Below are 131,563 nucleotides of genomic sequence, written 5' to 3' on the forward strand. Positions count from 1 at the left end.
ACCTAGGTATATTACAACACTGTAATCAAGAGTATCTGGTTAAGTAGTTACTGTAACACTGTCTGTGGTCACAACAATAGTTATTTATATAACAAGAGCGCGAAGTTCAATTTCGCGCATTGAGACCATATATATAAGAGTATATATGATTGAGACTGAAGGTATTTTGACGAGGCGAAGCCGCGTCAAAATATCAGTCAAATGCGCGAAATAACTTCGCGCTAGCGTTATATACAATATTTCTTCTACAACTGAACCGATTGTTAATTAAAATTGCTGTTTAAGTTCAACTTTGTCACGTGCGCGAAATACTTTTTTTCTATTTCGGTGTCACAATGATGATTTTGTACAAATGTTTTCGGCCTAAAACAGTTGTACAAAGACAGTGATTATAGTCGTTTTTTTTTTTGGTAACTCATCTCTTAAGTTGGCAGTTACTAGTTAGTACAAGTAGGTACTTCGTTGGGTACTTCCGTGTTTGAACTTCAAAATGTCAGTCTTACTACGCTGCCAACCTAAAACTTAACGGCATAAAAAGTGTTAGTTCTAATGTTCCCTATAGTTTATGATAATGATTTTTTTAATTAAATTAAAGCACCGAAATAGAAAAAATAGTATGAAAAACGCGTGTTACAATGCTTTATTGTAATACGACTATCTTGTGGCACGAGTGGCGACGCGAAGCGTAGCCACTCGTGCCACAAGATAGTCGTATTACAATAGGTCGCGTTGTAAAACTTGTCTTTCAATATACTATTTTCACTGTTGATGATTTCGCGCACGTTGTCAATAGCAACCTTACTTATTAATTAACCGTTTAAAAATCTAGTACTTCGCGTTTCGAAATCCGTCAGAAAATGACAGGTTTTTTTGACAGTTGTAGAAAAATTATATTTTCACATGCCAGCCATTCAACTGTATACTAACGTAACATACAGTTCAATGATGCCAGCAAAGATCATGCTACACCTTTGAGGCGGTTAAGTAGTCACAGAGTCATTGACCTCCGCAGTAAGCTATAATAGCCACTTCCTTGCGGCGCCACCTTTTACCAATTATGTCAAACACCAGCTTTCTAACCAACAAATTTCATCTTTCACTTTTGAAATATGTAGACTTTTAAAATAAGTAACTTTACTGGAAAATGTTGAACCAGGTGTCTGTGGAAGCCGTATACTCGGCAACGTATGTGGAAAATTACTTAGATTGCGTTGAAAATCTTCCAGATGATCTTCAAAGACTTATTTCAAGAATGAGAGAGTTGGATGTTTACTATTTAGGTACAAACTCATCTTTGCATTCTAATCACCTCTTTTTATAAATATTTACTTTAGCGCACGTGAGAGAAGCTGAAAATCAAACAGAATATTTCAAAAGTTTGGGAACAGAAAATTCTTCCAAGAAAACCAGGGCTTTTATAAGAATGCAACAAGCTCTCATTGCCGCACAGGAATTGGGGGATGAAAAAATGAGCCTTCTGCAAACAATTCTTGATAAAATTGAAGTAAAAACACGTCTTCTCGATCAAGATCATAAAAACTTGGGTAAATTTCTTATTGCATTATCGATTCACCCATCATATTTGAACAGATTTTGGAAAGGAAGAGCCAGCTGTGACTGAAAACAAAGAACAGCTACCGCCTGCTAATAATACTGCGAGCACACCATCCTTAACCAATAATGAGCGTCCAACAAAACGTGCCCGGCGGACTCGTCACGATACATTCACCAGCGTCGACGCCAATCAAAACGAATCTGGTGCCGTCGAACACGTATTAAGAAGTCAAGTTGCTTCAACCTCGACAAGCGCTACTGTACAAACTAAGAAAACACACGGTAACTTTTCCTATTTTAAAAATCTGATTTTGACATGTGATTTACAGTGTCGGGCAAGAAAAAGAAACGGAAATCACGTCAGAATCAAACAGCGCAACGTGAAGAATCGCCACCAAGAGAGGAGGAGCCCGTGATCGATCCGGATGAACCAACTTATTGTCTATGTGATCAGATTTCGTTCGGAGAAATGATCATGTGCGACAATGACTTGTGCCCAATCGAGTGGTTCCACTTTTCTTGTGTTACGTTAACGACGAAACCGAAAGGTAAATGGTTCTGTCCGAAATGCAGGGGGGATAGACCAAATGTTATGAAACCTAAAGCTCAATTTTTACGCGAACTTGAAAAGTATAACAAGGAGAAGGAAGAAAAGACATAGTTTATATTTATTTTTATTCTACAAATTTTTCTAATATAATAAATATGCTTCATTATTAAATGCTAAGTATATTGACTTGTTTTTTTATTTATAAATAAAACTTCTCGCACTAAAAGATTCTGTATAGATAACATATTATATGGCAGTGGTTAAAATTAAGTACTTGTGGTACACATTTAGTGTAAAAATTAAAAAAAATACAAATCACAAAATGTGATGACAAGGGTGTACAATACTACCAATCACCTAGAAAATAAATAACACTTAAAACTAGCTCGGAATGGCATAACTTATCGCACCATAGCTGGTAAATATTTGACATACCATTTGTAACACGTGTAATACTATTTAAGTACATAGGTACCACCTACACAGTAGGAATTACAACTAAAAGAACTCTACAAGATTGATAGAATTTACTGTTGCTCATCTGTAGCTCCTTAAGCAAGCTCTTATTAAGCCACAGTAAAAAAAAATATTACTTTTGGCTCTTGACAAATGTGCTTACTTTTTGAATATCGTCAAAGAGTAACTATAATTACTCTTTGATATCGTATTCATCACGTGCAAACTGAAGTAATTGAAAAGAGAAAAAATATGTCCATCTAAAAATGGTTTACATTCATCCTTGGCTCAATTCTTGAATTGGCCAAAGTGGATGCTTTCTTATGAAAAGTCATATTTTTCTCAGTAAGAGATGGGCGGTTAGTGAACTAGACTATACACTGAGACTATCTTTAGCACTTTCTCGTCTGCATGGTCCACTTGGCCTCAAAAATTGAGTAGGTACCTGAAGTTTATCTTTGGAGTAATAATAGGTCTTTCAGTGGCCTCAGGACACTTAGATCCATATAGCATCGCAGGTTTCTCTCCAATATTCATCAGCACCTTCATCCGGCCCCAAATGATAACAGCATTTTTTTCAGATTTCAAAAATGTAAACATCACTATTTGTAAATATGTATTGTTAAAATATCTTCTTTTTTGCATGGTAAACCTTGTCTTGGGTAGTGTATGATCACAGTTTCTTGCATTTTTACCAATTAATAGTGCCATTTATTATTAAAAAATAGTAATATTTACATTTTTGAAATCATACAAAAATGCTCTATTAAATGACACAAAAAGTAAAAATGACTACCATAAAAACATAAACAAGATGATGGTTAACTGGAGACTAAATGTCAGACTTAAAATTTAAAACTAACATCTTGTAGAGAGAAAAAAGTGGCCATGATAATGTGTCATTTATTTTGAAATATCGTTTTAAATAATTTCGGGAAAAAATAAATACGATTTTGCAAAATTTTGTTTTTTACAAAATATCTCCAAAAGTAGTCGGAAATATCCTTTTTGAAAACGGTATTTTGTTAAGCATCAAAATACGCAACTTTGCCAAATTTAAACTACCTACCTATCTCTAACAGTTTCCGAGATTCCCATGTTGGCCCTTAAATTTGAATCAGCCTAATATTGTACGCAACACATATCATACATGAGAATTGTGTGTTGCCTACTTCTAATTTGAATTTTCGATCGACTTTATACACACAGTGGCGACAATAGTGTCTAATTTTTGATTGGTTGTTGAGGTCGGCGGCCATGTTGCATCGAGTATATATAATAATGTATTGTAGTATCCCTATGTCTACATCTACTTGGATATCACTGTATACTATTTCAATTCGCAATGTAATTATGGCTCTCAACCAAAGTTCAAATTTCTATTTCAACTGCATGTTTAAAAACTTTTAACGAAAGAGCTACGTGAATCGCCCTGTATATTTACGCATGTAGGGGGTGGGAAAGAATAACCCTACCACCAGAAGAGATTGCGTGTCATAGAAAACTAAACGACAGAAAGTGAGCCGCAACCCTAGCGCTGAAGTTTGGAGGGCGAAAGGTGTTTGTGGATTTTTACTACTAAATTTGTGAACGACACTTCGATAAAAGTGTATTCAACAATTCCACAGTTATATGTCGCTCATCTTGCAAGTTCTTTGCAATATTGATAACGTCCTTTTTTTGCCTATCCATTTTAAATAGCGAATTGAATAGGAACGTATTTACAATTACAGAAACTAAAATGCAACGTGGTTTAAGATTTCATAATTTGTATAGGACAGTTCAAATTTGGTCAGTGGATTCTTCCATTTTAGGGTCTAGATTGTTTTTTTTAGTTGCGCAGTTTTGTAAATTGGGCCATGCTAGATATCAAGAGTGATGTATGTGGGCAAGTGGTCCTACATACGGTCCTGCCTTTGAAAATTCGTTTGAAAACTTGCGACGCCGATATGACGTGGTTAGTTCAAATTAACAGGGAAAGATTCTGTTTGTTTTGCAGTCGAGATTTGCTAACTTATCAGGGAAGTTGAGATGTTTTAAGTTAAGTTCCTGTAAATTACTGTAGAGAGGATTTTATTTTGTGTTAAAATTCGCGTCGGGCAGGCTGTTTGATTACTGATCGATAATTTCACATTGGATGTGAGCGAAGTTAAGGTAACCACCTCATAGGATGGATTTTATTTCATTTTATTCGAAATCGCGTCGAGCCGTTAACGCAGTTAAGAGGGCCACCTGTAATTTATCGCAGAGTGTGACAACTCTACTAATCGAGTGTAGGTATATTATTTACGGAAAAAATTGCGTGAGCTTACGGTAGCGAACCACTGTCATAAACGCCATGAACTTTAAGCAGTGCTTAACCTAAAGTTCCCTTTAAACTTATGCCACTGCAGGCCCCTTGCACGTGGGATTGGACAGTAATAGTTTTTCACATATCTATTCTATTCAGCAGTTCTCTTTATAGTTGTTGAACTGTTTAGTTTATTATAACCAGCATTTTTAAAATCAAGTGATCGATTTAAATTTCCAACAAGATTTATGGTGATTTTTAAATGTGCCATCTAGATTCAGCACCGACTGCTCTCCCCTCCTAAGGGAAATCACCTAAAGCCGGATATCTGCTTGGAACACCGATTAATAAAATACTTAAAATATCTAAAATAAATGTTTTCATCATTTGGAACATTAGTAGTATCCAATATTTCTTACTGACTTGCCTGATTTTTACTGCAATTCCATCAACCTTGTAAGATCTTATTATTTTAGCAAAACTTTGCATCAAATCAATGTCTGAGAATGAGATACCTCATATTGCACTTTGCACTACACATCATAAATAGAGCAACATACATCTACATAAAAATGGTTGTGCAAAACCGGTTAACATTAATTATGAAATTAAACGATGTCGCATTTGCACAGTAATTCCATTACTTCTTCAGTTAAGTGCTTTTCTTGTAACGGGCGATCAAAAATGAGTTACTGTCGAGTCGCCTTTGGAAATTTAAGTTAAGTACAATTTACCATGAAAACAACAATTCCAAAGGTGACTCGACAGCAACTCATTTTTGATCGCATAGTAGTAGTGCGTAAATTTTAACTTTTGAACACACAAATTTCCCATGTTTAATTCTTAAATATAAAAGTCAATGTACTATTGATATGCCTGACAGTTATGCAACCCAACTTACTCACAAATTTAACAGCAGTGTACACAAAAGAAACTTGCCAGTAGTTATTTGGCCAATTTTGTTTAAGCAGATTCAACTTATTAATGTGTAACTGTCTTTAAAGTAGTTTTATAATGGTTTTTCAGTTACTAGAATTTTACTCATTTGATATATGATAAGTCCTTTTTCTGGTGTAATGTTCATTAACAATTCAGCCATCAACACGACATGTTTTAATGCTGTTGTGAATTTACGGAATTCGCTTCTCGGGCAGCAAATAAATCCTGTGGATATTGAAATACATCAGAAACATTTCCATTTTTTCTTCTTTTGTGTAATCTGAATTTAATAAATAATTCACATCTTGAGTTTATTGAAAAACATTTGCATAACAGTAAAAAACTACGTAAGATAGGTTGCATATTTGACTTGTATATTTGAACGTAGGAGATTTGTATGTTGGAAGTTAAAATTTAAGCACTGTCGTTTGAAATATATATTTTACTAACTAGATTAATATTGCTCAATACAACCATACTTTTAAATTAAAACCAACATATCACTTTTAACTTTTGAATTGTATTTATAAGTTTCATTAAAAACATTACAAAATTCAAAAATGATTTTTATAATTTTGAAGGCACTAAATTAGTAAATTGATGGATTATTATTCGGATACTATGGCCGACATAATATACACACTTCATTGGTGTTTTAGTCTGGTTCTTGATTGGTTGATACCGATCAAAACAGTGCTCAATTGCAACTGAGGAATGCTACACCTTTTTTTTTACAGTATCAATAGTCCCTCCGTGCCTCATGGCACTATCCTGAGTGTAAGACTATCTGAGAGCGCAAAACCCTAAGTGGAAGGAACAGACTAACATCGAAAATTTTGAAAATTAGTGCCATTAGTCAAATGTTCTGACTTCAAAAAACTGAGATCCTAATATCTAAAAGAACTTTTTTAAGATATAATAATGTGTTCTCTTTTGTTTCTTTAAGATTGCACAAAAGATCACATTTCTTCTTGAAACCGCATAATTTAAAACTGGAAGACACAACATGTAATTTAGTAATACTGCAATTCGTAAAGATCCCATGTGTACGCTGTATTAGAGGCCTTTATTTCAAATTTCTCAAAAACAACTTGATGCAAATCGCTAATCTCAGGTGAGATATATTCGAAAGATCATTAACTATTATACTGATATATAAATTCCTTTAAATCTGAACAACTAAATAACATTTGCTATATTTGCAATATCATAACATTCAGAATTTCGAAAAACTCTATCCCATGTATTTTCTGTATTGCTGCCATTAAATCAAGCGAATACTCTCATCTGTACCAAATGGTAACTTTCTCCTATAACTATTACATATTATCATTTATCACAAAAACTAGCGAATAACTACTTAAATTAAACCCACACGCCGTGCGGATTTTTATTAGTAGGTACGGCATTCTCTAACTGACGCGGGGAACCAATCATTTTCCGTGTACTTCCCGCTCGGTTTGGACCTTCGAAAATATGTCTAAGCTCGTCCGGCGGCGCGATACTCAAACTTTGTAGGTTGGCTTCCTTCATCTCGTGAACGAGATGCTCTAGCTGTTTTTTCTTTTCAATTATTGCAACTTCTAAAGCTGCAACCTAGCATAAAATGTGTAAATCTCTTAAAACGGCAATAAATAGTTGGATCGGTCATGTTTCCCTTTTGAGTTTTACTAGGGAGTTGCTCTTTTGTGTCCTAGCTTATAGTAAATTTTACCATCAATGTTTAATAGATACATGAAGGATCATATTTGTCTGCACCTACACACTTACACAAAACGAAGCCTTTGTTTCATAAAAACAGTTTTACCTACCTCTTTAATTAAGGTGTCTGCCGTTAAATGATGCAACTCAGTACTCTGCTTAGCTGCTTCGATATCCTTCTGTAAACGCTCCACTTCCATAAGAAAACTTTTTTCCAATTGTTTTCGGGAGTCGTTACGACGTGACTGTACCCTTTGTTCAAGTTGTAACTCTTCCATTACCAACCTGCATAATTAGTAAAATAGCAAGTGATTAGGTGTTGCAATCATTTTTGTACAAAACTCAAAATTTGTAACCTTAAGATTCACTCGCCACATACAACTTATACAAAATTGATTACCTCATTTTATTCTTGCACTGCAACAGTTCAGTTTCACAATTAGCCAATTTGGACCTTAACAACGTAATTTCTGATTTGAGCGTTTTCTCTTGCTGCTTTACAATTTCTGACTCTTCTTCCACGTAACCCAAAGCTTGAATCTGCAAGAAACTTTTCAATAACTCGCGTCCCCCAATCAATGTTTACCTGTTCGTTATTAAGCTTGCTTGTATTACCAACTGATATTATTTCTTGCGCTATGAAATCGTACTGAAATTGCTTCTCTCGTTCTTTACCCTCCCAATATATTATTTCGGCATCGAACTATAATTAAAATGTTTATTTCAACCAACAGATTGGTAAAACTAAATTAAAAAAATTTTAAAAACCGAAGGGTTTGGAAAAACCAAAAGGTTCTAAAAAACTTAAGATTATTAAAATAAGAACGAGGGTGATTCCGCTGAAATCGACAAATATTAGTGTCTGCAGCTAAATGTGTAATATTTATTAAGTGTACTGCCAGGTCTTAATAAATGCGAAATTGTAAGGAGACCACGCACATCGGCGGCAGCTCTTAATATACAGTATGATGTAAATACGAAACGGGTGTAACCAAGCACCTATATTCCGCCTTGAAGTTTCTTACCCGAAGTTAGGACCACATTGTATATTTGTGGAGTGAACCAGCGCTGCAGAGCACCTGGTATCTAGAAGCGTTTTAAATTGGGCGCTTCGTTACGAAGATTCTCGTTCCGAAAATATTTATTTCTGTATAGGAGTTGAAAATATAAGGTCGAAATTAGTGGGTTAATTTGTAGAGCCGGCCTTTAAAATAAGACGCCGTATATAATTTGCCGTTTGCAACCGTTCCCGTATTTGAATTGTTTTTACAGTACCCAAAAGCTCGCTTGTTAGAGAAGAAGAGGGAGAATCAATCTTAAGTTTTAGGTCCGTTAAAAATTATTCGATTTTAGTTTTCTAATGGTATGTGAAAATCCTGCATTAAACCGGTAAGGTCGTGCAGTATTAAAGAAAATGTCAACGTAATAACAGATCACGCCGATTGACAAAAAAGCATTGCCGGACTCTCAAATTTGGAGATTTCATTCAGACTACATACTTGGATAAGTATGATAAGTATAAGCTGGTAAATAATAGAACCGGCGAACTTCGTCAATGTCAATATAACACACCATAGATGATTTTTTTAAAAATCAAGTGATCTAAAGAATTTAAAAAAAAAAAAAGATTTTTTAATTTTTGAATCTTTTTTAAATTTTTTGAAATTTTGTGTGTTAGGTATATTTTTAAATAGAGAATTTGATATACTTCAAAGCCTAGATATTCAATTCCATTTAAAAAAAATCTATAGTGTAATCATTACATACAACTTACCTTTGAGAGATCGACTTGTTGAGTGGACAACTTTTCCCTTTGACAATTAACTAATGAGATCAACTCTCTATACTGTGTGTTAATGACGGTCTCGTCCAACTTGCTATCCGATTTCAGATGGAAATTCTTTTGCGGTTCCTTAAAGTAGCATTTATACAAAATTAAACAAACCATTATTACCCGTACATTTTTCTTGAATTTATCATAATTTACAGATGCACTAGGAGGAGGAGGGTCTCTATACGGAGGTGGTGCGAGCGGATGAATTACAACTCGATGACTAGGTGAATCGGTATCTACTATTTGACTACACTTTTTCGGGGAAGTTTGATTATCGCAAACTTCCACCGAAACATTTTTCACTTGCGGAACGCCTTTTACAACTCCCACATTGTCGAAGGTTGTGTTATAGGTGCTGCCGCTGTATTATAAAGATTATTGGTATCAAGAATCCTGTGGAAATCCATACATACCTAAAAGTCAATGACTTTTGTACCTCCCTATTTCTATCAACATCCTTAGATTTTTCGGGCGAACATTTGCCCTTATCTAAGATCTCTACAGAGCGAGACGGAGTCGATGGGCTCGGCGATGTGGTCGAGCTCGCACCTTTACCGGTATTTTTATTAATATCGCTTCTTTGTAAAATAAATTGTACGTCGTTCGAATACTCGCCCCATTTCAGCAAGATCTACAACAATGGATTTGAGACCTTTTGTTTGCGCGTCCCAATACTGTACAGAGTGGTTCAAATTCATGGCTCAGCATTGGGATCTCCGTAACAGTGAGAGATACAGCGTAGGTTAAAGGGGGGGTAAAGTTGCGCCTTTTTGTAACAAAAAAAACCCATTTGAAATCTTTAAAAATCTTTGAAAACAACTGAGAGATCACAGAAAAACTGAAAATGTCAAATGTCGTTTTCATTTTCCCTAGCTTAAATGGATGGAAATGGACAGTTAGGACCTTCCATGAGCACCTTTTTTGGAGAATCTAAATAAATCTGTGATCAGAATTTCCATAACACACTAGATCTAGAAGCTACAGGCTATTACTTTCTTGTTTCTTATGGACGCCATATTGGATTTTTACAGAATGAGATAGAGGACTAAAAAGGAACTACTACTTTCTTATTTCTTATGGACGCCATATTGGATTTTTACAGAATGAGATAGAGAACTAACAAAGGAACTACTACTTTCTTATTTCTTATGGACGCCATATTGGATTTTTACAGAATGAGATAGAGGACTAACAAAGGAACTACTACTTTCTTGTTCCTTATGGACGCCATATTGGATTTTTACAGAATGAGATAAAGGACTAACAAAGGAACTACTACTTTCTTATTTCTTATGGACGCCATATTGAATTTATACAGAATGAGGACGAACAAAGAAACCCATTTGAATGCATCGCCATCATAGCCATGTTGATTCAGCAAAATCTCGTTGCCTGCGAATGTTTTGTTAACAAATGAATGGAAAACTTCAGATTTTGAAATTTTTCTTGCAAATAAATTTGTCTAAATGTAGGAGTGGCACGTCATTATTTTATTATCCTCGTATCTCATTCCGTAAACATCCAATATGGCATCCATATGAAATAGGTAATATAGTATAAAGGGGCAACTTAGCACCCACTAACCTCGCATTTAACCTACACTGCATCTCTCACCGTTCAATGATGAGGCTCGAATTTGAACCACCCTGTACAAGTGAAAATTTGGGATTTTGATTTGATCTCTCGGCAGTGGTACAAGCCTAATGGAGTATTTCATCGGAACATTTTTAAATATGAGACATTTTCCACGATCTTCGAGAATTAAAAAAAAATAGTCCAAGATCAATAAATCCCCTATGGGTAGCTGTGACATCAAATGAACATCGCAAAATTGCACTTGTCCACTACTCATATGGTAAGCGGTCGAAACAGTATGTAAAGGTCTGTAGTAAAATTACTGCGCATTGTAAAGTGCCTACTTTTAAAGGGTTCTCGTTGGGGGCCAATTGCCGTTCATTATTTCTCCACCTTTCAATTAACGTAAAGCGACCAGATTTGCCTGTTGCGTGTGCCAAGGCGTAAACTACATCCTAAAGAATTAAACGAATTAGCTACATGGGTATCAAAAGTGAAGAGAATACCTGACAGGTTGTATTTTCGGAAACGCCACATACAATTCTTTGAATTCCTTCAACCCAGACCTTCAATTCCATGTTACCATTCTGCAATAAGGGCGTTATGTAGAGCAACAATAAATTAAATTAGTAGACATCCTCACCTAATTTAATTGCGGATGTAATTACATTCCAATGCAATTAGATGATTAAACGATGTATGTTATTTTTATCTCGTTTTGGAAAACATAACTAATTTTTCATTCCATTCGCCTTTTTTACACAAAACTGTTTGTATTTTTGTAGTCTGAAATGTTTACAACTCAAAATGTCAAACTCAGGGAAGTGGACGCATTCAATTAACTTAAGGCGCAGCTACACGGCGCGCGGCGCATGGTTAGGCGAACCACGATGATGGTTAGGATATTTTTTTAAGGTTCGTCAATATGTGTAACAATCTTGCAAGTACTTCCACTTGTAAGTATTTAAATTATTGTCATCATCCAAACAAAAAATACGGAATTCGACTGTAAATGTGTACCCGTAAACTTTGATTAAAATTCGGGCGCCGGTAGTTTCCTAAAACCATATTGTATATGTATGTAAAACTTAATCGCACGAATCACGATGTTGAAATCATGATCGCGAAAGTAGCCGAAAGAAAGCGCCTAGTGACCTATGTAATTGAGTGATAAGTGCTGATGCCTCAATTTGCAAGAGAGGAGAACTCAAAAGTACCGGTTCTTTGGCACTGGTACCGTTTGCTGGCATCATAACTTCTCAAGTAACTTCTTGAATAACGGTTCCGGTTCCATGTGATGACTTTACAAATCACCATAGCAAATCACTATATCGAGTGACTTTACAAATCAAAATACCTATGCTTGCGCCATCTGGCGAAGAGTACCGACACTCTTGCATTATCGATTTTCTAATTTTTCCATGTAAACTTCACTAATCACAAAGATCATTATGAAGTCACCTTGACTTGACCATTATGATCTTTGGTCAGTCACTTACAAGAATTTCTCTGTCTTACAGCTACTTAGGTAAGTTCAAAAGCGTATTGGACACAATCATTTCGGGGTACGAGGATTATAGTTTGCATAAATAGAAAATCAGATTGTTTATTGTAAATCATTAATACTACTGCAAAATCTGTGCTCTGCAATTATACATTAACAAACATGTGGTACCTATTATATTTATAACAGTTTCACATATTATACTAACCACATACTTTTTGGATTAAGCAGGTGGTACTATAGAGATATCCTGAAGCGCATCAATTACTTTTAGCATTTCACTGCAAACGATTAGTTGTCTTAATTCATTTCTCCTTCATTGTTTATTCATCAATACTTACCGAAACTTACGTCCAACATTGGGCGGATAAGTGGTGGACAAACGAATTCTTTTAGTTGGATCAATGAGATACGTTACATGGGTCGTTTCCAAATTAGGTGTAAGTAAATTTAGCTCTTCTAGTAGCAAATCACAATTCTCATCAGCAACAATCGGAAATGGTAAATACTTGTCTTTACTAAGACTACATTCCAGAATATCAGAAATCCATCTGGTATGGGATGACAGTGAGTCACATGATATAGCCATTAATTTAACATTTCTTTTTCGAAATTGGTCGTGCAATTTTACCAAGCTTGCTAATTCTGATGTGCAAACAGCGTCAAAATCGGAATGATAGGACAGTAGCATACACCACCTGAAATACAATCGGTGTCTATGATATTCTAAATTATTAAATACATACGATTTTTCCATCCAATCATACAACTGAATAGGACCAATTGTAGTGTTTGCGAGAAAATTTGGGAAAAATTCGCCCAATTTCAACATTCTTTCAAATTTGTTTAAAAACTTTGACGCTGACAGTGCGACCAACAGAAAGAATACACGCCACCCTAAAAATTGCACAAACTGCGATTGGGAAGCGTTCAGTTAAGACCTTAAAAATCTACAATGCGATCATAAGGCGCTTTCTTTCGGCTACTTCGCAATCGTGATTTCAAAATCGTGATTCGTAGGATCACGTTTTACGAAAGAACGCGCGAATTTAAATCAAAGTATGGTTAAGTTTACGTAGTACACATTTGCATTCGAATTACGTATTTTTTGTTTGGATTATGAAAATAATTTAAATTCAAGTGGAAGTACTTGCGCGATTTTGCTCCTCTTCAGTTACAAATATTGACTAACCTAACATTTGAGCAAAAATATCCTTGCATTTATAGGTTAGGAATTCGAGTTCATAAAACTTTTATGTTCAGTTTGTTCACGATTTTAGCAATCATGATTACAAAATCACACTTCGAAAGAACGTGATTTGACAATCCAAACGCGTTTGGATCACCGAAAGAAAGCGCCTATTAATAAACCTCTCGCCAGGAAAGATTGCCGGTCACAGAACACTTGATCCCGGTCTACAATCTATGTTTTTCTAAAGATGTGAGCGACTTTCGGGATAGTATCGTGTCAATGTTGAACAAAACGACTTTTCGTTCAACATTGACACGACCCTATTCCGGAAGTCGCTCGCATCCGGAAAATACGACTGTAAAATTGGTCATTGAATTTAATGTTACTAGTGTGAGAGAGATATACTACCAGCAGTCTGGCTTCACTAATAATATGCTTGTTTCCCTTCCAGTTGCGAGCATATAGTTGAATGGATCTTGCCACTCTCACGCTACTAAAATTTTTAAGGTACAATTTCAATCGAATATTTCAAGTTCCGCTGGCACTTAGGATCTACGATCGCCACAGCCCCCCCCCCCCCCCCCCGCGAAGACCGAAAGTCATCGCAATTTGAATGTAATTCTCTAACAGTCCATATACCAGAGAACTCAACTAGGGAAAACTATAACGGCGCAACGTGAGGCCGTAGAAAATTTTGAAGATTTTCCCTTGCTTTTGACAAATGCAAAAGCGAGCTACCATTACATTTTGGACACTCATCGGTGGGTAACGAATGTAGCTAGGTAACTATTTGTTACACTAGACCGATTGCATTCAGCTCCCTAGCATGAAGTACCTATATGAGAAATTCTCCAAAAGCAAAGGTATAATTATCTTTCAAATTCAATCAAGCATTTGAATTTATACCTGCCAGCTTGAGGGTACGTAATACCATTGTATTTATAAACGAATAGTATGGCAACGTCAATGCTAAGTTTGGCGAACGTTTTATCATTGTATTTAAATACAATGGTAATATAGGTTACCTGGTCTACACGGCGGTTATTTGCATTTGCTGGTTTAATGTCTCTAAGTCATAAAACTGTTAATAAAAGTGAATTTAAACGCAAATTTTATTTTAAAAACCATTCATCAAGTCAGTTAACATATCAAAGGCACTCTTAGATTTAAATTGCTTATTGCTGTTTACCTTTTTTGTACTTCCTTTTACCTTGTACTTCGGTTTAAGCACTGCAAAATTGTTGAATGTCTCCTCTTTGATATTGCTACCACTTCCATGGCTGTCGCTCTTTTTAGGTGAGCCATGGTAATATTTCCAATCTTTTTTTGATTTTTTGTGATTTTCTTTCCCATATTTCTTCTTATGTTCTCCATATGTATCGCTGCCAGAATCTTTTTTGTGTTCCTTTTTCTTGTAAAACTGATCGCCCTTTTCATTATGACCTTTCTTGCCATATTCGTCTTGGTGATGGTGCCCTTTTTTATGGGATGATTTTTCGGTATTCCCCTGGTATCAACCAAGCATGTCAATATAAGAATGCGGTAAGTATAACTAATAACTTACCTTTTTAAAACTGCTATCCTCGTGGAATTCGCCAAATTTTTCCTGGTCCTCATCTCCAAAGTCTTCGTCGAAAAATTCGTAGTTCTTTACATAATGGTCTTTTTTGCTGATTATGTGTGATCCATGTGTGTGATGGCCTTTCTTATGCATACCATCTTCGTCAAACTGTAATGCCACTGATAAGAACAATCAAATTATTTACCTACAACCTTTTGAAATTTTCCAAAATCACTATACTTATGTTTTTTATTCTGGTACTTGTGATCATCGGATGACTTTTTCTTTTTGCCCCCTAGGTCCTCATAATGTCCTTTATGTGTTTCTTTGTCCTTATGACCATGTTCACCATTTTCTTTTTCATCGCTGCTACTGTAACCTTTTTCTCCCTTTTCCTTGTGTGTTTCGTGATGATCAGAATAAGAATGTTTCCCAATTTCTTTCAGGTGTTCCCCGGATTCCTTTGGATCTTTCTTGGATGCTGCTTTAGCAGAATCCTCTTCCTTGTCATTGTATGCAAAAGCTAAAGGCGGTAGAAGAATTTTCCGAATAAATTTCTTTTTAGCGCCAACTTGCGGTGCTATCACACCGTTTAATCTTTGTGCTGTTGTGTTATTTTCCTTTAATATTAACGTTGAAACACTATTGTTATGATTAAACCAAATTAATGAACACAGTAGCAGATTATAAACGATTACTGATAAATACATGTTCACTTTGTACCCTAAAATTGCTTAACTAAATTTGATGCATTCAAAATACCGATTTATAATTTACAGTTGAACGCTTCGCCGCATTTACTGCTTCAGTAATTTCATAATTTAAATGAAAAACAAATCCCCAATTTAAATAACCTCTTATACACTTTATTTTTTCAAGCAATATTACACAATTAATCATGGTTTCATAATTAGAGTTGCTACTTCCTCGTGTTATTTTGTTAACAGCTTTTGTAAGTTGTACTTGGTGGGCAGAATCTTTCAAACATATACGATATTTATGACCAAATTGGGTTTGTGTTCTATGCATGAGCAGTATAAAGGAAGAAAATGCCGCACTTTAAATATATTAAAGTGTGCAAACAATGCCACATAGGTACCGTGCTATATGCTTAAGCAGCGCGTGTAGTATTACCTATAGGGAAATTAATATTGTAAAGTTCGCTCCAGGATTAGTAGGCGCTACTAAGTAAATCTCCTTCAGGAAGTAAGTATCATATGAGCGCTGTGGTCCCAAAGTATCGCACAAGAACTAAGAAGCTGATTCTTCACAAAATATCTTTCATTTTTTCTTAGCTTCAGATTCCTAGGATTTTTTATTTCTACAGGTACATCAAATTTCTTCAACTAGAAAATTATGAAGGCGGTAAGGTAACGCAATATGGACTACGGAAATATTAAGTTCTTATTGTTTCTTCTCCAAATTCATGAAATTTTCGAATCCATAGGATTCTCTAGTTTCCTCGAATTCATCTCGTTTAGTTCTTTATGATTTCCCAAATTCTTCAGATTTCCATTAACTCTTCAAATTCTTTTCACATTCTCCAAATTATTAAGATGCTTTCAATTGTTTGGATTCTTTAATTTTGCTCTCTAGATCCATCATATGCTTCGTCTTCTTTCAAAAGACAAATTTTTCAGTTTCTTCATGGTTATAAGATTCATTGGATTAGAACTTTGGTTTGTCGAATTCTTCCGATTTTTAGAATGGAATTATTTTGTTACGAGCTTCCAGTAGACCAAAATCACAACAAGAGGCATATCCCTGACTGTCCTAAAAACATCACCACATAATTAAGTTGTATAATTATTCATTCTGCTGCTTCATTAGAAAGTAACTCCACTCTTTTCAATTTTCAAATCCTTCAGATGCGTCAGGTCGCCACAAATTTACTAAAAAAACTATTATCTAACTTAGTGGCCGTATTGTATTGTCAATTCCATCAACACCATTCTACAAATATCTAAGAAATCGCTGAAAGAAATTGTAAGAGAAAAGTAAAGTGTATACCAAACGCATATCTTTATTTTCCTATGTATAGTAAATACAATTACAATAAGATATGTATTTTCAAATATGTAGTTAAAATTGCTGTGTACAAATTTGCTCATAAAATATCGTGACAAATTGTTACTGAAGGTATGGCCACTTGAACTAATTAAAACAAGAATAACATTTCGTATATATTCATAAACAATAATTGTAAGGCACATCAATAACAAAATTTTACAAAAGTAAAAAAATTAAATATCACTATCCTAATGGTATGATAATTGCACTATAAGCAGTTAAAAAAATAAAGATTATTTTTTGAAAGAGGACACGGACTCTTTGCGTTCCTTTTCGACGCATATTCGTGTAAAATTAAACGCTTGCGTTTTCATAAAATCGACCTGCTTATAGACGGTCGTTGCACCAGGAGATCTCAGCGGTTGCGTTTTCTGTGGTGTGGTTCCGTATTGAGAATTACTGTGATCCAAATCAAGGTACTGAATACTACTTAAAAATGTACACATCTGTAACAACATTGTCATATTTTAGCAACAGAAGATTCGCGCATTTTGGTACAGTACCTGTTGATTTCCGTATAAATTGTCCTGATGCGTGGGACTAGGCGCGGCACGTTGGCGTCTGGTGCATTCTGAGTCGGCCTCGAAAGCTTTCCTCATTCCAGAATTCTAAAACAATATATAAATTGAAAATATAATGCCTTGTCCAATATGTCTAACATAGTGACATAGATTGGGTTGGCAGAGCAGCCTTAGCTGGAACCCCGCCCACTCAAAAATAAAGGCAAAATAAAATAAAAGAAAATAAACCTAAGATGCACTGGGGACTATATTGTGCATATTCAAGGTAATTTTTGATGAATTGTTCTCAGTTACTCTATGAATTAATACAGGGTGAGTATCTTTATCAAAGGTTTGTTTCGGAAGTATGTTCGAACATATCTATTAGTATGTTAAACTCATATAATCAAATTTTACTAATCGAGGGGGGCCAATTTTTATGCAAAAATCATTCTTGACCCCCACCCCCACCATGATAGCGGTTGCAACACCCACACAAATTTTTAAATGGGACAAGTGGTTAAATGACCGATAATTCGGAAGGGTTTTTCATTAATTACTCGTACCCACGCCATTTGTATTTTTTAAAATCAATTTTTTTATAGAACCGCCATTTTGAGTTTTGAGTTAGAAGAAATCGCGTGATATTTGCTCCAGTGATCTACCTTGAAATTATTTACGGATAGGCCTGAATGACTCTCCTAATTTTATTTAATTATTATTTATTTATACCAACAATTCGTGTCGAGTCAAAATTTTGCTTTTGCTATTTAACGTAAGGTGAATTATTGTTATCCATTGAATGTTAGTTACGATTTCTCGAGTTCGAGTTACCCGGCGTGCCAAAAGTTAATTTGTCCCGCATTTATATGCCGCGCTATCACTCCCTTTCTTTTGTATTGTGTTTTATCTAATTGCAGATTATTGGCAGAAAGCGCCCTTCTGAGCTCGGAGAGTTTGCGACCTGTTAGTTCAAAGGTAAAATATTTTATTTCTTCGTTACTCGGTCAGATTAACGTTTAAATGTATTTTGGTTATAGACACGTCCGAATTTAATGAATATATTTTATTATAACGCCTATATTCCTGGGAAGCATACTTCGGTAATTTTCTACCTACAAATTGATCCCTTTTTGAAAATTACTTTTTAATTTAAATTTTGATTTTGAGTATTTTTGAATTAAATTGCCAGTTGCTGTTCATACACAACCTATTCCATTTCTTTACCCTTTTAACGTTATCAAAGACAGAACAAGGATCTCTTAGTCTTAGACTCTTCTCAGTACGAATTCTCTCTGTTTTTAAATTTTCTATAAGACTAAGTACCCAATTAATATATTTATTTTTGTTTTGTTGACTAGCCGTAAAAGAAAACCTGACCCATCTCCTAACCTTATCGTGCTTAACTATAGGTAGTTTTGTTTCATGTGCCAATGTGCATGTAACAACCAGAGTTATCCAAGATTTGACAATAATGTATTGTTTGGCCTTGTTAGGACACCGTCTAGAAGAATTCATTAATTACCTGTGTGTTAATGACTGGTTTGCAACTTCTATCGACAGATGGCGCTAGCCGCGGTGACGATGGCTCATTGCTTGATGTTATAGAAACCGCATCTGACAGTTTACGTTTTGGTTTTAATCTTCTATTGATTTGAGGTGGGGGCATTAGCTGAAACAAAACTTTGAATTCTTGTAGTCCGATCAGATGTGTGCACAAACCTGTGCATCAGAAGGAAGTAACGGACTGGGTAAATTTGAATGTATAGCTGTGGATGATGACTGCGATAAAGGAGAAGCGGGTTCATCAGGTATGTCGATATTATCGTATTGAAATACCTACAACATCAAGTTAATATAAGTTTATAGTGTACGCCTCGGTGTACGCATTACTTACTTGAGTGGTGCTAGTGCTAGGCTTAGGTGAAATATCGTAACGAAATATTTGTCCTTCAATATTACCAGGTGCTGCATTATTATAACAGTGTCTTCGTAATAAAGTGTTTGTTAAATTTTCATTAGTTTCTATTTGATGCGATCGAGGAAAATCGTACATTTCATCACTTATTCCCTGAAGACAACTTTCAAAATACCAAAAAAAATGCATTAGTCATGATACTCACTTTAATATTACTATTTAGATGGCTCACTGCCACACTGCCCTCTACTATATTTACATCAGTCTCATTACTGAAATGCATGTATAAGTCACACACAAAGTGTTAAATCTCACTTACCTAGGTTTACTAGATGATTCTGCTCTACCCAAATTATTTAGAGTAGGTTTGGGAGGCCGTGGGGGTGGGTCTACTCGTTTAGTTGTATCATCTAACGTAACTTTACTAAAAGAATCAGAGAGGAGAGGCTCAGTCATAGAACTATTTGAAGGAATCAACGATCTTGTATCTAAAAATTATCACAATACAGAGTGTGATTTGTGAAAGTTGGCAGTTTCCTACTTTCAATAGACGTATTCGGTGTCCAATCGTCATCGGTAAATACACTTTCAGAATCTGTGGGACTTTGTAAAGGTGAACTGTTAACGTTCTTTTCTAGTTTATTTGTACTACTCCTAGTTATTTCCGGGTTGTAAGTTTTGCGTAAGGTGTGCTGAGTCGAATGCGAGCGCGGACAATCGTAAAAGTGCGGATCGCCCTCGGCAAAATCGTTTAGGTACGTCGGCGATCTTGTCTCGTACGTTTCGTTGCTGTGGCTTTTGGTGAGAGCCGACGATCGGAAGTAGGAATTTTTTATGTTATGTTGCAATAACTTATAAAAATCCTAAAAGTTAGCGTATTAAATCACCGATAAAATGCGCTCGCCTAAAACTACACAGCTACACGCGTGCAAACTTTATCACATCATTTATCAACTTAACATTGTGATACTACCAGGGTTAAGTATAATTCTTTCGTGCTGTTCTGATCTCGATTTGAATTTTGTTTAACAATGGTGAAGTAGAGAGAGAGAGAGAGAATTTTAGACAAGTATTACCTCGAGTATTACACAAACACAAGACAGCAGATGATAAAATTTACTTACCTGAACGCCTTGCGATGGTAGTCGGCCAGTAATACATTCGGAGATGGGAATGTATGGTCCAGTACTAACTGGAGAAACAGGAGGAGAATCTGCACAACTTTTGGTCGAATCGTCTAATAACATAGTTTGGTGATCTTGATAGAGAGAAGATTGCGGATTTAATGATCTTGTTACTGTCGGAAAAAGAGAAAAATATCAATAATGTTAAGAACTAGGTTAAGAATAATTAAACTTAGTAGTGATGCTAAAATATCACACATTAAATTTGTATGTTAAGACGTTTTTCAATGCTTTTTGGGAATACATTGTGAGTCTGGTTTCAGTCTGAAAAGCTAGACCTACATAAAAGTTTTTATAGAAGTTGTCGTCTACTATTATCGGACAGCTATCGCTTCATCTGATTGTAGACCATTTTTGATTGTTGGAATCTAATGATTAATTTAATTTGTGTGTTTAAAATAAATTTTCTTTTCATTCATGTAAATTCATGTAAATTGTGTGTTTATTCGAACCCTTTAACGATCCAGATAAATATCTCATGCTCAATTATGATTAACTTTGTTGATTTATTAAAAGTGCTTTATGGTCAGAGTACATGTATTTTGATCAAGAAGTGTCAAAATCACAGTCACCGTAGTTTTTTTTGTTAAGCTCTCTCTATGTTAGTTGGGCCAACAATGACACAATGTAGAAAACTATTGCAGTTACTTGTCATAATGAACCAGCACAATCTATGAATACATCCCACATAGCACACCAAGTGCTGTGTATATACGCAGTAGATACGAGATATACCGTACGTTCATAGTATGTACATAGTATACAGTTGCAAAGTACATTCCTTAGTGCATGTGCATAGCACATGCTCATTAGAACTGGAATTGTAGATATGGATCGAATGTACACTGTAGGTACTTAGTATATCAACTAGTGAAAACATTTTTTTAATGTTTTGCTTCATTTTATGTACAAAATTTGAACAGTTTTCAAACACATAGTTATCCTTGCCATTTGCGCTAATAATGTTGTTTTTTTTGGCAATCAGTTATTCAATTATTGCCATTTACAATTTTGCATCAAAGCATATTAAGAAAACATATAAACAACATAAGAAATTATTTTCGGCAACTCGCTGTTACGATTATGTACTATTTTATTTATTAATGCGACTGTTTAAACATGCTTATTAAAAAACTTGAATAAAAACAAAACGTTATTAATATTTAAAACTGCCGCGTTGATCGTTTCGCAATGTTATTAACGTGTGGCGCTGCAAGCACCCTGTCAAAACCGCGACGGCTAAGGCTAAAGCGCGTTGTCGTTCTCCAACTCCATCAATAAACAAATATGGTCGCCACACATTGAATTTCTTTTAAATTTTTGTGTGGTGTTATCTGAATTAATTGTAAAGGTGAGTTTAATTTTCATATGCGACTTAGCTCACTTTTGTAATATCATATCATTAAAGATGCCTTATGTTGCTGTAGTGAATCCTGACGAATTAAGTTAGGTTAGGCCAATTTTACTACCATTTATACATTTTATTCTCTTCAATTTCAATTCCAAGTTGCTGCTTGAGGTATATTTTTATTTACTGCATATGTAGGGCAGTATGATGTCATACAAACTAAGTGTGTGTTACTGTTGGCGTACTCGGTGTATCGAACGACTGCTCTTTTGTAAAAGTATTCGTTACTCAGAAGACGAGACACAAGTTAATATTTACTGCAATTTTACGTACATGTACTCGTTTCCAACAATTGGATCTTTTCGGCTCATGACGCATTCTGTGCTTATTATGTTTTGAGCAATGATTATGGGTAAGTAATACTGTTCGGAAACCAACCTAAACGTAATGAATACTCAAAAATAACGAAAGTTGACAATAATAGCGACACTATAGCGTTTGTGATTTTCATTTCCCTTTTAGTTCGTTTTTGGTATGGATCGATCAAAAAAAAAGAAAATTTGATTCGTAAACAACTTCACAATGCTGTTGCACTTTTGGAAGTGGATGCAGTGGCAACTAACCGTTCACAGAGTCATTCATTTTTTTGTGATTCAACCACGGCAAAGTCTATTTTCCAACAACTAAAGATGTTAAAAATATTAGAAATGCGATCGAAACTGCTGTAGAACCTTCATCTACATGGCCCAGCTATAAAGTTAAAATACTTTCACGTTGTGGTAAGTTATTTAAATATACACATTCCAAAATTAATGTAGGCATTGCAGATAATTTTGCGCAAGCGGATAGACGTGCTGCACGTGGTACAAATAGTGATAATGTCTCATCACATGGTGAAGAAATTGGAAATACCTCGGGAAATACTCGAGTTCGTAAACCTCCACTACGTTATGCATCTGAAGCTGAAACTAGTTCCGAGAGCTACCAAAGTGATGGTGGTTCATCTAGGGCAGCAACTCCGCCGTTAAGAGTGAATGACAGTGTTCATTCTCAATGGACCAAAAAAACGCTTCTGTCTGCGAAGGGCCAAAAACAAACCAATTCGTCGTATGGTAAGCTTGTAATTAAATACATATTTATGTGATACAATTTTTAATTAAAGCTTCTAATAATTAATTTTATTAAAACAAATCAAACCCTGTTTTTTAAATTTTATTTTGTTTCTTATTTTATTTAAATCAAAAAAATGTACGGGTCAAGATCTTTACGATGGAAATACAATTCCTCACCCACAACGACGTACATTACTTGATGATCGCACAAATACGCAATCAGTAGAAAGATGTATGCAAATTAAAAACTTGTTGATCAATATTTTGAGTTTTATTGCAGTGTTTCATAGATGCTTCCATGAACACTCCCACAAATTTTGAATCATCAGCTGGAAATTTGCAACGTAAAACGTTTCGCCATGGTAATCTAATGCTAATATGTTTAGTTTTTGTCTTAATTGTATATCTCTCAATAGAAACCGACACTGAAAATCAAATTTTCAATTTACTCAGAGATTTACAACGGCGTGTGGTTAGAATGGAGCTGAAAATTGATCAACTACAAGAAGGAATGGATCGCCAAATTCTACTTTCTGCTAATAATGTGATTAACGAAGACGTATTTAAAGATATTAAAGAATTTCTTCCATTAAAAACAATTCAACAACTTGTAGATTTTGAAGAGCTCCTGAAGCTGAAGTTTGATTCAGCGGTAAGATGATTTATAGTTTAAAAAAATCTTATTTTTCCTTTTAGGCAAAATTGCTTGGTTTAGAAGGAGGTGAAAATGTGAAACATGCCACAAGAAATGTGATGCGACAACTATTTTCAGATGAATTTTCTAAAGGTTTTTCCTGGAAAGGGGCCAAGGGAAAGAAAGCATTAAATTCATATGAAAGAACTGCACAACTTATTATTGGTAAGTATTAATAAAAATAATTGGGGGTTGTTTATAACAAAACTGTTATTTACAGAATCTGTGCGTCAAAATCAGAAGACATCTAATGCTACATCTTCTGATATAATTGCGGCAGCAAAGTATTATCTAGTAAAGTTGACGGAACGCCTAAAAGTAAGCTCTTTATAATATAAATGATACAAAAATCTTACATAAATACATCGGAATGTATATGTTAAACATATATGCACGCTCATACGTATATATAGGTACATATGCATGCATGAATTGTCCTAAACATATACTTTTGATCTGCAAATGTGCTTTGCTAATTATTTTTGTTATTTGGTTACAGAAAAAAGAAGCGAACGTAATCAACAATGCAGATATATAATAGCAACATAACAATCAACGGTATAGATATAATTAGATACTCATATCTTATAATGTATTTTACTGTGCAATATATATTTTTTGACAACCACCCTTTAGTTATTTACATTCCCACCCATAATGTAGGTAGGTAATAATACAGAGTATATACCAGGCATATTCTAGTAGCATGTGCTAATTATCACACAGAATATACTATGAACGTCAATCGTATATACGTTGAGTAGCTTCTAAGTACCTACTTTGGTGGCTAAAATGTGTAGTACTATGGATGTGCATTGCACATGCGCCATTATAATACTGCACCTACAATGCACATGCGATGTTCCAAGGCGCACATACTATGAATTTACTAAGTATATACGGTGGCTATGTGGGATTTTTGTCCTGTACCTATTATGGGTAAGTACTACTCTTTCGCAAATACAAATATTACAGCTCAATTTTACATTTACAAAAAAACTGTTTTGCATGCTTGTAAAAGCATGATGAATGAATGGCATTAATTTTGTTTTGTAAAGTAAGTACCTGTTTTAAAGTGACAAAATGTGGTAAAATAGTCTGTTATTTTGGTGTGGTGTGGTGCAGCAGACGGATAGCCACATTTGGTCGCAACTGAATAGGTAACAAATAGCTTCCAAAAAATACAAGAGCAAGTACAGGAAAATCAAAGCTTATTGACTTTCCAGACGTCACTGAGACGACAAACGCTCAAGTGAAAATTCGCACTTTGGACTAGGTACTTTGCCTTTTTATAAGTGATTTAATATCTGTACATGGTTGGTTGAGATCACAAGTGGCCCTAATTATTATTATCTATTAAATTCAGTTGCTAAATCACATTGTCAGATTTGCTACTTGATTTTTTGGCGCGAGCAATTGTTGCATGTTACATACCTGCTTCATCATCACTGGTAGCTTTAAGACCACAAATATTGCATATACAATTCACCCATACTTTCATTTCTTCCTCGGTCTCGGCAGCAAGATAATAAGTACGTGTAGGCGTCTTGATATCAAACATGAAATCAAACTTATGCTTGCTATCTTCAAATTTAAGTCCGGTATCGACTTGTTCGCATAAATCCAAATTAATGTTCCCCTTTAACTTTCTACATTTTCTGTCCGTATAATACGAGAGAAAATACTGTCGGGGCAACTCTCCGGAATTTTGTAAACAAAACCATCGCCTCCTCCATCGCTAAGTAAAGACAATCCAATAAAGTAACATGATTCATTTTATTGTTATTAAAATATAACGATTGCAATGATTCAAACGATAAGAACAATAATAACAAAAGACTTACAGCCCTCCAGATCCTTTTTGTTGGTGGCGATTTTGTTAACCAACCTTCACAAACAACTTCCTGGCCACTTTTGGGCATTTTGCGTTCGAGCACATATATCGCCAAAAAATAAGTTACAAAAGTTCGAACGATGACTAATATTTGTAAGTAAACTTTACGTCAAATTAGTACAAGTTTCTTTTTTACATTAAACCAGCCCACCACCACACGTTACAGTCGTTCATCGCGTTAATGTATAAGTTGCAGAACTTTACGTACCTGTATTTAGCTGGCCAACTACAATAACGACGTCTGGTAGTAACAAAAAGTAGGAAATTTTCTACTTATAGTTTATTCCAAACAGCTGACTGCAGTGTTACCAGATGTACGATAATTACGGTTTTTGTACGATAATTTTGTAGCTAACGTACATATATGTATAGTACATATAGGGTTTCCTAAAAGTTCCAGGACAGAGCTATATATGTTTCAAACGAGTGAAGAAAAATATCTGAAATACCAATTATAAATACATTGTATTGTATTATAAATGCGATGGATTTAAAAACTATGTGCAGAATTAGCAGAATTTTAAAAAATCCGAAGGCTCTGTTGTATCTAAAAAATTTTAAAAACCCGAATAATAACCGGAAAAACGTAAGAACCCGTACAAACTTCATGAAAACACATTAATCTGAAAATAAAAGCAAAAACCAGGTCGTATATTGTCATTGTCATATTTTCAAAGAGTAATTTCGTTCGAATTTTTTTTAAAATGTCATAATATTAAGTATGTAATTTCTTTGAAAATGACGGTGGTGGTGGTGGCAATTATTCATTTTAGAAAACTTGTGTAAACGTTTATTGAGCGAAATTTCGGGTTGTGATTTCTAAAAGTGACAGCGTGACAGTTTTCATTATTGACTACTAGTTAATAATGTCCACATTGGCCTACTTTACAAGTGGAAAAAAGGTTAATAATCATGTCATCAAACGCTAGTAGTGAAAAAATGCTGTATTTCTTCATGAATTTTTGTCTGCTCATCAGCATCGAAATGCACCAATGAGGCGTTAGCATATTATTCTCTTCATTTATGTTGCGTTCGTCGAACGCGGCTAATCTAACAAAAGACAACCGTCGACATAACCTAACTTATTGCGTGTTATTTTTTAATTCTCTATAAACACTCGAAAACCGAAGTGTAAAGGAATGTTTCATGGAATTCAATAGAAAATCTACTGTAAGCATTTGATTTCCGTCGTAACAAATTTAGTCTTAAGGTAACACAAATTGCAGATCACCAAGGATGATGTTCGAGTAAGTAAACGCCTATCTTGGCTGTTAAGACACGGTGCATTGAACGAGGGTCTACATTTATCTACCGAAGGGTTTATACCGCTACAACAGATTTTGGAAAGTAAAGGTTTTGAATCTGTTTCTATCAGTGACATTGAACGCATCGTGTTGAACAACGATAAGCAGAGATTTACATTAAGAACATCAGAAACAGGAATATTGGAAATAAAAGCAAATCAGGGTCACTCAATTGTAAGTTCACAAATGTTTCCATTGAATTGTGGTATTAACCGTGAAATTTTTAGGACGTACGAAGGTTGGAACTGACGCCTTTAACAGATCCTAAAAAAGTTCAAAATGTGATTCACGGTACCTACTTTCAATTTTGGAAGTGCATTAAGAAGGAGGGGTTGTTTCGTGGAAAACGTATGCATATTCATTTCTCCGAGCATCTGCCTGGTGCTAAAAATATTAGTGGAATTCGTGCCTCAGCGGAAATTTTTATATATGTTGATCTAGCAAAAGCACTGTCTCAGGGGTTGAAGTTTTATATATCACCAAATAATGTAATTTTGAGTCCTGGTAATGAGCAGGGTTACGTAAAACCAGACTATTTTATGAAAGTGTGTCGAGCCAGCGATGGTCATTTAGTAGATGTGTAATCACTTTGTGTGTAGATAAATTAATTAATTTAGTAATATGGATGTGCAAGAAGACAAAAAAGTTGAACATAATAAGATAGTTTGTGAACTTTGTAAGGTGGTTGTTTTAAATGAGCATCAAAGAAGCGAACACATAATGGGAAAAAAACATCAGCTAGCATTGCATCAAGCCACCGTTTTAGAAACAAAAGAAAAATGTGGAATATATGTTAGAGGTAAGTAATGGAGAATTTTAAAAATACAGGGCATTTTAATTTGTGTTTGTTATACACAGTAATGCATATGTAACATTTTCAGGTTTTCCTGTGACTGCTACACTGGACGAACTTAAATTGTTTCTGTCCAAATATGGTGAGATAGTTGATGGGTTTATGGCCGATAACAATATGTTTGCCATTATACAATTTAAAGAAGTTACATCGGTTCAAACAATTTTGCAACAAAAGGAGATTAAGTTCCAAAAACAAGGTTTAGTTGTCCAGAAAAGGAATATAAAGAAAAAGAAAGGTAATATCCGACCTGTAGATGTCTCATCTCTAGAAATTGGCATACGTATTATTGTGGGGGTTTTTTTTTTACTAAAAGTCCTCATAGTAAAGGGCGCACGTTTAAAATGTGCACTTTGCTCATCCATCTATCATTTTTGTGCCATATACTTCACTAAAAAAATGCTAATAATCCAGTCATTGAAGGTAAAATTCTGTGATATCTTATTTTGTAAAACGGCACTGATTTACATAAAAATTTGGACATCGGCAGCATCCATGTTATGTTATTAAAATAAATTAAAAATTTGGATTTAGGTTCTACATTTCTTTTACCTAAACATTCGGAGGTTACTTGTTATTTTAGACTTTTAGATTGAAATCATCTTTCAATAAATTGAATGGGCATGTAATTACATTAAGGGGTATTATTGATGATATACTAAACAGTTTCGCCCCTAAAAGCCGCAACCAACTGTCTGATTTTTTCAAGTTGTCAATTAGTAATTTTTAAAATCAGATGGTTACATTGCCTGACCAATGTTGTATTCTTGATCCGGCACTCTCAAAGTCTTTTGCGAAAACACAGTAACAAAACGTTTATAAGAATTTTCGGGAGGTAATCGAATTATATATATTGTCGTGTAAACAACGTCTGTGAAGATGTTGTACCTATTTCAACGGTTCCCAGCGGGTCGCGAAAGCATTACAGGTGGGTCATGGTGACTCAATCCTAAAATGATTAAATAACCCACCAGAACAGATCAGAAAAATCTAAACAAAAATCTGGAAACGCGTTACATCGTCAAAGACCCTACCACATGAGCACTATTAATATTAATAATACTAAGGATGCTAAGATAGCACTCGGTTTCTCGGAAGATTACAAAAAGACGCCCTCTAGCCACCTTCTAACGAAGCTTGCAGTAACGTATATAGGACTACGATAGATGACGTACGCTGATCACTGCAGATTTCTACAAAATCTATAATGAGCGCACAACTCGCCGCCAAAGAGTCAAATTTTACATACTGATGGATTGTGATAAAAATTTTCTTAACTATCAAAACTGTGAAATTTTGTGCCTGAAAGATTAAAATGGTTTGTGTGTACTTTTGTAATTGTAGTTTTATCTGCACCTAAGAACGACTTTTAGTGAATATGAAAGTGCTTGTTGCATACTTTGCCAACATATCTACCGTTAAATAAATGAATGTTATACTATTAGTCCAGTAAATGCGTGTTTAAAACTACCGTTTTCGGAACAAAATTGCGGAAGTTTTTTTATCAACGGTTTTATGGCAGCAAACCATAAATTTAGACTTTAGCACCCTCGAAAACATATAAAACCGTTGAGAAAAAAACTTCCGCAATTTTGTTTTAGAAAAATCACCATTTGACTGGGCTATACTATATTGTGATATCCACTAACTTTTTCAAATAAAAACTTAAATTATTGGACCGGTGGGCCGTGGCGTTATTCTGATAAGGAAAAGTGGGTTGCCAGCTGAAAAAGGTTGGGGACCACTGTTGTATTTGACTTTTAGAATGTACTTGGGTGTTTAATTGTGAATAAGCTCATCAAAATTTGATTTCTTTGTTTAATGCTCGCGGTCGTTAAAAGTTGACACCTTCAAAATCTTTATAGAACAACAGTTTACAATTAGTCAATCTATCCATTCCCGGACTTCTTTTCAATGAAACATTTTTTATCCGAGAAAGCGGGTAAGTAGAACCTAATTCCAAATATTTATAAAAATCTGTGTTGTATGGCCAAACAGTGATTGGCTGGACTATAAATATATGAGTACGTAGTACTAGCGTAAGTTAGTGTGATAATTAGCATTGTCCATAATAATCAACAATGATTCTTCTAAATTTTGGGAGCAAATGGCCCCCGAACCACTTAAGAAAACTGTCCTTGTTCATTTCCCCATGGTAATCTAGATCATTTGTTTTTGAAGTAAAATTGAGAGATGCTCCCTAGGATACTCCATTTATGTTGCCGGCATGTAAAACCACATATCTTAAATAGTTATAAGATGATATTGTTCTCATCAATATCAATATGGGTACCTCGGGTTTCATTTTTCTTATTCTTTTTGCACTGTCATCTTGTCATGATTTGCATATTGTTCCATTTTTAAATATCCACGTTTCATCCAAAAAGACACATTGGCGTCCAGTCTCAGATTACATATTTATTACATACACATCTAAAAAATGAACTCTTGATAGTGCAATATTGGGTAACTCCATTAATTATTTTGATTTGTTTTTGATAGTCAGAACCAATATTCACGTTTCTTAAAGAACATTGGGACCCATTAAATACGTCATTCTCTTTTAGAACATCCAAAGGGGATTGAAGCGTAAGATGTTCTAAAATATTAACGTAAACTGCATATAATATCTACACACTTGTGCGAAACAATCAACATCGTTAACGGATTTCTTACATTCCCTTGTTTTTTAGGACTTTCTAGAGATTTGCCCGATTTAGAAACCTGTGAAATAGAAGTCGCTGTTCGCGGGCTAATATTTAATGCATCCGCAACTCTGAAATGGAACTTGTTACGTATATGAATTTTTATATTACTAAAGTAACAATTCACCTCTTTTACTGCTGCGGCTGGTAAAAGTGGACCACCATTATCTCTTTCTAGTTCAAAGTAACAAATAACATTAGAAATAAGTTGCTTACTTTTTCTTGGTAAACCCGATGGAGTTTTTGGTTTGGCACAGAATATCGCAGTGAGACGGAAATTATGTTTCTATAATTATGAAACTAACGGATTGTTTATCGACTAATGTAGCAAAATGCAATAAAATAATTAAAACGGTAGCAAACAGTTGTCAAATTTGATGTGACGCAATGTAAACGTAAACCACCACAATTTCGATTGACAAGTAGCCTGGAAAGAAAAAAAAACCCTTTTCACTCTAAAGGTTTTTGGTTTTTATGTCTCAAGAACCTATATTTTGTGAACATTGATCAGTCTAACGTAAACACGTAATTCCAATGTTTATTGTGGTTTAAAATGATTTTAAATTTTGTTTATACGTTAACATTACAATATTCCCCAAAAACAGAATTGATGACGTGCGCGCAAACTAAGGAAATCTCTACTTTATCTCTCCCTTTATGGAATGCAAAATATGATTCCCAGACTGTAGCTAGTCAGTGTCGTTGTCAGGAAATTATTTCATAGGGCCATTGTTTATGAGGACAAAAAAATATTTAGTTTGAAGAAACCTTTTGAGAATGTGTACAGTCTTGTACAACAACAACAAATAAAATTTAATTATGAAATGAGGGACATTTCCTTAACTAGAATTACAGAAACTGATATAACATGTGATTTGCTTTACTGATACCGCTACTTATTTCAGATCCACCAGCAGAGTTACAACAATGGGAAAATGTTGAATCTATAAATAAATATCTAGAAAGCATACATAATCTTGATGACCAAATCAAAGCATTAGTGAACATATTACAACCAAATTGGTTCATTATGGGAACCAAATATGACAAATTGTGCAGAGATATCCAAACGCACTTGCATGAAATATTTCCAAATTGCATAGCCTATCCGTTCGGCTCTACTGTTAGTGGTCTTAGTTTTCCATCAAGTGATGTGGATATTTACGTGAAGGTTTTTATGGTTAACGGATCTGTACCAAATGGAAATCTGGCTTCCGCTTACGTCAATATGTCGAAAAAATTGCTGCAGAATTATCCTAGGGTGTTTTCACACGTGCTTGCCATACCCAGGGCAAACACTCCGATTGTTAAATGCATACATAATCCGACACGACTCAGTTGTGATTTCAACTTCAAAAATATGCTAGGAGTGTGCAACACGTATATGATTAAACATTACTTGGCTGTAGATACCAAATTATCCTCGCTCATGATTGTGTTGAAGTATTGGGCAAAAGTGCACGATTTGACGGGAAGAGGTGGCAAATTTTCGAACTACAGTTTAATAATACTTTTCCTCTTTTATCTACAAGTACATCAACATTTACCTTGCGTTGCAACCGTACAAGCTATTTCAAAGGCAGTCAACATGCAAGAAGGCTGGAATGGTGGATTTTCAGCCGTAAGTAAGTTCGCTTGTAAATCACTGGCGAATTTATCGTCTGCTCAAATTTTGCAAGGATTTTTTCAATACTACGCCAACTTTGACTATGCGTTACATGTGATTTGTCCTTACCTGGGCGTTGTACTTTTAAAAACGGATTTTCTCAGACCAGACCTACTCTCGGACAAGTTCGTACTGTATAAAGCAAACATTCCAACACTGCCTCCACTTAAAATTGAATCATCAATATGTATACAAGATCCATTTCAACACAACCATAACCTCTCTGGTGCTCTACATAGCCGATTTGTTGAAGATTTCGTGAATTTATGCAAGGTGGGCGCTTTGATCTGCAAAAACGAATCCAATAACTCAGCCTTGTATCAATTATTTACATACGCATGTGAATTAACTGCAACAGATAAATTTGCATCTCCTAACGAGTACCAATTTAGTCTTACAATGGACAGCAACTGTATCCTTCACTTAAATCAACTTACAGACTCAAATGAGGAGGACCTAACAGAGAAAACTCAAAAGATGAAAACTGCATGGCACGAACTAGCCAATACATTCATTTTGGAATTTTTAACAAAAATTATGAAGTTTAATGTGCAACTGAAAACGGAAGATGACCATTTCAAATGTCGACGATTGGATGAACAGAATGACATTCACGACACAGTCAAAATAGAAACTGTAACATATCACTGCACAGGCTACTTCAACCTATGGGACGCGAGAAAATCTATATTGAAGGATATGAATATAGATCCTTCTCTAGGAATTTTAGAAAAACAGATTCAAGTCAGTGAATACATGAGCAATCTTTATAAAGGACAGAAGGTGACAAACACAATTCTTGAGTTCGATTTGAGTGCTGTTGCTGAGGTGAATCCTGTACAGTTATCGTGTACAATAATTAAACGGAAGGCGTTAAGTCACAATTTTATTACATTCAGATTATTTGTGTGTAGAAATATTCATTCTTGGTTTGAAAAGTATTGTAAGGAACTGGATCAAAATGTAAATAAATAATTGTAATGGGTCATAGACAGAATCTCGAAGTTATGGTCACAAAGATAGTGGGTACAAAGCAAATAATCTTTAAAGAGCAACTACTTTTTTTATTAATTTGTTAGAACAATTTCTTCGCATTTCTACTAAAAAGTTCTGTGCGCCTCTTAAATCCTAAATTTGGTTAATTTTGGGTGCTCGGAAATTCAATGCTGGTTGGAATTTCTTTTCCAAATCTTTCATACAACAAACAGCCCTTGAATTTGAACTTTTCTTTCCCAGAAACTTTCGGAAAATCCTTAAACATTTTTGTAATGTTACACCAAAAAGTTTGCATTTGTGGAAATATTTTTAACAAATTAATTTTTTTAGTTACTGGAAAGTGAAAAAATTCTGATCTTTAAAAAAATCAAGTTTGCTAAAGCTAAAAGTGTACAGAAAAGAGCACCAAATTCTTTGTTATTTACTTCAATGATTCAACACGATTTTTTTAAAGATTAAATGTAACTAAAGAATTAGTTTCATGAAAATATTGAAAGTCCAAGATCTAACCCATACCCTGTTGATATCAAATTTGCAAGTGCCATCTTAGGTCAGTAAACATAAAACAATTTCAAACGAGTTCAGAATGAGCAAATGAGAATCAGAACTTTTTAGATTAATAGCGACCTTATTGATCAGAAGAATTACCTGGTAATTTGTTGGTATTTGCTCATTGACACTTGGGATATTCCAGACCTGATGAAAACTACAACAATGTTATTCTTTGAATCACAAACAATTAATTAATTAATGTAGTTTTATTATTTGATTTTGCTGGCTTCCTCTAGCAATTTTAGTTAATCGGTATTTAATAAGTTTCATTAATATTTTTGTATAACTATATGCAACAAAGATTGTCAATAAGTTTAGTTTTAAGAGATTGTATTGCTAAGATTTGAAAGTGAAGTGATATCTGAATGCAACTTTGCCATCGATTGTAATCGTGAAGACGTTTGCTTTTAATTTCTTATTCACTGGTCACTTGTTGCCATACATTGTTATGATAAGGTGCTACAATTAATATATTGCGTTACTTTTTGTGAAAGTTATAAAGACTGATATTTTCAACAATAAATGGTGAACTGTTTCCAAACAGATCATTTTGGTTTAAAAAAAACTAATGAAATGAAATTTACACTACTGTAGCACAGTTGAGTCGTGTGTAAAGATTGCGCATGAATGCAATAAGCCAGTGCCCGTTTACGTTTCCATGTGGAGGTACAGGTTCAAGAGGAATGGCGATGTAGCCGACTGTGTGCAAGGTGATTCAGTAACCCATCCACCCTTCAAGATGGTCTGCAACAAGTCTATTGGATTCAATAAGGAGGCCCGACAATAATTACCAATGGGCAAACTACCCTTATATCAGAAATTCGCCACATGAAATTACTCTTCACTTCCTTCTTTTTTTAAAATTTGATTTACGATGATGAGGAAGTGCGTAGATAGATCAGAGGGTGGAGTATGTTCTTGGATTGTATTGTCACTTGCTGAAATTTATAATTACTAATGTGGTTAATAGATAAATAACATTTAATTAAAAATATATATACAGTTAGATATTTGATATATTACAAAAGTTGGTAATAAAGAAACATGCATAGTAGATTATGGCTAACACTGATATTCAACACTAAAGATTGCTTTTCTTGAGCAACGGTGTATATCTTGTTACGCACAGTTTCTTAAACTTTACACGCTCAAATTTTGTTGAGCAAGGGATCTACCAGATGACACTAATAAAATATTTAATATAATATGTTTAATTTTGAGCACCATGCCAGATTTTTGCGGGATAAGGTATATATTGACACAACTGAATTAAATTAAGAAAGTCAGCTCGGCTTTAACTTATCATAGAGAAAGGTCTTAATAGCATTAATCCATTAATGATATCTACCTACACCAGGACTTTGCAACACATTGAAATCTATGAATTTTTGCAGTTAGATTCGGAAACTTAATGTAGTACCTACCTGATGGTATTTAGTATGTCTAATAAATACTGACAACCACGCCTGCGCCTTTGTATAATTAAACCGCATCAGTATTATTACACTTTGTGTGTTTTCATAAACCACCCTAAGAAATTAATTTTGGAATAAGAGAGGATTTTCATTACTGTAAACAGTTGCTAGAGCGTGACTTGAAACACTGTTCAAAAACGCAACAGTTGAACTCATAAATAGGAAATTTGTTATCCCGTCAGCACTAAATTGTGAAAATAAATTCAAACTTACAAGATATTCGATAAATACCCTCACATTTTTAAACTACCCACATAAATGAATTTGTACACTTTTCTATGATATGATTCGATCTTGTGTTCGAATACGTTTATGAGCTGCCATTAAACCATTATGATGCCTTTGCGTAGGTTGCATACAAGGAGTGCGTCCAGTCTTTCTCAATAACGAGCTCGGCCCTTCGAACCACAAGTCTAGCGAATACAACGATGCAAGCTGACCCAATTTTTCCCTTTCGGCGCCGTACAAACGCAGTTCGGACTTGGACGAGTCCTGCAAAAAGCGCGCCACTCTCTCATTGGCGCCGGTATTAATACTAAATCCGGGCCGTTCGTCGCCCAATCGTCTGCAACCGGCACGAATCTCACGCGGATCAGCGTCAATCCATGGCGTCTGATCGATGGAACTTTCGACGGATGGGGCCCAATCGGTCAATTCGTCATCACCTTCATGACCTTCGTCTCCGCTCCAGCTTAAACTGCTTTCGCTTGCCACATCACAATTTTCATTTACACATTGAGTTTCCATGTGGTACTGTAAAGAGAAATTTCCCATTATTTTCAACAATGTATGCACATGTCTGGGCATCTCCAGGATCACTACTTCATAAATGCACATATGAAACAATCGTTTTTCCATATTTTAAACAATAAAAGGTTCAATCAACGCAGTCTAAGGATGTTTTCTTACCATAAATTTACAAAAATTTTTAATTATTTTAAGTTTTACCAGCAAACTGTAGCAAGTAAATCGTGCGATAACGATAGACTCGATAATTATCCATAGAGAACGCTGAATCAACAAGTGTTTCGCGTTTATATAGGGACATTGAATAAGTAATTTACTTATTCAATGATTAGGATCATTTTTCGCAGACGGCCCAGCAGAACTTAAATGTAAAAAAAATAGGTTATGCGTACAAACGAAAAAATCCATCGCAAAATAACTGTAGATCTGTTCAAAAAAAATATTCGTTAAGCAGTGTACATATGAGAAAACAAATTAAGCTGTAACGAAGCACCCGTTTTGCGCCCTGAAGTTATGTCCACACTGTACGAGTATATTTGTGAAGTCGTCCAGCTTTGCTGAGCACCCGGTATCGAGAAGCGTTGTAAGCTTGGGGCTTCGTTAGTAAGGAGTTTTTGAATTTACTTATTTGCTCGAAGAGTAGTTATCTGTGTTTACATGTTGTGTAATTGTTTGTTCTACCGCCGATAATGCACGTTGAATTTAGCAGTTTGCCAACCACTCCGATAGAAGTATTGAATGGTTCTTGCAGCCTCTGAAAACTGGTATAACCGGGAAGAGACAATTAATATTTTGAGATTTCAGCGCCGTTAATTAATTATTAAGCATTTTAGTTTCCAATAATAAGTGAAAACCAGGAAAGAAAGGAGTTCCAAATCGAGGTGTTTCCACGTTATCAGTTACAGCGGCAACAGTGGGTGTGCCAGGAAAATACCAATTACGCCTAGGTGTTAATTGGATTAATGAGTATTGAAGTTTGAATGCGCCTAATTGGGTAAGCATTGTTAATGATTGAAGTTTTAATGGGTTGCAGTGAACGTTATCGAAAACGGTGGTGAGAGGTGTCTCTGGATGCGCTGTAATTTTTCCAGAAGGTTTCAGATTGTCCCATATCTTTCCGATAACTGCAGGCCGAGTAATTAATTAAAACCAGAATTAATTTGGTTGGCTTTCATACTGAATAGAGCGAAGAGCTGGATTTCCCGTATTCCACTTCCCTAAGTGCCGGATTTCTTTATAATAAGGTAAACGCTTGATTTTGTGAGCTTTATTATTTATTTTGATTTAAATTATTATTCCGACAATATTTGTTTAATTTTCTAAAGCTCACCGATAGTGCGCGAGCTACCCCAGTTCGTTGCAAAGCGAATAGTTAAAGTGGAATTTGATAGGTGGATCGCCATAAACACGCTGAACTCGCAAAGTCAGCATTTAAGACTGAGCAAAAAAACTCCCTTTCAATTAAAAAAAATGTATGTAGACGGTTGCAAACTTTATACAGGAATTCGACGTGGTCATTCTTTCCACCTGATAACAATGTACTTGGGACCTCCAGCTCTTTGAAGATCTACATATATGGACCTGAAAATCATACACACTTCCATCATATTCCAATCAATCTACACTTATGAGACATATTTTTTTTTGACACGCGCGAACAATTTGCTGATATGAGAAACTCCATCCTGCAATTAAGAAAGTACACAATCCATTTTCTATCCACTGGAAAGCACCTTCAGTTGAAATTTCAGAAAAAACGGTACGAAAATAAGAAGTATGTCTGCGCGTGCGCAGTTTAGAAGAACACGTTTTGTTAGTTCCAGAACACAAATAATGTGTTGTAGGTATTTGAAAGATACCATAATGCATTGTAGACGTTTTTTTCTGCTCAATGGACGTTCTCGTTCTTAGAAACTCAACATAACTAATTACATAAAGTGAAATAACTACAAAACAGAAAACATGACCAAGGTATTGTCCATTTTAAGGATTCGTTTTGTGATTGTTGAGCGAATCTTAGGCTGGTTTCATTCAACGCGATTTGTCGCGCCACATGTGCGCCGCGCTCATAGTTCTATTCAATCAAATGGCAAAACGCCGTGCATAAAACCGACCTTAGGTACAGTTGCACAAAAAAAATGGTCGAGTGTTAATTAGATAATTTTGATTAAAGTATTAACACATTTGATTGGCTCCATAGTGGCATGTTTGGGTAGATGTACATATTAACCAATCACATTTTTAAGCACCAGAACAGAACTAAACATGAATCAAATATGTAATGCGCAACCGGCCTGTAATGAAGCATCCTGTAACTAAAGTCAATTCATCTTCTCCATGATTTTGTGTTTGTTATTATTTTCACACATCGCATTTGTGGGCCAATTTACGTGGTACACAGGTCATCCCTCTTGACACAAAATTTTACAATAATCCTTTGGCCAATTTAAAACACTCTAAACCATAAAATCAATTAAAACAAAAATGATTGTTTCCAAAAGAACAAAATGTGGTATTTAAAAAACTGAAAGCCTACCTGAAAAATACCTCTACTGAAAGAGGAAAATTTTGCCCTTAAAGATCAAACACCCCTAATTCTATAGCCTATAATGGCGATTATTACAAAGTTAACTGAACTTACGTCACTATTCTCCATAGAATGCTGACAAAACTTCTCAATTTTGCTCACGATTGCCTGATTCAAAGGTTTAATTTTGGGAGCATGCTTTAACGATCGACAACTTTCAACCATATCCAATCTTTGCGGCCTCTTACGTTTTCCGCACGGAGGAACAGGAGTTTCATCGACACACATTCGTTTCAACTTACGCTTCCTTCTCATGGGCCTCGCAGGAGAGTTCTCATTGAACGAATCACTTTCCAAACTGTGGCTCATAGGTAAACCTAAATGCAGAGTTTTACACAGTGAAACTTTGGAAAAAGTAAAGTAAAAAGTACCTAGTCTATTGTATCTATCACGTAAAAAATGTTGAATTTGATGTTTCATTCTTAACGATTGGGAATGGTTATTAATAATTCGCGAAAAAGACAAATGCGAAGATATGTCATCTGAATCGGAGCTGTCATCAGATTGATTATCGGCAGATTTATTAAAGCTTATATCTATAAAACACACACAAAACAGTAATTTTGAAGAACGTTATGTAGGTAGTAATCTTACTTAAATTGCCAGCTGAGCGCGTACGACGTCGCATTCCCCATTTCCTTCCTACCTCAAAACTGACTGGGCCACAAGATTCCGACTCTTCAAGAGCCACCGATAAGTCTTGAGCCAAACGGTCCATTCATATACCTTATTTAGTACAAATTACCTATGAAGAATTACAAGAGCTGGGTGTATCATAACAGTAACAGCTTGGCACTATTAAGATGACGATCTGATGTAAGGTTACATTGTGGATTTAGGTTTTAATTCTATTTTTGTTAATTATTAAACTTCACAAAATTTTGAATACGTATTTTTTATTTTTTTTTGACAAGTAATAAAAGGAAATAGGTTATCTTGTTTTGGTTTTGATACCAATGTTGCCACATCCTAGTTCCTACGTTGACCACAGCTGCCAATTGTTACCTAAAGGCCCATATCCACAACCACAGATTACCCACAAACTGAACATAAAAGTTTTATGATTTGTTTAGTTGTTTACTGATCACGAATTCCTAACTGCAAGGATATTTTTGCTCAAATGTTAGGTTAGTCAAGATCACTACCTGCACAAAATCACAAAAAAAGACTACAAACCAACAAACTATACGATCCTTGTTGGAAGCTGCCGAACAAAGAGTATCATTTAATTTACGTTTGTTGTGTTATGTAATGCAGGTATAGTAATCTTTGCATTTATTTATAATTTACTTGCGTCCTAAATACAACATTGCATGTTTTTTTAGAAATAATTTTAAATCTTTGTTTTGAAACTATTATATGCATCACGAGTATTGAAAATGTCTTTAACTTATTTATTGTTTTGAAATCCTTTTCATTTTTGGTGTAAATTTTTGCTCAGTTTATGGTTATGTTGATCTTCTGATTACATGGTCCCGAAGTTATAAAGTTTGATTATTTGTTTAAATTTGTGGAAGTTATTGAATTGTTTGCTGTGTGTTGTTTGTAATACTTTTCTCCGTGAAAACTGAAAACACAGTCACAGTCACAGCGGTTGTAAAAAAAACTGTTACCACATTAGTTACGACACATTGCTGGGGTCGATCTTGTGCAAGAGGCAGTGATTCTGTCCTGTGATGATTTTCATCGCTAGTGACTTTCACGTTGATAAAGCATTATGCGGGTCACTCTGTAATTGTGCGCAAGCCTGTTGAGAGCCCAGAACAAAAGAGGAATAATAAATAAATAAATGACTTCCTCTCCGGCATCAATCCAATAGGAAACTTCCTCTTCCCTGAACCATTTCGTAGCCAAGAGTCTACATACATTTGTCGCACTTGAGTTCGATTTATACATCTAGCACGAGGATACTCGGCATATTGTGATCTCCAGAACACGACGTTTTGGAGTTCTATGCGAGTCCAAGTCGCGGGTAGAAGAGCATTCACATGTTCCAAGATCGTTCTGACGTGGGTTGGCGAAGAGCCATACCTTACCAATGGAAAATTTTTGTGGCAAATCGTGTCGCTAAAATACATGAGCATGTTCAGTCTCATCAGTGCCATTTCGTTCCAACCCTGAATCCAGCGGACATCGTGTCGAGGGACTACTCTGCTGACGCGTTGCAGTCAATTCTGGTATGGGTCCAACATTCTGGCGAAGCAAAGGGCGCTGACCTGGCCAATTCCCTTTGTCCGGAAATTTGTTCAAGAATTTCAAGGAATTTGCTACAGCTGGTCAGGGTTTTTACCTTCATTCGACGCTTCATCAACAACTGCCACATTAAAAATCTATCTGGACAACTGAACTATACATATACTGGACGGAGCATTAGCGGTCTTGCCATAGAAACGTGGTGCGCCGGGTGAGAGAGGGCGCAAGGGGGATTTCTGTTATTGTCAGTGACGCGTGAGGGTCATGTCTGTCACTGTCACTAAACACGTTGCGACATGACAATCGGCCGCTATATGCATGCGCGTACTCGTGAGCTAGAGTAGGACAAATATGTCCCTTGTGGCCCTCTCTCTCAGATCGGGCTGGCGGACGGGTGCGCATTCCGATATTCCAATATAAGTTTAATTCGGTTAATTCCAAAATGCAATATTATCATGTTGGTGTTGAAGGTAAACGATTAAAATTCAGACGTCTATTTCATTTTGAGGAAGACTCAGCCCCCTCAACATCGCACTTGGGAGAGGAAAGGGGGATCTCCAGCATCTCAAAGCCACATTATATCGGCGCGCTTGTTCTTAAGTGACCCTCAAATTCCTTTCAAATTATTCTCAATTTATGCTTATAGGTATATTCCCTTCATATTCTCCTCAAGGTTGACTTCCACTGACATTCTCTTCTCAAGTTCTCAAATATTCCACGCCCTTTTGCTCAAATTTTATCAAGTGTTCGGTGTCCCTAAAATTCAAAGTCTTCGTTTCCCCTCATGATTGCTTCCACTTTCCCAAGTATTTCTTAAATTGTTTTATACTTCCCCCAAAGTTTCTCACACTTTCCTCATAGGCCGCCTTCAACTTTGTTTCAAGCTCCTGTTCTGTTTCACTTTGTTACAGGATTTCGGGACGGACCAGTTAGTAGTTGAGGTTGTGAGAGTGCCGCTACTCTCTATGGAACTAGTCAGGGACGCTAGGATATCACTTGAGAGTCGACTTGAGGCTACCAAAGCCCCTAAACACAGAACCATTTATGTCTGTTATTAGCTTATGGTCATGGCCCACAACCACTTCAAAGGAACATTCTTTGAAAGGAACCGACGCGTTTCTAAAACAACGTTAAGGTTTGATGGGTTGCCTATATTTTATAGGATATTGCCTTTTTTTCCAATAATAAAAAATCTATCACCTACCAACCTCTAACAAAAGCCCATCTAAAATCTTCCCACGCAGACAATGTTTTTGAACTTTACACATTCTAATCATCTTCAAATTAGTCAAACTTCCTGTTTATATTCATTAAATTAAATACCTTTTTCGATTTGCGTTAATAAAGCGTCATGCAAAAACATACCGGGTAATTACCCCACTAAATGAAGATTATTTCATTTAAAGGGACGTAGAATTACCTTAATGAGTCAAGTCTTTTGTGATTCTCTTCATTTGCAGAGGTTTAGTCGCTATAGGTACGAGCGCTTTTTAAGTTAAAAAAATACGTACTGGCCGTTTTATTTGAAGAACAGTTTTAAAATCATGCTTAAGTTTAATCATAAAGGACATTCTAGCCGGTTAATGACGGTAATCCGTACGTCATACCGAGAGTTTATTCGTCGTTTCGTAGTTTAGTGCAAGCTTCGCGAACAGCTGGCTGGCGGCAGTCGCCTTTAGGACTCGAACTCGGGCGTCGCTTCGGCAGGCGACGTCCTCAAGACGTCTCTCGCACAAAATGACAATACATCGAATTTAGCAATAAATTACGTTAAATTATAAATTTGTGTGAAGTGACCTGTGACTTTTCTCTCAATAAACAATTACCTCAAGCCGCAACATCAACTATGGGCGAAAGGGAGCGAATTATGAAGAATCCTATAAGGGTAGGATTCTATGATATTGAAAGGACTATAGGAAAAGGAAATTTTGCTGTTGTAAAGTTAGCAAGGCATCGTATTACTAGGACGGAGGTAAGTTTAATTCATAATATTGAAATTTATTAAATGTTATGCTGAAGAGAAAATTTTCAGTTCTCACCCCCATTTCATTTGTCATTTTTTGCTACTCAGGCCTCAGCCTGTTGAAATTATTCGCAAATGTCTTAAAGGCCCAGTGTGTGCAAAATTGAAAGTGTACCTAATCTTCAAATACAGGATTCTTTATCAAAACTGTATCGAGCTAATCGTTTATTTAGCGTGTGTGTTCAATCTATTTGAGACTATTTTACAGATTAAAATTTAGATAGACATTAATTAAACTTCTTTTCCTAAATGGATTAGGTAGAGAATGTTCACTTCAACTACACATTAAGCTCCTTGCTGAAATAAACGCTGTCTTAACTAATTGATCCCCACAAAGAATGAAGAATGACGAAATCTATTAAATAATAAAAAAAAAGGTTAATTGTAGCGATAGACATAAATGATAGACAGGGTTAGGCTTTGAACCACACCGTGCGTGCGTCAGAAATGACGTCAATCGCCTATAAAAGGATGTTGAGATTTATACCCGGAGAGATTATCAACATCACCTTGGAACATATTAATACGTGCATTCATTGTTTGCAGTATCCGTACGACTTTCTCTTCCGCGTAAACCTGAATGTTTCGGCTGGGGTGGGAGACCGATCGAATTGGCACCACTGCGTTTTTTCATTTTTATTCGCGCCGAACGAAGAGGAAATTTCAAATTAATTTTCGCGCGTCATCTGAAATTATTTGCACACTTAAAAAAAGACCAAACGTGAAAAACCGACGTTTTAGCGTACGTGATTTTTGTTTAAAAAAATTGCTGTATTTACAACTATAATTTTGATAACAGTATATGAAACGTGCGTCAGTCTATGAATTCAGCAAAAGATTTTGGATCGCAACCAAGATTTTTTTCCCCGATTGCAAGATGACAGAAAATGTTGCTATAATTTAACCGCATGTTATAAATATGCACATCTCAATCTCATTATAGGAATTGTATTGATGTTTTGCTTTTCGAATCGGATTGAAAACCAAAAACGCATTCAAAATTTAGTGTAATAATTTAATATCGTTATATTTTGCGTCACACGAAATTGTTTGTTAACTTAAAAAAAGATTGTCCACGCGATTGCAAATGGCAACAGATGTGATAATCTGTTTGATTAGCGTGGTAGTTGACTTGTTTTTTGTTTAAAAGAATGAAGGTATTTACGAGAGTAAATTTAGCGTTTAATTTTTAAGTAGGTAAATAGACTTGAAACGTGCGTCAAATCTATGAATTTTATGCAGCAAAATGAAACTTGGACCATTACCAAAAGTTTTTCAAATATGAGAAAATGCTTAACGAATGCCTAAGGTTCGATTGCCGAAATGGAATCATTCAAATGAGTGTCGTCCATAACGTTGGAATTGAAGTGCACAAAATGGGGGTGAATGGTAATCGTTATGAGAAAATATTTATACCTTCCCTATATATTCTTTAATATTATCAAAATTTAACATTTATACTACATGTTTCGACATAACCATGTCATCATCAGGTAGCTGAAATCGTAGAGTAAAATCAAGCAATAAAACAAAATACTTACAAAGAACTAGTTATCACAAAGAGGTTAGGCTTAACAAGATATTCAAATTTCAAAAATTATAATGTTCAAAAGATCCGGTGTACGAGGCAGAAGGCTTCGTCGAAATGGTAACGTGAAACGGTGTCACTAAAAACAGACGCTAAACGAATGCCTAAGGTTTGATTGCCGAAAACGGAATCTTTCAATCAATCTCCACATCGCAACTTTCCGTAAAATTATGATCTCTAAAACAAAAGATTTTTCAACTGTCACTTGATCTGTGCGGATCTAGGTGTGGATGGATCTCGAAGTGGTTGATCGCTTCCAGAACTTACGAGTTACGCCACTTTCTTCTGACTCTGAGTACCATGAACATCATCATGACCCTCCCCCTTTGATTGCGCTTGGCCGTTTTGACTTATCTCAATTCGTTTTTGCAAGATCCACTTATTTTATAAAATATCGACAAATAGGAATGGAAGTTGTGAGGTATATCCAGAAAGTTAGTTCATTTTTACTGGTAAAATAAAACAAATGAAAGTACATATATGTATTATTAAATAGTATATTAAGATACAAGTGTATAGTCAAGTACGAGTAAAGCACGCGCAACGAGTTTAAGGGCACGACGCGAAGCGGAGTGCCTTTAACGTTGCTTTATCAATTCCTTTATCAATTCCTTTTCTTCGAGACCTGAGATTAGAGTACCTACCTATAGTACCTACCATAATCTCGTTCTGGAAATTTTATGGACTGCGTTGCGTTTTATCAATACGAATTGTATTTGACATCCAACTACCTAAGTTTATGATTTTACAGTGTCAATAGATCTGAATTATATTGTTTGTATTTTTTATCATGTTGATCGAAAACCAAATGCATTACAAATTCAAATTAATAAGCGAATATTTCTTGCGTTACTTGAAATTGTTTATCCACTCATAGAGATTTTCCACACGACAACAAATGGCTAGATATGATAATAACTCGGATAATAATGTATTTGATTAACGTGGTACTTGTTTTTTGTTTAAAAGAATTAACTTATTTACGAATGTAAATTTACTTAGTGTTTAATTTTTAAATAAACCGATTTTAAACGCGTGTCAAATCTATGACTTTAATACGGCAAAGTGGAAACTTTATGCAACTATATCATTAGTTAAATCCTTCCAAGTACCCCACATTAAGACCTGTCAGAGGGTGAAAAAAGTATCTACTTCTGCCATTTTGCATTTTAAAATTCGTAGCACCTCAACTATAAATGTCAAAATCGTTATGGATGCAACCATTAATTACGTTTAGAACACGTCGAGCCGAACGCATCAGTTCAATGCCCAAGGACTAAATTTATAGTATTCTTTTGGCTAAAAGATGTCAAAATCGTGCCAATTTCGTTCAGAAAACTGCCAAACATCACGCATTTTTAATGAATACATACTTGTGTTTTGACCACATCCGCCTTAATTGGTGGGATTTGAAAAAATAACAATTTACAAATAAACAAATCGTAACAAAAGTAAAACAAAAACACCATATAAACTACAATAATATATTAAAATCTCGAACGCGTTTCAACAGCAAGGCTATCATCATCAGAGAAGAATTAAACAATAATAATATACAAAAATGAAAGTGAATGTTTACGAACTCTGATTGGGCTGAAAGACCTCATTCATTATTATTCATTAGAACGCGTCTCTAAACTTTCCGTGACGCGATCTAAAGTTGCCGCGGTGTAATTACATAGTTTCGCTTCAAAAATATGGCGTCTCCCACCCAATTTTCACAAATCACGTGTTTTTATTACGTGCTGTTATGTACTTGTACACTCGTTTCTTATCTGAAAGTGTTCCATTCTATTGCATATTAGTTTCGTAAACCAAATCGTTCTATGCCTAAAGCGACCACCCGTTACAAGGTTCCGAAGAAGATTCTTAAAAATATTTCTGAAAAAATTCCTAGGCAGGATCGAAGGCTAAACAGACCTTTTCCGGTGTTCTAGTAATATTTCTTGTGGCTTTGAATCCTATTTAAATGTCTTCTGAATCATCTTTTAATTTCTCAAATTTTGGCACTTCGCACTCTCTTTTCTAGATTTCACAGTATATAACATGGCGTATATGATCTGTTTTTTTGAGGATTGTTTAAAAATTTCTTTAAAATCCTCTACTTTCTTTAAATCCTTCCAAAATTTGCACCTTTAACTTTTTTGAACTCTGCAATTGAAATTTTGTGGACGCCTTGAAAACTTACGTCTACAAACAGTTTTTAAAATCTGCTAAATAATATATTCTTTACCATTCTCAGCATTGTACAGGTTTCGTTTGTTTTTTTTTCAAATTTGTGAGACAATAAAAGACTGAAATTTACTTATGGAATAAAAAATCAGTAATTTACAGTGTAAGCGTTGACGTACCGTTAGGTTTTTTAGCGGCCTTTGTTGTCAAAATTCGTACAAGCAATTAGCAGGGAGAAGTTTAATTATTAAAATGTACGCAATAGATGAAAACCTTAATTAACTTTTGCTGTAATCAACATCCTATAACAGGCGGAAAATAACGACGCGTGAAAAAGTTACGTAAAAACGTATATTGTTTGTATAGTTTTAGGGGAAAACCTGATCTAGTAGGTAATTGCGGTCTAATTTATTAATAACCACAGGGGTCACTTAAAGCTATGTTCGACGTTCCCGTAAACAACATTTTCCACTTTTTTCATTACTCGCATTGTATTGATTGATGCCTTTAGCTTCGGTATATGGTTAACACTATTGATTGTATTTTTTTTTCCCAGGTCGCCATTAAAATAATTGATAAAACTCAATTAGACGCTGGGAATTTGCAAAAGGTTTACAGAGAAGTGGATATAATGAAACGTCTGGATCATCCCCACATCATTAAACTGTATCAGGTAAGTTTTATTATAATCAGCTTGCGTATAGCGTGAGAGCACGTACAATCGTTAAGTTCGTTAACATTACCTTCAACTTGACTGTCCCTGACGCTGTACGACGCCTGTGACGTCAAGCGTCGCCTGTACCATTACTCTGTAACCTCGTTATTAAATATTTCCGCGCTTCTTGCAGATTTTCCAATATTTCGTTAAATTTCCTTCAAGTTTATTTTGGAAATTATCGTCCGAATAATTTTCAGTTTTCCGATTTTGGAAACGCATTCGCATATCCTTAAACATCGTTTTGCATAAGAATTCAATAAAGCCTGTCGATATATTGTTATAGATTTAAACGGTAGGGCATAACCGATGAAATTTGCATTCCGAGGAAAACAATTTTCCCGAATGCCATTCCAGTTTATTTATTCATGTTTGCTCCCATACTGTGCCGGCGTTACACATACGTTCCTGCATTGGAATGACGTAAAGCGCGTGGTATCGTTTTAATTTGGTCCTCTAAAATCTGAATACATAGGCCACGAAGGTTATTGTTTTAAAATTTCGGTAGAGGTATTCTGGATATACGAGTGAAGTGTGATTTCGCACACTTCATTCTTCACTCTCTGAAGTTAGTCTACGGATATGAAAATCCTATTTAGGGGTATTTCCACAGTAATTGAATCATGTATTATATTATAATTGATGTTGAATTATAGGTACATACATATGCACTCTTACTTTTTCAGGCAATGGATACCAATTTACGCGGTATTTGGACACTAATTATTCAATTATTATAATTTATATCGAATCCCTACATTATCAACGTTTAAATAAGCCAATAAAATTTATGCATTGATGCTTCATTTTTTTGGAAATGGTTTTCAAATTTGGTCCTTTTTTGTGAATATAAGGAGGTGGAACCAGTTACATTTAGGAGACTAATTGTATCAAATATTGTGTATTAGGTGTATTAAATCCAGGATTAAATCTAAGCATATCAACACACCTTTATCGCATTTTATATATCAATTCAAAAAAGTTTTCGCAATGTGCACCGAATTTTTCATGCGTTGCATCCATTACAGTCTATGTGCCATACAGAAATAGAAGAAGAATCTATCATAACCAACTAAATTTGAGCAACAAAGTGTCATACCGACACACGGACGCACGCGTTGACCGAGTCTCGGTCTGAGTCAAACGCCGTAACCCAAAAAAATATGAAAATAATACATTGTAACGTAAAGGTCGCCGTTCTGTTTACTTTTTCTGCTTAATTGTGTTTGTATATTGATAGTAGCAAGGTTGCATGATAAAAGTCGATACGATTTACGTCAGCCGTATCAAATCACCGCGACAAATTTAGAAAAAACAATATATGTATATGTATGTGTTACACAATAAAAATGTTTAAAGTAGCTACTTACGTATGTACCTATCTATCATCGCAATTTTTGTTCCTAACGATAACTGCACCTTTATCTCTTTGTCGCGACCTCTATTACACAACTCATAACTCGTAGTAAGTTATCAATTTTTTATTAATTACTATACTTGTAAGCCGTAAATGTTGCAAATAGAACACTGTAGCGTATAGGTTTGCCTGAATGAGAAAGGGAAAAAGAGAAAAGATGTAAAAATCCTAAACACAAAACGTCGAAAGAAGATAAAAGGTTCCACAGATTCTACAGGTGCTGCAGATTCAGAGAATACAGATAATATAATTTCTAGATTTTTTTCATTTTTTTGTATAAGGTTTTTGGAAAAGAACGTATTACCGGGGGGGGGGGGGTCTGGGAGATATGGAGTACCCCCAGCACAGACCACCTGCGGTAAAGGGGAGATTTTTTTTATTACCTCTAACACCCTTATTATAGTCTTAGCGAAGAGGTAATCAAATCTTGCAATTTTTGCATATTACTCTAATTAAAAGAAGTATAAATTTTCGCACTGCAGATAAAGCGCATTTTTAAAAATCGGAATAGCTTAGTAAATGGTTCCATCTATCTAGTTTTTACATCGCCCTTTGAGAGTACCCTCCTCGTTCCGTTCTGCAAATATTTGCGCTGAAAGTATTGACATCGCCAGTAGATATGTCTCGTCCCAACGTTCCACTTGCCCTTTATGAGTACCCTCTCCTCACACTTCGTTTTCAAGATATTCGCTTAGACTTCACCATTAAATATGTCTCGTCCAGACCATTCATTCTGCATTTGTGAGTACTTTCCTCCGACAAACTGTTTTAGAGATATTCGCTCGTACAGTTTTCACATCACCAATCAATATATTTCTTCCAGACGTTCCAAACGCCCATGTGAGTACCTTCCTCGGACAGTCTGTTGTCGAGATAGAAAAAATTATTTATTTATTATTTATATTTGACGTACTTTTGAGTGGGTGGGGCTCCTCTACCAACCCAATTCACTATACATTTACAAATATCTGTGCCCGAACCCGGATGCGAACCAGGGACCCTTAGTACCGTAGTCCAGCTTCAACTGAACTGCGCCACACGGACCGATCACGAGAAGCGGTGGAGAAGGAGTCCTATGGTTACTAGAAATTAATTCCCTTCGCTGAGACGTTTCATTAGAGTACCATGAAGGGAAAAAGCAGCCCCCCCCCCAACTCCCTCTTTTGATAAGGAGCCGGCCAGAAAGAAGAGCGGTCGTCGGTTCATAGATATAAGACTTCAAGATTGACAGTGTTCCAAAGCCGAAACGTAATGCTCCTTTAAGACCCGTAAGACGTTTTCAGTCCCAAAGAGTTTCTGAGACCATTATTAATGCTTTCGAGTCTTTACTAGGCCCTTCGTGTTTATAAAGTGTTAAAGGATCTGTAAGCGTCTCTTTGAACCTTTTGGACCTACCTCGCGGGAATTTTCCGATATCTCGCCGTCCAGTTCAGTTTTCGAAAACTTCTTCACACAAATACAAAGCAGGACTATACAGGGTGTTGTTACATATGTAAAAAAGTATGTAAAAATTGGGCGATAGAGGGGATCAAAACAAGCATTTTTCCCAAATAAACCGAGAGTCCAACGTGTTTCGTTTGGGAGCCACCTCCAAAAAAGTGGTGAAATTTAAATTTCAATTTCTTCTTTAATTCTTTTCTCAGTAACCATAAGAGATAGAAAGACTGGTGGCTCGTCTTTGAATAGTTTTTCGGGCATGCGGTTTCCGATTTTGCAGACTGTCTTAAAATTCTAAGAAAGTAAAACTTGACACAAATCGAGAAACAAATATAAAATGAGGTATCCACAAATACTCACATTCAGGAAAATCGAAAAATTAAAAAAAGTCCGAAAACTCCAAAACATTTCAAAAGTCGCAAAAATGTTGAATTTTTAATGATCAGAATGAAATGCGGAAACAATACTAATTGAGAGAGTTCAAAAAAAGAAGCAAAAGTTTACTCAATTGAGTACTCGCACAAAGATCAGAAAGATATGGAAAACTGACAAAGTCTAAAAGTGGAAAAATTAAATACAAAACTAAAAATTCAAAGAGGATTTATTATTCATAAAAGTTAATTATGGATTAGCACCGTGGTACTTTTGTTGCAGGTTTATTAAACTACTCAAACAATTTGCATTCTGACCTTGTTATTTTAAGGTGCATTCTAAAGTACAGCACAGTGATTTTTTCTCACAGCACATCACTGAAAGGGCGATCTCGATCTTACTAGTACCTACTTTTCTACTGATGTTTCTACTGGGTTTTTTTTTACTTCTAGCGATCTAATAACAAAGAACACACAAGAATCATTCATTAATAATTGTTCTTCATTCAATCATTCAATAAATTTTAGAACAATATCCTTAATTTTCAAAACGATTGAATTTAGGTACATTATACTTATAAATTGAGAGAAGAATTGAAATATCGAATAATATATAGGGTGTTCCTTTAAAAATGTCTATTTTAGATATTTTTACGTAGAATCCAGTGGCGAAGTAAACAAAATTTGGACCGCCGTTTCTGAGATTTGACCCAAAGTTGGTATTTTTTAAATGCATACACCCTGTGTATTTTAACGTCAATTTTTTAAATTCTTCTTCCTGATATCATGCTATTATTTTTTTTAATTTAGAAAGGATATGTTTCTACCGCCAGTCATTTTTTATTAATTCGTATCGGTGGATACAATAAACAAAACAAAATCTCCATGAATCCACGGTCTACTATTTAGAAACAGTAAAAAAATTGGTTTTCAAAGTCAAACTTTTCGTTTTCTCCCTGTATTTGAGAAACAAACGTAGCTAAAGGGTGTTTTTTTAAGCCCGATAGAATTTTAAACTTCAATAAATAATACAAAAAACAGCTTTTGTTAAAAAATCTATGTTTATTGGAAAGATCAAAATATGACATTAATGTTAAAAATTTTTTGAGGCATATGACCACCGCGGCTGTCTCTGACGAAGCGAATTCTGTCAGTTCAATTTCAGATCACTTTTTCGAGCATTGGTGGCATTATGTTATTAATCATACGAACAGTGTTGGCTTCCAAGGCGTGCAGGGTTGCTGGATTATTAGCAAAAACCAATGACTTTACGTAACCACATAGGAAATAATCAAGAGGCGTCAAATCGCAGAACCTGAGTGGCCACTTGACAGGTCCATTTCTTGAAATCAACTTGCAACTGCTCTAAAGCCCAGAACGCCGCAATCGATGGTCTTGTGGCTTTAATTCCTGCACCAACTGTATCTTATATGGATGTAGCCCAAGATCTAGTTCAGATGGGCGATTATGTATGCCTTAAAATTCAGGAAGGCGTCTATACGTTTTGCGAATCGCTGACTGATTTTCAAAGTAAATTTGAATAATTTGATAGCGTTGTTCAAGAGTGAGTCTATTCATGATGATTTGCCACAGTATACTAAATTTAAATGTCACTAATAATGAGCAAACTGACACCTGATTTCACAGCCATCGCGATGGAAAGTTCTATCATGCTTAAAAAAACACCCGATACATTGATTTTTGCACATTTTTGATCTACAAAAGGCACGTCATAGTTTCAATAGCAATTGGTTCATCGTTCACTCGTAAATTGGTCGACATTTGTAGGCAACGTAATATCATAGAGCCGTTGAGCTAACGGTATTTGATTCGAGGTGTCTGCTCAGTGCCCAATTGTAGGAATTTCCTGCCAGATAAGAGCGCGTATCCGAAAAGCTAACGATCTTCTTTGAGAGGCATTTCTTCTGAAATTTTGGCATTATGTTTTAATTAATCCAAGCAGAACTCATATATTCGTATCCATCGATTTTCAAGGTTTCAAAAGTGAATATCTCTAGAAGCCCTTCCACAATATTCGGAGGGGTAATTTAAAAAGGTCATAGGTTGATGGTGCTCTATTGAAAGACCTCGACTGAAAGGATGGCTTTTCGTAAGTTGGTACGCGAAATAGGAAAAATAATTCTCCACTTGAACCAGGCTGCGAGGGCTATTAATTAAAACTCCGCGTCAGTAGGAATTCCATACATTTCATGCACGTAAAAGATTGCAAGGTTAGTCTTTATTGCAAGTGTGATTTTTTAAATAATTATTTTGTGTATTGTTGTCTATTATTTAAATACCGTAGCATTAAATTCCGGCTAAAAAGCTACTTGTGTTAAGTAAAATAATTACAATATAATCTAATCTGGGTCGACTTTTAATCTGCCACAATGAATTTTAATTAAAATGTTGACATAATAGACAATATACGACAAATGCGTACCCACTTCATCTGATTTGGAGATCAGTGTATTCGCGAAACTTCAGAAGAGACCCTGCAAATATTTAGAAGCTTAGTAGTCGATTGTTAATTTGGTTCGCTATTTTTTCTCATCGGAATCTCGAATTTGTATAAAAACCTAAAAATAAAATTATAAAAATGCGGGTAGGCATTTTTCATAAATTGGTTAGTCTACACGCATTTTCCGCCCTTGCATATACATATCTTTCGTTTATGAAAATCGTTATTGCTTTACGAATTCGAAACGAAAAACGCTACACCAAAGCCATAAACTACATACGCATATACTAGTTACCTACCCTACTATCTAATCTCCTTGAAAGGCATATCTTTGAAACGCTCAAATTGAAATCAATAATTTTGGGAATAGGTTCAATGCCATGACTACATGACGAACGCGAAACTTATTTTACGAAGTGTTTTAATTATGTCTTTTTTCGCAGGTTATGGAAACGAAGAACATGATCTATTTAGTGTCGGAGTACGCCAGCCAAGGGGAAATATTTGGTAAGCATTTATTGATGAAATGCCGTAAAATGTGTTTGTCTTCCCACTTGAAAATCAGCACCCACGCACGATGCTAACCTTGAGCTCTGACGTCATTCGGCTTTGGGGAATTTAGGGGATGAAATCCACTTCCTACTACAACCGCACAGAGAGCTGCACTCTGCTCTTAATCGACGTATTCTCGAGCTTTTTTACTATCCCTTACAATGCGTGATCGATAAGGTTCAGCTGAATTAATTATGTCGCGCAAATTGATTAGGAATGTATGTGCCATTTACAAAATGCATTTGATGAAAATAGTTTAAGGCGCCAGCAAAACCTTGAAACAACAAGCATATTTATCTCAATCAAACCATATCGTGATGTGATAAACATGTAGCGGAAGTGACGTTTCACCCCTTATTAATTTTCAATTCAATAAATAGCCTGCTGAATATTTATCTTATTAACAATTTTACGTATTTGTCGTCATTATGTCTGCAAGTTAATAGTTTACAAATACATTATCAGAGTCATCGGCCTTTGACGTGTTGTGGTTTTGTACTGTTACAAGACATGTAGTACTTACGTTCTTCAACAGATAAGTTTTTTTTGCAAAATAGTAACTGGGTCTCTGTTTTGTATTGAAAAGGATATTGCTCAACGTACAATTGCGAAATCTTCTTGACACGAAAAATAACTCCAACCGCAACTGTATTTTCATAATCTTCTATTTATGAAGGGGTAAATGCTTTTGCAAAATATTTCTATTTAAAAAAAATACTTCGTCCATCTGCAAGTCTGTTTTTAACTCCGCTTTCGAAACGACGCCGTTAATAGAACTTTGCGGTTTTGGGTTTTGAAACCATTCAAAGAGGGCCGTAATCGTCCCTAAATCAGGAACTGCATTTTTTTAAATACAATGCGATCAAAAATGAGTTGCTGTCGAGTCATCTTTGGAATTTTTGTTTACATTGGAAATCGTACTTAACTTGAACTTCCAAAGGCGACTCGACAGCAACTCATTTTTGATCGCCCGTTACGTTCTCTAGGTCCGCAACCTGAAAGTTTTGTGATTGGTGATTAAAAACCACTTCCAGAAAAAAATTATTTCGCATATTTTTTGCACTAGTTCTTACTTACTAAGTAATGTCATTGGTAAAGAAATGGCATGAGCTCTACAACCATGAAGATCCTCGCTACCATGACGGCCAGCGTCGAATGAATAGGGGAGGAAATTGTGATTGAGTGAGTGAGTGACCAATTTGACTCCCTCAATTCGTTTAGATGGACTCACACTTAATAAAGGAAGGATTTTCACATTCTATTGAGCATTTTTTAACATTTTTACAAAATCGAAAGGTCACACGCTTGTCTAAGCAAAGACTCTCACATATCCCCCCATTTCTTGTGTTTTTTATCTATTGAGAAATTTCAGATGATTTTTTGTACAAGGCGGTTCAAATTGATCAGTACTTCCCGAAATCTTAACGCTGATGATCATCTTTTATGGCGCTCGTTGTCTATCGGGATTCCTATTCAATTCTAATCTGGCTAAATTCATTTCCAATTAATATCACTTTGTAAATTTAAAAAAAAACTATACATAATGAATCTGGTTGAATGAGGCAAAAAAAATTTCTAATTCAAAATTAGTTTGAAAATTTGAGCCTGGAATATTCTAGCATAATAGAATATTAAAATCAATTTTGAATTTCGAATGCAGGTACCGTGTGAACATTGTGAACCGCATTTGTATTGAAGTATCCATGATTACCTACAGAGTACGGTGTTTATAAACACGTTTAAAAATCAAGAATAATGCACCCAATTTCCTATTAATTTTGCAATGGCCGTGATAATTATTTTAATAAAGTATCAAATAGGAATTCCGTTACATTATTCAATGCCTTTATGTAAATTAAGACAATGCTTCCGTATCCGGATTACGTAGTGGCAATGCTGTAGGGTCACATTTCGATGGTAATAAATAATTAATAAAGGTTGTATTGCACGCGTGCATATTAAATATGGGTGTAATAAACCTGAACGTGACCTCGCAGCATATTTATTCGTTTTTCCTGTATATGCAGACTGCACATTTTACCTTTTATTTTTTTCCAGATTATATTGCACGATATGGACGTATGACTGAAGAAACGGCAAGGAAAACCTTTTGGCAAATACTTTCGGCGGTAGAATATTGCCACAATCGTAATATAGTACATCGAGATTTAAAGGTAAGGTCTTTCCACAACTCCATAGTATCAATATTCTAGTCAAACCACCTCTCCACATACATTCCTTAAACTCGCTCGCCCCCAACCCTTAAAATGACGCCGCCGTCGGGACGCAATCGATCTATACCTAATGACGTCATTGCTTGTATGTAGGAGTACTCGGAGTTTAACTTCCGCCTCCGAAATGAAATCTTGCATAATATTTTACACATCCTCCCTCTTTGTGTAAATTCTGTGAGGGGGCGTTAAAATGTTTATTAACAAAATAAAAGGAAGCAAAGACCAATGTATTCGTCTGTATGTATGCCCCAGGCGGATAGAATTGGTTTTAAAATTTATAACGCCTTGCTAAGCGCAACACAATGGTCGGACATTGGCGTTTGTTGAACTTAAGCTGTAATTGAGCACTTTTCTATTGTCCGGTTTTGGGTTTTAAATTTCATTGTACGACTAATTTTTATGGATATCTTTACTACCTGTAACTGTAAGTCAGGTACATGAATTGCAAATACCCTTCGTAAAATCAATATGTCATTGACTTGGGCATTGAAGCTAAATTACGCTGGTCTTTTACCAATAAATTGTAAATGATTTTTTTAATCAAAACGACCCTCATTTTTTGCTCTTGCAATCTTGCCGTTACGCTTGTATTTGCAATCGTAAATCGCAACCGGTCTACAAGACTACGTCATTTCAAAAATTTACAAATTCAGAATACCGGTTTTATTGTCTTGTTGTAACGGAATTTGTCGCATAATAATTTTGCTTCAATGTCAAACTAGAATACATTTGAATATTAACACTGACTGTTTGTTTAGAAGCTATTCCGATTTCAAAATCATCAGTATTACAAACGCAAATAAATAGTACCGCCTATTAATATTATTTTTTTATTTTTCAAAAGTTTCTGGAAGGGGGGGCGAAATTACCGTAATTTTGATATAGTTCTGGAAGGGTGTCCTGAAAAGGCACTTTTAGTTTTGGATGCAAATAATGAGGTAGCAGATTTTACTTTTTTATAATGCATACGTATATGGCAGAGAGTGGACTGAAGTGTTTTTTTTTTCGAAAAGTGGCACTTTTTGGGTTACAACTTCGGAAAAATGCATGCGATCGAAAAGATGTCGACCACCATAAAATAGTATTAAATTTCGCTAAAGGTGCAAAATATACATGCTTAAAAATCCAAACGGGAAAAACATTCATATTCAAAAAAAATTGTATGGAATTTCTCGAAAAGGTCGTAGAAAATCGGCCAAATTTTCAAACGAATTTTTAATACCATAACTTTTTTATAACTTGCGTTTTATGCAACTTTTGCAGTAAACTTAAAAACTATAATTGATTGTAGTTCCTTTAATTTGAATCCAATCCGATATATCGACTCACCGACAATAATATCGAAATATTGTAACACTACTCAATCTGGGCCACCCTGTATTAGGCAAAATGTTTCCTTGTGATAATGTACCTACAATCTTGTAGGAACGATCGATTTTAAACCAATTTTTTTCTAGATTTTTTGCCAATGTCGAATAAATTATTGAAAACAACGTATTATGCGTCCGTAGGTTTCACATATGTAAATATACTGGGTATATCGTCCTGATGGCAATTTTCGAGGATTTTAGGTTAGGTGTGCAGTTTGACTTTACCTTACAGTTCTATATTTTTCATTGTATTTCATAGTCATTTATCATTTCAATTCTTTATCACTTTTATTTGTTTGCCATTTCATTATTATCAATTATAATTTCAGGTTTATTAAATAATACACTTTAGTCTTATCTTCACTTTGTGCCTTTAATTCAACCACTCATTGCACCAAATAAATATAAGGAAAAATGTAAAGCTTAACCCGCCCTCTGGTGGTTTTTTATGCCATGCGTTATTGCCAAGGGCCACAATTCGTTATATTTCGTTCACCCAAAGTTCTGCTGAGACAACTTGGACGATGCTCACTCTCTACCATACAAGATAACAAATAATCTACTACGTATTTTTTTTGTAACAAAAAAGTGCAAATATTACGGTTCGGACTCTGATAGTGATTGGCGTAATTTTTCCAAAGATAATCTAATCAGAATATTAAATGTACCAATCTTGTACTTTATGCACACAAAACAAATGTAGATAAATTATCTTTTTTATGCGCGATTAATAGGAATCAATTTCAACGCAATAGCCTAGGTACTTACCAACAGCTTTTTGTAATAAATTGCCATTTCCTGCATAATCAGATTTTCAATTATAATTGTATCATTTTCCATTAAAATGGGATTTGTTTTTCATTTTGTAAATAATGAAATAATAAAACATATTCTGGGATAATACAAAATTAATAAATCTAATTATGCCGGGATTATTAAATTTATTATCTCGTCGGGATTTATGATTTCGCGAGCGATGCAATTTCAAGTTCGTTTCGTTTATAGCGAGATTCTTATTGGCTTTTAATGACCGCTTCTCTTTTTTTTGCTTTAGGCTGAAAATCTTTTGTTGGACTCTAACAATAATATAAAAATTGCCGACTTCGGTTTCTCCAATTATTTCACGACCAGTGGCCAATTATCCACGTGGTGCGGATCGCCTCCATACGCCGCTCCAGAAGTGTTCGAGGGGAAAAAGTATACTGGTCCCGAAATTGACATTTGGGTAAGTTGCACATGCATGGTTCTATTTTAAAGCGACCTCGAAGGCTAAATTAAACTTCTCTTACAGAGCTTGGGGGTTGTGTTGTACGTCCTTGTTTGCGGAGCGTTACCATTCGATGGATGTTCTCTTCAGGCTTTACGTGATAGAGTTCTATCGGGGAGGTTTAGGATACCGTACTTTATGAGCTCAGGTAGGATATTTCATTTTTGACACTTGTCTATGTCGGCAATATTGCCTCGCAGAATATCATATCTATTTTGCTTTGCCAGTATGTTCTAGAAATGGACAAAAGCAATAACAAGTTTATATTGTGCATATAAGCGCATTTTTTAAACCGAAATAGATTAGTAAATAATTGCGTTATAAGGTAGTAGCATATGCTATATTTGTCGATGTTTACCTTTTTGGTAGATGATAAAAGGGGAGAGAGGGTGGCTCCTTACACATACACCTGTAAGAGCCTCTTGGAGGAAATCAACCCCTTACAGAAATTCTACACAATATTGGTATTTTTCCTTCATAGGCACCTTCCCAGACACTCAATTTTCGGGATATGCACAATTAAGTTTTCATACCGCCAGTGGATATGTCTCGTTTGGACGTTCCTCTTACCTTTTATGAGTACTCTCTTCCGCCACTTCGTCTTCGAGATATACGTTTCGACCTCAGCAATAGATATGTCTTGTGCAGACGATTTGTTTTATCTTTATTCATTATTGTGAGTACTCTCTTCGACACACTGTTTTCTTCAAGATATTCGCTCTTTAAGTTTTGACTTCACCGGTGGATATATTTCGTCTAGAAGTTTCAATCGCCTCCGCTCTGGAGATATCAGGAATTATAACCGATCACGATAAGGGATCAAAGAGGTGGCCTATGGTTGGTAGAAATGAATTTCTTTCGTTGAGACCTTTCATTAGAGTACCATGAAGGATAAAATGAATTTATGGCCTTAATTTTGACCTGTTAGTTAAAATACAGTGGACCAGTAGGTATAATTTAGTAATATGTAATTAAATTGACTATATACGAGGTGTGTAAATTAAGTAATGGGACTGATGCTCTAAATATTTATTATTTAAATATAATTACTCTCTGTGTGAAAATATGTAGTATCCTTGGGAAGCCACACAGCGTTTTAGAGGATTCTTCCACTCGTCATAGCAGTGCTGGACCTCGGATTTTGAAATGACACTCTGTTGGTCGGATACGGCTTTTTGGGATCTGATCCTCTGATCGGGAATCGAACTCGGGTCATAGTCAAGATGTGCTTCTCATTCTGACTGTTACTTGTACGAGCGATTTTTTTCTTTCACGCGCTAATAATTGACTAATTCAGTAATGAATAGTAACCTATTCCCATTTTGAACAAAAGACATCAAATTAATGGTTTTCTATTCTTAGTTTGTAATTATTCTGCACTTTACGTGTGCTACTTTTTTCATATTGTTGACTTTCGTTCACAATACGCTAACTCTTAACACAGTTTAATTTGTGTGTACCTACTTAATTGATTTGTACCTATTGTAGGAGAGTATTTTATTAATTCAATACTGGTGTCTTTTGCATTAGATGATAATTCGTAATTATCTTCATTTTTTGATTTTGATTTGATGAAGGATTCATTTAGTCATATTTTAATTTATCGCATGCTTTTGGGAAGTATTCGGGGTATCGACACAATTTTTCTGAAAATAAAACATTCGTCTTTTTTGGGGCAGCTCTAGGGCTGATAACCCCAAACGTGTTGGGCTCAGTACACAGTTTATACGCCTTACTACATAAAACTGAAACATATCTCAGCTTGTCGTTGAATAACCCCGATAACAGCTATCTCAACCCCTTTCGTAATTACAACAAAATATATTTACCTATAGCTTCTAATAGATGTGGCGACCTAATTTTGTTTTAAAAACGGAATTACGACCCAAACTCACGATAGCCCTACCAAATTTTTACGTAACAACGCTCCGCATTGATTATTTTCTTTAAAAGTTAACTATATGACGTAAACGTATTACGTGCTTATTGCAACGTCGGAGTAGGAATAAATTTTAATATTTTTCTTTCTATTTAAGCTGTTTACACTATAAATAGAATATCTTATAAAATTACCTAACTTTCCCTCACGTTCGTGCCGTCTTCTACTTAAATACGAAGAAAGTGAAAAATCTAATTACGTATTTTAAAAAAATAAAAGAACGTGTATTTTTTCCTTTTTTTTATTAATATAAAATTCGGCTTGGAATCAGTAATTTTACAAATCGGTAGTTGCAAGTGTTTACTTGTCAATTATAGCTATTTGAGGTGTTTGTCCAAACCTATGAGCAATGAGTTCAAGTAATTTTAGCTTAGCCAACGTCGACGTAATTAAGATTAATATTAGCAAGAAAAATTTTGATCAGGCGCCCGTAATGTTTATAGGATATTTTCAAAATCCACAAGATAATGAATGTGTCCAATTTTAAGAGATGTTCACAGTTTCTATGCGTGCTCTCGTCTGTGACGCACGGGTTTGACGTCAATTGTGAACCCCAGGTATGTATCTACTTGAGTAACGAGGATTAGTCACCAATATAGGTTTCAATAAACGTATTTTTAATAGCCAAAGATTCTACCAGCAAATCACTCATGAACCCGTGCGGTCTTCTGAACGAGATTCTTTAAATGTTGTCTTCCCGCCATAGCATTGTTAAAACGTTCGTTGTTATAATTATCTGGCAGAGTTTGAAGAGTATTTTTAAACGGATCCTCAACCTTGCCACTTCATTTCTAATTATACAAGGCAGTGACCTGAATTTTTACATATCTAATAGTTGAATGAAAATTCCTCAACCTATCTACCATAAGGCATGCCGTATGAAAGCTGCAATTGCATTGAATCGTATTTATATAATTTAAAAGAGAAAACATAAAGTAAAATATTAGCGCCGCCGGTGGACAGAATTGTTAGCGCGAAACCCCACACTCTCGCCCTTTCACGAATTTTCAATTTTAGCGTCGAGCCGGTCGCTCGATGACTTCATGTCCATAGATTTAAAAGCGAACGGACGGGCCGATTAAGATAATTTTGCAGGTGAATTCTTTATCAAATTTGTAAATTGGCAATGTGGGCCTTCAAATAAGAGATGCTCTTTTGACATCTCCGTTAGTTATGAACCAAATTGCATGAAATTCAAACTGGCCATAGCGAGTACCATATCAAATGTAATGTCACCGCTTTGGCACTTTTGATTAAGCATCGTCAGGGTTTAACTCGTGCATGTTCTAGTGCTATTCAAATGATGTCTTTATCCAAGAACAAGGCTCACCAGGGTGCGGGCCTCCACAAGGAAATATTTTTAGATGACTTTCTGTATGAAAGAGTCTGGGCAGGACTCTTTGCTTGTGCGTGGTGTATTGAACCAATCAACTCAAATTATTCACTATATTTTTTTTAATCGCCTAGTGGACGATTAAAATGACCAAAAATAACCCTAATTTTACAAAATGACACAGAGGGGTCATTTTCATATTAGAAAAATCGCGTTCACTATTGTAAATCGTAATCCCATAACTTTCACAGAAAATCATCATTAATGTGCTCTTTAAGACGTGTTCGTTTTCATAAACGAAATAAGTCTTTACGAAAATTTTGCTACTCCACGCAGCTCTGTACGATAAAGAAATATTTTTAATCCCCCTAAAAGAGAGGTGATTTCTTCGAAAATCGTGAATATCTCGGAAACTGCTCAATTTTGCAGGCCCAAAAAATTGTCTTCTTTTTTGTCATAAATGAAGCTACGTTCCTTCAAATTTCAGACCCCTTCGACTTTTTTTCGCACAAATAAAAATAGAAAACGAAAAAGTTTTTCCGGGTTTTCACGGAATATTTGATATTGTGAAAACATGTTCATTTTTCAAACTTTTACTTCGAACATTTTCACCTAAAAAAACATAATATTACATTCCACCCTTTTCAACTCCCCTGATTTCGCCCGCGGAAAAATTGAACGGTTTTAATTATTTTCTCCGATTTCAAAGTCATTTTACTTACACAAAAAACTCGGTTTGGATCGGGAACTAATTTTTTTTGTCAAAAAATATTATACAGCCTGGACTAAAAGTTATTTCATTAACGTGTGAGAAATAAGTGGACGAAAATGAGATCCGATTTGGAAATATTTTGAGGATCAAAATTCAACCAATAAAAGGCTCTATGCAAAACATGCGACAAAACATTGCCAGCTATGGTGCAAAAACACAAAAGTATCTAGTTGTAACAATGTTTCTGAAGAGGCAAATACATGATATTAGTGGATCAGGATCCTCCGATAATGAAGAGGAAATGCCGTTAACTGCAATAAAAAAAATCGCGAATTAATTAAAAAAAAGTCCGAGTTAATTCAAAAAGTCGGCCTTTTATTGACTTTTTTTATAAAATTCGCCACTTAGGCATTTCCAACTCTGTTTCAAATGCAATACTTAGAAAGACAACGAAAATATCGCTGGATTTCTAATTATTTACAGGGCATAAGAAAATTGTTTCATTCTGATATTTAATGAACGTCATACTAAAAAGAAGAACAAGACTGATTTTTTACTTGGTACTCGTCCACAGTAAAACATTTCAGCGAAAGGGCTAGTTTTGACTATGGGTCCTTTGGGCATGTACAGGATGTTCCATTTTTGACGCTTTTATAGGGTATAGCTGTCATTGTTAGTGCCATCAAAAGAGTAATATACAGATTATTGATCGCGTATGTTCTAAGAACCTGACAAGGACGCGGTAGTGCTCTGTTTCAGTCGCTAGTGTAAAATCTAGGATTTGAGGTAACTTGATGCATGTCTGCATTGATTTCATATTGATACCGATCATGCTTTTAAGTTGCTGATCAAAGATCCATTAGACAAACTGTAGGCGTCATCATGTGCTCTTTTTGGGTGGTAAAATCATAATTTGAGAATTTTGCTTGGTTAAGAGTTGGGGGGGGGGGGGGGGCGATAAAATTGTCAATTTCAGAACGACCCTAACTTTTCTTAGTTATCGGACCTAATCTCATTTTTTTTAATGGGAACAGCCTGTAGATATTAATTTACAAAGGTAGCATATTAACGCTCTTAAATATACCCACAAAAAATTAATGATTCAAAACATTTTATAGATTTTCTTTAATCATTGAACCTTTTTTGATTTTTTAAAACTTTTGAATTTCTTTGAATCACTGAATCTTCTTGGAGTATCATCCATGGTGTGCTTATTTATTTTTAAAAGATAGGTTAATATGCTATCTTTTAGTTTAAAATCTACCTACAGGGTGTTCTATTTAACAAAATTAAGGTTTTGTTTAATCATTTTGAAATTGACAATTTTTTTATTAGATTTACAAGTAATTTAGGAACTTTCTTAATACAAAGTAAACAATTAAAAAAGCTACTTCTGATTGTATCGATTCTTTGCTTGATAACTAGTTTGCAATTGTAAAAACAGAATTGTTTACCCCCGATTTTATCTTTTTCAGATTGTGAGTCGTTGATTAGAAAGATGCTTGTGCTCGATCCAAGTAAACGATATGGAATATCGCAAATAAAAAGACACAGATGGATGCAAGCGGATATACCGTCAACATTACCTTCATCTGTTCCTTCGAGTACCACACAACCAAATGAGCAAATATTACGGCTAATGCAAAGTTTAGGAATTGATGGCGTAAAAACGAGAGAGGTGGATATTTTTCAGGTCACACGATTGGAGATTGTAACGCAATTGTTTTCAGTCCATTCGAATCGGAAGTTACGATCATCACGCAGCTATTTATTACCTATTATTAGATAAGTTAAGAAATCAACTTGTGAGCGGCGAGAGTCATACGGGTAATCGTGACGTTCAAAGGCGACGTCCTTCAAATGTAGCCGAGCAGGCTATGAGGAAAATCGGTAGGGCAAGCACGAGCGAAGACTGTCGACGGTTGCTGCAACATTCCACTACGGCGCCAACGTCGAGTAATAGTAAACTTAGTAATATTCAAAGAACATCAGAAACGGCGTCATCGGCGCATGGTATTGACGCGGCCAAGCTGCTCGCGGCGACTAACAGCGATGACGCCCTTAAAATACTGCAACAGTCGACAACTACAACTTTTGCAATGTCGAGTGAGGCATCCAAGCTGATGGCGACTTTACAATCTTCACCTGTTCCATCTGCCACACAAGATGTACCACCTTTTCGTGATTACCTAAATCACATACACACCTATTCCTATATGCAAAACACATTCGGACAACAGACTTTAGATACAGACAATAAAGGCTCGCTAAGCAGGTTTAGTCCGGGGTATGTAGAACATTTATGTTGTAGTGTTGTAGTGTATTGAATTATCCTCGAAGTGTTTCTCACTCTTAAGCTTTCTGCATTTTAATTATTTATTGTTATTTAATCCTTATTAAATAAGGATGTACCTACCGATTGTAGATTTAAAAATAAATATTTATGTTTATGTTACTTATAATTTCTTTACCTAAACCAACTGACATGGAACTTACACATTTATAACTCGGTATCTGAAGGTACGTACGCATTGCAGTCCTACTTCCCACATTTCTCCAGATACAATTTGAGCCCCATATTTTTAACAGACTCTCTCAACTATTGACATTTTTTAATACTGAGATTAAATAAATAATTGAAACCTTCTGTGCATAAGAACACAAAACAGGGATTGATAAAAGTGAGTAAAGCTTAAGATGTTCTTTACGCATAGAAAAATTTACAATACATGACCGAAGAAAGTACCTAAAGTGAAAGTACGAGCATACAGGCTTATCAATTAGGAGTACCACAGGAGCTAGAAGGCAACCTTTGCCTTCTGCTGGGCCATTTAAAAATTCGAGTAAGTACACAAGACTTTTCTGACACAATATAGATTAGTCACGTGCATCCCACCTGTGCTTGTTTCAATTGGTTATGTATCTAATGCTTATCTAACTGTAAGAATTATTAGGGCTGTACTGCTTTCTGAATTGTAGGTTTAATGTGTAAGTTCTTTAGTCAGATGTGCATTCATGGTGGTGGAATGAAAAAGTAACATAAACATCAGTCATTGTTCACAGTAGAATATTTAACAATTATGTGCACATGTTGCTTACTTACTAACAGTTTTGAGAGCTCCATCAAATCACCCAAGATGTATATTAACAAGCAAGTTCCTAAAATTAGGTAAATTGGGCTCCAAAACAAACAAAAATTTAATAATTTTCCATTGATATGACCAATATTAATCTGAGGAGGTATTGAACACTTTTGAAAATCGCCAGTGTAATGTCTTTGTAGTGGTAGACGCGCACATGGCGTGATACACAAATTTGCATATGCTAGCGGTGGAGGCGTTACTAATCTTCATCTTTATGTATCCATGATAGTACATATACACACCAGATGTGTAATAGGTTAGCATAGGTGTTGCTGCATACAATTCACTTCTGATTTACCAAACTCGCATTTACTCATATTATTTTATTCAAGAGATTATACTATGGAAGAAAACAAAATATGCAGATCTGGCAGATTCTTCGTTTGTGATTTTTCTATTAGTCTAAGAGCTAGTGGCAGTCAACCTGTAAGTATGTAATTATAAAATCTGGAGTGAGTCTTTTATATTTATCACCCATGAGATGGGGTCTCGCTAAGCCCGGCGAGGGGTTCCCTAGAGTTACTCAGGTGCGCCAGGTATGAAAATTTCATTAACTTCTATAAAGGCTGCCGTTTGATTTGTTCAAAATATAGGTACAATTAATTAAATATAAAAATAACAGTGGCAGACGATTATCGCGGTTTCAAGATCATGGCAGGCATTTTTTAAATTGACAAAATTATGAAATTACAAAAGTATTGTATATCTGATTTTTGTATATGTTGTTTATTATTCTACATACATATATTTACCACATACCACCACAGACGCTTACCCGAGCATACAGGGAATTTTTTGAAACATACAAGCTGTTTCATGAAAACCGTTACCTAAAAGTATTCAGATTCCCATTAATAATTGAAATCGGAAAATTTGCATAGGCACTAACATAGTGTTTCATGATCTATTGAAAGAAAATATTATGATGATCGTTTCACTTCCAGTTTTACCGGATGTGGATAACAACTTTGAAATAGACCACCCTATATTTTATTGTATTTTTGGAATCTACAGGAAAGTCTATACGTCGTTTGATACCAGATTTCTCTATACTCAACATCATAGGTTTTCCAGTTATTCAAGCTTTTTCAAAATTTTTGACGTTTGACTGCTTTTCTTTAGCATCCTGTACCTATGGCTCCGTTGACTTGAATTTTAGAAAGTCTTCCAAAATGAACAATACTGACGTGACGCTGCATGCGAATGATTTAAATTTTGATCGTCCTCCTACAGAGTGTTTTAAAACTAATGGTCAATTTTAATAACTTTAAAAAGTTGATTTTTCGAATTCAACCTGCTTTATTTTTTTGCACTTTCAAATGCCGAAAAAAATTCTACATCGATCAATTACATTCTCTATACCTATCTGTTATGGTTTTTGTTTTATTTAAGATTTTCTAAAATTGTGACCATTATATGCATACTGGAGCTAAAAAATTGTTTGATTATAGGATCAAATATTGTGATTACAGAATAATAAATGTCAGTTTCATTTAAAGATTCTCGTTCAAAACCAGCTACCAATCAAAAACGAAATACCCTGTTGTCGCCACTGTTCTAAATTGAGTCACTGTAGTACCATATGTAAGCCCTCCATAATATACGTCATTAAATCTGTCTTCATCCACATAATTTAATGCTACGAGTTTCATTGAGTACGCATATTTCTTTGCAGTTTCTTCTGATGGTTGTTGCCTATTATATAGTACATATGTACTTAAGAAACGCCTGTTGTGACGCGTCTCTAATTTCAGGCGACAGAATTTGAGTACGCATGATTTTTGTCAATTAAAAAAATACCTTTTAAAATAGTTACAAAGATAGTGAAATTTTCATACCTGGCGCATCTGAGTAACTCTAGGGCCTACCTCGCCCAGCTTAGCGAAACCATCTCATAGATGGTAGGTATAATACAAGACTGATAAATATCATTTACATCTTCTCTGCATGAGGTTTGTTGATCAGTTGTGAATGGATTATGGGTATATAATACTGTGGAATTTCCCATTATTGAGCAAATCAATTGGTTGTAGTCAAGTGATTAATGGGTCGTTCTGGATTATTTGAGATACTTTTCTAGAAGTATCCACATCTTATTTCTCGAATCATTGGCAATAGGTCATACACAATGGACATGTACCCAAAAGCTTTACAGCTACCTCTGAAGTCCCCCAAACCTCCAATCTAGGACCACTATTATTCATATTGTTTGCAAATAACCTTCCTGCTGATTGTGCCTAAAAACTTTCATGCCACTGCACACTTCAACTTCAAGCAGGCGTATCTTATTAGGATATTTCAATATCGTAGAGAGGTGAGGCAGGAAAAATTCTGGCAAATATTATGTACTTTTTTAGGGACTATATGTCGGTACTGTAAGATTCTCTAACAGCAGTACGGTTTTGAAATGTAAAAGTCATAATGGGTGAGTTCTCTAAAAATACCCAGATATTCATCGCGTGACACATTTTGTTAATCTCATGGAAGCACTGAGCAAGTTCTCTTAAATATAATTATTTTGTTGTAGCGCGCTAACTGCTTAAGTAATCTTTATTGTATGTTCCGAATAAAAGCTAAATAATGTTTTCACAATCAATTATTTCTTGTTCTAGGGGATTCCGTAGTGGAGAAATTCAGACGCAGTACTCAAGTTCCACCGATGAAGGCGTAGAAACAGACCTGGAAGACCACAATCCCCGTTTAAGCTATACATCGTCCAGTTCCTCAAGTGGAGTAGCCACCAATTTCAATACATCGAAAAGTCTTAGTCAAAATTTAAGTTGTGATAGTAATTTTGAAAGTCTTGATTATCAGCTGTCCGATTCAAGCGAATTGACGAGCAGTTTGCCAAGTTGCACCACCACCGATAGAAATCTACAGGAACCGGTATTAACTAGTGCCAGTGCAATTCCTCCCCCTTCTAATTTTTCCATGAACACAAGGTCTAGTTTGCACAGGCACCACCCGCTGCTGTATATGCCTAGTTTAAAGCCAGTGAACAGGACGGTTACACGATCACCGGTAGATTTTCGAGAGGGGCGACGTGCGAGTGATGGGCTGGTAGCGCAACAAGTTACTGATTCAACAAGCGGTGGCGTTGTCGCGTTTAATTCGCAGAAGCTAAGCGAAAATTGTAAAGCGAAAGGGGTTCTGGAATTGCATTTAGTGCAGCGCGAAGCACAACGTTTACAAGTTCAGTATCAAGCTAGAGAGCCACCCGAGGAAGCGTCCCAAAGGCAAAAGCAGCACAGTCAATATTTACAGCCTCGTACGAATAAAAGAATTAGTTTACCAGATAACTTTAGTTACGCAAATACAAGTCCGGAACCACTCCAACTGCAAACTGCCATGCAACACCGCCTCTTGCAGCAAAAGAGGCAAATCCTACAAAAACAAAGTGCAATGTCACATCAGTCATCCACGAATAGTCTAGAAACCAGTAGTTCGTTAGCTAGAAGACATATGCTAAGGCAAGCGAGTTATAAAATTGCCCAACAACAACCTGTATTACCTCCATTACCGTTAAATGAAACTGAGAATAAAGACTTATTAACGTTCCAGGCTATCGTTGAGGGTTCTGGGGAGGCTTGGAACTCATTGCCGGGAAGTTTACAAACTTCTTGTCAGATCTCAGAAACGATACCTCCACCTCCCGCGTGGCAATCGCCATTACCTACGTGGAGTCAGGTACCACAATATCTATAGAGCACTTACACAGGTTTCTACTGAATATTTAAAAAAATGTAATTTGAACAAAATTACGTTATGAATTAGCTTAAAACATTCCGAGAAAACTGCAAAAAGTGTGTTATACAGTGTATTAATGCGTACCTATGTTGATAATCTAAAAATAGGATAGGGCAGGAGAGCTTATTTGATTGAAATAAAGTGTAAGAAAGGAGTTTCCATTATCGTTGCATATTTATTTATTTATATTTTTACCACCACTGGTATAACGTTGGGAGGCTAAAAAGGGCTTCCAATTTGTTCCTATGTTGTATCAAATCTTTAAAAATACGCATATGAAGCGCTATCTTTTAAAAACTGCTTCATTGGTGTCCCTTTTACACAGTTAATGTAATTTTGTTTCACTTACTGCAGTTGCACCTACTTTCGCCTTATACATCCAAAGTTATTTGACTCATATTCTTGATGTCTGATTCTTCCTTGAAGGAAATCGGATGCTTATCCCTGTTTTCTTACTGATTAGGTATACATCCTACAACGTTTACATATATTTTGTCATATATCGTCACTTTTATCAGCTAATATTGGTGAAATCCTGAATTTGAATCAAAAGTAAGGATTGAGCTTAACCTTATACGAGTAATCCCATATAAAGAACACCTTAAATACCCACAAATTTTTAATCTAATAAAATAATCGACATTGTTATTATACAAAGTCGACATAGAGATTTACATGTTTTGTCTTTCTCTATGTCTACTTTTAAATGACAAAATCTTCTAAAGGGCGCCTAAATTTTATGCATTCAAAATAACTTCTTAAAACAAAGACTGGCTGTCATATTAATTAATTTGAATATTGTTGCTTTGGTTCACAGAAAATAAATCTCTTACGCTGCTTAAACGGTTACCGGCACTTACCAATTGACAATATGAACTTGTTCTTCAGTTGAATTTAAAAATACAGAACCCAAAGCAACAATATTGAAATCCCAAATCTTTATTTGTATTAAGTTAGGTAAGTTATTTTTGTTGCATAAAATTAGGCGCCCTTCGGAAGCAATATTGTCTTTTAAAATCATTCTTCTAGAGTATTACGTGTACCATAATGAAATTCGGTATAGGTAAACGGTATGGGAAGAGAAGATTTTTCGCACATTTTTCACTTTCTGGCCCCATCCGGTTTCATCAAAAATAACTCTCGTTTGGAATTTTTCAATGGAACACTAAATTTTTTTGCATTTTTGGATCTCTGAGACAATTCTGGATCAGAATGTGATTTTTACGCCTATTTAATATTTTAGAACATCTGTGTGACCTTGATCAGACATAAACTAATGTAAGGCCTCAGACAATGTTATTCTATTTGCAATTGGATTAAAAATAAGAGCATAAATACTGGATAATAATTTATGTGCTTTTTAATACTTTGTTCTAAAAAATGAGGTATGGAAGAAAACGTTTAAACATGTCATTCTGATCCAGAATTTTTTCAGAAATCCAACAGACACCTATTTAGTTAGTTCAAACTACACAATTTAGTTTGTTTTCCTTTTTAAATTTTTCTTAGGGCTTGACTGGGTTTCGATACAACAAAAATGCTGACATTGAATTAAAATTCGTATAAATTTGAAAGTTACGAAAGCCTCAATCAAATTCAGTAAAAAAGAATTTATTCTAACACACACCATGAGAACAAAATCAAATACAGAATAAAACCTGTAAGAAAATTGAATAAATACACCCCATTTCCAAAACTGTCAAATAAAAAAAAAAAAAGTTCAGTTAATTATACCCAAATTATCTGGTCAGGAGATGGGGAAACCGATGAACCGCAAACCGACACTTTACACAGATCCGACAGCTTTTTAGAACCCACATTTATTTAACACGTAACTATTTGAAAATTCACATAATAATTGGTTTGATGAGGTTAACAAATTATTGTAATGTCTGATCGGATGATAAAATTTTATTACATAACACTATACATTTGATAAGAATGTTATCTTCTCAACTTCAGAACCGCATGCGTAGCAAATCCAGGGACAAGACTGTAAACTTCTTTATTTGGCGAAACTGCCCGTAAAATTTAACACAATAGTGATTTTCCGTTTCTCCCATTTAAAGGAGAAATCACCTCTTTTCATAAATTCCATATCGTAGCCCTCTGCTTATTCTCGAAACTCAGCTCCATCGCCCGAATTGATAACCACATGCCTTGCTTATCTCGTACGTGGTATTGTTTATCACAGAACCAATTAACTTTTATTTGCCAAGACCTTTCAAAAAGTGAAAAATATGCGAAAAATCGCCTCTTCCCATACCAAATTTCATTCTCTAGAAGTTATGACTTGCCTAATAGATTCGTTGACACCCAGAATATACTCTTAACAAAATTAAAGATGCCGCTTACGCCAGGTATATATTATTCGTTTGCCAGCATTCTCTTGAAGTTATGTCTCCTTTATCCATTCACATCCACATGTTTTTATAACAAGCGTGAGGCTTGAAAATGTCATTTAGGTAACATAAGGGGGGAAGCGATAAAAGCAGAGGTTTCAAAGTACAATAAATCTTTATCTAAATTTTCATTTTCACCATTCGGTATTATATGGCTTGGTGGGTATGTTGCTTCATAGACAAGGACAATTTCACATGTTTTTAATTTTTCGTAAAGTATTTCAGCTCTTTACTTACCCTACCTTTTCACTAGTCAAAAATTGTAGGCATACAGCCATATACATTGACATTTGGCTTTCTTTCAACTGAAGCACAAATAGACAATCTTGCGGAGATACTGCTGACATTGGGAACTATCCACATCAATCAAGCTAACATATTACATTATCCTTGTCTACCTAACCATTGGTTCTCACTTTCTTATTTGAGAAAGTACCCATTGCATACCAAGAATTAGTGCAGACCTTAGTTTATCCTCTTGGAGGGGAGAAATGAAATCATGAACTTGACATATCAATTTTGACTGACCATGCACGTGATAGTGCGAGTGTAAATTCTCATTTCTTAACATAATTCCATTGGTAGGAACTTACAAATTGTGAATATATTTCAAGCTCTTGTAGCCATCTGCCAGTGAACTGCGGATAAAGTGTTTTACCAAATGTTCATTAGAAACCTGAAAAGTTTTAGTACAAATCTTTATTTTGTTTTACTATGTTGTAGTAGTATACAAATATTATTTGTGTTAGTTTACCGTTATTCCTGTATTGCAGCTCAGCTACTAAATATATAGCGATATTTAATGAGTTTTACATTTTTATTTAACAAAAATAATAGCATGCACGTGTTTTGTTTTCAGTTTTTGAAAGTGTGTCTTATTTAATTGAGTAAGATGGTAGAAACAATGTCCTTTTTATGATAGGGGCCTCAGTTCACAAGTAATGCATGGCCTCCTTTATTGCCTCTCAGCGAGAGTCCAATCTTAGAGCTTACGGAACAAATGGAATCGATGTGAAGATGAGCTCTGCGAGCATTTACAAGATAATATTGCTCGTGGCCACACCAAAACATAAAAGAGTGGAAATACATTTATTTAGATTTAGTGTGTAGAAATTCTAAAATGTTTAGCTACTTTTGAGATGGACAATATTGTTAAAAGTTGTTCACCTTTGTTTCAATTATTACCCCAAGATGTTTGGTTTCGTCATCTTGTTCGTTTGAGTGTAAACATTCCAACACTGTTGTTTTGCAATTGGTTCATGAAATAAAGCCGTATAATTATAGGAGCCAAATTATTACTGATGAACAATCAAATAATTTAAATCAGACTGTAATAATATGATAATAATGTTGGTCATTGTAGTATAGAACATAGACTTAGTACTACAGTAAATAAGCTCAGCGATTTTGTGTATTAAGTCTAGTGAAATAAATGAAAAATCTTTACATCAGTATAGCACATATCATCAAGAAGATATATAATCTATTTAAAGGTGCAGTAAGATGTAGTAATTAGCTTGAGCGATATTATGGTAGAAAGCAATAATATATTTGTATATTTGTAAACGTGCCTGTTTTGTTTGATCGCTGTTTATGATACGCTAATATGCTTTTGTTAAAAGTTCATAATAAACTCCATACAAACATGAGAAATTTTATTACAACAAAATAGTGACATTGTGTAAGTAAGTACATTATATGTTATACTTAAACATAACACAAGAGCTGCCTTAAAATACAATATAAATACGCTCTGGCTTAATAATACACATTAGATGTTTTTTTCAATTAAAAGGCACATGTTTTGGACGGTAGGGCAGAATGAGTAATACTGGTACACCGTAAAACTGACACAAAATAAAATTGTTGTATGTATGTTAAAAACATAAACTAAAAAATACTGGGTAATTTATCACTTCACACATTCAATCTACATAATGTACAGACATATACTTAATAATAAGTAGTTGAAAAATGATGAAAAAAGTAAAGGTGTAAATATTTGGAGTCATGATGTCAAATTATAGATACGAAATTGAATCAGGTAACTAATTTACAAATAAATTTACAAACACGCATAGTGATAACTGATTATCATAACATAGTAATAATAGGGATTAGGGATAAGAACATAGCTATATGAAATGTTCGCGACATTTATGGAAATTACAAATACTTAGTAAGGAATGGCAGCAATTGGTAAAAAATTGTTAGTTTTGTTTCGATGATAGTTGCTACTTCTCTTCGCCATATGCACGAACGTAATTTCCATCGCAAATACACTGCCAGCGCCAATTCGAGCACGGTTAACATAATATGGCAAAAAAAACAATGTTAACAAAAAGGATAAAAATTCGTGATTTATATAAAAATGCGTTCGATTTAATGTTCAAAGTTAAGTAGTACCTTTAATTTCATTAAAATTAGTTTCCGAGATGTCCAGTCTCTTCAGATGCGAACATGCTGAAAACAAAAAAGTGTTGTTAATGATATAACAGTTATAGAAGTGATTAAAGGTAAATAGCAAATCAAAAAATTTAAAGGCAACATTGTCCATCGTCTCAACCTGGGAAACCATCGTACCTTCCACCGCGGGAACGCCGAATTCATCATCATTGATCTGACACTGGCAAGTCAAAAGATGGCCAGGAGAGTATCAGGCTGGAGAGTCAATCAAAAAATGACAAATTACCAACAACTGGCATATGAGCCAGAAGGACTGCGGAACGTGAAAGAAATCATTATAGTACCCATCATACTCTCAACTCTAGGACTAGTACCAGAGTTACTCACCAATTCTTTGAGAAATAAACATTCTGACTAACATCATCAGCAGACTGCCACACAGCGTGCTCCTATCATCAGCCCACATAGCTGTGAAATTTCTGGACACGAGTTAAACCCACCCCACTACTCAATTAAACCCAATTAAGTTTTGTGAATGAAGAATAATAATAATAATAAAATTTATTTCAGCGTTAAACACATGTAAACAGAAACTAAGTCTATCAACGAAAACATAAACAATCGAAAAGCGTAGTTCTAATAATTCTAATTTAAACTTTGACAATAACCCAGCTGATCATTAAAATTCCGTAAAGCATTTCGAACAACCTGTCAAGCAAGGGCGCCGGAAGAAAATGCGCTAGGGAGGGGCCCTTACATTTTTGGAATAGAAAATGTTACCTAACTATTTTTAAATTAGTCACTCAATAGGATACGCAGCTAAATCATATATCCAACAAAAACCATTGGTGTAATAGTGTAATAGGTACATATTAGACACAGAGACAAAACAAAACAAGAACAAAAGTAACAAGTTACAGTAGTTCACTGAAAAAAAAAATGAAATTAATAGCACTATATTATAAAATTTGCTGTGGTTAGCACAGATACCACCCGCACACCGGCACATGCGCATTCTACGTTCTTTTAGGTTTAACAATATATTGTGTTCCAAATTTGGTTCCAATTGCTTAAGCCGTTAATAAGAGTTTAGCACACTTGCGCAATTCTCCCCGAAAGCTTTTCAGCTCTTCCTTTTATATCTAAGAATATGTGTACCAAATTTGGTTACTATAAGGGTACAGACAGACCGACATCATCAAAATTTTGTTGGATTCGGATTTCTGGTGCGTCAAAACGTATATTTCCGTAAAAAAAAGTGGGGGATCATTTTTTACCCCAATGCAATACCTCCCTTACTAACGTGCGCGGTACGGGTTTAATTTAATCTCTATAGTCTATAGGTAGGTATAATATGGCAACTTTATGGACATTGAGGTAACTCAATAAGGTTATAAAAGGTTTACCTACTTTTGCTTTGTCACCGAACAGCGATGGGACAGAAAAAGGTGGCTGTGTTCTGGTTTTATTGTGAGCTTTCAACATTTTCTAAAATGGATTAAGTGAATTCTCAAATGCCAGGGAGGGGCCCGGGCCCCTCCTTGCCCTTTAGTAGCGGCGCCCATGCTGTTAAGGAATAATTTCAATTCAAAGGTAATGTGATTTGCTACAAGTATTTTTTATTTAAATTTTTTTATCACTTTTTGAATAAAAATATCATTTCTGATCTAGTTTTTCATTCTGCATCCAATAAGAATAAATATATACAGGGTGTCATATTTAATAACAAAATGTTAAGGTAATTACCAACTAAACCGTGTCGAAAAAAAAAGACAATTACAATATACCTAACCATATATGAATATTTGTTGTACAGGGTTGCTATTAAAGATGGAACTGAAGCACTTACGCTCAAACATTTGCGATATCGACATGAAAATTATAATGCTTCCATTTCAAAATGATTTGACATTTTGTGAGAGCAATTTCCTTAAAATGACCTATATTTCACATAAAATTGACCAAGCCAGGATTACCTGGAAGGCCATTTTAACAGAAACAATAAACCTCTCGCCAGGAAAGATTGCCGGTCAGAGAACACTTGATCCCGGTCTACAATCTATGTTTTTCTAAAGATGTGAACGACTTTCGGGATAGTATTGTGTCAATGTTGAACAAAAAGACTTTTCGTTCAACATTGGCACGATCACATTCAGGAAGTCGCTCGCATCTTAAGAAAAACATCGATTGTAGATCGACACAAGGTGTCCGGCAATCTTTCCTGGCGAGAGTTATATCTAATTCCACCTTTTGTATTCCCTATGCGGGAAGTGTTCCATCACTACTTATGCAAAATCATGGAGTTGCCACAATCTAAAATAAAATAGCAAAGTCACCTGTGGAGTATGATTGTTAACGAACAAATTGGTAAACAAGCATTTATTATCTTACATTACACACTATATATATTTAGCAACAAATTTGATTGTGAATTTACATTTTTAAATAAAAAAATATTAAATAAGTACAGAACAACACTAAATATAAAGGAAAGCGAGTTAAACAGCCATTTCCATTTTAATAGTGGGGTAGGGATCATAGCCAACTAAATCAAAATCTTCAACCTTAAAATCATCAATACTGGCAACGTGTCTTTTGATATGCAAATGGGGAAATGGCTTAGGGACTCTTTGTAATTGTTCCTTTAATGGTTCAACATGGGTCAGGTATACGTGACTGTCGCCCAGAGTATGAATAAATTCTCCAGGCTGAAATATTGTAATTAATAAAGAGAACAATGATGATGACCAGTTTACCTTCAATCCAGTTACATGGGCTATCATTACCGTTAACAAAGAATAGCTGGCGATATTAAAAGGCACTCCCAGACCCATATCCGCCGCCCTTTGATATAATAAACAAGACAATTCACCATTTGCAACGTAAAACTGTACTAAGCAATGGCAAGGCGGTAAAGCCATTTTTGGTATGTCTACAGGATTCCATGCGCACATAATTATACGTCGATCGTTTGGGTTATTACGGATAGTGTCGATGACTTGTTTTAATTGATCAATGCCCTTGCCATCGTAATCAGCGTGCATACCTTCATAAGTGGCACCGAAATGACGCCATTGAAAGCCGTAAACGGGCCCCAAGTCTCCGACTTCTCGGTCAGTAAACTCCATTTGGTCCAAGAATTCGCGAGAACTATTTGCATCCCAAATGTGTACTTTCTTATCAGATAGGTCCTTGGCGTTGGTACTTCCCCTTATGAACCAGAGCAACTCCTCAACAACTCCCCGCCAAAATACTCTTTTTGTCGTCAACAGAGGAAATATGTTGTCTCGCAAGCTGTACCGCATTTGAGCTCCGAAAATTGCGTAAGTGCCAACACCTGTTCGGTCACTACGTTTCACACCTGTGTCCAGTATTTGGCGAATATGGTTTAAATACTGAAATTCCTCGTGCCGCTCTTTGTTTTCGGTTTCATTTTTCACAATACCGTTTAAATTGTCCATTGGTTATATTATAATATATTATTATTGAGCAGGTAATACTAACGTGTTCAAAAGGATGAATTTATTAAGCAGAATTGGCGCCAAATATTAATAACATAACCTATAATTAGATAACGAGTTGTGGCTAAATGCACGGATACGGAGTAGGTAAAGACGGAAGCATACAGGGTGGTGCACGGTAAGTAGGAACATAGGGATTTAACCTGGGAAATTAGTTTTATGCAAAATCCTGCCCTCCTGTAGATGCAATAGATGCATACAAAACTATTTTTACATGTTTTATTAAGCTTTTCGTATACCCGCAAAATTAAAAATAAATTTCAACATTTATGTTGAAACCAAAAGCTTAATAAAACATGTAAAAACAGTTTTGTATGCATCTTTTAATTCTGAACAACTTTAAATTCTACAGTTTTTTCTATGTACAGGAGAGCGGGATTTTGCATAAAACTAATTTCCCAGGTTAAATCCCTATGTTCCTACTTACCGTGCACCACCCTGTATATACCATAAAATCGCGTTATTATTTATTTACATTATTTCTTAACGGTTAGGTAATTTAGAAAAGTTCATTTATTCGTGGTAACTGTCAGAAGCTAAACAAAGCCTTGCATTGGTTCTGTTCAGAATCGTTATAAAAATTAAATTTTAATTCATTGCAACGTTTATTTATTTTACCAAGAAGAGTACACATTCTGGTTATGTATGTCATTTAATTTATTTTAATATTGTTAAAATGCATTTCCCTTCTGTTAGTTTAGTAAGAGTTTAAGAATTTTCCATGTAAAACGTCGACCTTTAATGGCACTCCGCGAGTTTATTGAAGAAACAGGTGATACATCAAAATTTTAATATACACGGTCTTAAATTAAATGATTGCATGATGTGATTGGTCATTTGTTTGCGATGATTTTATGAACACTGAACCAATTACACGCTTGAATCATACAGTTAACTACCAGGAGCAAAAGATCCTAAGCAGAAAATCGATAACATAGCGAGCCGTCATCCTCGTTCAATATTGTAAGCGAATAAAATGGGATTATATCCATGTGTAGGTATATGAGCTAATATCACAAAATTGAAATTCAAAATATAAATGTAACTTTTCAGGAAGGAATAACTGAAAAATGTTCTAGATTATTTATGTAATGGTATCCTTTGTGAAAACAGATAGGTAATGAAACATGGTTTGCCAAAATTGTCGATTATGCTGTTATTTCATTCCGTAAAAATCCAAAATGGCGTCTATAAGAAAATAGTAGCCTGTGTGCTATATAAATTCTGATAACAAATTCAGATTATCAGAAAAAAAGTGACCATAGAACTTGCTAATGGGAACTGTCTATTTCTAAAATGAAAACGAAATTTGACAGTTTCAGCTTTTTGGTGATATCTCAGTTATTTTCAATGATTTTTCAAAAACTTCAAATGCAGTATGGTTCTCAATATGCGCTTTACCCAAAACATGTCAATTACAAGTAAATTTCTTTGTGTGTGAAATAAACGACAGTATCTGTTGTAGAAAATTCAACTTTGTAGTTACTTTTCTTCTGTGACGAGCTACCAACCTAAATATTAGTGTCTGGAATAGCTACAGATCACTTCAAACTATACTTGGGATACTGAAATCACACACGGCGAACTTCGTACGGCCTATCAGTTGGTGTCACGCTCCAGGATAGGAAATCAGTTCGGCGTCGCCCCCTCACCTTGCCCAAATGTAGCGCTACCGAATAAGATATAAGAACGGTATCCGCTCTCGGATGTGACATAAATTCAATTTGAGGGGTTGGCCCACTTCCCCTCGACCACGCTCACTACATCAGAAAGCTTCGTGGGCATAGATAATTGATAACGTTTGATCGTCTATTTTTTCGCCCCTCACCTGAAGCCGACAGTATGGATCCTTCTAGAGCCGTAGTAGACCTCGCTCAAGACTCAGAGTAAGAAACTCAAGATCTCACTTTGGCGCCATCTATCAGTTATATTGCGATTTAAAATAACGGAAAAAATTGTTTTCTTTCCGTAAAGTTTTTGGAAATTACCTTTTATACAAAGCTTGTCCTGGTAATAACAAACAGAACAAAAAAGAATTATCTAATTTGGTGAAGTCGTTCGGAAGTTATGCGTGTACATACATTTCGGCGATTCATTTTAAGTACATAGATTTCTGCAGTTCTGCAGATACTCATGTGGTTTCTTTTAATTTGTTTTTAGAAAGAGAAGATACAGACAATTGTAAACATAAAAGAGACGGAGAAATTAAAAAAAACAAATACTTACATTTTAGTAATTGGTATGCCTGGCACCTCTCATTAACGGCACTAATAAAGCTGGAGGACCTGCTTGCCTTAAGAATGGATGGTGTAGTAAATCTGAAGCGGTGGCGCGCTGAGTAGGGTCCCTAACGAGCATTCGTTCCAAAAATCCTTGCAACCGTGGCGAAACCTTATGACTATTTTTGAATTTGGGCGGTGGCATTTCTCTAATTCTTCTCATCGCCTGCAGTGGCGGTTCATTGAAAAATGGCGGCTCACCGTCGACCATCTCTATCACCATGATACCCAACGACCATATGTCCACTTCGGGTCCGTAAGGCAACCGACTAATCACTTCGGGCGACATCCAATAAGGCGTACCGACGAGAGATTTACGTTTAGGTAACTCCTGAGAAACTTGGGCGCAAAAGCCAAAGTCTGACAGTTTGACACGACCGTCCGGTGCTAAAAGTATGGAATCCGATTTTATGTCTCGATGTATGACGCCTTGCGAGTGAAGGTACGCTAACGCTTTGAGGCACTGTTTGCAAACGGTGGCGATTTGTTCCTCGTCCATTCTCGAATGTGTCACAATGTCTGTCAAAGCACCTCCTTCGAGGAATTCCATTACGACCCACAACTCGTCATTAACTAAGTAACTGTCGAACATTTCTACAATATTTGCGTGGTGGTAATCCCTCATTATTACGACTTCATTGAATAACAACTCGCGCCTCTGCTGTTTTCGAAGATCCATTTTCTTTACAGCCACTTGCCGGCCTGTGTTTCGATCACGTGCTATGCATACAGTGCCCGTGGAGCCTTCCCCAATTTTCATGAACTGTTCGAGGGATTCACGGGGGTCTTTAGGAGACACTACCATTTGAAGAGCGGCACGGAATTGTTCGTGCGTCAGCCGTTGCTCGTGGTGTTGTTTGCTGGCCGTAGAGACCGACGGGGGAATGGTGGGGTGAGGTAAGACTTGTGTTCCATTTTTAATATTTTGATTCTGATCGGGTCGCGTTGGGAATCCGAGTTGCGCTACGTTTTGGTGTGAGCTGGAGGTCGACTGAGTATGAGGAACGTAATTCGGTGGAGGTGCTGCCACAGAATTGGCGGGTGACACTTGAGGATGATCGCGGTAACCTACATACGGTTCTTGTGTGTTTCCATTGAGATGAGAATTACTACCTTCGTGATTACTGAGCGAGCGTTCGGCCGGTGACTCCTCTCGCACTTGTGGTTTACTTACACAAGGTTCTCGGCGTAATGACGGATATTGCAATATCTGCTCTTCGGGAACCGAAGGTGGTACGTTAGCGTTGTGATGATCTCTCCGCAAACGAGGTGGACTGGAAGATCTCAGAGAATTCGAACGTGCCACATTAGACGTTTTTGGAAGAATAATGCCGTTCGAAACAGGAGGTTTGGTTTGCTGTGGAAGGATCCGATTTTCAACTTTGCTGTGCTCCCCGCGAACTATTGTTTTTAAATCTAATATCTCAGTTGGCGTAATTTCAGATGGATCAACTAATGGCAGGGGACGATTTGTCGATTTTAATATTTGGTTATTGCCTACTATCGATGCCCACTGCAAAGGTAAACCCACATATCGGCCTTCTCTTTTATCAAATCCGGTGTGTACACGATGTTCGAAATTCGTAGGTGGAGAGATCTGAGGCTTCTTCTTCTTCTTAGAAAACATGTTTATAACGAAATTGTTCAAAAGAACTTTAATCAAAACAAACTTAACCTTCTTTGCACTCAACCGTAGAAGTTAAAGATCCAAGTAACCATAAAACAATCGCATCACTTCAAAATATTATAATGTTTCACTTTGTTGACATTTTGTGGGTATTTAATAATATTGCATTTACTGTAAAAAGAATACAAAACTCAACGCCCCGTTTGACAAATTTTTGAAACGATAATGGAATTTCAATTACCGTTAAACGCTGTTCCCATTATTCCTACTTTCCATTTCAGAAATTCTCATAATTCAAAAATTATCTACGAGGCGGTTCAAGTTTGTTACATTCACGTCAATTTTGATCAAAATTTGCATTATTACGCCTTTATTGATGTCGATTATGCATATTTTGTTCATCGTTTGCCTAACACGTGTTTGTGAATAAATTAAAAATTATCCGTGCATACACATGCTCGATTTTAGGCAACTAAAGTAGCATTTAAATAATGGAGGTCATCTATCAATTGAAACTACCTACACTATGCTGCTTTGAATATAGTATAATCAGAGGCTTTTGCTATATTTTTGGAAATTTGTTGTACATACATTCTACAGCCTACATTGTATCTCCTCTGCACCCCTGTTGTTAATTTCAATTTCAATTGTATTCCAAATAGTGATTGGTGAGACCACACACTTTAGAGAATGAGAGTTCTCCTCGAAGTTCACCAACAATGCATATTTCTTATATAGTCCAGGAAATTAAGGTTTTGCCCTGGCAATTTTTTCAAAATGAATCGATTAACTTGAAATTTTGATAGTAGGTAGGGAATAGCCTACAAGGATCAAAATCTATGCAAAAGGGCGCTTTCCCCCTGGGGTTGGCTGCCTGCCACCCCACCTCAGAGGTGGTAATTTTTTATTGTAATTTTTATAAAGAAATAGATAGAAGAATTAATTCTAAGCAAAAAGTATTCTATACATTTAATCTCCCAGTTATTCGCGACCGAAAGTATGAGTTTTTCATAGAAAAGATCAACTTTTTAATTGGTTATTCGCGAAAAACTCGAAATGCATTTTATAAAAAACGCGGAGAACAAAATCGTACCTACCTACGGGGTCATTGGATTTGACCGAGTATTTGACCCATTTTCAATAGTTTTGTTACATGTGGCATATAGGTGAACTGTGCAAAGTTTGAACTAAATAGGTTCAAGCGTTTGGCAGAGACAGAGAGGCGTGACCCCAAGGGATCATTGAATTTGACCTATTTTCAATAGGCTTATTACTTGTAGCAAATTGGTGAATTGTGCAAAGTTTGAACCAAATCGGTTCAAGCGTTTGAAAGTTATTGTGTTCACGGACAAACGGACAGACGGATAGACGGACAGACGGACACCATCGACTCCCATATAAAGCTTGCATCGCTTTGCTCTGCCGCTTAATAACGGCAAACCTGTGCATTTCTCGAGAAAAATTCGTAGAATATTCTTTAAGTATTTAAAAATACCTTAATTTTCAAGTAATTAAAGCTAAAAGTGAAAAACGAATTTTTGCAATTTTGTGAATAACGTCCTTCTTTTCCAAATAACTACAAAATAACTGGAGATACGTAAAAAATGCTAGAACATCCAATTGTAGCTTTTTTCATTCCAAACATTTTCCTCGCTGTTTTTCTGTACGACAAAAATTAAGTGAGATATAGTCGTTTAAAATGTGTATTTATATGCGAGCACAACTTTGTTTTAACTCTTAAAGCTCCCTCCATTTTAAAACTAAGAGCTTTAAAGGGACTTGAGGTAAATAGCCTTGTAGCTCTTCTAAAAACCTTCAAAATGGTTTTTTAATGCACTTTGTATCATGAAAAATAAAGAAGTTATGATTAAAAATAAATGAATCACAATTTTTTTCGAAAAATTCTGAAAGCACAAATCGAAGAATTTTGCTACATGACCTGTATATATTCCGCATACTACACATTAGAAACTTACATACACACTTACATCCATTCCATACACCTATACACTACGTAGTGCATATACAGGGCGATTCAAAAAGAATATCACCACTTTGAAAATCTGGATTAACAAAATAGAACCATGGGTTATATCAAAATGAAGAGTATTAAAGTAAGTTTTTTTCCACTAGGAAATAGGTCCACAGGTGTTGAATATGACCCCACTAGGGAAAGCAATCCCGCAACAAAATCTCAATCTCTCAATCCCGGTATTTGCGGAATCCCGCAAAATTTTAAATAAATTGGCAAATAAGCAATTTTGTGCGGTTAACTTCTGTATTTTAATAAATCGCTTGAACAAAAAAGTAGGTACATTCAGCCTAACTTACAACTCAAAAAAACCTCACCTGTACAGCACAAAAAGGTGAACTTCTAAAGTGTCTCAAAAATCATAGTACATTTTTAACGAAAAAAGTTTAACAATTATTTTAACAATAACTTTTCCGTTATGCGTTTCATTAATAAAGTAAACAGAGTCGCCCCCTTGGTCGACAAATTCCTCAGTACCGCAAATCCCGCGGGATCTCGCCCCATTTATGTGCGGGATTATTTCTTACTTATCAATTCGGCGTAATTCTTGGAACGTTAACCAAACACAATTCAATCCGCTTATATAGCAAACAAATCTTCTAGAAAGTTCTCGAACAAAGGATCAAAAACATAATATTTTCCGAAATGAACGCGTCTTATCCGCTTTCGTTCCTTATCGCCGGTGACCCGACTTAATGGCGCTTTCAAGGCCACTGGGGGGCGCCGAGATGTCTCCCCAGATTTTTGAATTTTCTCTGCAATATAATTATAAGACCGCAATTTTTCTCACTTCTGGCAGCGCTTTCGGCTGTAGTTTTTCAGTATCTTCACCTCGGTCCATAGGAATGCCAAAGTAAATTTATTATAACCACAACCGTAACTGTGTCTTTTTCTCTAATTGTAACTTGTTTCTTTTTAATTGCAGAAACGACGATCTGGAGATGGAAACTTCTAGAGCAGAGCATGATTGATAAGGGAATAGCCTACTTCTTTCGATGGGTGTCAAAGTAAATTCATTATGGCCAGAATCGTAACTATTTCGTGACTTAATTTGTGTCTTTTACCTGATACATCTTATAACTTATTCGTTTTAATTGCAGATTCGGCAACTATCTCCTAGAGCTAGTTAGATAGTACAAAGAATCATACGTTAACTTAATCCTTTAAAATTTAAATTGTGATAAAAATGCGCGAAATGGCGTTGGCAGTACAAGGGCGACCGCAAGAAGGCGAGAAGATGTGCGCGCTTTTTTGCAGTACCTAGTTGTAAAATGTATGCATTTTTGAAAAAAGATTGATCTTATTGCTGTGTTGAGAAACAAAAAGCTAACATAAATCTTGAACGAAATAAGGTTATTGATACCTACCTACCTTACCTACCTATTACTTGGAATGGATTCCCAAGCCCAAAGCAAAAAATGTAATATGGAATAGTGATTTACTAATACATATATTGATGAAGAATAAAATATAGGTTGTAAATAAACCTATGTAGGAAAGTGTTTGTAGTTTTTTAGTTGTTTGTAGCACTTTTTCAGCCGATCGGGTATCAAGTGTGGAGAGTCAAAAAAATTGCCCCCCCCCCCAAATTTTTGCCTATTTAAAATATTAAGCAGAATTAATTTTCTTTCCAGCATTCAGATTCAAGCCATAAGCACAAGGGCCTTCAGAGTCCGACACTGCTACGCCCTGGGACTTCCATACCACCCGTCTCGATAAAGTTTTCTTTATGGTTGAGTCCAATTTATCGAAATTACTCCTGCATTGACAAGTGGCAATCGACCTTTTATCAGAAATACTGGAATCAGAAGTCTACCTCGTACGCCTCAGATGGGAACGTACGGAAGCAATGCACTTAAGAATTAGGTACCTCCTTGCTCATTTTGATAAAACCCCCTTTATCACGTCGTTTGATGAGTAACCGTCGACTATACCTTCGTTAATACTCTACTCAACAAGGCACTTATATGAATTGTACAGCATCCGTTCAACCAGATTTACTTTACTTTCCCGGGTAAAAATCATGGAATCTAACAGATATCCACCTGCGATCCTTAGCTGCGCCACTGAAAACTGACTGCTGAGCCCCACCACCACGACCAGGTGTATCCCACGGTGGGATAGTTATAATATTGTTCCAGATTCCTAGTTTATAGCCTTTCCGAGAACTTAAGTACCAACCAGACATTAGACATAGTCTTTGACATAGTGTACCTACATTTTGCTGTCTATGGGCGCGTGGTCGGCAACACCACCCAACTCCGATGCTTCTTAGAAAGGCATGAACTGTTTATATCATTATTTTTGTGTTGTTAGCATAGGTACACGATGAACTATTGTATTTATTTCCCAACTGCGAATAGTGTTAATATGATAATAAGATACCAGAAACATTATTACAATAATAAATCCAAGGTGATGGAGGGGAGCACACAAATTATCATAGTCTAGGGCACAATCTTCTAATAAGTCTTTGGTAACTTAACCTCAGTTTATTTTCCATTTAAATACATTGTCATCAGAGAATAAGACCTTTCTTCTTTTATGACTGTAATATTTTGTAGTAAATTTTGCTGTTGCTGTATAAAACCCTTTTTTAATAGGGCCAGGAATTATCATGTCTGATGAAAAAGGCAAAATTCAACTAAGCAAATTGCTAATATTGAACACAAAAAAGACCATTTTTCAGAAAAATAACTTAAAATAGATAGGTAGGTACTTCCTGCGGCGTGTAATTATATAATTGTTTAGCTAAATGAATCATTTTAAAGCTGTATTGTTTCTAAAAAAATCACAACAATCACATTTAAAATTTCTGACTTTAATCACAACCTTGTTTGCCATTTAGCGTAATATGTTAATAACATTTGAATTGCAGAACATATGTTAATGCAATGAAAATCCAATTCTGAAGCATAAAACCGGTTTTTGCGATTAGATGATATACCTACCTATGCTTTCTATCCGATTTTCTGAAGTGCGTTACTATCAGAAATCTCCAAAAAACTTTGATCGGTTCCCATTCACCTTATAATGTCATGAGCCATGGCACGTGTTGATGCCTGGCAACAGATCTCATTCCAAAATGAAAAAAATCCTTTTCTGTTCTTTATTATTATATTATATATAAAAGAACGAAGGTTGGGTTATTGTCATATGCCTATTAAGTAATGGATAGGAGACCTAATGTGGCGAAAAAAACTGTTCATTTATAAAAAATAACAAGTATAATTATGGTAATACTGCACGTGAGCAGATAATTACTTGGTATAAGTAAAAAATCTCATTTAAAAACATTTTTCTGGCCCATTACGTCCATTTCAGTATCAACTGTGTTGTGCCTACGTACAATATTGATTTGGACACCGGAAGCACAGTCCTGATAGAGTGTAGTAAGTAGGTTTCATGATTTCCATATTAGTCTAAAAATCAAAAACACGTTGACATATATAAAATTGCTCAAAACAACGACATTCTATTCGGTAATCTCTCCAGAACAAATTTTAGATAATAGTAAAAAGCTTTTTTCCTTCCTAGTCGCGATCGGGTTGTAATCTTCTGTTGGGGTGTGTAACAACCAAAATATTTATTTTGAACTTATTTTGAAACTTAGGTACATCATGTAGACAGTTATTATCAGATGACTACAAATCAATTAATTTGCCTTAGGAGGTAGTTTTGAAATTGGCAATTTTAGAAAGATTATACATCTCTTATCGTCTAGTTGATTATCTACTCGTGTTATTCTCATTGATGTACTGAATTAATATCAGATTCGCCTGTTAACACAACAATTTCTAATTTCTAAAATGTTCTTCAAATTCTTCCATCACGAACCGGTGCCATTTCAAAATTAACAAGTTGCGCGCTAATTCTTTTGCAAATACGTATGCAAATTGATGACCACGTGAGAATACCTCTGACAACCGTTTGACGTCATAACATACGCACGTTGAGACTTTTGAATACTAAAAAATTAATGTTGAGTGCAAGAACCGCAAAAATAATATGGACAATACCTATACATAAGTGGAATAACTGACGCAAAGGCGCCTTCTATTTTTGATCTATACAAAACCATATCACTATTTATAAAGGTTATTTAACAATATGTGATAGATTTCCTTAAATTAGCATCAATTGGACCAACAATACCTATAAATTTAAGCAAAAACCTGCACAAAAGTATTGGTATTGACTGCAGTCGGAACAATTAGTTGCACCACCAAGGACGATTGCCAAGCGAAGTTCCCAACGAAAAAATAGCATACAATATTGAACATGTCTGATCTCGGTTTGTTGTTACATCAGCAGTAGGTAATTGTTTAAGTAAAAAGTACGACAATAGGTACATGTTAGTTGCAAAAAGTTATCTTTACTATGAATAAAACACACTACAATTTGAACTAATTTCGTATCCATTTATCGCCAAAAAGTTACAAATTTTATGTTCCGAGCTTCAATGCACAACGAAAAAAAAGTACGACTAACTTTTCGCCATCTTCATCAGTAATCGCCCTGTTTTGTTTTATCGGCACCAATTTTGTATTATTCATACCAAAATGAGCAAATTACAGACAGAAATAGGAATTCCAAACATGCGGGGTGTACCTAATCTAAAAAACGCCGCAAGTTGTAGAGTTATTTTGTTTGAATTGAGCCAATCAAATACCATATTTAATTTTTATTTTTACACGAAAGTTTTGTTGCAACGGATCACGTGCTTTTGATCGAGAGTTTTTTTCCAGGAGGCAACAAAATTCGAGTGAATTAAAAATAAAATTATCCTGATTTAAAACCAAGATCAAGTGTATTTTAGGAGGGTTGATAAAAGGCAGTAAATTTTACAACCACTAGATATATACAGGGTGACAATTTGAAAACTTACCACTCCCCATATCTTAGTAAATAAACGAGATATTTAAAAAAATCAAAATCCGTTTCGATTATTCGGAGGGGGAATCCCAATGACATAGTTGGCGACGCACCCCCTCACACCACCTGCGCCCTAGCCACCCCAACTTTTAAATCTTAAATAGGGACTCCCCATGTGTGATACGTCATTGGAAAGCTCTGAAAAAATGCTTTCCAACCATACCAAATAGCATTACATTTAGGTTAGTAATTATCGTGCAAATCAAAAAATAAACATGGAAAATCGTATTTAACTTGAACTTCCAAAGCCGACTCGACTCATTTTTTTGATCGCCAGTTATAATCTATTCTCAAACTCTTTCCAATGTTGGTTTTGCAATATTTCGACGTTCTTGAATTATTCTCTGTCTTAGTTCGTCTACGTTCGCCGGTTGCGTTTTAAATACGACAGATTTCAAATGTATCATATTAGTTTATTTTTTGATTTGCACGATAATTACTAACCTAAATGTAATGCTATTTGGTATGGTTGGAAAGCATTTTTTCAGAGCTTTCCAACGACGTATCACACATGGGGGGTCACTATTTAAGATTTAAAAGTTGGGGTGGCTGGGGCGCAGGGGGTTGGAGGGGGTGCGTCGCCAACTATGTCATTGTGAATATTGTGATTCCCCCTCCGAATTACCGAAACGGATTTTGATTTTTTTAAATATCTCGTTTATTTACTAAGATATGGGGGGTGGTAAGTTTTCAAATTGTCACCCTGTATATTACGCATTCCTACACGCATTTTTGTCGATGATAAAAAGCTACTTTAATCAGATAAAAAATCACTTGAGTCTTCAGTGCAACTCATATTGGCGGTCCAAAACGTATCTACGTCTTGTATTTGCATTAGTTTTTGCTGGCTGTCAATTTGACATTTAGCGTGTATATGGCTATTCCATATTTGTACGTTTTTACGATAAATAGCCAGGGTTTTTTTCGAGGTTTTTTAACCACTGGTCATTTGTGGTGTGTTTAACCGGTAAATTTTAACAAATTTATGCAGTTGTTGTGAAATTATAAATGTGTGGTTTATAAGATCAAAATTGCACGAAATAAACGTCATAATTCTCAACTACATTTAATAAACGTCCTTAATCGAAAGAAAATATTGTCACGATCGTTTCACTTCCGGTTTTACAGAATGTCGATAGCAACTTTCTTATTTTAAATATAACACCCTCTATTTTATTGCATTTTCGAAATCTACAGGAAAATCTACGTCGTTTGATACCTCATTTCCCTTTACCCAGCATCAAAGGTTTTCAACTTACACAAGATTCTTTAAAATTTTTGATGTATGACTGCTTTTCTTTTGGGCCCTGTACTTATGACTCCGTTGACTTGAATTCCAAATTTCCTCCAAAATAAACAATACTGACTGATGATTAGAATGATTTAAACGTTGATCAGCCTTCTACGGGGTGTTTTAAAACTATAATAACTTCAAACCTTAAAAAGTTGATTTTCTGAAATGGAGCATGCTTTATTTTTGAGAACTTTTAAATGTCGAAAAAATCTTCATCGCTCATTTATGACATTAATTAACAAAAGACTCAAAATTTACAGGGTTCATAAACACCCGTTTCAAAATTTTTCAACTTAAATCTAAAATTAAACCCAACAGTCCCTAAATGAAATCGACCATGTTCATTAAACTCCACAGACACTTACCTAAGTCATTTTTTTGGCTAGGCCCATTCGCACTTTCAAATTTTCCTAGAACTGAATGGCTTTTGGTCAGCATAAAGGTTTTTCTTAGTAAATGCTTTACGAAACAATTTGAAACATTACAATTTAGTCCTTGTATGTTAACGAAAAATCTAGTCTTGTCATAAAAACCTGTAACAGCTTTGAATTGCACGTTTGAATTCTCTAGTGACCTTTTTCAACAGTACAATTTTTGAAACGACAATCTTCAAAACTCGTGTTTTTGGGATTTACATATCTTACATAGACACTACTTGAATCACAATACTCGAAACACGTATATACAATTAACCTTTCGAATAAAGTTCTTGAACCTACCTTAACCAGATACAATTGTTGTAATCTTCCAAAAATTCACTAATTGTCACGAGAACCTTTCATATCTGCATACATCTACATTACATTTGAAGGTGAACATACCACCTTACAAATTTATTATTATAATGTCTTTCAATGAATGTAAAAAAGCACGATTCAATGCAAATTATGGTTTAGAAGGCGAAAAATGTTCTCTCGTTTGGCTTATATGCAAATGAACTTAGTACGTTAGTAGGCAGCATAACCGATCAAGGAAAAGGGCAGTTATATTTCTCGTAACACAAACTATATTATTTGACTGCAGTAGCACCATGGTGAGTGACAATGCATTTTTTCATTTTATTTCTATACATCATATGACTATTACAGTATTACCTAATAAGTATCTGTTTAGATATAAGTTTATTTGTTTTCATCTAAAAAAACGAAAACATCGCCAGTATAGAATAGAAGAGTACCTACTTTCATTTCAAAACGAAATTTGTTGTTCCTTGCTTTTGTTGTTCAAGTTAGTTAAAATCCGTTGCAGGAATTAGAAACTAAATGTTAAAATATTGTACCGATCTGCAAAGCGATGTGCATGTAGAACAACTGGAGCATTCAATGAAACGCATTCCCATAAAAATAACTAGTATAAGTACCTAGGCATGTCATGGAGTTGTTGCGTAAGTTTCAGGACACGGGATCAGTGTCGAATACAAAAGTCCGAAAATTTTGGATGAAGTATACGAAATCGGTGAATTTGTTGCAAATTCTACGCCAATTGATATTGACTAATGTGTCTACTGGGTCAATTAAAAAATTCCGATAAAGAACAAGTTTTTCCATGGGGAAAGTGTTACACGAAAATCGGAGCATCCACATCTGCGAAATAATGTCTCAAAGAATTGATAAAGGTCTTAGTTTGCCCAAAAACACATCCTTTAGTGACGAATGTGTGAATTTGTGACCAAATTAAAATATTAGGATGACGAAAAACCACACTAGTTTCGAAAACATCGCACCCAATTTCCGAAGAAAATCAATGTTTGGGTAGGTATTCTTGGGGATCAAGTTGGGCTGGGATTTCTAGACGAAAATTTAATAAGAGAATTATATCAGGAACTATTGGAATAAGTGATTCTGATGAAAGAAGAAAACTTGCACTTTCAGCAAGATGGGGCTCCGCCACATTATGCTTTTTCCGTCCTGGTAAATAGAGGGGGGTGCTATAGAATGATCACCACGGTTTCCAGCTTGATTTCTTTCCTTGGGATCATTTGGAGACGGTGGTGTATAATACTCCGCCTGATAATATTCAAGAGCTCAGACACATAATAATACATAAATGTAGACAAAGTACCAGAGACACTTTTGTTAATATCCGTGAAAAATTTCAACGCATATTGTATTATTACCTTTGCGTTAGTAGAAATCACGTTGAGCATTTAATAAAATACTATCATTTATTTTGTTGTCTTGTCACTCAATGTAGCTGGGGGTGCGGGGTCGAATGTTAAAATTGAGGTAAACCTTGCAATAAACTTTTCCCTATTTTAATGGATTAATTTTTGTCATTTTTTCAAAATTACAAATTACAATCTGTGGTTCGTTTTGAGATTAAAGCCCTATAATAGGAATATGCAATGTATGTAGTGTAAATGAGATGTTAAATGAAGGGTAAAAAAGGGGTCTTACCCCTTTCACGTACCTACTTCTAATGACTACCGACTTCTAGTGTAACTGTTTCAAATTTAGAAAGGTCTTCAGAGTAGGTATCGTGTACAATAGCCAATAAAACAGAATTTTGGAAGCTCACACTCATTAGTGCTATGAATTTGCTTTGTATACAATCTGTTTCAAATTAAGTCGGCACTATTGCTAACTTTCTTAGATATACAGTTAGAAAGACGGTTAAATTATCAAAATCAAATTCCCAAATCTGTAATTAAAAAAAACAAAACAACATCGCATTTTCAGATAATTACAAAATACAACTTTTTCTTATAGAACACCCTGTATATAACATTACATCATATGACAGCTTATTAAATTCCCTGCATGTACTATAGCCAACATACTTCAAATAACCAAGATTTTTCAATTCTTTTTATTTCGATCTAGTAATCCATGAAAATGATAAAGGTATAATAGTATTTCAAAAAAATACCAATAATTCACTAAATCGTTGAATCAAAACAAAACACTCCTGAAATAAGCAAAATTTCGAACAATTACAAGGGGAATTTTTTCTTATCCTAACTTGGTTTGAATGACCTTTGTCTGTTAAACAATCCAAATTGATATTTCTTAGGAAGAAACTCTTAACTTTAGACTTTAGCTTTTGGGTTTAATCCAACATATTATGCTGTGTGTCTATTTCGAATGTAACGTTTTTCGAAAAAACTTGGTGGTAGAAATCTGAACTTTTTGTACTAGAGAACCATACACTAAAACCTTTGAGTATAAAATATTTATATTCATCATAAAACACGAACGTATATTTGTATACCGTTGGACGTGTTTTTAGATTAGGTATGCTTTCCATCGGCACACATTTGTATCTTCATTCGCATAGGGACATTGTCCCATTGTAAGATACCAAGAAACGTCAGAGACTCCTGTGTAGGAAGGTTTTACAACTTAGATACAGCTTACAATAATAAAATTATGAAACGTGGGTGGGTCAGTGATAAAACAATTAACGGTATTAAAAGAAATCCAGAGAAAAATAGACAATGATAGTCAAGTAATAAAAAGTTCTTTTAGTAAACCATAAAACAATTAAAAATAAGTAAAGAGATAATGTTTAACCAAACCAATTAAAAATGGTGCAATACTGACTAAATTAACTTGGAAAGAAGATATTTTGGGCTCATATACCATCTTTCCGACAATAAGGTAGATCCGTACTTTTTCAGCGAAAAAATCGGCGCAAGCAACCCTCTAATTATCACCCTAATTAAAATTAGTCCTTCCCCTTTTCCAGTTTTCTCTAATACCGTACATTCTAGAAGTGTGACCAGTTTACAAGACTTAATTTTGAAATAGTTGAAGCTAAAAGTGAAAGACGAATTTCTACAATTATGTAAAAAACGCCCTTCTCTTCAAAATAACTACAAAACAACTGGAGATACGTAAAAAATGCTAGTACAGCATCCAATTGTAACATTTTTAATTCCCAAGACTTTCCTCACCGGGAATTTTCTGCAGAACAAAAATTAAGTCGTAAGTAAGTAAGTAGCCCTTTAAACGCACCCCATTTTAAAAATAAGAGTTCAACCCCATACCTTCCTGCCAGTCTGAAGCCCACAATGCAAATAAATGCGCTTTCCTACGCGATACACAATGTTGCACCCTACACTACCTAAAGAACACTGGCACACACATTTACACCTACCGAGAAGATTTCAAACCACGATCGCCAGAATGAAATTTGGACATGCAGCTTACCCTGAACACCTTTTTAGAATAAACGTTCTACCAAATAGTGCATGCGAGCATTGCGGAATGGTCGGAAGTCTAGACCACATCTTCTTTGAGTGCAAAAAATTTGAAAAGCAGCAAAAACAGTTGAGTCAACAGTTGGTAGCAAGGAAAATATCGGGTCCGTACAATGTTATGTCAATTCTTGCATATAATAACAAAAACGCTTATTCATGTTTAATAGAATTTTTAGCAAATGGCAATATAACTTTGTAAATTAAAAAACATTAATACATAACGTAGCTGGTTGAATGACCACTGGTCCAAGCCAAAAAAAAAAAAAAAAAAAAAAAACCCATACCTTGTTCAAAATGTACACTGAACAACTGTCGTCAATAATAGATTATTAACTTTTTGAAGGTAAAACTTTTTCTTTATTAAACCACAATAAGGGTTGACTTTTAAGGGTTGAAAAATTCTGAGAGAATGTTCCAAAGCGTCTAACAATCATTACTCAACTCAACTTTGAAAAAATTTTTTGATCAACTATACTGATGCTTTTGCCTTTGCTTTGCGATAACCCCGTAACTCATATATTTCAATTGTCCAATTTGCTTAGCTCTTCTAGGTTTATCTTATTGCCATTCCACTCCGTTTTCGCATCCTTCGTGCAATTTCTCTTTTACTGTTCATGGCAAGGTTCATGGTTACTTTCCACTGTACGTAGCGATGGTCACTTAGCGTTTCGTCTGCCAAGTACACTGTCCACTCTACCACTCGTGACGTTATTGTTATAGGTCGGGTCGATTATGATTCCTTGCACCCCCTACGAAAGTTGGTGACTCTCCTTGTTCGCAATGGTAAGGTCATGCTCTGCTATCCTGGCATCAGAGTTGGACTGGGTCAAGCATAGAGTGACCCAGTGACCCGGTGACCCAGTTAGTTTACTGACCCAGTGACCCAGTTGACCCGGTGACCCAGCTTGACCCGGTGACCCAGCTTGACCCAGTGACCCATCTTGACCCAGCTTTACTCAGTGACCCGTCCTGACCCGGTGGCCCAGTAATTAAATTATTGTTAGGTATTATCTAAAACAATTTCAAGTAACTTTTAATTAAAAAAATAACTTCCTCAATAATATTCGGCAACAAGCACGTAGCCCAATTTCATTCAAGAGAACTAATACCTAAAAAAATCAAATGCATTTGTTTATAGTTTGTAGTCAAGTAGTCAATCAAAGTATTTAGAGAAAAGATTTATTTGGCTTAAGCTAACTAGTAGAAAAAAATTAAATGTGAATGAACACCTGTAAGCAAACTGGTAAGCCCTGAGGCAAAGAAATAACATTATTCTAATACAATTCGGGACATGGAAAGTTTTTTACGGCAGTATTAAAGCAAACATCACAGAAATGGCAGTTGTCAAGCAATCGAGTATTATTTTCAACAAACTAGCATTTCATTTATTTCATAATCTGTACACTTGAACCGAGGGCACTGGCTTAACTGCGTTATTCGATCAAACTAGGTGACTGGGTCGAATTGGGTCCCCGGGTGAAATTGGGTCGCTGGGTCAAACTGGGTCACTGGGTCAAACTGGGTCAAGTTGGGTCACTGGGTCAAACTGGGTCACTGGGTCTAACTGAAAAGAGTATGACGTGACCCAGCGACCCAGTTTAATTTAGTGACCCAAGTGACCCAGTTGACCCAGTGACCCAGGTGACCCAGTCCAACTCTGCCTGGCATACCCTTATCCGGGTGGGAAAGAAAGAAATCTTTTGAAAATAAACATAATATGAAAGTAACGAATTCAAATTAAGGTGATCCTAGGATGATTTAAAAAATTGCTGTGGCTAGCATAGATACCACCCGTACAGTCTGCGCATGTGCTATCCTGCCCAAAATCTTTTCAGTGTAAGAACAACTGTACCAAATTTGGTTTAGCCGTTAAAGCTTTTGAGGAAGATTCCAAGATGATCATAAGGTCGTAACAAGATCCTATGAACACGTTACAAAATTCTAAGAACTCTAAACAAAAGTGCTCTGAGAAGTTCTAACGATTCAATACAGATTGAAAAAAAAATGTTCTAAAAGAGGTTCCAAAAAGCTTTTAAGAAAACGGTAAATATTCTAAAAAGATTTCTAAGTCCTAAGGATTATAGGAAAACTTTAGAAAATTCGAGGAATATTCTTAGAAGGATTCTAATGGATCTATAATCAGTTCTACAAATTTTCATAAATATTCTAACAGAGGGTTCCAAAAGCAACAAGATTCTAAGATGGACCTAAAAGATTCTAAGAATATGTTGATCAGATTCTATTGGTGGACATTACAACAAGATTCCGCTAAGATTTTGAGAAGATATTAAGAACATTCTGAGAATATGATAAGAATAAGAATGCTTCAAGAATATTCTGGGACAATTTTAAAATGAGGTTTTAAAAAGATTCTGAAAATGTTCTCCCATTAATTTCCTAGACGTTTTTACTAAGCTGAACGTAGGATGGTACAACATTTCTCGCACGGACATTAACCGGAACCGGATGTTGCACGGGGCTCAATAATCGTTAGATCTGAATTCTTTTATTTTGCAAACTTTTTGGACGCAGTAAAAAGGATTATTTAATATTGTGCAGGTGTGGAGGTTAATTTATAATAATCGGTGGTAATTTGACTTACTCCATAGTCCATCATGACTCATGAGGTCTAAAACTGTAAATATTCAAAATTTCCCGCAATGACTTTTCTAAATGGACATATTGCATTCAATTTTATAAGTGTTGATGAATAGACCCAATTCGCTTTGAAGCAAAGAGATTTTATGGGACATATTAATTGTGAAAAATTTGCGGGCCCTGTGTTTTTGTCGCCCCGCAAGTTTAGTTTACTCAGTCAATGTGAAGTCCACCTTAACTCTAATCGTAGTACTGAGCGGAAAGTTCACAAAAAGATTAATAGTTATCAATCAATTTCACAATAATTGGACGATTCTAACAGTTTATGCATTTTCAATCGAAATACCCCTTTCTAAGCTCTATTTTTACGGTTTTCAAATAAGGCGGACCAGACTTGTGCACTAAGTCGAAATTCACTACTTGAACTCAAAGACGTGTAGAACCTGCATTCCAACGGGCTGTCGTTGTACATTCACCGGTATGATTATATAGTACAATGGGCAAGGTTCGCGCGACTCGACTAAGTTGCGATGATGTGTCACTATATCGAAGTCGCCGACTGTATTTTAACGACTAGGACGATAACGCCCTTGATATTGATGAAGCTTCACTAGACGTGTTTTCTAGTTGACCTGGGCAAAACACTTGATAGGAGAGCCTCGAGGAGAGCATGACAACACTTGGAGCTCAAAAGTTTCTTTCTCAAAATACCTAGGGATGTATTCATTTTTTGAATTGCCTCTCAATCGGTTGGCGCCCTAACGTCCTTGGGTCCCATTTGCAATATGTGCATCAGAATACTATCACACACAATGGGCTAGAGTATCTACAGGTTTGCTTTATAGTAAGTACTTAGTAGTAGTACTCCTATTACGTGAAGGTGTAGATACTAGAAAGTGTACAAGCCCGAATGCTTCTGTAAATATTTATTTTAATCAAAGTAATCTAATCGGCTATATGAATGATTTTTTAAACGCTACAACCTTAACCTAATATTGCATGTGGAAATTTTCCAATACCTATGGATAATCGAATTCCTTCGCTCTCAGCATTTGCTTCAAAGTTTAATGAATCCTACTAACATTCGTAGGTCGCTCCGAAAATTTCTACAAACCATGACAACGCGCCGTTATTTTTGCTACTCCAAGTTACGGGGAACCCCGACAAACTTTGGTGTAAATGTCAATCCCCAATGTACCCGGTATGTCACACGATTATCTCCTTCAACCATTTGCTTCAAAGAAGCAATATTGTCTTCAGTAACGACAGCTATTGGACGTCCCTCAAGTGATTCATCACTTAAAGAAACTTGCTCAAACTTGAATTCGTTAAACCAATTATAAACACTTGTCAGACTAGGGGTTGCATCGCTTCTTTCGAGTCAGACTACGCTTGAAATAAAAAATCACAACACTAAAATTTTCGCAAGTAAAATGCGTCACTGAGACAAACCATAAAAATCAGCCAAAAATCATTGATTACAGATATCAATTTAAAATTGCGTACCTATGTTAGTTTTCATGGCAACGTAAATGATATCAGTTTGGAGAAATTTTCGGAGCGACATACGCACCACCTTTTTATTTTTCGCGATCTTTCGTACTGTCCAAGATATTCTAGACTGCTGACTTGCGTTTATTAGGAACAAGTACATGAGGTGATTCAATGCAGAGAAAAATCAATAATCATCCAGTTTTTCCTGTTATAACTACAAAACTGGTTTTGTAATAGGGACCATGTGTTTATGTCAGCATTCCCTACAAATCCACAGTCAATGCACTCTGCTCCAAAACATATAAACCACACAATTAATTATCTAGCAACTGTCGCAATGAGATTTCAAGAGGGTAACGATAGACTACACGAAAAAACTTTTAAGGCTATTGATCAAAACATCCCTTATCAGGCGATTTAACACTTTTCCCGAACAATCGCCGTAGACTCGTGTCGTGCAATCAATTTTTCTGATAATCGCGCTTCAAACTCAAATAAAATAATCCTTTGATCTTCTCCTACAGTGTTTCGAAATTTGCCTCGCCAAAATTTAATTTTTGTCGCATAGGAACAGAACAAGATTCGGCGAAATCGGAAAGCTTTTGATCTGTTCCTTATAGTGAACGAGGTTTCATTGGGAAAAATTACCTACTTCAAGTGATAAGTATAATTGATACTAATAGAAATATACCATACAAGTATTTTTTGTATGGGTGGTATGCTACGGGGGTATATCTACCTTCGTCTGTGCATATGCGAGCGTCACAACCAAGAGAGATGGAGCTAAGAGAATGCTAACATGTAAATTGAAGGGGATATTAGTATATATAATGTAAGCAAGTTAGTATCACCGCCGATTATAAAGTAAATATCGCAAGTTGATAATTACTATTTCAAAGTCAGTACAGATAATAAGCTCGTAGTGTTCGTAAAAAATTGTGTCCAGTGTCGGTTGCGCGATCTTTTTTTGCGAAATTAATACTAAATGCATCGAAATAATGTACCATAAACGAACAATCCCTCTTGTTTTCATAATATTATACCGCGCCTTTAAATTTTCAAATAAGCAATCTGCTATTGTTACTTATGTATCATTGTTAATGCTAATTCTCCTACAAAAAGACCTTCCGGAACAAAATATTTGATTGTGTGTAATACTGGGTGTAAACGTCCGGATCTTAATTACATCAAGGAAAATAATTGATTGTACGCCAAAGTAAAACGAGTGCCAATAGTAAATGTGCATCATTTATCCAGTTCACGGAAGAGACTACCACACGTTCTTGAATAAGGAAAATACCAATTAAGTTCATAAACTGTACTAATTTGTTTATTAAACGCGTTTGCACTGAGAGGTAATTGCTCGCTGTAATTTCCAAAATTAGGCTTACTGGAGCCGGAACGATATTGAATTTAGTACGTTTTAGTTCGGAACAAGAAAGATGATGTCCAAAAAGCAGTGGTTTGTGCTGCTATGCGTCTACGTTGCCTACTTATTACTGGGAGCATCCGTTTTTCATGAAGTGGAAAGCGACAAGGAATACAGGGAACAGAGAGAAAACCGAAAAGAGCGGAATGCGATTGAAGGTAATGTGGCACTTACCAGGTAAACCAGAAAAATTCAATTTTTCCTTTCTCAGATCTTCTCGTACGAAATTACGTACCTTCCAAAGGCCATCCCCAAGAAGAAATATTCGAGAAACTTGTAATCTACTGTGGAAAACCCCTAAGTGCGAACAAAAGTGACGTGGACCCGCCGATTAGATGGGATTATTACCATTCTTTATTTTTTGTAATTACGGTTGTTAGTACCATAGGTGCGTTTTAACTGGCCTTAGGTAGGGTGGTTCTTATTGTTTAATCATTTTAGGTTACGGGAACCTAGCTCCAACAACCACACTAACAAGGATATTCATGATATTTTACGCCATCGTTGGTATACCAATGAATGGTATGCTGATTATCAACTTGGGAGACTACTTTGGCAAATCGGTAAGTACCACAGTCTTGTTTTGAACAAAATTGACACAGAAATTTCAGTTTTTAAAATTATACGATCGATGGAAAACAAAACGCGTGCAGCACGCATTGGCGACCTTCGGGTTGGTAGGACAAGTGGTGCTATATTTAATTCCAGGATTTACCTTCTTCATATTCATCCCGTCCATTCTGATTATGGTCTACGAAGGTTGGCCCTACGATGTCGCCGTTCATTACGCGTTCGTTACCCTTACTACAATCGGATTTGGTGACTGGGTTGCTGGTGAGTATCTCGCGTTACTCATTAAACCCCATAAAGAAACTAGAGGTTGCAAACTAATTAGCTAGCTGATACTAAGTTTTATGCCATACAGCAACTTATCCTTAAAAATTTGTAGATAATCCAATTAGCTTTTATTATCGCATTGCAATGTTACATTTTTCATTGCCTGCAATGTCAAAAAGATTAAGTTACACTGATCGCATCAATTACTTAAAAACCACAAAATTACCACGGTATTCTAATTATTAAAATAGAAGCACGCTCCTGTATTTTTAATTCATTACCACGGGCATGATCTGAATAAATCAGTAGACAGTCTATGATTTTAACCTTTGCTAGAATTAGCAATCACCTTCATACTGCGCGTGTTCATTAACAATACCCAGCGGCGAATGTATCCTAATTCTAATTGAAAGGGATATTGTTGACTACGATGAAACCTTCGAAATTTGGAAATCTTTCACATCACTACTCGAATGGGCATTAGGCAATGGTCCAGATAAGGTCTATTGCTGTACAGACAAAGGTCAAAGAACAGAATTATACTCTAGGCAACCTTTGAATAGGTTCGTACCTTTGATCAAAGAATTGTTTGGATTGGTAGGTTAGAAAGAGATTGTATCAGTGCCTACCAAAAAATTGCTCCATCAATCGGACACATTCCAAAAATAAAAAAAGATAATGTGTTGAAAAGTTTTAACACCAGTAAATATTTCTCTGAAAACACAAAGAAAACTGTTAGGAAAGTATGTGAGCATTGACCAAATTTCAAAACAAATTAACTAATTAATTAATCTTATGTGACAAATTAAAGAAATTGTAGTAGTCGCGTATGAAATTGTACTGTATTGTATGCTAATTGCTTTTTTATCCCCCTTTATATAACATATCTTAAACAATAACCTCATCACATTTGGTGATTTACAATTATTTTTAGCCCTTTTCCTAGTACAATGGTCCATAAATAACGGGCGATCAAAAATGAGTTGCTGTCGAGTAGCCTTTGGAAGTTCAAGTTTTCCATGTAAACAAAAATTTCAAAAGCGATTCGACAGCAACTCATTTTTGATCGCATAGTATTGATTTTGACGTCTTTCAGCCAAAGCACACGTGCTCTCCAAAAGTGGAGCAAATTCATAACTTGACAGTCTTGGTGGTCTTTTAAAAATTGTTAGTGAGGTCAAAACGAAACAAAAATAAAGATCTAATTTCCCAAAAATGTTAAAACTTCCAAGCGTATAAAATTAAGAACTTCGAGATGTTTCGTAGATGACGGGGTGGGTCACGTGTCAGCATTTTTTAGTCTTCATGTTTCATAAAAATGTAGAATTATGATTATGAGCGATTTATGAAATCGATATACCAGTTACCTAAGGCTATACAAGCTCACAATTTCATGTTTTAAATTTCAAAAACCTCACAATTTTAACAATTCCATTTTCCTGAATTTTGCAAGTACTTGCTCGTAAATCTTAATTTACTGATTGTAAGCGTTGATTATTTTTAAAATTGGAAATCTTTAGTAGGCACTATTGTACGTACAAGTTTCCATGGTTCACAAAGATTTTGGAATTCTCGAATTTGAACGCTCCAACATTTTAAAATCTTTAGGCTTTTCAAGAATTCCAAAGTTTTGCGGGCAAACATTTTAAACGGGGAAAAATACTTCAGGAGTCGAGCAACTTCATAAATAGACAATTATACTAGTCTAAATTCAAATTTTGATTTGTCCCCTTTATGAGAAGAAAATTAAAAAAAATTAGTCATTGATACGATTTTCGTGCTGTCATTCAGAATCGATAATCTCACCGTTGTATATTGACCAACAACTAGTAAATAAATAAATAACTATAAACTAAATAATTAAGTAAACGCTATTAAATTGATTATATTTGCATAATTACCACGAGATTTGATAGAACTTTCTAAGAGATCTGTTTATTTACAAGGGCTGGCCACTTATAAATGGAAAGGTGATTTGTTTTCTTTGTGCAATTGGGAACCATCAGGTACTATTATCATTCTCATTCTCTGTCTTTGTCTGCTTTGGTTCTGATGTTGCATTACATAAGTGGTGTTTTAACGTGGTTATGCAACCAAACATACTTCAAACTGCAATAAAGATAAAGTACCTACTGGGGTTCATCTTCATGTGCGGAGAAAGGATTTTAATTCCACTCAAAAAGCCTTCGAGCTTTAGCCTTGGAAAGTATCCTTAGAGTATCCCTAGAGATTTCGTAGAATCCCCATAGGATCTTGGATCTTGAAACACTATGATTTTTTAGAACCTTCTTAGAATGTTCTCAGACTCTTTTAACTTCTTCCTCTTACAATCTCCTAGTCCACCAATTCTGTGCATCGGTAGAAGCGAGAATGGTGGTTCTTCAGATCCAAATGGTTGGCGATGACAATTCTGGTAGTTTTTGTCTCACTTTGGCCGGCTGGCTGGCTAGTTGGCAGCAAATGCGGGCCCGTAGAAGACGCTTGTAGATATTCGAGGAGGGTAAATTTACCTACCGGGTAATTAACAACTTTAGGGATGGGGCTACATGATGTGGGGTCGGCGACATGTGAGCGCCATCCCTAAGCGTGGGTTTACTAACGTGGTGATTTTTAAATTTGTTTCCTATCTTTCTCCACAGTTTTAGTCCGATTGTTTTCAAATTGGTGTCGTTGGAAAGATCTTGTAAACACGCACAACTCCTGCAGAATTCTGTTTTTCCCTAGGGGCGGAATTTACTACCTTTTACGAGGCGCACTTCGGTCGCCAAACAGTTTTTTAAAGCTCAAATCGCGGTCCATTTTTCTGGTGTCTTGAGCTATATAAAAAGTGCCCTAAAATTCAATAATACTTTGTGGAAGGTTTTTAGAGAATCCACCAAAATGCGAATTGAGGGTGAACGGAACGACAGAAATGGGTCCCGACAGAGCTAATGTAGTAGCCCCCGATAAGATCTTACTGATGTAGGAGTCAAAACTTCAAACGCGAATTGCGGGTAAACGGGACGTCGGAAGTGGGTACCGACAAAGGGAACGGTAGCCCCCGACAAAATCTTATTAATGATGGAGTAACACAAAAATGCGCTGAAGTCCCTTCGATCTCACACGAGAACTTTGTTAAACACCTTACGCCATATATTTGGGTTTGGCATCAAACGCGTAGGTAGTAGGGTCTCCCCTGACTGCTGCTAATAGGGTGTTCTCATCTAATAAAATTTGACCTTGTTGTAACGTTAGATCTTTCAGTAAATATTGAACAAATTTAATTATATTTATTTATATAACAATGTGTACAACAATTCCAAACCGATTAACAAAAGTTTACTAGTTATTTTTATAATTGATATTACATAATGATCGAATCTATTAATACCGCCCTTTGAGACTTGAAGACTGAATCTAAAAGTTAACTTAGTAGTTCATGATTTTACTGTCTTAGAAAATCTCGAATTGTTTTTAATCCGTGCTTATACGTGCACTAAGGACCTAAGTAAAGTGATCCGTGTGGAAAGCAACCGTTTTTTATCATCCGCACGTTTGTAAGCGAGGTATTGCATTGAAGTAACAATGGCATCCCACTTTTTTGACGGAAATACACGTTTCGAAGCACCAGGAATCCGAATCATACAAAATCTCGATGATGTCGATCGGTTTGGCGGTCTGTACTCTTATTTCCGGCTAAACGGCTGAACCGATTTAAACCAAATTTGGTACACATATTCTTACAGATAAAATGGCAGAATTGCTCATGCGCATTTCTTTTTGATTTTGTATGTTTTCATAAAATTATTGACATCTCTTACTAAAAATTTTAATCCCAAGATACAAATCTTAACAGGTCACAAAGATGATGGTATATTTGATGGATGGAATCTTTGAATTAGATTAGACCATTAATTAAATATTAAACTGTCAAAGAATTTCCAGGTTACCTCCACGTTGTTTGCGCCAATGATGTTGATTTTTCTTACTGACTCGTACATTTGTAGGTGCTTTGATTACTGATAAAACGAAACTCACTTCCATATCTATGCTCATTAGTTGTTCCATAACACAAAAAGCAATGCAACCAAACCAGGAACCAAACGAAATCAAGTTCAGGTATAGAGGATACTCTCCTTCACTTTTGCCAAGTTTTCCTGAAGCTTTTTCAAATTCTCAAATTCCGTTCATGTTATCTTCAAGTCTACCTTAATTTTTTTTATGCCTGAAGTTTCTCTTAAACTTTCTGGAAACTGCTATTAAATTTTTCTTCACGCTCCTCTCACTATTTACGGTCACTTCTCAATTTCTTCAAAGTTCTTCCAATTTACCTCCAAGTTCCAATAAAATTTGCTCTCTAGTTCCCCTCAAGCTTCTCCAATTTCTTCATAAGTGTCTAAAACCTTTATGTAGCTTCCATTAAATTCTTCTCAAGTTATTTTCAAATGTTTTGGAACTATGTTGCCTTCGGATTAATGTCAAGTTTTCCTCAAGCTACCTCTTAAATTATTCAAACTCGATTTCTTGTAAGGCGTCTTTAAAGTGCCACCAATATCCATCTTCTCAAGTTCTTCTTAGGTTTTCAAATCCTTCGAAATATCCCTAAAATTGATTTTTCTTGTGTTCATTGGAAATTACTCTTGTCAAGTTCTTCTAGACATCTTCTATACTAGATCAGTAGCTGTTTCATCGTCCATACTTTCCGAATCGGCGATCATGAATAGAATTATTTGCCCAGTAATTCCATGTTCCATCATAGGGGAAGGGGGTATTTTCCGTAGGGTTGGGTAATAAAAGCAAACCACTTTTTTACATTGATGGAAAAGATTCTATCTGAAAGAAAAGGAATATTGAAATGGAAAAAAAGTATGACAGCTTGCTTCTAACAAAAATGTTTAATTGACAGTGCCTTTTGTGGTAGGACTACCCTTTTGCAGCACTGCGCCGCAAAGTAGATGTTTACTAAGTGGAAGATTAGGGGTTAGGGTTAGGCTGCGAAACTAAAATGTCTATATTCAAGCGTGCTTTATAAAAGTGAAGCAATAATAATAAATGCGTTAAAAATTGGTGCGATAAGCAATACAATTTATAATACATTGTGATCTTTCAATGTCACCAATAATTAGAGGCCCACATGAAAAAGAAACGAACAATTGTTAACTTTTTCAAACTACATCAATTAGAAAATTTTTTAGCGAACCCATTGTCTAAAACCACTGATTCAAAGTTTAAAACTGTAATTGCGAAACCAAATAAGCGTTTGTTTTTTTAGGAACTGCCGAAAACGATCACGGCGAAACTTGGTACATGATCTACAAAATTTTCCTGCTGGTTTGGATAATCTCGGGCCTTGGCTATCTGTGTATGGTAATGGGATTCGTGGCGCGCGGTATGCGAAGTAAAAAGATGTGCGCAATTGAACACAAGCTAGCGATAAATATTAAAAGAACCAATCATAAAATACGAGACGAACTCAGATCGATTGTTAACGAGTATTTGTTATTGCGAGTGAAGCGGGTCTACAGAGAGAAGTTTATATACGTTCCGAACAAACCGCAACGTAGCCAAAGTTGTCCAAATTTAACAATTCACTCGGCTCCAGAATCCCCTACGATCTCTAGGAAGCGAGCATTTTCCACGTGCGCGGAATATGATGGCGAAATAAGTAGAATTCAGTCCGATTCTGATCTGGAACGCATTGACAAAGAACAAACGTTTAATCCCTCAAATGCTGTTTTGGAACCAGGCCAATTACTTTTACGAGTGGCTAACGCCTTAGGGAATATGGATACAGAGACTGACGATCGTAAGTCCATCGATGATCATTCTTACGTTGAAGGTATCAATCTATTTCCGTCAAAAGAAATTCTGGCCACCGAAAAGTATGTTTCAAATTGGTCTATTGGAAACGAAAGGATCAGTACCATGCCGGAAAAGGTTATGCGACCCAGAGCTGCTAGTGAGTGTAAAACGCCAGTTTTCAAAAGGCCTTCGACTGACCAGAACGATCTAACCTGGTACGGACCATCCGCAACGCAACGTTTGCAAGAACTTCGAGAACAAGTTAAATATAACCAAATTCGACACAAATCTCTACCACCTTTTACTCCATCCGCGAAACCACAAAGCCTATTCAGTCGATTAAAGAATTCGCTAAAACCCGCAAAAGAGAGCGATAAGAATGACGACATAGAAAGCCAAACCAAGCAAAAAGAGAAAGAGAGTGCTTTCGAAGAACCGTGTTACGCACCTGCGAGCAGGCGAGCGTCCATATTTTCCGTACAGCACGAACAGGTTCTGGAGGAAACCTCTATTGCCGATTTCCTCAGAGCTCTAACCGCTATCACTGTTCCCGAAGCTGCCTCGGAAACTGCTCCATTAACGCCATCAAGCCCGAATCGTCCACGGCGCCAGCCGATTCAAAGTCACGCAAGAAGGACGTCGTTAATGCCCATATCTGCACATCATCCGAGTCAACAGAGGCGATTTTCTCTACGGCCCGAGACGACTGAAAGCGAACCTCCACCGCCGTACTACCCCCCGGACTTTTCGAACCTTGTTGCGAAACGTGCCATCACCAGAAGTAGGAGATCTTCTTCGCTTCGACCGGGAAACGCAGCATCCAGTGCGACTTCGTTGCAAAGAAGCGTACTTAAACTGAAGTATCCTATTACGAAGGATATACGTGATACAGATGGTAAAAATTCGAGTAATGTATAGTCATTTTGGTATTATTGCACGCCGTACTCATTTATATGTGCCAAACATGTTGAATAATATTCGTCTGTGATTTAGTTGTAACCGTAGTTGGTAGGCGTATTTTGTAAATTTGTATGGAAAAAGTTGAGTAATTTTAGGTCGTTTTCGTTTTAATTTTAGCAATCGTACTGAATAATTTGCTTTCTATGTCATTTACAAACAATACTCATGACTGTAGGTAGAGTAGGTATACCTATGTATAACTGAAATAAAACCATATCGTATTTAATTGAAATTTGAAATTAAGTCCATTTGATGTAACTGAAAAATGGAAAAGAAAGGTAAGAGTTCAAAATATTTTTCGACAGAATTTATAGGCTTCGCACATTTAACCAAAATGGGATCAACCGGGAGAATATTTTTTGTTATACATTTTGGCCTTTAGAATTCAAAATGACCAGAATTTTTACAGTATGGGCAACAAAACTGATTTCCAAAGATAAAGCAGACATCACTTTTGATATAGTAGTCCGCGTCCCAAAGTCTAGATTCGAATGTCCGCGTTCTAATTTCGGCATTCTAATGTCCCCGTCCCAATGCCCGCGTGGCAATGTCTGCGTCTCAATGTCCACGTCCCAATGCCCACGTCCCAATGTTTGCATCCTAATGTCCTCATCCTAATGCCCTCATCTAAATATCTGCGTCCTAGTGTTCGCGTCCTAATGTCTGGGCATATTTCCTTTTTTGCGGTCTATTGTCTTGCGTCCTAATGACAGCGTTGTATTGTGTGTGTCCTAATGTCTGGCGAAAATGCAGGATTGAAACCGGAGGTCGTGCAGTTTAATAGTCCAGGCTATATATTATTTTTTGACAAAAAAAATTAGTTACCGGGCGAAACCGGGTTTTTCAGGCAGGTGAAATGAATAGAAATTGGGAAAAAATAATTAAAACAGTTGAATTTTTCCGCGGGTGAAATCACGTGGGTTGAAAGTGGTGTTTTGCAAATTGTGGCAAAACTATCAATTTTAGACGAAAATGTTCAATGTAAAAGTTATAGAGATTAAAAATGAGCTATCTACACTTTTTCACATAACCTCCAATTTTCCTAGAAAAACCGGAAAAACTGTTTTTTTCGTTTTTTATTCTTATTTTTGCGAAAAAAAGTCGTAGCGGTTTGAAATATGGAAAAAACATAGTCTGTTTTATGATAAAAGAGAAGATAATTTTTTGGGTCCTTAAAGTCGAACCGTTACCAAGATCTCACGATTTCTGAAAAAAACCACCTCTTTTTCAAGGGGATGAAAAATCTATTTTTTTTTCATCGTACAGAAGTGCGCGGGGTAACAAAATTTTCGGGAAGACTTATATTTTAATAAACAAAATTAAAAAAATATCATTCCTACAGCCAAAATTCGAGAAAATCGCCAAAAACTGGAAATACAATTTTAAGATACACACGGTTTTTGACATGATAAATCAACATGTTGGATGTTAATGAAGATTTTTTTCGAAATCTGTCTTCTTGCTTCTTTAATGTTTGCTTGTTCTATACCTGATGCAATTGCGTTGGTCCTGTTGAAAACTTGCAAAATCTGCAATAAGAACATTAGTTCTACCGGCCATTGGCCAAAGCAAATGATTTGAGATGTAAAACCTGGAATAAACTTTATGAGGATTTTATTCATAATTCCTGTAAATTAACGATCAACAGGCCCAGCTTAAATCCATCAGCTGTAAAACAGGCAGGAAGAAAAGTTAGTGAACAAAAACAAATTGTTCAGGAAGCAAAAGAATTCGATTTTACTTCGAATTGCTTTTATTGCCGTAAAAATGCAGAAAAAAGAAATAATAAAGATGTTTTAACTAAAACAGTTGGGCACTAGGAAACAAAAGAAAATATTTTAGCAACATTAAAGAGGAGAGAGAAGACAGATTTCAAAAACTTTTTATTAGCGCGGATCGAATACGTTAATTTAGTTGGAAAATATGTCAAAAACCATGTATATCTTAAAATTGTTCCCACAGTTTTTGCCGCTTTTCTTAAAATTTTTATATACGAATAATATTTTTTATTTTTGATTATTAAAATGTAAGTTCTTATGAAAATTTTGCTACCCCGCGCACCTCTGTACGATGAAAAAAATAGATTTTTCATCCCCTTGAAAAAGAGGTGGATTTTTTCAGAAATCGTGAGATCTTGGAAACGGTTCGACTTTACGGGACCAAAAAATTATCTTCTTTTTTATCATAAAACAGGCTATGTTACCTCCAAATTTCAAACCCATACTACTTTTTTTTCGCAAAAATAGGAATAAAAATACCAAAAAACAGTTTTTCCGGTTTTTCTAGGAAAATTGGAGGTTATGTGAAAATAGTGTAGATACAAAAGTTGCCCATTTGTTTAATCTCTATAACTTTTATATTTAACATTTTCGTCTAAAATTAATAGTTTTGCCACAATTTGCAAAATACCACTTTCCACCCCTTTCAATCCCCGTGATTTCACCCGCGGAAAAATTCAGCTGTTTTAATTATTTTTTTCCCAATTTCTATTCATTTCACCTGCCTGAAAAACCCGGTTTCGCCCGGTAACTAACTTTTTTTGAAAATAAATTATTTTAGAGCTATTTAGCCTGGACTATAAGAAAAATATCAACGTGATAATCGATTGCGTCGCTTGACCTTACATTCTAAGGAACTAAAGGGCATTGTTGGACTGGCGAACTTGGACATTTCATTCCAACTATTCAGATAAGTATAATTAACCATAATTACTTGAATGGGTTACAGACAAAAACGGCCGATTAAGTTGAGATTACATCCGTTAGGTGTGCTCTTAAAAAACTTGAAGTCGGACACGGGTCCTATACTTTTCCAATGTCGAGGAAATGCGTAATTAATTAAAACCAGTTTTAATTTGTTCGAACGTGGACATTTTTGAGTTAATAATATTTTTCCAAATTTGGAACAAACTATTGATATGTATAAACCCAAAAATTACATTTTAAAGGTTTTTTCACATTATTACCATGAGTTGTTTGACAATGAGTCCTTATTCATTGTAGAGTGGGTATATGTATATCAGAAACATAAAGCGGTTTCAAAAAATGTTCAAAGTCATTTTAAAGATAGCAATGAACGACCCTTGGTATCTCATGCTCGTGCCACAGGCCAATAATTTCTTTAATTGACCCCCTCTTGTGAAAATGCGTTCAAAGGTTCTTAATAAAATTGTACCCACGTATGGGATTGTACCCACGTATGGGATGTACATTTAAAAGAGCGAATGAATTGGGACAAAAGTTTCTTTCGCACTGCTTCAACAAATGGCAGTAAAAAACTATTTTGACAGAAATGGTGCAGTAATATTACGTAATGAAAGTGTTTTGCCAAATGCAGATTATGGTTTTTGCACCCTGTTTTGTAGTTATTATAGCGTAAGTATTGAAAAATTTTTGAATACAGGAGGCAATCACTACCTTATAACTACTTCTGCCTAGACTTCTGCGGTTTTTTAATCATAATTTCTGCGCAGTCGTTTCGTTTTGCACAAAAGTGAATTCCATTAATATACAGTAACAATCGTAACATTACAGGAAATCTTGTTTCTACAGTCAACCGAAATATCTTTTTTTCAAATTTACAATTTAATATTGAAATTACTGTAATTTATTACCGAATTACAAAAAAAAGTATATATATCACAGGACTAAAGTACGTCCTAAATCCACGGGTGCTTTAACCCTTCGACTGCTTTTCTAATAAGTAGTTGCTCATAGTTCGAGAACTGCAGATTTTTCGCAAATCGGCGAACATACAATTATTCTGCTAGGCTTGGAAAGGTACGAAAGATTTAACAGGCGCGTAAAATGGTACGTGATATTTTTATTGCGAAAGTTGAAGTTACAAGGGAAAACTGTGCCGCCAATTTGACGAAATTATTGTCGGGTGTGCTTGTAAATTCATTGCGAGTTGCCATCACGAGTATTTACACGAACGAACATTTTTATTGTCCCGCATTATTTAATCAGCGTGATGATCGCGATGAATTTTTACCATGAAAGCGTTGTTGGTCAAAAGTACAGAACGTTTCGTTGCATTTATAGATGGTGTAGTTCGTTACGATAAAAAACAAGTTTACTAACTAAAACTGTGCGCTTCTTTTGTTGATACGGAGCGATAAGATTCTGGATTAAACTACAACCCGTGAACAGTTTGAAGACGATTAATTATTCCAATCGAAAGAATCAACTCATTGGAGTTTCCATACACATGCAAGTCGGACTCCAAACTTGAAAATTGGCATCACTCTCTGAACGCATTTACACAATTAGGTGTATTTTGCTAATAATGTAAACTGTTTGAATAGTCCCTTGTTGCTAAACTTACATCCATCAAGTTCTGGAATAAGTCTACATCACATCATCACACTTTTAAAGTATTCCACCTCTGCGCATTTATAGACATCCCTGTTAAATAAATAGATATGTTTATTGGTTTAATTTTTCTGTAACTACAATTAAATACAATTGTTGCTTAACTAGGAGTTGGAAAATCAGTACTTGCAAAAATATTCGAGATTTATTTTTTGTTCCTCCATCACTCTACAAGACGTTATAGTTCGTTCAAACTAATGGCCGGTTTTTCATGGTATATCCGTGTTAACTCTACCTCACAGGGCGTTTACTGATTACATAGAAATGTCTACCCACCATTTATTCTAATGTCGACTTAAACATGAGTAAAAGTGTTCAGATCGCCTTTAGTACAAGATTTAGATATTGTAGGAATTTCTGGAAAATTTCTTTGGTCCGTATTCGAAAAACTAGTGTTAACGCCACCATTTGGAATTACTGGTCTAGCAAAAGCGCTGTACCGAGGAAAATTTCTTATAAAATGCGCTTTTCCGTCTTCAGAGGATCGTCGTCTATCAGTGAGTCTTGACGATACTGTTGAAATTAGTGATGTTCGCCGTAGCAACGGTACTATTGGCAACCGTCGTCGGCTATTGGCTTTGCAACCGTCACCGTTTGGCTTTGATATCTCGTTAAAATTGATTATGCTTAACGCTCGCAGAAAATCGGAAAGCGAGTTATCTGGCGGCTTTGACGCATGCGCTACTAACGTCTGATCGTCTAACTGACCTTCGGAATCAACGTCAAGCTTTTCCGATACAAAAGATGAACGTATTCTCCTTCTCAATTTGGAAAATAGCGATTCTGGTTCATGTCCAACTGTTACTCTGCGATTATGTGTTTCGCCACACTTTCCCATTGCATCTTCTTGTCGAGCTTGATCTTTTGTTTTATGAAAGGCTTCACAATCATTAACACCAGTACCACTTGAGCCAATGCTGTCAGCTGTTTCAACGGACCCCTTAAAATCCGATAAAGCGTTCACAACTTTTTCTAGTAATTCGCTGTGTTGAATATTGATGTTACTTTCCAGTGTTTTAATTCTTTCAATTCTTTGAATGTGAGTTTCGCTCATTTCATCCTCTATTGTAATAAGCGGGTATAATACTGACGTCGCTCGTCTCTTCCCATTTCTCTCAACAAATTGCCTCAAATCTGGACAGCTTTGAGTTCTACTGTGCTTGGCTAGTACATTTACGCGCCTCTCCCTGTACACAGGCGATATGGACGATTGAGTAGAAATGAGATCGTCTAGAATATAGCGAAGCTCTTTTCGAATTTTTTTATTCGTCTTCTTAATGTTATTAGTCAATTTTTGTTCTAGGTTAAACATCTTTTCACTTTGAAGTCCTTTGGTGATAAAGCCAAAGACCATTGCCACGTATCCAAGCCCGATGATAATCCATATTAGTAGAAAGCTGTTGTACAGCACGTGGACTACGTCGTTGTCGGATCTGAATACACCTGAAACATGAATCTATACATACATGTACGCACAGTAAAATGTCTGGCTTAAATGTATTAGATACTATTTGGTCCACATATTCTTAGATATTAAATGAAAGCAGGTGTGCTGGTGGTATTTGTGCTAGCCACAGCAAAAATAGACATTTTAAAAAAATTCCTCGTATTATAGAAATTACGTACCAGGTACTACCTGTCCCACTCCAATAGTAGTAAGTGTACCAAATGCAAATTCCACGGCTTTGTCGAAGCTCCAACCTTCGTACAGGACAATGACTATAGAAGGCACGATGATGAGGAAGGCAAATCCAGGACATGAATATAACACGATTTTTCCTACCATTCCTAGAGTATGGTACGGGCGCGTATTTTCTTTATTCCTCCATCGCTTGTAAATATTTGTAAACTGCAAAATAAATAAATTATAAGCAATGGTATTAAAAATAAATCTTATGGGATGAGATTGCATTTGTTGATAAGTGCCGTACTGGGTGTCGGGTTGTGCCTCTATCACTTTGTCAACCAAATAATCTTATTCAAATCGAACGAATCTGGGCAATGGTTGATTATTCCTATATTAAATTAACCATAACCACTCGCTATTATTAATACTGGCCCAAAAGAGTCCAACTGGTATAGGTGACAAGCCGAATAGAAAAGGAAAACAAAGTACTTAACTTGAAAATAGGAGTCCATATGATTTGGTTGAATAGATTAAATTGGACAACATTCTGTGACGAGTTAGACGCTTCCAGTAATTGAATTGGGTGAGTGAAAGCAGTGGATATGTAACACCCAAAATAGTCCAGGCGCTAATATAAGTATTAAGCATGCACTGGAAGTCTAACGCAGTTTGACTTTTGATTATTGTTGGGGGCATATAGTAGATGAAAAATATCGATGTCGTCGCATTTCCGCGGGGGGCATAACATGAGGGGGAGCGAGGGGGCAAAGTCGCGCGCGTGGCGATTCACTTTATCGCTTCTAACTCAAAGACGGTAATAATAGTTAGAACAATGCTTGAAGCGGATATTTACAGCTACTTATATTGGTTACTAAAAATGTCCTAAGGATAAAAGTCGTACTTCTAACCGTTTCGATACAAATAAATTATTTCGGAATATATCCAACTCCACAGAAAATCATATTTGTCTCATATTTCTTGTATCTGTAAGACAATTTTAACAGTGTCGTTTATGTTATAAGAGTAATTATAAAAGTACATAAGTATTGTAATCATATTTTAATTGGCATAATGTAAGAATTAAATTTAAATCTTCAAAAGATTGACCGATCACTAAATATGTTTAAGTAATAGAGTCCAACGTTATTCCGCAGAAATTACTTCTCACATAATGGCATCAGTTTTGGTAATGTCCGCTCGAATTAGTTCCAACATTAAATGTCTGCATATCTATCGGGAAGTAATTTTGGTAATCTTCAGAGTGATGAATGATGATTCATCAATTTTTGATGTATCTACACCTGGCGTATTCCGAACAATTTATGAACGTAAAGGGTAAAAATAGTACTCATGCAATGCTCGTCAGCTTTGATGTTATGCAAATCTCGAAGCAGTTCAGCCCTGCAAATGCAAAAACTGCTCCAAAAAACATGTACCTGTTTATCAAATAATTCTTCTTATTGTTCTTATTGCAAATGTGTTGATAAATGCAGAAACCCATTACAAACTAAAGAGTCTGACCCAAGTACGTGCTGGAAAATTGTAAAATTGACTGTATAAAACCATATATATTTATGTAATAACATACGTTATTAAATTTATCTAATATAAGAAATGTGCGTCAAATATGATTTTCGATCGAATTTAGATATATTTTAAAATAATTTATTTGTAACAAAACGGTTAGAGGTACGACTTTTATCCTTAGGACCTTTTTTGTAGGCAATATAAGTAGCTGTAAATAGCCGCTTCAAGCATTGCTCTAACTATTACCGTCTTTGAGTTAGAAACGATAAAGTGAATCGCCACACGCGCTACTTTGCCCCCTCTTCCTCAAGTGATGCCCACCGCGGAAATGCGACGACATCGATTTTTTTCATCTACTATATGCTCCCAACAATAATCAAAAGTCAACCTGCGTTAGACTTTCAATGCATGCTCAAACCCTTTAGCGCCCGGCCTAAAAGGGCGGAGTGCCAATTTTCGTTTGATCGTTATTAAGTTCCATTTCTAAACGTCGCTTTTCATCTGGATGTACTACATAGATAAGATTTTCATGTTAACACTGAGATAAACTAAAAATTGAAAGTGAAGTTTTGATAGTATCTGTGGAAAGAACAACTTTTCTTTCTAGTGAGTTGTTCGATATTTATGTTGGTAACATCTGCGTTGAATGTTTCTGTGATTGGAACCGATCAGCGCCTGCTTTATCAAACCAGGTGTCAAATTCTTGACAGAATAGCTTCCTAGCTGAAACCAAAAATTGCCAACATATGTACGCACTGCTTTTATTAGAGGGACCTACCATCCAAATTTCGTTAAAATTGCTCCTTAAATAAGAAAGTTGGATGTTGCACATGCGCAACACTATTTTTTGCGCATGCATTTTGTTAGCTTTTATTAAAAGGACCTACCATCTAAATTTCGTTAAATTGTTCCATAAATAAGAAAGTTGCATTTCTGCGCATGCGCAACACGATTTTTGCGCATGAATTTTGTTTGCTTTTATTAAAGGGACTTACCATAGAAATTTCGTTTAAATTGCTTCAGAAACAAGATCGTTGCGTTTTGCACATATGCAACACAATTTTTTGACTTTGACAATTTTTTTCTCCGTTTTTTGATAATATAACCCGGCCCAATTTTTTGTAGGTTGTACACAGGAAAATAAGGTCTTCCAAATAATAGAATAAAAATTTTAGGTTGCTATTTGAAAAAAAAAGTTCGATGCCGTTACGGCGCTCCAAAATTTTTTTTCAAAAATCCGGCCCGTTATTTTTCTGTTCGGTATGCCTAAAACATATATACAAAATTTCAACAAAATCCGTCGAGCCGTTTTCTCAGAAAATTGCCAACAAACGTACGTACTACGTACGTACATACAGACGGAAAAAAATTTTATTCTTTAAAAGTTGCTTAAAATGGTCTAAAACGTCGACATTTGATGAAATTTTGAAATGTTCAAAAAAACGGCTATCGCAATAGCTACCTAGCACATGCTAGGAAGCTAAAAATTAGGCCAGTTACTTGTTACGTTATTTACACACGGAGTAAGATCGCACTTTATGATTCAACTATTTGGATTTTTCACATGATACCAGTAAAAACCAGATAATCGGAACATTAATTTTAATAGTTATTTATGCAATGAGTGTTATGGTGAGTGAGATGTTTAAATTCGAACGAACCAATAATCGCCGATTTATACATGAATTGCATACAACGTTTTTTCGTCGACTTCACTGGGGTAGGTAATTTTAAATTCAACTACAAAATTACAAACGAAATTATGAGCTCCGACGATTTTTCACTAAATTACAGCTATTGTCGTTGCTATAGTAATGTGTTGTTTTATGCTGTACCGTCAGTCCTCGTAATCGCAGTGGAAGATTATGTTGCTTGCTCTGCTGCGGAGGCGATTTTAACATTATATCCACTCAAATCAAAAGAAACTTATTGGAACGGTTTCGATCAGTTCGGCAATTGATGGAATACAATGAATTTGAAAGGAGATATTTCCGAAAATGTCACGTTGACATTTTACCTTGAAAAGGTGTGTGAAATTAGAATGTAATTAATTCTTTTGCAACTGTACTAAAGTACGTGTATTAACAGTGAAAGATATGGAAATGTTCATCCCTGTGGTCGACGTACTCAATGTTGAAGGTAAAGCAACTGAATACCTTAACAATACATTATCCGAGGAGCTACACATACATACATCATGATATGCTTTGCTGAGATCGTTTGGCGACCATACTGGCTGCTGATCTCACTACATTAAAACCGAGATTAAAATGGTTAGGTGGATGGAAGTTCTCAGCTGTTGCCGAAAGTGAATTGTTATATAATTGTCATTTCCCTTTTAAAGTAGTTAGAGCGCGTTCGGCTGAAGTCAAGTGATGTACTCGGCGTACCTATTACTTACGGTAAACGTCCCCAAAAAAATGATGTTATGAAGGAAACATAATTAGAAATACGGTATGAGTGGTATTTTGTACCTCAGCACAATGCAAACGTCTTACATGATTTTTAAAAAGGTATATACAGTAGTCAACTTGACTAGTCTCCCTACTTTTCGACCCTGTTTCAAACCTTTGCACACTAAATGTTGACGACACACCGCGACTAAATATTCACAGTGTAAGCGGTAAATCCTAAACGAATATATTTATTTTTCATCAAAACGTATGCGAGACGTATGTAAAAGCCGGGAAACTAAATAATTTGGCGTTTTACGTGAAGTCGGTGTAGTGGATTTGGTTTTTCGATGTTGGCGCCAGAGATCCCCAGCCGCTATCTTGATCTCGATCCGATCAGTGTGTCAACAAGACGTGTGCAGGCCTTTATAAATATCGCTGGTTTTGATGTTCTTTCTGAAAGACACCATGCCTTTTGTGAAGAAAAGTGCTCAGCAGAAGAAGGAAAAGATGGTCCTAGCTCAGTTATTTACTAGACCTAGTGGAAAAGTCATCAGATTTAAACGCGTGCTGCATAGCGTGCCGCCGCGTCAGAGCAGACGCCGCTCCGGCGGTAAATATCTTCCTTATTTCATCATGAACATGTACTTTTCCGTGCATATTTAGATTCGTCACAAAATTTCGCTTCTAATGAGACCCATCTCATTTAAGTCTTGATACAAAAACCTTCGCTAGCTCAGAAAAACTGAGTCTGTCCATAAGAGCCCATGTTAAAATACCCTGTTTTTACTGTCAAATATCTCAGAAACGGCACATAGGAACACTTTTTTCTTTTGACCATTAGAAAGTGCGTCTCTCAGAGAATAAGTGACCAAATTTTCACCAACTTCTTGTTACTTTTACCTAGGCGCTCTAACTACTTTAATAAAATGGTTGTTATGTATAAGTGGTTGCTAACGATTAATGGTTGCTAACGTATAATGGTTGGTTGCTAACCATTAATTGTTGCTAACGATTAATAAGCTTCATCATTGTACCTACTCGTCACTAAGGAGTAATTTATATTGTTATCGAGAGGTCGACGAAAAATAAAGTTTTGAGGCTTCTCACAATTTCTTTACTAGTTCTATTATCACATTCAGTTGTTGAAGGATTTTATTAGTGTGAAGTAGATAGTCCACCACTGGCAACGGAGGACGTCCTGTGTAAAGTTCAAGTCGAAATCAAAGTCAGCTTGACGGAAGGAAGTGGTTTTTTGAATGATTGATGGCGGTTCGGTAATGTAGAATTATTAAAGAGAAAATAAAGTAATTCCATATGCTACTGTGACAGTAGTTTTGTTTATTTTTTACTTTAGTACAGGGGTGAGCATAACACAGCTGACAGCATCTCTTTCTTTATGGTGGTTTGTTGCCAGTTCTACTGCGCTAAAATTGTTCTATAGTTTTCGAAAATGCCCCCGAAACTTGTGTTCAAAAGTATAATAGTTGAAATAAAGATTCCAAAATAATTGCGTTTAAAAATGGAGCACTAGGTACCTACATCAAGAAAATTATTTTCAAAAATTCAAATGCACAGTTGCTTTTTGGCAAGTTTGTTTTTTCAAATTTCCCAAACATTAATTTTGAACTTCATATTTACGAACCCGGATACCAAACATCGTGAAGATCGAAGAATGAGTCATATTCCGAAACATTCACATTTGAACATTGATTGAGGTACCAATTTCGGCGAAGAAACGACAAAACACATGCATGGTGTAAGAGATTGCGTAGGGAATTTGATCCAGAAACATTGAAATCGATTTTCTTCAGACGTCACAAAATTCCAAATTTTTCAAGTTTTTAGATAGCAGGGTGCTGTCAGAAACCATAGAAATGCTATAGCAGAAACTCTGAGGTGACTTTTTATTGCCTTATCTGCTATTGCCAGAAGAACGATTTCGTCACAAATAGTGCAGTATTTTACACCTTCCAAGGAAATATTATATGTTAGTCCAGCGATTTGGTTTTATAATGGTAATACAGGCCATACATTAATAATTTCTTAACGGTCGATAAGTATATGCAAAAGTTCTCAGGCCTGTATCATCGACATGGACGGTGTTACAACCTGACGAGTCATATATTAAAAGACGTCTCGCTGCTAATAGCTACTTATGTTTTACAACCGGTAAAAAATGGCCATAAATATTTCGCGATGACGTGTCATTAAATTAGGTCCCAATTTATGACCAAACAACATGCATTAGGGAAACGCAGTTTTGAGTACAACAGTCCCTTGAAATGCATCTTAAAATGTACCTGTAGACCTAAACTGCGTTTTACTTAAGTGATTTAACGCACAATATTTTTGCGACTCACATGTAAAGGGTACTTGCGGTTTTAATACCTGCATTTTGTTTAAGGCCATATTTTTCACTTTAATTACACGTGATCTCATACTACCGCTGCTTAACGCGTTACTCAAATTCCGGGTATTTATTAAAAAAAATTTTTAATAACACACACAAAATACCGGCGGAAACATAATTTTTCAATTTCAGGGGCGCAAGGAGAAGACTTATAAATAATCCTTTAGTGGGGCTTTGACATTAAAACAAAAACCGCCCAAGATGGATTCCGCAATTCTAAGATGCAAATGAGCTGTAAAAGATCGTGAAGCTTAGAATGGTAGATGTTCAGAAAAGTACTCGGGGCATTTTAATTGAGATCGATAAAGAGTTTGTTTGGGCTACCCGAAAACCTAACCGTAAGATGGATAATTATAAGGGTGCTGCTAATAGCTAATGTAATTAGTGACAGGCTTTATTAATTGATCAAAAATTCTCCAGGTGGCTTCTGTGTCTTCGCGAAGTATATTATTAAAAGTTATAATTTTGGTTAGCAATAAAAGTATACTCATAATAACATGCTCCAAGTTGTAACCAATTAAATTACACCATACTTCATAATGGCGCGTAAAACTTGATGGTGGTAATTATATATTTTAACCGACAGAGAAAAGTTTTAATCGAAGTTCCCCTAAAGCACAATTTTATATTTCTTTTCTAACATTTCTCGATTGTTTGTCCAAACCACAACAAGCCATGATTAATGGACTAGATTACCTCGTCAAAAGAGCAGTAGTTACTTAGGCTTCTTTAATTTTTTAGTGCACAGCTTTACAGAGCTCTATGCGCTTGCAGTGCGTGGATATGTTCATCTTATAGTTCGCACAGACTTTGGCAGCAACATTTTCTGAAACAGTTGCTGCAGAAAGCTGATAAAGACCCGGAATCCGAAAGGTGGAGGAATTGCCAATATCAAAGGCGGATCTCAATTTGGAGAAGGATCTACTGGTGAACGGAATACTATGAGTTTTAAAGCAAGCTAAACACTAGGGTTTTCGAAAAGATGAAAATTGAGAAATTAATAACAGCTGTACAAAGCATTAAATATAATTAATAAAATGTTTCAAAACCCATGTTGATCGTCATTCTTTGTTGTATAGTTTGAGTAGTTTTTAGTGCGAACGGTGCGACTAGCAGTAGCCCCCCCCCCCCATGGCAAAGCAGGTATACTCCTTCAGCAGAGTTGGTACATTGCTATGTTCAATTCCTTGATCCGTTTTTTTCTTTTCAATTTTTTAAATTTTATTTAAACCTTTTTTTTGTAACTGTAATGTGATTTAGTGGAAACCAAATAGAGACTATTATTATTATTATTGAGAAGAAAAGGAGAACTTCTCAGAGGAATCTGAAACTACTATGATGTGAGTTTGAGGGAAGTTTAACAGGAACTTGAAGATAAAAAACCGAACACAGTGACAGCTGCTGAACATATTAAGAGAATCCTTAGAGGAGCGTTAATAGAAGTTAAGAAGAATGTGTGAAAGATTTGATAGGAGCTCGACATTGTTGGATTAATAGAATTACGTGGGTGGAGGCGGAAGCTTGGTACCGGGGGTCTGCAGGGGGAGGAATCTGAGATACTCCCGCGGTTGCCTCTTCCCCACCTTTAATTCTTCACTGGCTTGAAGAGCATTTGAGAGGGAAGTATACGTTAGGAGGAACTCGAGGAAGCGGACTAATGAATTTTACAGAAACTTTATAAAAACTTTAGAGGAATTTGATGCAAACCTGACCAGATCTGCAGGGGATTTTCAGAAATTCAACCACCTGAAAGGGCAACAGGAAATTCAGAGGCGCTTAAAAAAGGAAAAAAAACCGAAGGTGAACATGTAAGGATCTTGAAGGGATCATATAGGGACCGTAAAGAAAATAGGAGAACTTGCACAAAGGAAATTGAGGAAAACCTTTTAGGAAGGCTTGAGAGGAAGAATTAAATTAAAGCTTAGGAGCTTAAGACTAAAATTTGAGGAGCTTAAGACTTCAGGAATAATCGAAAAAGCAATTGAAAAGTCAGCGTAAAAGTAATTTGAGGACGGACGTGAACTTGAAAGGAATTTTATAGAAACTTAAGGGAGCTTAAGATTGAAGGAGAAATGCGGAAGTGAAGGTAATTTGAAGAACGCAGGAAATGAACTGAGAACGATGTAGGGTAACGGAAACGTTCGGAAATTTTCTCAGAATCGCAGGAAAATTATCTTCTGTAGAAGATCGGGTGAATAGAATCTAAAAATGGTAAAGATTCGTCCTCGGGTCTTACCTTTAGAGCCCTTAGGGCCCTAACAATTCAAAAAAGGACCTGACCATCCTAATTTTTTGAGATATCTACTTGCGATTTTGCGTTCGACATAGGAGAGAACATCATTCACCTGCAACTTACAGTTCTTGAGAACATTAACCACTTTGCAAAAATGAACGAGACCAAATAGTACGCGAATGTACGAACAAACTTTTTTAATATTCGCGAAAGATATGAACAGTTAGTGGAACCTATTTTGAGCATTTAATAGAATACCTACATTTTTAAAAAACAGTTACTGCGCAAACAGTAAATTTCGTTTGTTTTATATTTCCCAATGTTCTTTTTTTGCATAGTTATCAAATTACCGGACTTTTTTTAATCAAAAAATCGTTTGGAAAGTGGTACTTTTTTTCACGATTTTTACTATGCGTTTTCATGGCGTTTAGTGCTGTCTGTGAACAATTGCCCAATTTTTGAGTGACAGTAAATCGCAAATGTCAATGATATTATTCGATTGTAACAAATTTTCGTGTACAACACATGTTGAAAGTGTCATTTTTTCAAAACGCCCGTAAGACTAAGAAAACTGATGTTTAAGCTGAAGCAAGATATCTTGTTTTGTTAGTAATTTCCAAATTTTGACATACAAGAAAATTATTCAGACACGTTTGTCGACAAGTACAACTTTTTTGAATACGCTAAACAATTCTGGATTATAATTATATAATTTATTAACACGCACATTTGGTCCACTAAAACTTCCACTTCATTCATAGATAGGTTATAGGTATAAGTACATTAGAGGAATCAGGAAACAAGAAGTGTCTAATAACACAGTGCTACAAAATACCATCTCTTTTTTTAAACGTCGTTGCCTCAGGTAACCGCCTAATTACAGGGCTCGACTGCTAATTGAAACTGATTGAATAAGTTACACCTTTCAAAAGCCCTAGGTCTTCACTAATCATTTTTAATAAGCAGAGACAATTGTACAAGCGTGCTAGATCCGGAACTTGCGTGTTCTTATTAGTTTTGTCGGAATTTGTGGGATTACCGCAAAAAGCTACTAAAATTGTGGTATACGCTGTAATTAAATAAATTTGAAGAAAAAAAAACCGAGGGAACGAAAGGATACCGATAATTTTCTCTCGTTCCTGAAACTATTTTAATATGATCGAAATTGACGTTTTGATTACAGGATTTTGTGGTCAATTTTACGTTATCCTTGCACGCCTTTAAGTTAAGGATGGGTATATTAAACATTTTATAACGTATAATAACTACCAACTGGGTCGGTAGCCGATTTACCTATACTCTAATACTTGTTTCAAGGTATGGTGAGATTAGTTTAGGGTTATCGTCATTTCAGAGCCTTTTAGATAAAGATAGTACCATAGAGGAATGTCGCACAGTCAGTTTTCATTATTAGAATTAGATTCTAAAGGTTTGTACAGACTCGAAATATCGCAAAAACGACAGATATTCTAACTAACCGACAGATGGAAATGCATTAATTAAAGGCGCGAAATCTAAAACCCTTCGAAGCCTTTTAAATTTCTGAAAGAGTGTAAAATTCGTCGATACTCAGAACGCTCTTCTAATCTCTTGGAAGCACTTGGAAAAATAGTTTTGAAGAACCTCAAAGATTATTAAACATAAAAACTCGTATGCGCTCTTAGAATTTAAAGACTTTAAAACAAGGCGTACGGAGACTTTAGGGCCGTTCTAGTAAAAACTAAAACGTTTACAAGGCTCTGGAGGCTTCTGGAGATTCTTCGAGCCTGTAACAGACTACATACATTAGAGGACTCTTAACAGTTTCATTCCAAAGTTTCAATTTCAAACGCTCTAATAGATTAATTAGCCTGTAAAAGACTTCAGAGAACTTTTGAAAGCTCAAGACCCGGAAAGATAAGTACCTAAATGATGGGTTCTTATATTTTTTTGAGAGTTCTTAAAGATTATAAATCCTGAAAGTCTCACACGCGCTTTTAAAGGTTCCGCTCTCAAAACTAAGAGAAAATCTCAAGTACCCTAACAATTCCTCAAAGCTCTTGGAAACTGGAGACTTAACGGCCCTTAAAGGTTTTTAAAGATCCATACAAGCTTTCGCAGACTTTTAAGGACTCATAAAATCTCGTAAATACTTTGAAGAGTTTTCCAGAGCATTATACTGTTTCAAAGAATGTAAAAACCAACTGAAGGCTTTCAAAGGAAACTCATGGAGACCCTTAAAGACTCTGAAAGGACTCTTGGAGGATATATTTTTAAAAATTCTAGAACACTAAAGGATCCGATAAGACAAAGAAAATGATCGTCAAAGCACTCGTAGTGTATTAAAAAAAACGTTTATTACTATTGCAGTCTTTCAGTTTCAAGTGGGCATCAAACTTGGAACTGTGAAGATTTTCAAATTCTGACTCAAATCCCAAAACTATAAATTTATATCGTCTATTATGAATTTTATTTTTTTTAAGTTAGTTACTTATCGATCCAAAGGCTTTACCTGGATGGCCCAGAAAGAGTGAAAATCTACCATCTGATGTACTTCGCAACATATGATATCATGGCCCAGGGGCCCAGTGGTAGATTTTCCCGGTAAGTGTGATAATAAAGCAATCCGGCTTTGCATGTACCAATTCATATAAATCATACGGGCCCCTAAAATTGCCCTGATCGTATTACTAAGAGAAGAAAGGTTAAGGGTTGATAACAAAATATCTGATAGTTTTCATGTTTTAGATATTGTAATTCACATAGATTAGGAAATTATGGTAAACTAGTTGGTAAAGAAACTCATTAATATTGCACCCTGCGATACAGTTTGAGAATATCTGGTTTCAAAGGCTGTATAGTGTATAAGAAATGGCAGAGCTCTTAAAAACAGTAGGTGCATTCAGAAATATCTTTGGTGTCTTTGGTAATCAATATATTAAGAAGTGTTGGCGTTGTCTTTCTCCCCTACAGAAAAACTAGTGCTTTTCGAAAATTCACGTTCAAATATAAAAAAAATAGTTTGTTTCGTTGTCGCTACGACGCTACGCCCCCTTTACTGTCTATATAAGTAAATATTCGGTTCTGAAATATCTCCTTGTCTTGGAATTTAGGGATGGGTAAACGCACCGTCGGCTTTTGCATACTCATTAGTCATTACTCTTTGCACCAAACAAATAAGGCGTTATCACTATTACTTGAACCTTCTACTGTTTCTTATCCTTTCGCTTTCGCTTATTTGCGAACACCACTTCAAATTCATACTACCTATTTGCCTTGTACTTGCAACGCCATGAACAAGTTGCGTGTAAAAGTGGTAGGTACGAATCCCTTAAAAATACACAAAAGAAACTTCCACCTCAACATTTAATATTATTATTATCCGAGCCGGCACTCTCTTTTGTTGGTAGTTTCGGTGCTGTTGAACTTTTTCGAGTGTCTGTTATTACTATCATTATTATTTATTTACATGAGGCGAATTACTTACGCCTTTTTAATTTTTTAAAAATCGCATATGCAAACATAATACTGGGTTTTACTTAAAATTGGTGTGTCCGTATTCTGTACTTATCTTTGCCTTACATTTAAGTGTTTTAAAAATAAAATCGTTGGCGTTTATAAACACTCGAGCACCGAGAAATATTTAATTTTTAACCCCCGCTTTCTAAGGAATCGTGACATGGCAAGATTCGTGCGGTATCATTTCGCCCGCCTAAATTGTCGTTTTTTTGGTAAAATTAGCTACTAGCTTGAGATACTTCGTGAAAGCAAGTAAAATGAGATTTTAAAATAAATATACGTATGTGAGTAGTTGATTGTTGACCTCGGGGTCAGTAAAATATCTACGAACACGTGTATAGCGTGAGAGAAGCAGTAGCTGAGCGCCCTGCTGTTCAGACAAATGTGGTCACTTGATACTCCAGGACAGTACCTGTCATATACACTTTCGCATCATTTAATCTATAACATCCAACAATTTTCTGTCAGAAACGAATATTTTCAACTCACGACTTCTTCACTATGTAATTTATTAAATTCGACTCGCTTGCTACTGGAAAGAATAAGTCACGAGTTAAATTATTCGAATCAGTTGCGTGAACATTTACCAGAAACGCGAAATCTGGTAGTTATGGGCGATTTTAATTATCAAATTCTGAGAACAGAAGCAAATGGTCAATGTTATAATTATAAAATACCCTTAACCATTCCCACGGACTCTTAAGATATCCCTAGATATCAATTACTCAATGATGTGGGGTTAATACCTACATTACAATTAAGGATTTCAGGACTGGAATCAAACCCATATTTGCATATCGATTCAAGTCCTACCTATCGATTTTGAAGCACTTCTGTTAAACCTTACAGGTGAACGGGTTAGGATGTTAGGATACTCATTTCAGCTGCGTCGTTAATTCTGTTACAAAAGAGCTTTCCGTTTTCTTAATACTTATACGGCGTTTGTACATTTCAGAACGAGACCACACGTTTTCTTAACCATTCAGACATTGATTATCTGTTCAAAGATCAGACTTTAGGAACATTTAAACAAAAATTTTACCATTGTAGAAGAAAGTTGAAATTTTCATTCGTTTTTGAACACTTCTGAATATTTTTAGTGTTGGGAAAACTCTGTCATCAAAAGCTGAGGCAAACAACAGATCCAGCCAACTGAAAATGTCAAATTTCGTTTTCATTCTTCAAAGGTTAAACGGTCGGAAATAGACCTATGGGAATTTTTTTTCGGAGAACCTGAATCTGTTATCAGAATTCCCATAACACACTAGATGTAGAAGCTACAGGTTACTACTTTCTTATTTCTTATGGACGCCATGTTGGCTTTTTATGGAAGGAGACGACAAAAAAAGAAAAATAATAATGTGTCACACTATACTTTTACATAAATTTACAAAATATAGAGTGTGACATGCCATTACTTTTCTTGCTTTGTCCTTTATCTTATTCCGTAAAAATCCAATATGGTGTCCATAAGAAATAAAAAAGTAGTAGCCTGTAGCATTTAAATCTAGCATGTTGTGGAAATTTTGATGCCAGATTCCGATTTTCACCGTTCATTTCTGTCTGTTTAAGCTAGGAAAAATGAAAATTGACATTTTCTGTTTTTTCGTCATATCTCAGATATTGTCAAAGATTTTTAATAATTTCAAATGCGTCACATAAAGGGGCAACTTTGTCCCCATTTAACTTACACTGTACCTCTCATCGTTACGAAAATCACCATGGTGAATCAGTGATGGGCTATGGGCTACTGCCTCTCCAATCAAAAAATGTATCGGGAACAGTAAAATAAGTATACAATTAGTTTAAGAACCAACATTTACATTTAAAGGTAACCACAGAATCATTCGATTGTGTTTGACATTGTGCACTGTCTCTTTTCGTCTCGCATTGCTTTTTAATCCCTCCGGGAGAGAAAGTACCACATTAATCCCTTAAATGAATGACAAAGCACGTTGATGTAATCAGAAAAAACTCTTGGTTGTGATTGATCCATGATCAAAATGGGGATGATGAACCATGAATGAAATAAACGACACAATTCCTCAAAACCTTCCCCATGGATATTTAATTGTTGACAGACAGATAAATTGTGAAATGTTACGACATGTTTCGATAGTTAATCATCTTCAGGTAACAAACTAAAATATTTAAAGTTAAACCGTTGACTAGATAGCTATTAAAAAACACTTACTTATAAGTACGGTGAGAAAAATTACTACATTATTGAAAAGTTGAAAAGTTGTTGAAGCCTTGACGATACATGTTGAAGTTTTGATGATACATTGAAATTTGAATTGTTATAAGTAAAATTAAGTAATTTAAATTAAATTTAAAATTTAATTTAAATTACTGGGGAAGGTTTTGAGGAATTGAGTCGTTTATTTCATTCACGTTGATGTAGTCCACGGAGTACAAAAAATAATATATCTCCTTGTATTTAACCTTTCTAGATATAAATATGACCTGCCAGGATTAAGTTTACAGACTATTAAACATTCCAAGAAAGAAAACAAAAAGTGCCCATGAGGTCGAATCTAAAGGATTCTAGGAGGGTATAATGATTTTGAAGGAAATGTAGAGGAAAGAAGAAAAAACATTGTTGAATAGAGGAGATACTTTTTAACTTATTATTATGGGCAAGGGAAATACATTTTTTACAGTAAAAGAATACTTTTATGTTTATTTTTAACATTTTTTAAACTTGGTGATGTGTTAGAAGAAACTTTTCAACTATTCAATATCACCGATCAACCCTCGAAAGTCAGTAGACGTTATTTCGGTCTAAATACCAAAAATAATGACCGCATCCCCCAAATGAGAATATTTCCATTTTTAAGTGCAAATTCGGCGGGTTATTTCCGAATAAGCACACAGTTTTATTTGAATGTGTATCTCAGTGTTTGTTTTTTCTAAACTTAGGGGAGGGGGAACATGGGAACCTCTAAAAAGGGATCCGAGAGTATGAAAAAAATTTTAGGGGAAATCTACGGGAAAAATGAAGGAAATATGCAACGCGACTCTGAGAAAGAAGAACTTGAAATGAACGTGAGAGGAACAACGAATTTGAGGGAATAAGGGTTGATAAAAAGTAGTGATATTTCTGAAAAAAATCAAATCGCTTTCGGCGAAGTAGCATCACCTTAAAAAGTTTAATGGCGGGTAATCGTTTGAAGCCTATTTTCTATTGAGCTAGACGAAATCAAAATTAACTTTAGTCACTTAGACCTCAATCCCGATGCAGACCTTCAGAGGAATTCTATAACTTGAAGGGAATTGGATGACAGGGGCCATGGTATTAACAAAAAGTTGGGCACCTGATAGCAATTTATAGAGCTGGAAAATGTATTAAACTTGAGATGAGCTTGACTGAACGTAAACGAAATTTGAGAAATTGAGAGGTACCTACTCGAGAACAACATATCCACTAATGAAGTAACAAAAAAAGTATTATGGGAACAAGGCCAAGGTGGGCGAAGAATCCACAAAATTCTTCGCCCAGATCTCAATCCGCCTCTTATCTTTTATTTTTTTTTAAATTCATTAACAATGAATTGTGGAAATTAATAAGATTTATTTAATTGGAACTTTATTTGACTTCTGCGATTTAAATTTTTCAACATGTCTACCACGAAATGTGCAAGTCCTAAGGCATCCAGGTTTAATTGTAATTGCTCTGTAGTAGTAGTAGTTGGAAGCAAAATGTAGTGCATGCTGATTTTATTTTTAGGAAACTTTTGTGTGAAACTCTGGTGTGCCAAATCGAAATTGGTTTTAGAACAGTGACATTTGACATCATGTATCAGTATTTGTGGTTTTTATATAAAATCATACATTGTATTTTGCGAATCGCGTGTATTTCTGAATGAGAGACAGAAATTGAAATTTACTTTTTTTATCCCTAAGAAGATCCTAAGGCAAAATGTATTCTGCACCTTATACAGATGTTAATGCAAATGTATTCAATTTAAAAATAATACGAATTTCTTCAACCGTCGATATCATATATAGGTAGGTACATACTTCGTGTAAATCCTACCCCTTCACTGTAAGTTCTCGATACAGTCAGACAATTTGTACGAGACATATTTGGCATAGGTACTAATAAAATTAAAAACGAGAAAAGAATTTGAATGTAATCAGTCGTGAGCGCATTACGTTTAAATCTCAATAGAGAGGGTGGATGATTACGAAACCCAATAGCGGAAACAATGACAAGTCCCTCGCGTAAAAAACACGGGCTCCTTGATCAAAGTGACACAATGTAACATGTAATCAGTGAGATTACCCACAACGTTACCCTCCGTTGTACACTGATAAAAAAAGATTCGTCTTTCTGCATCCTTTTCCAATACGATTCGCGCATACGAAAGTATAGAGGGTGGTTTGGCAGTGTACTTAAAATTAAACGCGTACCACTAGCGGGATAAATCTATGATAATAGCAATACTCAAAATTGGTAAACCGCCGATGACATGTGTGGTTTACCCCCTTAAGGGCGAATTCAATTTATTTGCTACGATTTATATTTAAGAGGTTTCATTCCGTTAATCTCAGTTTATCTCTGATTATTTTTGTGGAGTTCGCAGATTTTCATGTCTTATCGACATTCTTAATATTACTATTATGTTTTTTTCCATACAAGGTATCTATGGTGTTACCTATATTTTTATTATGTCAGTTACACAGAAACACGTGAACTTGTTTTCAAATCGTAGCAGTTTTGATCGAACTCTGACAACATTCTAGTTCTAGTTGAAAAATAACCTTGGATGAAGCTGGGTAGAAAGCGCTATTAATTCTGCAAATATATCATCCCTATATACTGACGAAACGCAGAAGGCATTGTAATGTAACGCCGCATCAACTGAATACTCCAGAACGCCATGTTTATAATGCCAATGTTTTTACGTAATGTAAATGAAAAGCCTGATGCCAGAAACACTGCGAAATGCACCTAAGTGACAATCTCCAGTTCTCCAGACCCATATGACGAATAAGACATAGAAGATTTGTACTAAATAATGCAAAATCATGAAAACTTGTCGAAAATTCAAAAAAGCTTCGCCAAGGTAAAAGCAAAGAAGGTGGAGTGCTTACCGGAAGTGAACTGTTCAAAGTTAATGATAGTAGGATCATAGATACCTAGTAATGTTACTGTTGTTACAAAATGACGACGCACAAATGGTTGTTTAAACTTGCGCAAAATAAGCTACGAGGAAATTACTCCTTCCCAAATCCTAAAATTTATATGGAAAGCGGAAGGTATACGATAAATGTATAAAATAATTCAAATCTTCAAAATATTTACCATATGCATTTTCCTTTACTAGTACCATGAATTTCTTACAAATAGGTATATTTTTTTATTATAACCTTTACAGTCATTTAAACTGAAATGGCCATCTAATTCTGCATTTTAAATAACTGCAAATCTCACATTTGAGTAATACATATATAAGACCTAAACACTTTTGTATTTAAAATTTTTTACCAGATAAAATCAGCAAGAAAATGAACCTTTGAATATAGCAAATCGTTGTATTGAAATTGTGGAATAAAAAATTGAATTCTAGAATCTACACGAAATTCCAAAGGCTGAGACCAATTAAACAAAACTTTACGCTTATACAACTTGTTTTTCACATAAGTCCTTAAAGGTATCTAACATTTACATTGAATACTTGAATGGAACAGAAAATCCTTTGTCAGATGTCTTCTGATAAGAAAATGCGTTTGGAAACACGCGGATAATGAATTCTTCTGGTACTGGATATTACTTTAAAGGGAATTAAGAATTTAAAATTTCCTCTTCGATTTATCACGTAATGGCAATTCTTTGGGTATTTTAAAACGCAACTTCTCTGAGTATCCACGAGGAAAAAACACCAAGCCTTCACCACACTATAATTTAATAAATAAATTCTGACATAACATATGTATACATATATGTTTCGACAAATTATGCCAAAAGCCTACAAAAAGTTAAATAAGAACTTATATTGGAAGCATCCCCCATTTGGGTTTCATATCTCAACTGACTCAAAAAGAATTTAGTAAATCAAAAATATTTGTTGCTTTCCAAGTTCCTTTTAACATTAGTAATCAATTTTGTAAAAACAAAGATAAATTAGGGAGTTTAACGAGATCTGGGGTGTATGAGTTACAATGTGGTAGTTGCAACAGTATTTATATGGGCATGACCACCCGTAGTTTTACAGATCGCATAAATGGACGCTGGAAAGCAATTAAGGTCAATAATTTACTA

General features: G+C 35.5%; 13 protein-coding genes across 22 annotated transcripts; 6 read left to right on the top strand and 7 right to left on the bottom strand.

Annotated features, from left to right (window-relative positions):
• The first annotated feature begins 1,049 nt into the window (after positions 1–1,049).
• LOC116168049 (inhibitor of growth protein 1) lies at positions 1,050–2,290 on the top strand. Its single transcript, XM_031483698.1, has 4 exons — positions 1,050–1,280; positions 1,335–1,544; positions 1,591–1,836; positions 1,884–2,290. The coding sequence occupies exons 1-4, from the start codon at positions 1,145–1,147 to the stop codon at positions 2,213–2,215; spliced, it is 924 nt and encodes a 307-aa protein (XP_031339558.1). The 5' UTR covers positions 1,050–1,144; the 3' UTR covers positions 2,216–2,290.
• Positions 2,291–4,671: 2,381 nt separating this feature from the next.
• LOC116168047 (ras association domain-containing protein 8) lies at positions 4,672–11,720 on the bottom strand. The gene is made up of 10 exons (XM_031483697.1): positions 11,543–11,720; positions 11,406–11,486; positions 11,244–11,354; positions 9,738–9,955; positions 9,451–9,685; positions 9,265–9,402; positions 8,077–8,193; positions 7,891–8,030; positions 7,601–7,775; positions 4,672–7,385 (listed from the first exon to the last, which is right to left on the bottom strand). Exons 2-10 carry the CDS (start codon positions 11,475–11,477, stop codon positions 7,155–7,157), a joined length of 1,437 nt encoding a protein of 478 aa, XP_031339557.1. The 5' UTR covers positions 11,478–11,486; positions 11,543–11,720; the 3' UTR covers positions 4,672–7,154.
• A 1,239-nt stretch (positions 11,721–12,959) lies between these two features.
• On the bottom strand, positions 12,960–15,918 carry LOC116167911 (sarcoplasmic reticulum histidine-rich calcium-binding protein-like). 2 transcript variants are annotated; one of them, XM_031483513.1, is made up of 5 exons: positions 15,369–15,892; positions 15,160–15,324; positions 14,785–15,102; positions 13,150–13,300; positions 12,960–13,101 (listed from the first exon to the last, which is right to left on the bottom strand). In XM_031483513.1, exons 1-4 carry the CDS (start codon positions 15,864–15,866, stop codon positions 13,250–13,252), a joined length of 1,032 nt encoding a protein of 343 aa, XP_031339373.1. In that variant the 5' UTR covers positions 15,867–15,892; the 3' UTR covers positions 12,960–13,101; positions 13,150–13,249. The 2 variants fall into 2 exon arrangements, with proteins under 2 accessions (XP_031339373.1, XP_031339372.1); XM_031483512.1 differs by lacking the exons at positions 12,960–13,101; positions 13,150–13,300 and having other exon boundaries at positions 14,694–15,102; positions 15,369–15,918.
• Positions 15,919–17,326: 1,408 nt separating this feature from the next.
• Positions 17,327–26,155, bottom strand: LOC116167910 (protein daughter of sevenless). 2 transcript variants are annotated; one of them, XM_031483511.1, is made up of 11 exons: positions 26,085–26,155; positions 25,417–25,720; positions 20,769–20,941; positions 20,186–20,507; positions 19,964–20,132; positions 19,850–19,916; positions 19,624–19,797; positions 19,449–19,565; positions 19,252–19,398; positions 17,730–17,834; positions 17,327–17,672 (listed from the first exon to the last, which is right to left on the bottom strand). In XM_031483511.1, the coding sequence occupies exons 2-11, from the start codon at positions 25,541–25,543 to the stop codon at positions 17,460–17,462; spliced, it is 1,614 nt and encodes a 537-aa protein (XP_031339371.1). In that variant the 5' UTR covers positions 25,544–25,720; positions 26,085–26,155; the 3' UTR covers positions 17,327–17,459. The 2 variants fall into 2 exon arrangements, with proteins under 2 accessions (XP_031339371.1, XP_031339370.1); XM_031483510.1 differs by lacking the exon at positions 26,085–26,155 and adding an exon at positions 25,827–26,052.
• On the top strand, positions 22,046–24,610 carry LOC116167912. 5 transcript variants are annotated; one of them, XM_031483516.1, is made up of 8 exons: positions 22,046–22,179; positions 22,699–22,955; positions 23,004–23,520; positions 23,569–23,650; positions 23,705–23,940; positions 23,985–24,147; positions 24,203–24,300; positions 24,482–24,610. In XM_031483516.1, exons 4-8 carry the CDS (start codon positions 23,587–23,589, stop codon positions 24,518–24,520), a joined length of 600 nt encoding a protein of 199 aa, XP_031339376.1. In that variant the 5' UTR covers positions 22,046–22,179; positions 22,699–22,955; positions 23,004–23,520; positions 23,569–23,586; the 3' UTR covers positions 24,521–24,610. The 5 variants fall into 5 exon arrangements, with proteins under 5 accessions (XP_031339376.1, XP_031339378.1, XP_031339374.1 ...); XM_031483518.1 differs by having other exon boundaries at positions 23,579–23,650; XM_031483514.1 differs by having other exon boundaries at positions 23,004–23,288.
• Positions 26,156–26,778: 623 nt separating the features above from the next.
• On the top strand, positions 26,779–27,800 carry LOC116167919 (tRNA 2'-phosphotransferase 1). Its single transcript, XM_031483528.1, has 3 exons — positions 26,779–27,046; positions 27,103–27,354; positions 27,408–27,800. Exons 1-3 carry the CDS (start codon positions 27,023–27,025, stop codon positions 27,762–27,764), a joined length of 633 nt encoding a protein of 210 aa, XP_031339388.1. The 5' UTR covers positions 26,779–27,022; the 3' UTR covers positions 27,765–27,800.
• Positions 27,769–34,493, top strand: LOC116167914 (speckle targeted PIP5K1A-regulated poly(A) polymerase-like). The gene is made up of 3 exons (XM_031483522.1): positions 27,769–27,979; positions 28,062–28,271; positions 31,644–34,493. Exons 1-3 carry the CDS (start codon positions 27,802–27,804, stop codon positions 33,377–33,379), a joined length of 2,124 nt encoding a protein of 707 aa, XP_031339382.1. The 5' UTR covers positions 27,769–27,801; the 3' UTR covers positions 33,380–34,493.
• A 422-nt stretch (positions 34,494–34,915) lies between these two features.
• LOC116167916 (G patch domain-containing protein 2) lies at positions 34,916–39,724 on the bottom strand. 2 transcript variants are annotated; one of them, XM_031483524.1, is made up of 4 exons: positions 39,356–39,723; positions 39,133–39,297; positions 38,816–39,078; positions 34,916–36,180 (listed from the first exon to the last, which is right to left on the bottom strand). In XM_031483524.1, the coding sequence occupies exons 1-4, from the start codon at positions 39,477–39,479 to the stop codon at positions 35,704–35,706; spliced, it is 1,029 nt and encodes a 342-aa protein (XP_031339384.1). In that variant the 5' UTR covers positions 39,480–39,723; the 3' UTR covers positions 34,916–35,703. The 2 variants fall into 2 exon arrangements, with proteins under 2 accessions (XP_031339384.1, XP_031339385.1); XM_031483525.1 differs by lacking the exon at positions 39,133–39,297 and having other exon boundaries at positions 39,356–39,724.
• A 2,850-nt stretch (positions 39,725–42,574) lies between these two features.
• On the top strand, positions 42,575–73,289 carry LOC116167913 (serine/threonine-protein kinase SIK1). 2 transcript variants are annotated; one of them, XM_031483520.1, is made up of 10 exons: positions 42,575–42,926; positions 47,294–47,410; positions 53,582–53,645; positions 55,749–55,864; positions 58,349–58,519; positions 58,586–58,709; positions 64,021–64,223; positions 64,276–64,832; positions 68,301–69,375; positions 72,760–73,289. In XM_031483520.1, exons 1-10 carry the CDS (start codon positions 42,801–42,803, stop codon positions 72,850–72,852), a joined length of 2,646 nt encoding a protein of 881 aa, XP_031339380.1. In that variant the 5' UTR covers positions 42,575–42,800; the 3' UTR covers positions 72,853–73,289. The 2 variants fall into 2 exon arrangements, with proteins under 2 accessions (XP_031339380.1, XP_031339381.1); XM_031483521.1 differs by having other exon boundaries at positions 42,576–42,926; positions 72,697–73,289.
• Positions 73,290–73,477: 188 nt separating this feature from the next.
• On the bottom strand, positions 73,478–82,083 carry LOC116167915 (serine/threonine-protein kinase PAK mbt). Its single transcript, XM_031483523.1, has 3 exons — positions 81,912–82,083; positions 79,991–81,841; positions 73,478–74,300 (listed from the first exon to the last, which is right to left on the bottom strand). Exon 2 carries the CDS (start codon positions 81,668–81,670, stop codon positions 79,994–79,996), a length of 1,677 nt encoding a protein of 558 aa, XP_031339383.1. The 5' UTR covers positions 81,671–81,841; positions 81,912–82,083; the 3' UTR covers positions 73,478–74,300; positions 79,991–79,993.
• LOC116167918 (thymidylate synthase) lies at positions 76,608–77,875 on the bottom strand. Its single transcript, XM_031483527.1, has 2 exons — positions 77,000–77,875; positions 76,608–76,951 (listed from the first exon to the last, which is right to left on the bottom strand). Exons 1-2 carry the CDS (start codon positions 77,702–77,704, stop codon positions 76,742–76,744), a joined length of 915 nt encoding a protein of 304 aa, XP_031339387.1. The 5' UTR covers positions 77,705–77,875; the 3' UTR covers positions 76,608–76,741.
• Positions 82,084–87,048: 4,965 nt separating the features above from the next.
• LOC116169681 (open rectifier potassium channel protein 1-like) lies at positions 87,049–107,437 on the top strand. Of its 2 annotated transcripts, none has more exons than XM_031485827.1 (6): positions 87,049–87,094; positions 99,652–99,811; positions 99,865–100,041; positions 100,095–100,216; positions 100,265–100,487; positions 105,742–107,437. In XM_031485827.1, the coding sequence occupies exons 2-6, from the start codon at positions 99,667–99,669 to the stop codon at positions 107,187–107,189; spliced, it is 2,115 nt and encodes a 704-aa protein (XP_031341687.1). In that variant the 5' UTR covers positions 87,049–87,094; positions 99,652–99,666; the 3' UTR covers positions 107,190–107,437. The 2 variants fall into 2 exon arrangements, with proteins under 2 accessions (XP_031341687.1, XP_031341686.1); XM_031485826.1 differs by lacking the exon at positions 87,049–87,094 and adding an exon at positions 99,093–99,579.
• A 4,432-nt stretch (positions 107,438–111,869) lies between these two features.
• LOC116168777 lies at positions 111,870–113,870 on the bottom strand. The gene is made up of 2 exons (XM_031484756.1): positions 113,231–113,870; positions 111,870–113,047 (listed from the first exon to the last, which is right to left on the bottom strand). Exons 1-2 carry the CDS (start codon positions 113,514–113,516, stop codon positions 111,900–111,902), a joined length of 1,434 nt encoding a protein of 477 aa, XP_031340616.1. The 5' UTR covers positions 113,517–113,870; the 3' UTR covers positions 111,870–111,899.
• Positions 113,871–131,563: the final 17,693 nt, after the last annotated feature.

This window comes from Photinus pyralis, unplaced genomic scaffold, assembly GCF_008802855.1.
Source record: "Photinus pyralis isolate 1611_PpyrPB1 unplaced genomic scaffold, Ppyr1.3 Ppyr1.4_LG4, whole genome shotgun sequence".
Lineage (NCBI taxonomy): Eukaryota > Metazoa > Arthropoda > Insecta > Coleoptera > Lampyridae > Photinus > Photinus pyralis.

Bases quoted from the DNA above. Each gene is read 5' to 3' on its own strand.
- LOC116168049 (XM_031483698.1), top strand. From the start codon at position 1,145: ATGTTGAACCAGGTGTCTGTGGAAGCCGTATACTCGGCAACGTATGTG. The intron at 1,281-1,334 runs GTACAAACTCAT...TATTTACTTTAG, and splicing joins GTTGGATGTTTACTATTTAG to CGCACGTGAGAGAAGCTGAA. The intron at 1,837-1,883 runs GTAACTTTTCCT...TGTGATTTACAG, and splicing joins ACAAACTAAGAAAACACACG to TGTCGGGCAAGAAAAAGAAA.
- LOC116168047 (XM_031483697.1), bottom strand. From the start codon at position 11,477: ATGGAATTGAAGGTCTGGGTTGAAGGAATTCAAAGAATTGTATGTGGC. The intron at 8,194-9,264 runs GTAAGTTGTATG...TTTTAATTATAG, and splicing joins AACAAGTCGATCTCTCAAAG to TTCGATGCCGAAATAATATA. The intron at 8,031-8,076 runs GTAAACATTGAT...AGTTTCTTGCAG, and splicing joins GCAAGCTTAATAACGAACAG to ATTCAAGCTTTGGGTTACGT.
- LOC116167911 (XM_031483512.1), bottom strand. From the start codon at position 15,866: ATGTATTTATCAGTAATCGTTTATAATCTGCTACTGTGTTCATTAATT. The intron at 15,325-15,368 runs GTTGTAGGTAAA...GTGGCATTACAG, and splicing joins ATTTTGGAAAATTTCAAAAG to TTTGACGAAGATGGTATGCA. The intron at 15,103-15,159 runs GTAAGTTATTAG...GGTTGATACCAG, and splicing joins AGGATAGCAGTTTTAAAAAG to GGGAATACCGAAAAATCATC.
- LOC116167912 (XM_031483514.1), top strand. From the start codon at position 23,211: ATGACAGTGTTCATTCTCAATGGACCAAAAAAACGCTTCTGTCTGCGA. The intron at 23,289-23,568 runs GTAAGCTTGTAA...GTTTTATTGCAG, and splicing joins ACAAACCAATTCGTCGTATG to TGTTTCATAGATGCTTCCAT. The intron at 23,941-23,984 runs GTAAGATGATTT...TTTTCCTTTTAG, and splicing joins AGCTGAAGTTTGATTCAGCG to GCAAAATTGCTTGGTTTAGA.
- LOC116167910 (XM_031483510.1), bottom strand. From the start codon at position 25,904: ATGCCCAAAAGTGGCCAGGAAGTTGTTTGTGAAGGTTGGTTAACAAAA. The intron at 20,942-25,416 runs GTATGTAACATG...TTTTTCCGACAG, and splicing joins TACCAGTGATGATGAAGCAG to TAACAAGATCATTAAATCCG. The intron at 20,133-20,185 runs GTAGGAAACTGC...GATAATTTTTAG, and splicing joins ACCGAATACGTCTATTGAAA to ATACAAGATCGTTGATTCCT.
- LOC116167919 (XM_031483528.1), top strand. From the start codon at position 27,023: ATGGAATTCAATAGAAAATCTACT. The intron at 27,047-27,102 runs GTAAGCATTTGA...CACAAATTGCAG, and splicing joins AATTCAATAGAAAATCTACT to ATCACCAAGGATGATGTTCG. The intron at 27,355-27,407 runs GTAAGTTCACAA...TGAAATTTTTAG, and splicing joins CAAATCAGGGTCACTCAATT to GACGTACGAAGGTTGGAACT.
- LOC116167914 (XM_031483522.1), top strand. From the start codon at position 27,802: ATGGATGTGCAAGAAGACAAAAAAGTTGAACATAATAAGATAGTTTGT. The intron at 27,980-28,061 runs GTAAGTAATGGA...TAACATTTTCAG, and splicing joins ATGTGGAATATATGTTAGAG to GTTTTCCTGTGACTGCTACA. The intron at 28,272-31,643 runs GTAATATCCGAC...TACTTATTTCAG, and splicing joins GAATATAAAGAAAAAGAAAG to ATCCACCAGCAGAGTTACAA.
- LOC116167916 (XM_031483524.1), bottom strand. From the start codon at position 39,479: ATGGACCGTTTGGCTCAAGACTTATCGGTGGCTCTTGAAGAGTCGGAA. The intron at 39,079-39,132 runs GTACTTTTTACT...CTCTGCATTTAG, and splicing joins TGATAGATACAATAGACTAG to GTTTACCTATGAGCCACAGT. The intron at 36,181-38,815 runs GTAAGTTCAGTT...TTCTCTTTACAG, and splicing joins ATTCTATGGAGAATAGTGAC to TACCACATGGAAACTCAATG.
- LOC116167913 (XM_031483520.1), top strand. From the start codon at position 42,801: ATGGGCGAAAGGGAGCGAATTATGAAGAATCCTATAAGGGTAGGATTC. The intron at 53,646-55,748 runs GTAAGCATTTAT...ATTTTTTTCCAG, and splicing joins CAGCCAAGGGGAAATATTTG to ATTATATTGCACGATATGGA. The intron at 69,376-72,759 runs GTACCACAATAT...TTTTTATGATAG, and splicing joins CATTACCTACGTGGAGTCAG to GGGCCTCAGTTCACAAGTAA.
- LOC116167918 (XM_031483527.1), bottom strand. From the start codon at position 77,704: ATGGACAATTTAAACGGTATTGTGAAAAATGAAACCGAAAACAAAGAG. The intron at 76,952-76,999 runs GTAAACTGGTCA...ACAATATTTCAG, and splicing joins CCCATGTAACTGGATTGAAG to CCTGGAGAATTTATTCATAC.
- LOC116167915 (XM_031483523.1), bottom strand. From the start codon at position 81,670: ATGTTTTCTAAGAAGAAGAAGAAGCCTCAGATCTCTCCACCTACGAAT.
- LOC116169681 (XM_031485827.1), top strand. From the start codon at position 99,667: ATGATGTCCAAAAAGCAGTGGTTTGTGCTGCTATGCGTCTACGTTGCC. The intron at 99,812-99,864 runs GTAATGTGGCAC...TTCCTTTCTCAG, and splicing joins AGAGCGGAATGCGATTGAAG to ATCTTCTCGTACGAAATTAC. The intron at 100,217-100,264 runs GTAAGTACCACA...CAGAAATTTCAG, and splicing joins GAGACTACTTTGGCAAATCG to TTTTTAAAATTATACGATCG.
- LOC116168777 (XM_031484756.1), bottom strand. From the start codon at position 113,516: ATGCAATCTCATCCCATAAGATTTATTTTTAATACCATTGCTTATAAT. The intron at 113,048-113,230 runs GTACGTAATTTC...TTCATGTTTCAG, and splicing joins AGTGGGACAGGTAGTACCTG to GTGTATTCAGATCCGACAAC.